The sequence below is a fragment of the Rhinoderma darwinii genome, chromosome 5, assembly GCF_050947455.1.
Source record: "Rhinoderma darwinii isolate aRhiDar2 chromosome 5, aRhiDar2.hap1, whole genome shotgun sequence".
NCBI classification, from domain to species: Eukaryota; Metazoa; Chordata; class Amphibia; order Anura; family Rhinodermatidae; genus Rhinoderma; species Rhinoderma darwinii.
In genome coordinates this window covers 297,595,916-297,740,094 of record NC_134691.1, presented here as the reverse complement: position 1 = coordinate 297,740,094, position 144,179 = coordinate 297,595,916, and the positions used below count along the sequence as shown (strand labels likewise).

The following is a 144,179-nucleotide window of genomic DNA, read 5'->3' as shown; positions in this document are numbered from 1 at the left end:
ACATTTTCAAACAGGGGCCTGGAAATAAAAACTTGGAGTGCTTCTTTAATTAGAAGTTCAAAAATAAAGAATATGTGACAGAAAACCATTTCCTGACTGTAGAGCTCTGACTTATACAGCTGTATGCCATACTTCCTGCCATTGACTTCCAATGTGAAGACTTATACCACACAGCATACATAATTTTTTTCAGGATCCTCCTATATTGAAAAGCATACTCTACTACACTTTTCAATACAGTGAAAAAATAAGGTATAGTGACACATTCTGCCACATCACATGCCAAAAGGATACTCTCCTGGCATAGGTCGAGCCCATTATAGGCTATGGATACATTCAGTATATACACCAGGACCATTCTTGGTATATGAGGCGAATGTACACCACAAAAGCCACTTATTACACAATGGAAAACACTGCCATCTATCATTACATAAATATAGCGGACAGAACAAATAATGCAGGAATTACTATTTGAATAGAATATAGGCATACTGCTATGAACATATGGATAACACAATGTTGAGGTAATACAGCAGACATATTGGGACTGTTATTTTAACTTAATAATGTTTAATTCTAATGTTTTTATAAATAAATTTATTATATTGTAACTGATGGCTACTGTGTATAGTGTTTAGTGTCGGATATATCGTACTCATTGGCATATATGATCGGTATTGCTTGTTTTCTCCAATATATATATTTACATATGTGTCTACATCCATCTACAGATGTTTTATAGACGCAAAGAACAGGCTATACAGTTTATGTTGCCTTTGCTATTGTACTAGATTAAAGGGATTTTTACAGAGAAATCTTTGGGATAAAACTCTTAGGTTTAGTAATCTCTTTATTCTATAATTACTGCTCCTCCACCCAGATGTGCTAAACAGCGTGACTGCGATTTATGAGTGAAAACCAGCAAGTCTGCTAATCCACTTCAGATTCACAATAAAAGTCAATAAGGCACATGTACTGTATTAAAAGTGTCATGGTCCTTAGGTTATATATCAGCAAAACTTGCACAAAAATTATTAGATGTGCACCACATTCACTATATTGCCCCAGTCTTGCATGTCAATTTGATTCATGCACAAGATTTTGGAGTGTGCTCACTAAAACCTATAATGTCACACAAATATCCGCAAAAAAAGAAAATCACTCATCTGTGACTTTTTGCTTATTCTTGCCAGTTATGGTTTTTTGGGTGCCGAAAATGTTGTAATTGCTTTATAAATTTAGAACGCCTTCATACAAAACTGACTGATGATAGAGGACTCTTGGAAACTCAAGTGCACACATGGACTGCTAATGATGTCACTTGGTTTGGTTTTATGCTAGACCAATACTGTTACTTGTGGCTCATTTATACAGTGAAGCTTCTTTGAGCCGACCACCCAAAATTGTACAAAAAGATTGGCTTTTATGGGGTGGTCTTCTAAAAAAAAAAAAGTACACAGAATGCATGTTAAAGGGTCTGATGCAGTCAGCAAGCATGTACAGAGCACAAATAATGTATTTTATCATGTGTTTAAAGGGGTTGTCCAGTCCTAAGAAATTGATGGCCTATCTCAGGATAGGCCATCAATATCTGATCGGTCGGGTCTGACTCCTGGCCCCCACTCCGATCAGCTGTTTTGAAGGGGTTGCAGCACTCGTACGAGCGCTGCTTCCCCTTCATTTCCTTTACTGCTCACAATAACATTGAAATAACATTGATGGCCCATTATAAGAAAGAAAATAGCTTTAAAACGGTTGACCAGTCCCTAAAAATTAATGGCCTATCCGTGTCGACGATTCACAGTGAGCAAGTAGGAATGAAGGGGGAGCAGCGCTCGTACGAGCACTGCACCCCCTTCGAAACAGCTGATTAGCAAGGTTCCTGGGAGTCGGACTCCAACCCATCAGCTATTGATGGCCTTTCCTAAGGAGAGGCCATCAATTTTTAGAAACTACCCCAGAGTAGACCATTTCTAAGTAACTTTTCTGACTCCCTCCTCTAAGCTATGACACCAGACATCATCTGATCTTATAGACAGGAAGTATTTCTTCTTTTTACTTCAATGACTAATAATTACAGTAAATCTTCTTTGCTGTTATGAATAAACCTAGCAGACAATGACAAGAAGAAATATTTGTAGCTTATTTACAAACCACAAAAAATGTGGTTGTGCAACACATAAGCCATTACTTTCTCCATCATTTTTGGACTGCTGTACAAAATTTTAAGCACCAGCATGTTAAGAGGACCACTGTGTTTAGAGTACTAAAGGATATCTCTGCCTGAATATTAAAACATAGATGTGCTTATGTTCTCTTGCACAGAAATATACTTGTTAGGGTATGTTCACACAGAGCAGAAAGCACACAGCGTATCCGCCCTGGGCCCACAGGGAATTCCAAATTGTGGTGCAGTTTTTTGGCCGGAATGTCCGCTTCGGAAAACTTCACGGAAAATAAAAAACACACAAACTGACCCTCTGACGTACAGCAGCCCGGCCTCCGGGGATGACGTTTAATCCCATGTGACTGCTGCAGCCTGTGATTGGGTGCAGTGGTCACATGGGATGAAACGTCATCCGAGGTGGCTGGCGTGGACGAAGAGACACAGAATTCTGGGTAAATATAATATATATATAATATATATATAATTTTTATTTTAGTTGTGTTTTTGCGGCGGAATCGCTGTTTTTCTGCCGCAAAAAAATACAACATCTGCTATTTGTCTCGGGTTTTACCTCTCCATTGAAATCAATGGGGAAAACCCGCAACAAAAAAGCAGCGATTACGCAAATACAATTGACATGCTGCGGATTAAAAAACGGCACCGCAGGTAAATTTCTGAGCGTTTTTTCCTCTCATTGTTTACACAGCGTGTGTTCAAATATCATCCACTTTGCAGTTACTGTATTATGCTGCGGATTTTGCCCAGTATTTACACTACGTGTGAACTTACCCTTAAAGTTGTAGTCTGTGCTCCTAAATTGCCCTACTTATGGTAACAGGGGAAAGGTAGTTCCAAGCCTTTTTTGAGTTATGGATTTGAGTCTTCTGTTCACCCAGTCATCCAACTGCATTAAATAGGCACAGACTATGCTCTCTACTCCCTCCCCCCTCATGCATAGTTGCCAACAGTCCAGAATTTCCCGGGACTGTCCCGAATTTACCGAGACAATCCCGGTAAATAACTGTCCCGGACCGTGTCCCAGCAACTGGCGACTGAAATATTCAATTGTATCTGCATCCTCAGGACGCAGATACAATTGAGTACTGTGGCAGAGCAGGAAACGATCCGCTCCCTGCTCCGCCATTCCCTAGGCTAAAGGCCACGTTAAGCCTGCAGCCTATAAGACGCAGGGACCGGATCCCTGCGCAATGATGTCACTGGATCGCACCGGCATACACAAGGATCCCATCTCGGCGCCTAGTAGGCTGCCGGACTGAGGAGGCTATGAAGCTCCGTTCCTCATGGAAACGGGGCTAGGTGAGTATCAGGTTTTTTTATTTGTTTGGGTGGTACCCAGGCGCTTTCTACAGGGAGAGTGTGGTGCTATTTACAGGGGGCTGTGTGGCACTATCTATAAAGGGGGGAGTGTGGCATTATCTATAAAGGGGGAAGTGTGTGTCATTATCTACAATGGGGGGCTGTGTGGCACTATCTACAAGGGGGGCTGTGTGGCGCTATCTACAGGGGGAGTGTGGCGCTATCTAAGGGGGGTTGTGTGGCACTATCTACAAGGACTGTGTGGCGCTATCTACAAATGGAGGAGTGTGGTGCTATCTACAAAGGGAGGAGTGTGGCACTATCTATAAAGGGGTACGTGTGGCACTATCTATAAAGGGGGAAGTGTGTGGCACTATCTACAGGGCAGTGTGGAACTATCTACAAGGGGACAGTGTGGCACTATCTTCAGGGGTACTGTATGACACTTTTTACATGGGGGCTATGTGGCACTATCTACAGGGGACTGTGTGTGGCACTATCTAGAGGGGGCTGTAAGTGGCACTATCTACAGAGAGCACTGTGGCACTATCTAAAAAGAAGGTGTGTGGAACAATCTACAGGGGGCTGTGCGTGGCATTATCTACAGGCGGCACTGTGGCATTATCTACAGGGAGCAGTTTGTCGCACTATCTACAAGGGGCGCTGGTTTTTATACTACCAGTAGTCAGCACATATCACCTAGCCCAAGTGATAAAGTGAGACATCACCTCCCTGCAAACAACCAGATAGCCAGAGAGCGATACCAACCACCATAGTAGTTGTCAGCCAAAGTAGTGCAGACATTTTTGTTTGTTTATTTGTATGTAGAACTCTGGGAAGAAAGCCACGCCCACTAGCCACACCCACCAGATAAGCCACAGCCTAAGGGCAGATTCACACGAGCGTTGCGTTTTTGCGCGCGCAAACAACGCGGCGTTTTGCGCGCGCAAAAACCATTTGACAGCTGCGTGTGTCATCCGTGTCTGATGCGCGGCTGCGTGATTTTCGCGCAGCCGCCATCATAGAGATGAGGCTAGTCGATGCCCGTCACTGTCCAAGGTGCTGAAAGAGCTAACTCTTTCAGCACCCTCGACAGTGAATGCCGAACACAATATAGAAAAACCTGTTGAAAAAAAGAAAAAGTTCGTACTTACCGAGAACTTCCCGGCCGTTGCCTTGGTGACGCGTCCTTGGTGACGCGTCCTTGGTGACGCGCCTCTCGACATCGGGCCCCACCTCCCTGGATGACGCGCCAGTCCATGTGACCACTGCAGCCTGTGCTTGGCCTGTGATTGGCTGGAGCTGTCACTTGGCCTGAATTGTCATCCCGGGAGGTCAGACTGGAGGAAGACGCCGGGAGTTATCGGTAAGTCAGAACTTCGTTTTTTTTTTACAGGTTCATGTTTATTGGGATCGGAAGTCACTGTCCATGGTGCTGAAACAGTTTAACTCTTTCTGCACCATGGACAGTGACTATCTCCTGACGTCGCGTACCGATAATTTTTTTGCCGGGTTCGGCCAAAACGAGTTCGGCCGAACCCGGTGAAGTTCGGTTCGCTTGTCCGGCTTCGCTAATCGCAAAGACACTCCGTTTGGATGTTCGGAAACAGAAAAGCACGTGGTGCTATTCTGTTTACATTCATCCTTTTGACAGCTGTTGCGCAAACACGCAGTTCGCACGGAAGTGCTTCCGTGCAACCTGCGTGGTTTTCACGCACCCATTGACTTCAATGGGTGCGTGATGCGCGAAATACGCAGAGTTATTGAACCTGTCGCGCTTTTTGCGCAGCAGACAAACGCTGCGCAAAAAGCACGGACTGTCTGTACTGCCCCATAGACTTGTATTGGTCCATGCGTGCCCCGTGAAAACCACGCGGCCCGCACGGACCGAATACACGCTCGTGTGAATCCCCCCTAAGGCTGGATTCACACGAGCGTGCCGTTTTTGCGCAGCCGCCATCATTATGACACTCCATTTGGATCTTTGTAAACAGAAAAGCACGTGGTGCTTTTCTGTTTTCATTCATCCTTTTGACAGCCGTTGCGCGAATCACGCTGTTCACACGGAAGTGCTTCCGTGCGACATGCGTTGTTTTCACGCACCCATTGACTTCAATGGGTGCGTGATGCGCGAAAAACGCCCAAAGAACGGACATGTCGTGACTTTTTTTCAGCGGACTCACGCTGAGTAAAAATCACGGACATGTCTGCACGGCCCCATAGACTAATATAGGTCCGTGCAACGCGTGTGAGACAATCACGCGCATTGCACGGACGTATTTCCCGTTCGTCTGAATTAAGCCTAAGTGTCCCTGGGGAAAAATAAATCACATGTTGGCAACTATGCCTCATGTCTGTCAGCCTTGTGTATATGCTACTCCTATAATCATATCCAGGGTTGGACTGACCCACTAGTGTACTGGAGGACCTAGCATTAACTGTATAATACTGTACAAAAATATGTCAGAACACGTGAGGGGATTTTCACATGTTATTAGAGATATCCTTTAAAACCTATGTGGGGACATTCACTTGAATGAAAGGGATTTTCAGTGTGGACAGTTTCTGCAATTTTCTCCTATATTTTCTACCCATTTCAGAATATGTGAACATCCCCAAAGTCTCAGTTTAGAGCTAGAGACACCATTTATAACTACAACAGAAAATATCCAACACCGAGAACAAAGATGATGACTGCCACATTCTTCACAAGTTACTCATCAGACTCATCGCAGTGGAAAACCGCCAGCAGCATAACTTTATTCCTGTTATGTTTACTGTCCGCTACTTGAAGTGCTACATTCCCCAGTGCTACAGAAGAAAAGTGTATTTCACTGCCACGAAGACGCCTTTCAAGCAACCCCCCTGTATCAGCAAACTCTACAGTGTCCAGTAACTGAATACAAATCTGGTCAGCTGCATTTATCCAGCACACTGTGAATTATAATACTTGCAATGTCTATTTTTAGGAAAGCAGGGGAAAGACCAGTCATGCACTCAGTGGGTGTGGTAGACCAGCCCGACTGGTTTGGGAGTTCCTATTTTCATCAAAGCATCCAGTATTTGGTCAGATTTAGCCCAGAGATGTTACTGGTAGCAATCTACTTTCAACAGTGGCAGGTCGTTGCTTACCTCCCTTACAAATTCACAAAAAATACTAAATATAAGAAACTAACACTTATATCAGTTCACAATTTAAAGGACATTTCTCTCTAAAATAAAACGTCTTAAGGCCCTGTTACACGGGCCAATTATCAGGCAAACGATCGTTCATAGAACGCTCGTTGCCGATAATTGCGCTGTGTAAACAGGGCAGCAATCGGCAAAATTTTAGTTTTAAAAACCCCAAAATATTATCGTTGTCGGCAGCACATCTCCCTGTGTAAACAAGGAGACGTGCTGCCGACATGATAATAATGTATGGGGACGAGCGATCGGAGTAACGAGTGCTCGTCCCCATACATAGCTGCTCGTGACTGGAGCAAACGAGCGCCGATCAACGACCTGTCTCGTTGATCGACGCTTGTTGCACCGGCCAGACGACCTTTATTATGTGGTCTTCCATCAACCCTTTCTGAGTTATTCTGGTTCACAAGTGGCAAGCCCCCACTAACGATTTTGATTACAATGCCCATTGCCATAGCAGTTATAACAAGGGACCCTAAAAGACATTAAGTCAGGATCTGTTGCTTTTTTTTTTTTTAACAGGATGGCACTCTTTGGGCACTGATTGGCACAATGTAGGACAACAATGTATTATGTGGGACAGCAATATATGGTAAACCTTTTTTTTTTTTCCAATAGTGTTTATTAACAATTTTGTTATTTTGAGAAACAGTTGCGTACATACAATCGACCACCAACTCAAAGAGTGGTACAATAATCAATGTCAATTTTCAATATTAGATCTTGCAAAAAGAAAATGAACAAATACGAAAACCATTTAGATACAAAAGAGAAATAGGCCCAAAGGTGATAGTCCAATACCATTTTATAGGAACTTTAACAGTGTTCAGGTTGCGGTAAGGTAGAGATCTATAGTATATCATAATACAAATACATAATGCATGTTTGAGGAGTCAACGGGGGATGAGAGCAATCCACGAAAACATGTCGCAAACTTTTATGACCTAGCAACACCCCTATATGTATATGAATGTATTAAAGGGGTAATCCTGGTTATTAAAATTGATGGCCGATCATCTGTTTATTTGCTAATATATTATTATTAGAATCGCTTCTTTTACACATGGGACCATTATGCTAATAACCCTGCAGGTCTCTGGGGAATACAGATTTTCCACTGTTGCTCTGTGAATCTAAGACACAGCAGACACAGGCGGCTATAAACTGGCTTGGGTGTTCTGATTGGCTGGAATAGAATAAAGATAAAATATGAATGTGCCCCCCAAACAAAAATCTGTGTAGAAGTGCATCCAAACAAGAGTTAGCAAGAAGAGCCTTCTTGTCATCTAGTTTTCCATGTCAAATCCACACTCTTTAGTAGCAAGCTAGGAGAATTTCTGATAATCTAGACCCTAGGTTCTCAACCTGTGGTACATGTGGCCCAGGGGCTATGCACCATGTTTCTAGGAGTGCTTGACCATAGTTTTGTGGGTGCTTTGCTATAATTTAGGGGGGTACTTGGCTTAAAGGGTAAATAAACGTTCATCAAACTTCTGACATGTCATAGTGACATGTCATAAGTTTTGATTGGTGGGGGTCCGAGCACTGAGAGCCCCACCAATCGCTAAAACGAAGCGGCAGTAGTGCTCGTGCAAGCGCTCAGCCGATTATTTTCTGTTCGGCTTTGATCTAGAGTAGACCAATTTCATAGAGCTTTTACATTGCGATTATGCACAATACAATGGAATACAATTATCAAAGCCAATGGCTAACAATATGCAATTTCAGGTTTAACAAGGTGCGCTCAGACAAGCAATACAAAGCCATGACGTGAATACATAACTTTAACATTACATACTGGAAACAGGGTGGGGATGGAGTATCAGTTTGTTGTATATTTAATGTCACACAGATTTAACTGTGTAGAGGCCTGCTTAATTTACAGTGAAAGGTCCAAGATAACTGCAATGGAAAGATTTTACACTCAAAATCTATGGGATTCATGGTTTAACATGCACCTACTCTATTATTTAGATGGTAAAACACGTGGATTTACTTTTTAAAGGAGAAGTACATATAATATATAAAATAATATGTAATAAAATGCGATATTACCGTCTAGGTTGTATTATATATAATGTCAATCAGGATTTCTGTATGTAACTTAAGTGCAATTCTATCAGCACGGCACAAATTTGTTTTTTTTACACTTTTTACACTTTATTTGCCCACGTATATGTTATAAAACACACCCAATTTGTGTTTCTTTCCTGTATTTGATTAACATGTTTTTATTTATTCTTCTATATATTTTGACAAGCTGAGGACTCTGTCCTTTCAATGTTTTTTGAGCCTTTCATAATTAGCCCATAATTATCAGAATAATACACTGATACATAGATCATTGAATATGCACAGTGACACCTGGGGCTATAGGACAATGACATACTGATATTTATAGCTACAGGACATTGCACATGGACACTTGAGGTTTATAGAAACATAGATTGATGGCAGAAAAAGACCACATCTAGTCTGCCCCTATATTATTTAATGTTTATCTTAGTCTAGACCTATGTTTATCCCAGGCATCTTTCAATTCACTTGTCATTGATTTTCCAACCACTTCTGCTGGAAGTTTGTTTCATGCATCTACTACTCTTTCAAGGAATAACTTGGAATATAAAACTGGGAAAATGTATGGCGGTATTATTTGAATGGCCACTTTTTGTATAAAGCCGTCTCTTTTCAGAACAAAGGCACATTTTCACTTTGGGTTCTAGAACGATGCCACGCTTGTACTGGAGCTCTTGAGCAATGACACATAGGGTTCCACAACAATTGCACATTGACAATTTGTCAAAACAGTGATATACTGTAGTGACATACAGAACCTTGAGATTCTAGAATAATGTCACATTGACACTAACTGTAAAAGAATGGTGACATAGAGAGCTTGGCGTTGCATAGTCATAAAGTACTGACACTTAAAGAGGCTCTGTCACCAGACTATAAGTGCCCTATCTCCTCCTTCAGTAAAGTTTCTGTGAATGACAGCACAGCGTGATCTCGCGAGATCACGCCGTGCTGTGTGAGTAAGTCCCTAAGAAACTTTACCGAAGTGTCGGGAGTGTGAATAGACATCGTGTCCTGGCTGGAGGTAATGTCTATTCACTCTCAAGACACTTCGGTAAAGTTAATGTGGGAGTATGTGACAGCACAGTGTGATCTCGCGAGATCACGCTGTGTTGCGAGTACTGCTAAAAATGAATGGCGAGAAGTGTATGATGCTGATTGGTCAGCGTCATACACTTCTCTTTACAACGCCTAGTTGGTAAAAAAGTAAAAACACATCCAGTTGTCTATTAAGAAATTAATTACCATAAATCTAAAATTGTGCATAACTTGCTTAAAATTGATAGTTTTTCAAAATAAAAAACACTGCTGTTATCGACATTACAGCGCCGCTCACATTATGTAGGAGATAGGGCACTTCTAATCTGGTGACAGAGCCTCTTTAATAACTGCTATATAACTGCTATATACAGGCATGATGACCTCTGGAAGAGTCATACACATAGCTGGTGACAATGACAGCTCTCATCCTGATCTTAGGCAACCTCGCCCTTGTCAATCCCAGAATCCTTCAATCGGCGCCCCCTAATGACGATCTACAAATGCTCTATCTCCAGCATGACTTGTAATGTTAGCCGCAGCTGATTGATTACAAATGTATATAATATATAAATGTATATACAAATGTATATAGCAGTTAGTGGGATAACTACCATATACAACGCTCCATTTTGTCGCAACATCTTGCGATTTTACACTATATGCCACCGGGGTCTATGGGAAGGTGCACTGAGCATAAGGGTATGTTCACATGACAGCGTCCGTAACGGCTGAAATTACGGGGATGTTTCCGCCTGAAAACATCCCCGTAATTTCAGCCGTAACGGCATGTGCAGGCGCTTGAACGCCGCGTCCATTACGGACTTAATTGGCGCTGCTATTCATTGGAGTCAATGAATAACGGCTCCAATTACGCCCAAAGAAGTGACAGGTCACTTCTTTGACGCGGGCGTCTATTTACGCGCCGTCATTTGACAGCAGCGCGCAAATATACGCCTCGTGTGAACAGACAAACGTCTGCCCATTGCTTTCAATGGGCAGATGTTTGTCAACGCTATTGAGGCGCTATTTTCGGACGTAATTCGGGGCAAAAACGCCCGAATTACGTCCGTAATTAGTGCGTGTGAACATTCCCTAACAATATCAACCTTACAGGAAGTTCAGTACCGACTCCTGCAGTGAGTTGGCCTATTTACATAATCTGCTCGCGCCATTTAAACTTTTTTTTAATTTTTTCACATTTATTATATTAGTTATATTTAGATCATTCGTTTTTTGTGAGGGCTAACAATTTTTTAAATAAAAACCATGATGATTCCCCCATGATCAGTCCTCTCTAAGTTAGTGTTACAGAACAATGACACACACACACTTTTGGGGGGCACAGAACAAAGGCACGTTGGCTCTTGAGATTATACAACAATGGCACACTGACACTTCAGGTTAAAGAACAAAATAATACTGTGGCACTTGGAGTTAAAGAACAATGGCGCACTGAGACAGAGTTACAGAACGATGGCACACTGACATTTGCGGTTACAGAACAATGACGCACTGAGACAGGGTTACAGAACAATGGTGCACTGGGACAGGGTTACACAACAATGGCGCACTGAGACAGGGTTACACAACAACGGCGCACTGAGACAGGGTAACCGAACAATGGCGCACTGAGACAGGGTAACAGAACAATGGCGCACTGAGACAGGGTAACAGAACAATGGCGCACTGAGACAGGGTAACAGAACAATGGCGAACAGAGACAGGGTAACAGAACAATGGTGCACTGAAAAAGGCTGACAGGACAATTACGCACTGAGACAGGGTTACAGAACAATGGCGAACAGAGACATGTTTACAGAACAATGGTGAACAGAGACAGGGTTACAGAACAATGGCGCACTGAGAAAGGATTACAGAACAATTACGCACTGAGACAGGGTTACAGAACAATGGCGCACAGAGACACGGTTACGGAACAATGGCGCACTGAGACAGGTTTACAGAACCATGGCGAACAGACAGGGTTACAGAACAATGGTGCACTGAGACAGGCTGGGTTCACAAGAGCATGTTACGTCTGTGAAGGACGGAACGTATTTCGGACCGAACACACTGCAGGGAGCCGGGCTCCTAGCATCATAGTGATGTACGACGCTAGGAGTCCCTGCCTCTCCGTGGAACTACTGTCCCGTACTGAAAACATGATTACAGTACGGGACAGTTGTCCTGCAGCGAGGCAGGGACTCCTAGCATCGTACATAACTATGATGCTAGGAGCCCTGCAGTGTGTTCAGTCCGGGATTATTGGCCAAAATACGTTCCGTCCATTACGGACGTAATGACCTTGTGTGAATCCAGCCTTACATCGCCAGCATAGGAGTTGCACAGATCCGTAATATAGCACCCATACGCTTCTAAGGGGCTCTCTTGTACCTCTACATGCCTCTGATTTTATGTGGAATCCAAATCCAACAGAAAAAATAATTGTGACATGCTCCATCGGATGATACATTATGGAGATACTCTCCCCTGGAAGCACTACTGTAGTACAGAGCCTCATGGTCTCTGTGTGTCCCCATAGATTGCAGTGTGTTCGGTCCGGGACTTGCGGCCGAAATACGTTCAGTCCTTTACGGACGTAACATGCTCGTGTGAACCCAGCCTTACAGAAAATGGTGCACTGAGACAGGGTCACTGTAATGTCGGTGTAGGGAGACAGACAGGTGAGCCCTAATCTACCCGCCACTCAGTCCCTGCCTACTTGCACGGCCCGTCCTAGGCGACGGCGTACAACTGGGCGACGGTCCCTACGCTCAATAAGTGCACGACAGACAAACAGACGAGGGTACACAGAAGCTAAGGGAAATGGAGCAGTTGCCCATGGCAACACCGTGAGCAACAAGAGTAGTGAACGAGCCGAGTCAAACAGGAGTGTACGAGGTACCAAACGCAGAGCAGGAGAGTAGTCAGTAAGCCAGGGTAAAATAGAAGCAGAGGTCAATAGTACTACCAGGAGCAGCAGAGCCAGGAAACCAGACAGAATCACAGGCAAAGGAAAAGCAGGAAATGAAGGTATAAATAGACCGAGGGCAGGAGCTAGCTCTGTCTGGCCAGGCTGTAATAGGTTCTCCCACTCCTTAGCCTACCAGCCTGAGTGGTAGCAGATCGAGTCACTCTATCAGACCTAGGAGCAGATGCAGACTGATTAATCACAGGCGTCGACACAGAAGCTGTGTCTGGTAAATCCTTTACAGTTACAGAACAATGGTGCACTGAGACAGGGCTACACAACAATGGTGAACTGAGACAGGGTTACGGAACAATGGTGCACTGAGACAGGGTTACAGAACAATGGTGCGCTGTGACAGGGTTATGGAACAATAGTGCACTGAGACAGGGTTACAGAACAATGGTGTACTGAGACAGGGTTACAGAACAATGGTGCGCTGTGACAGGGTTACGGAAAAATGGTGCACTGAGACAGGGTTACAGAACAATGGTGCACTGTGACAGGGTAATGGAACAATAGCGCACTGAGACAGGGCTACAGAACAATGGTGCACTGAGACAGGGTTACAAATCAATCGTACACTGACGCTTGGGGTTACAGAACAATGATGCACTGGCAATTTTGGTTACAAAACAATGGCGCACTGAGACAGGGTTACGGAACATTGGCACACTGACACTTTAGGTTAAAGATCAATAATACATTGGCACTTGGGGTTACAGAACAATGGCACACTGGCACTTGGGGTTACAGAACAATGGCACACTGACACCTGGGATTACATAACAACGGTACACTATAAAGTCCAATGTGCCCCTCAGTACAACCTGGATATATTCAAAGCATCCTGGCCTAGGGCTCCACCGCTCCATGACACATATACCACATCGAGAAAAAAACAATGCACCAGACTCGACTTTCTTGCAGTTGTAACAGTTCCTTTATTTCATTACAACAACATACAAGTTTGGATATGAAAAACTCTTCCCTTTCCATTAGACTTTGTGTTTCAATTCTTCACCATTTTCAAGCTCATATTTTGCTGTCAGTGAATGAGAACATTTTTGCTTGCATCCAGAGGATGTAAAGAAGACCTGTACAGACTTAATACTGACAGCTGAGGGTTTGCTACAATTGTATTCAGGCTAAAGGGCCTATTACACCGGCCAACAATAGGCCGGTGCAGCAAGCTCCGATCGACGAGACATCGTTAATCGGTGCTCGTTTGCTCCTGTCACACGGAGCTATGGATGGGGACGAGCGGTCGTTACTCCAGCAAAATCTGCAGCAAATCTGCACTGTGTGAACAAGGCATGTATCCAGATATTGCGGTTGAGGTGCAGTTAGAACAGTATTAAAAAAACGCATTTAAAAATGACAAATGTTTTTACAGCGATTTGATGCATTTTCAGATGTGGCTGCAGTTATAACCGAATCATCTGAATACACACTTATGTTTTATTAGAAGAAGTAGAAACGCAATGATCAGAGCGGGGATCTGTTTGGTATATAAGCAGTTTCTCTAACATATCAGTTTCATATAGTTCAATAAAATAATACTGATCTTTGTCCAAAAAAAGGTTAATGAAAAAAAAAAGGAATTCCAATTTGTACTTCAGATTGCTTTAAAAAAACATAAAAAACCCCTCAAGTACAGATCTGTGATAATGAGCAGTAGCCTCATACCCTTACATGTTGTAACACAGTCAGAGCAGAGAACAGGGCGCCTCTGTGCTGCAGCCTGAGTGTGCGGAGAGTAAACTGGATGGGCCAGGCTGGGCGTGTACTGATCGCTGGGGAAAAGCTCATTGCTGGACCAAATGTATGTGTCACACTCAAGCAGGACAGACGCTGCGACCCACGACAAGTAGACAACACTCAGCCACACATCTCCTTCACCTGGCAGAGACCTGTGTGCCCTAGGAAGAGCTCAACACTGGAACCCCTCATATACTGACTGTGTGCCCAGCAGCATTTCACCATAATAATGGAGACTAATGGGACATTACCAAGTAAGTACATCAATAAGTACAGCCGCTGCCAGATGTTGCCTGCATGCTTTGGATAGACAGACCTGACAATAATAAAGGATTCCCTAGTTCTTTATATTCTGGAACAGATCAGTGGCAGCTTCCAGAGAGAAGCAGCTCGAGCTAAAATGATGGCCTTGTCATTTTAAGCCCCGCAGATATGATATACAGATGTAGCAGAGGTGATTTTGTCATTTTGCATTATTTGTGCATGGTGATAACTTAGTAAGTTACGATAATATAGGAGGTTTAACCTGCAGTCGTATGGGAAACTACTTATACATTGTGATATCTTTTCAAGTTCTGCTACATCTGACAAACTGATCTACGTTAAAAAGAATGTGGATTATACTGCACTGGATAGGATTAAGTAGTGATTCATCTAGTGTTTTTATATTTCTTGTACATTTGCATGGTTGGCATACTTTTGTAAGTAGGTCAGCTGTTATCGCCCCTATTGTTTCGTTACTGGGTTAGAAACCCTAGTTTATATTCTAACCCTATTGGGCTAAGCAGTTATTATCTAGAAAGAAGTCATTGTTTCTTAGCTATGCAGAATAACGTGTTATTGTTGTTGTTATTAGGCCAGATTCACGTAAACGTGTGCAAACTCGGACATGAAAAACTGCAGTTTTTCACATCCGAGTTGCTCCCCGCACGGGTAGACTTGAGTCTATCGAGGGATCTGTGAAAACAGAAGAAAATAGGACATGTTCTATTTTTCAACGGACCCTTCACACGGTCTATTGAAACAACGGCCGTGTAAACGGCCCTATTGAAATACATGCGTCCATGTGACGGCCATTGTTTTAACGGCCATCACACGGACGTATTCTACATTCTTGTGAATAAGCCCTAAGAGTTTCCAGTAGGGACACATATTGGTGCGGGGATAGTCTAGAACTAATGAGCTATTCTAGGAATGACTGTACCCTCAAATCGCATACCCTACTATAGTTTATATGAACATAAAGGCATCATTGTGTCATCTTGCAAGGTCTATAAAATGAGATTGTCTAAAAACAACTTTTTACACTAGGAACTCTTCCTAAAATGTGATATATTATTTCGTATGGAAACCTACTCAATCACAGAGAGAACCTAAAGTCCTTGCAGATATTTCCCATGGTCAATTCAAACCCAGGACCGCAGCTCTGCAAGGCAACTGTGCTGACCACTGCCGAAGCAAATAATAAGTGATCTTAGGGATATTTGAGTCTAGTAAATGTACAATATATAATAAACAAGTTTTTGTTTATTATTAGGAAAATTGTGGATACATATTGTACACATTTTACTCATATCTTATACATACATCATAATTTTAAAGATACAGTACATTGTTTTGTTTAATCAGATATATTATAAAAATGATGGCTCTAATAAATGATGTGCACCAGGATCAGGGGAACATTTATTAATGTAATATTTGAAATTTTGCTACAATTGGAGCAAGTTTACTTAAAAAATATTCCCCAAGACAATAACAGACTACAAACTACTGTGATTGCTCATAATGGGGAATTTCCATTTACATAGTAGCGGTGATTGGCAATAAGTGGCCCAGATATAGCAGTCAGATCTGTCAGATCATAACAGGGGAGATGTGTAGAAGTTGCAGCTTAACTTTCCATGAAAACGTGCAGAGAGAATAAATACCAGAATGGGATGGATTGTCACAGAATTCCTGCTTAGGTCTAAAACAAAGATAAAGAAATGAGAAAATCAAGATAACACAGGATTGCCATGTGAAAAGACCTGTCCTGTTAGTAAATACTTTCTCCATTATTCACCTTCTTCTCTGGCATGCCTCCCCCACCTACATACCTATCCCTCCCATAACAAGTATTCTGAGAGCAATCTCTGCAAACTCCAGGGGCTCTTGTCTAAAAGGATAAGAACTTGGGAAATTCCTGTCTGTTCACTATGTATGGCAGGCCCTCTCTGATTTTTATGTGCTCAGATTTTTATGTGCTCAGATTGGGGATAAAACTTCGATTTTGATTCTTGATTCTCCAACTAATACCATTAAAGAAAATAAAATTCTGATTAATAATGCAGGCCTTGATGGGGAATGTCAAGAATACGTCTGCTACCAGGCTGCTTTTCTCTTTCTCCACTATCTGCACAGAGCCAGTGCAGTTTTGAGGTGAACCAAAAGAGACAGTCTGTTTGCTAGGGATACACTGCCTCATAGTTGAGGCGGAAGGCCAAATTGGCACTGGACTGAGAGCAGAGAAGGGGCAGGGAAGCCTGGCAGTTTACAAGCTGCTCATTTTTAACCATGCATCTCCCTCTTTCTCACTTAGGCCCGTGTTACGGATATGGGGGCTCACAGGCGAATAGCCGCTGAGCCAGGGACTGTTGCGGCAAAGGGTAAGGAAGGGGTTAATAGTCTCCCTCCCCTCTGCTACTTGGTATTCGGCGGGAGTCAGGTTAGGCAGGGTCAACCCCACTTTAAAAGAGAGTTAAGTGTCGGTTATTATTTCATGGGGGGAGACTAGTGGGTTAGATGTAGTTTTATGCATACAGTCGTTAAAATAACGGCCGTCACACGGACCTATGTAATTAATTTGGTCTATTCAGACATGTGTTGTTTTTCACGCAGCGTGTGTCCACTGCCTGAAAGTTACTGCAGGTCCTATTTTTGTACATTTTTTGCGCACCACGCAGCCAATTAAAGTGAATGGGTGCATGAAAACAACGGACAGCACACTTACATCATCCGTGTGCTGTCCGCGATTCACGCACCAGTTGCTAAAGAAATGAGGAAAAAAACACCTCACGACATACGGATGACATACGCGCGTAAAAAAAATGCAGACGCGGACCGTACACGGATGACACACGGAACTGCAACACAAGAAAAACGCTGCATTTTCTACGGGCTCAAAATGGACACGCTCGTGTGAATATAGCCTAAGGCCGGATTCACACCCGTTTTTCACGTCCGAGGTGCATCCGTGTTCTGCGCTGCGAAACGCGTTATTGAAACAACGGCCATGTGAACGGCCCCATTGAATTACATAGATGCGTGTGAATAAGGCCTAACTGTCATATTAACCGAAATGTAAGTGGAGAACCTCTATAAGGGTATGTTCACACGAGGGCGTCCGTTACGGCTGAAATTACGGGGATGTTTCAGCCTGAAAACATCCCCGTAATTTCAGCCGTAACGGCATGTGCAGGCGCTTGAACGCCGCGTCCATTACGGCCGTAATTAGCGCTGCTATTCATTGGAGTCAATGAATAACGGCTCCAATTACGGCCAAAGAAGTGACAGGTCACTTCTTTGACGCGGGCGTCTATTTACGCGCCGTCATTTGACAGCGGCGCGTAAATTTACACCTCGTGTGAACAGACAAACGTCTGCCCATTGCTTTCAATGGGCAGATGTTTGTCAGCGCTATTGAGGCGCTATTTTCAGACGTAATTCGGGGCAAAAACGCCCGAATTGCGTCCGTAAATAGGCCGTGTGAACATACCCTAAGAGCTAAAGGAAGAACTACAGGGCGGGCACTTCTTGATTGGATCTAACATTTACACACACACACACACACACACACACACACACATATACATATATATATATATAGGGTTGTCTTGATACCAGAATTTGGACTTCGATACCGATACTTAGAGTAGTATTGCCATACCAAACCGATACATTGGCAACAATAAAAAAAAAAAAACACAAGAATGTCCTTCCGTTTTCTGATGTGAGGCACGTGGTGTTATCAATTTTGAACCTCCACGTGCCTCACATTAATAGTAATTAACCCCATCATGTGCCTCATACATTAACCCAATGTTGCCCATTAAGACTGAGCGATGCACTTGATGGGATCACTTCCTATAATAATTTTAATGGGCAATATTGGGTTAATCTGTGAGGGAAACCAAGGGGGTTAATTACTATTAGGGCTTACTCACATGGCTGTGTTTGGTCCGTGATATACGGATCATATGTCGCCTGCATTTCCCGGACCGAACACCGTTTAAGAAGCCGGGCTACTAGCATCAGTTATCTGTGAAGCTAGGAGTCACTGCCTAGGATTACAGTACACGACAGTTTTCCCGCAGGGAGGCAGTGACTCCTAGCATCAGATATAACTGATGGGTCACATTAACCCCAATGTTCCTCGACGCTGGCTGCAAAAAATTCTAGTCCCTACTCTAGTGCCTTTATTTCAAGCTTCTGTTCTAACTAATAACTGCCTGGGGCTGGTCTGTCACTACACTGCAGCATGATCTGGATTCCACACTAGCGGCGCGAGCGACACAGGCACGTCATCAGGAACCCACTGCCTGTGCCGCTCGCGACATTCCCCTCCCTCCCCCTTCTCACATACTTAGATTATCAGGGCACGTTCAGACGTGGCAGAAATTTTCCGCTGCAAATATTGGTGCAGATTTGGGGCAATTACGCAACGAATCTGCGCCAACATTTGCATATTTGACAGGTAATTCAGACATTGCAGAAATCACAGCGGAATTGCCACATATTTCAGTTTTTGCATTACAAAGGCTGAAATCTGCAGTGAAATTCCGCTTCTTCTCCGCAATGGAATGAGCTGCTGCAAGGGGGAAAATTCTGCACCGCAGCCTGTTTTCCGCACAGTTATTTTCTGCAACGTCTGAGCTAACTTTCCTAAAAATGTATAGAAACAAATGTAAAAAACGGCTGCTGCGGAATTCCACTGCGAACTGTCCGCAGCGGAATTCAACAGCAATTCACCACGTGTGAATGTGCCCTCATTGGTGGCAGTAGAGAAAGGAGGGAGGAGCCTTCCTCCCTCCTACTGTGACATGGCCGGCACTAATGACGAGCGGAGCGGGTACTGTGCGCGCCATGTTCTCTTCATTCATTTCAATACTAAGGGTGCGGCAGCACAGCTCAGTATCAAAATACATAAATTGGTGGTATTGAACCGTTTGTCCCCGCACAGCATCGAAATGGTATCGAGATTTCGATGCATCTTTCATCCCTAATATATAAAAAATATATATATATATATTTACCTTATACTCATCCCAATTCTGGTGACCAGGAGGGACGGTGTTGCAAAAGCTCTGGAGTCTCCCTCTAAGTGTGCTGTTCTAGTTTTCACCAGATGTAAACAAACATCTGGTATATTACAGTGTTCGTCTCCCTCTATTAACCGTTGTGTATACAATGTATATTCACTTACAAGGAATATACAAATGTCACATTTGGCCCTAGATTTTATTTGTCATTTGGATTATATCGGATGTTTTGCTAAATAAACATAAATACTTTTCTCCCTTTTCTGTATATTGGATTATAATATATTTTCAGTCAATAAACTTTTCATGATGAGGAAGATAGTGCTATATATTGTATCACATTTTGCTTAGGTCAAAGCTACTTGGACTTACTGCAACATGATGTCAGGCAGTGTCATCACACCATGCAGCCTATGACCATAACATTGTTTGTGACCATGGGCACTATAGCTTACAAAGTTGGTGTAAATTAAACGTTGGCAACTATTTGGTAACTGCAGCTTGATTTTGTGCTATTATTGTTTGTTGCACTTATTTGCCCCATAAAGAACTTTATTTTGTCACATGAGCTAACTTGGTCATCGTATTCAATCTGGTCATACTCATATGGACAAACTGGATTTAATTTTTTTGCATGAGATTGGTCTCGGTGGCCCGTTATATGTATGTCGAGTTGTGAACAGAATGACCCACAAAAGGACCAGAGGGTCCCCTGGTGGGGCCAGGTACTGAAACAATAATGGGGCACAGATATAACAGGGTGAATGAGATCTCGTACAGGAAAACTATTGAGATCAGACAGGTTGAGCTTTAATCCTAGTGGCTGCTAATCCCTACTCCCATCACAGAAGTAAAATGCCTGTTTGTCTCATCCGAACTGGCACATTTAGGGTCAGTTTACACTGCGCTTTTTGGAGCTGATTTTGACGTGAAAATCACATCAGTGCCAAAAAATGCACCAACTTGCCCTCCATTCATTTCACTGGGAGGCAGAGGCATTTTTCTCCCTGGACGAGTTTTGACCAGTTGTGTAAAAAAAATGGCATGGTCTTTCCATTGAAATCAACAGGAGGCAGGAAAATAAATGCGGCGCTCGTTTGAAGTGCAGTTTGCTTCAGTTTTAGCCAAAAGACGCCCGTGGCTTTTGTATTTGATTAAATAAAAACAACATCTAACAAGAAAAGCAGCACAAAAGCATTAAAAAGACGCTGGCATTTCAAAATCCTGAAGGAATAAATTTAAGAATAAATTTAACATGCAGTTTTTACATTAAAAAAAAGGAGGAATCACAGTTTTTTTTCCAATTCCACACTACAAAGAACTTTTTCATTATATGGTACCATTAAAAAAAAAAATACAACTTGTCCAGCAAAAAACATAAAAATAAAAAGATTATGGCTCTGGGAATTTCGACGATGTAAAAACGAAAACAAAAATAGGAAATTGGCTCTGTCTCCAAGGGGTTAGGCAGAGGTGTAACTTGAAGTCATGTGTAAAGAAGGTTTAGTGGGAGTAATAAATGAAACCTCATGAATGTAACACAGTGCAGATGTACATGTAGTACTTGATATCTGTGAGTGCTACATTACTGGAGGTAATTGCAGCGTAAGGCCACGATCACACACACATTTTGATGCAATTTTTAGTGCAGTTTTTGGCAGTTTTCTTTTTTCAAGCACAGGCGTGGACACAAAAAAGAGTTGCATCAGCCTTTTCTTTATACCTTTCCTTCTGCTTGGATCCACTTCTGGTTTGGCTCAAAAAACACCAAAAACTGCATCAAGATTGTGTGTGTGATCCTGATCTAAAAACTGCATCAAGACTGTGTGTGTGATCCTGATCTAAAAACTGCATCAAAACGTGTGTGTGATCCTGGCCTAAATAAATAAATAAATCACATGTCCTGATTTCCTCTTACAGAATGATAGGAGACCTAGGGTCATAGACCATTTGAAGCTGCTCCTAGTAAGCCGTAATATATCATTGTCCGTCTCGGCCACGCACTGTGAAATCCTACTGTCACTCTGTTTTAGCTAGCGGTGTGTTTGAGGATATGACTGCTTCTAAAATTGGATGGGCGTGATGAATGAATGCAATGAGTACTATGGCACCTCAGATGCTGATGTTGTATTTGTGACCTTATTATTTCTGAATGGATAACATCTATTCTAAGGCCCTGTTCACACAGTGTTTTTTTGCAGGCAGAAAATTCTGCATCAAAATTCCGTCTGGAATTTTGAGGCAGATTTTGATCTGCCTGCACGCCGTTTGCCGCTTTTTCGTCCGCGACCATTCAGCAAAAACGAAATACGCTCTCTCTGCCTCCCATTGATGTCAATGGGAGGTCAGAGACGTAAACGCTCGAAGATGGGGCATGTCGCTTCTTTTTCCCACGAGACATTTTTTCTGCTCGTGGGAAAAAAAAGCCTCAGCTTCCCATTGAAATCAATGGGAGGCATTTTCGGAAGTTTTTTGGCACGTTTTCCTACGTGTTTTCCGCGTCAAAAAACTTGTAACAAAAAACTCTGTGTGAACAGGGCTTTAGTGTTTGAGAGAAGCTCTTGCACAGTATTATATAGTCACTACACTTCAGTCTTTTCCTCGGTTAGGAGAACATCAATGCTTTGTACTGGCCTGTACAGCGACTACTCCTGTTAATACAGCATATCATATCACGCTGGCATTTAAAGCATGTGAAGAATGTAAAAATATTTTTCTTCTCTCTTAGTAAGAGAGATCAAAAGTTTTTACATTGCAAACATTTATTGAAATCAACTAAATTACCTTTTTCTACACTCAAGGTCTAGGCACTTGGCAATGGTAAAGATCCATGCACTCGGTACAGAATCCCGACAGGTCTGCGTGCACTACAGTGCGGCACTTTATGATCTGGAAGTGAGAATACCGCTGTATTGCGGCATAAACTAGATAGCACAATTTTATTTAATATGTTTTTTTTACAATAGAGGTAGAGTATGGGCCCATAGCGGGCTATTGACTTTGTACCTCGGATCCGCACACCACGTGTCTATAATATGACTGTGCAATCAGTGAGACATAGAGCTGGGAAGAAACATGAGACTGCTTCATGGTCACTGCTTGCAGCCAATGAATAAGAACATTCTTGTTCACATCCAGATGCTCAAAACCTATGTAAGCCTGAGGGTATGTTCACACGGGCTAGTTTCAGCCGTTTTACAGGCCGTAAACGTCCCGAAAAACGGCTGAAAAAATCAGAAGCAGGACGCCTACAAACATCTAACCATTGATTTCAATGGGAAATACGGCGTTCTGTTCTGATGTTTCAAAAACCGGCGCATAAAAAGATACCCCATAAAATTAAGTGCATGTCACTTCTTGAGCTGTTTTGGAGCCGTCTTTCATTGTCTCAATAGAAAAACAGCTCCAAAAAAAGGCTGAAAAAAACGCCACGAAAAATGTGAGTTTGATTAAAAAAACAGCTGAAAATCAGGAGCTGTTTTCCCTTGAAAACAGCTCCGTATTTTCAGCCGTATTTTATTAACCATGTGAACATACCCTAAGGGCGGGTTCACACATGGCGGAATTTCACTTAAATTCCGCTGCGGACACTCCGCAGCGTTAATCCGCAGCGGAGCCGTTTCTCCATTGACTTTCACTTTAATTTAGCAGTGTTCGTTTACACGATGCGTACAATTCCGCTGCGGAGCATAGGCTGCGGAGCGGAATTTGGTGTCCGCAGCATGCTCTGTCTGTTGCGGAGCAGTGGCGGACTGGTTGCGGACTCATGGCGGAATTTCTCCATTGACTTCAATGGAGAGTCAAAATTCCGCTATGAAGTCCGCAGATCTTATGTGTGCTGCGGAGCGTATTGTTTTTACTACCATGACATTTCTTCATTCTGGCTGGACCTATGTATTTCTAGGTCTACAGCCAGACTGAGGAAGTCAATGGGGCTCCCGTAATGACGGGAGCGTTGCTAGGAGACGTCTGTAAATAGTCACTGTCCAGGGTGCTGAAAGAGTTACGCGATCGGCAGTAACTGTTTCTGCACCCGGGACAGTGACTACCGATCTCAATATACATGTATCTGTAAAAAAACATATAAGTTCATACTTACCGAGAACTCCCTGCGTCTGTCTCCAGTCCGGCCTCCCAGGATGACGTTTCAGTGTAAGTGACGGCTGCAGCCAATCACAGGCCAAGCACAGGCTGCAGCGGTCACATGGACTGGAGCGTCATCCAGGGAGGTCGGGCCCGATGCCGAAAGAGGGACGCGTCACCAAGACAACGGCCGGTAAGTATGAATTTCTTTGACTTTCACTAGGGAAAGTGCTGTCCCTTCTCTCTATCCTGCACTGAATAGGGAGAAGAGAAGCACTTTTCCTGCAGTCCGCAGCGGCCAGTCCGCATCAATTTTCTGCACATTTTGTGCAGATCCGCTGCAGAATCTGCAACGCAAATTCTGTGCGGCATTGATGCGGACAGTTGCGGAGGAATTCCGCCATGTGTGGTCATGCCCTAAGGGCACATTCACACGTGGCGGATTTGCTTTTGATTTCCGCAGCGGGCAGTCCGCAGTGGAATTCTGCAGCAGCCGTTTTTTACATTTGTTTCTATACATTTTTAGGAAAGTTAGTTCAGACGTTGCAGAAAATGACTGTGCGGAAATTAGGCTGCGGTGCATCATTTCCCTCCGCAGCATGCTCATGACGTTGCGGAGAAGAAGCAGAATTTCACTGCAGATTTCAGCCTTTGCAATGCAAAAACTGAAATCTGTGGCAAGTCCGCTGTCTTTTCTACAACGTCTGAATTACCTGTCAAATATGCAAATGTTGCTGCAGGTTCGTTGCGTAATTGCCCCAAATCTGCACCAACATTTGTAGCGGAAAAATTCTGCCACGTCTGAACGTGCCCTTATGTGTCTCATAGCTCAGAGTTTGTTACAGCTCTAGCCACTCTAGGTCTACAGGGTCCAAACTCTTTAGATGTAAACAAGAAATTTTCTATCCAATGACAGCAAGCCAACGAGTTTAAAATTAGGAATAGTTAGGAGAACTGCAGAACTTTTAGGTAATGTTTGGATTTCTGCCACGGATCAGCCTGCAGATCCAGGTATTTTAGGCACATTGTAATTTAATAGAGCTAATCCGAGGGGTTTTCATAAATTTTAAAATCCACAGCACGTTCATTATTCCACGCTGTTTTTTCTGGATCATGTAAATGGAGTATAAAATACATCATTTACAGGCATTGTTGGCGTAATGCCAGCAAATTCTGCCGGGACAGAGAAAGGGAGGCTCCTGCTGTAGCCAGTTGTCTTACAGCAAGACACATGATTGTGAGGCGGAGAAGAAGGGGGAAATGACTGATCTCCTGGAACACATATATAAGATTTCTTTATATAATTCTCAGCATTAATTACTATATGAGACAAAAAAGGATCAAAAGAAAGAAGGAGATCAAGGGTGGAATTCATTGGATATATTTTCTGTACAATTTGTATGTTTAATATTCGTTAAAACACATTTAGGGGCCTTTAAAATCTGCAGTAGCTTTCAAGGAGTGCAGAGTACAAACTTTCATAAAATAGCCTGTGTCTGCTGATGGATTCTCAAGCATTGAACTCTGAAACACTGGCCATTCTGCATGAATAATATTGCAACATACCCACTACTAAAGGCAAAGTGATTCTAGTAATAACACTATATTATGATTCTAGTAATAACACTATATTATGAAACTAGATTAGATATTTTGTTCAGGCTCATTATGAACATCTATTTTTTTAATGTATTATGTTTTATTTATTTTTTGCAAAATCCGGTCAATAAACTAGCTATTTGACCGCACCTGCTCATTGTAGCATCAGTTTAATTTAGTACTTAAAGAGGCTCTGTCACCAGATTTTGCAACCCCTATCTGCTATTGCAGCAGATAGGCGCTGCAATGTAGATTACAGTAACGTTTTTATTTTTTAAAAACGAGCATTTTTGGCCAAGTTATGACCATTTTTGTAGTTATGCAAATGAGGCTTGCAAAAGTCCAAGTGGGTGTGTTTAAAAGTAAAAGTCCAAGTGGGCGTGTATTATGTGCGTACATCGGGGCGTTTTTAATACTTTTACTAGCTGGGCGCTCTGACGAGAAGTATCATCCACTTCTCTTCAGAACGCCCAGCTTCTGCCAGATCACGCTGTGACGTCACTCACAGGTCCTGCATCGTGTCAGACGAGCGAGGACACATCGGCACCAGAGGCTACAGATGATTCTGCAGCAGCATCAGCGTTTGCAGGTAAGTAGCTACATCGATTTACCTGCTAACGCCGATGCTGCTGCAGAATCAACTGTAGCCTCTGGTGCCGATGTGTCCTCGCTCGTCTGACACGATGCAGGACCTGGGGAAGTGACGTCACAGCGTGATCTGGCAGAAGCTGGGCGTTCTGAAGAGAAGTGGATGATACTTCTCGTCAGAGCGCCCAGCTAGTAAAAGTAGTAAAAACGCCCCGATGTACGCACCTAATACACGCCCACTTGGACTTTTACTTTTAAACACACCCACTTGGACTTTTGCAAGCCTCATTTGCATAACTACAAAAATGGTCATAACTTGGCCAAAAATGCTCGTTTTTTAAAAAATAAAAACGTTACTGTAATCTACATTGCAGCGCCGATCTGCTGCAATAGCAGATAGGGGCTGCAAAATCTGGTGACAGAGCCTCTTTAAGACATTTAAACCAAAATGTATTTCAGTTTTCATTTTTCAAGGCACTGTCTGTTGCGGAGAAGCGGAATTTCACTGCGTATTTCAGCCTTTGCAATGCAAAAACTGAAATCTGTGGTAAGTCCGCTGTGTTTTCTGCAACGTCTGAATTACCTGTGAAAAGAATCGTTGCGTAATTGCCCCAAATCTGCACCAATATTTGCTGCGGAAAAACTCTGCCACGTCTGAACTTGCAATTGAACATTGCTTGCAATGGGTTTTACGATGTTCTGTTCCCACGAGGTGTAATTTTACGCGTCGCTGTCAAAATACGGCGCGTAAAAAGATGCCCACGAAAAAGAAGTGCAGGACACTTCTTGGAACGTTTTTGGAGCTGTTTTTCATTGACTCCATTGAAAAACAGCTCCAATAACGGCCGTAAAATACGCCACAAAAAACACGCGTTGCTATAAAAACGTCTGAAAATCAGGAGCTGTTTTCTCCTGAAAACAGCTCCGTATTTTCAGACGTTTTTAGTATAGCGTGTGAACATACCCTCAGAGAAGAGCCACCATGTAATCTTAACCTCATTATTGGTTTACAGCTACTATACAAAATGGTCTAATGGTGTGACTGTGTGCTTTGTGGTAATAGATGCCTGTTGCACAGATGACATACTATTATTTACACAGCACTGCAAACAAGTGCCATAGTTACCTCAGCGTGCCTTGTATAAGGAATTCACAAGCACAAAGAAAAAAAAAATCAAGGAAATAATACAGCTGTAAAGTTAACATCAAATTCAAGCCTTGCACTGTCAAACACAACTAGAAAGCCACAATAAATTTGTGGTAAGATATATAGTATTTGTATTTAGTAAATCAACATTTAAACCCTAGATGTGGTTTTCTGTTTCTATTGTTTGATGGTTCTTAATGGATATGGTCACCTTTGAACACCAATTCGCACTCTATACATACAATTAATCTCTGTAGAAAGTTGAGTAATTTTGCAAATACATTGCTTTACTTATGTTAAACAGAACCTAAGTTACACCCTGTATTATATGCCAGAGCGGCATTCACAATTCTGCAGGCTTCAGAGATAAAATCTCCCAGCATTCTCTACTGGCTCGGAGTCTACACAGAGCTTGTTCTGGTAATATGCATTCTGGGAAGTGTAGTCTTTACACTAGGTACCTTTAAGTAATTTTGATGTATGGAAAACAGACTCTCCTACTGCATTATAGGAGTTTCAATAAGATATTAGGAGTCTGTCTGTGATCTAGGCTAAAGTGGTGTAAGGCCAATGCTCCACCGGGAGGCTCCTGCTTGGCACCTGTAAATGCCACTGTAGTTCAGGGCTCTCGCTCGTGCCGATTGTTGATAACAGCAGCACACAGCACAGTAACTTGTTCTCTCTATGGGCTTACCATGCACTGAAACCTGTTAAGCGGGAATAGCCGCCCTCTATGTATGAAGACGCAATGTAGCCACGCTGGTAACACTCTCCCCCCACTGTTAAGCATCTTAACTAAGATGGTATTCTCCTGGCAGCAATTTAACGGTAAAATAGCCAGTCATCATTGCCTTTAAACCACAATATAATTTATGCAACAAGAATATCACATGTGACATGCATAGGTCACACACAACAAGTCTTCTTCTTGGACCAATACTCCTGGGGAAGGGAAACAGTTCAGCACAAAACATACAGCACAACTTATAGCCCCTTTAAGGGATGGCTGTTATCCCGCATTCTTACATGTATCATGATAATATTTCCAACTGTTTTCAATACCAAGCAGCAGGGCTATGAATGAAGGTCATGTGCACCATATTTCTATAGCATCTTGACTTTTTCCCGTTTTTCTCTTCTCATGGCCAACCGTTTCAGATATTAAAGGGGTTTTCATTAGGATAGGCCATCAATGTTGGATTGTTTGGGGTATGACTCCCAAGACCCCTTCAATGTTCATACAGGCACAGCAATACGTGTAGCAGTGCCTTGTACTACAGCTCTGCCCCATCTACTCTAGTGAGCGCCATGGCCCGTTCTTTCTAATGATTGGGAGGGGTTCCGGGGATTCTATATGGAGGCACATAGATGTTTTTTCTGTAAGATCTGGTATACAGAAAAAACTTTGTGTCCTGTTACATCGATTGTCATTTTACAGAGCTACTCTCCCCTGGAAGTATTTCTACTAGGGGAAAATATCTCTGTAATATGCCCATACAGTATGTTGGCACACAGAGTGCTTATGGCTCTGTAGTACAGACTGGCAGGGGACTCTGTGTGACTGACTACAGGCTCTATGCACACAGCTTTGTTGTGTCCATTTGGCCTAATACTTCTCCTCTATCTTGTGTCCAATCCCAGTTTTGTTGATCGGAACCAAAACAGAACAACGGTAAGGTTATGTTCACACGCAGTGTTTTCAGGCGTATTTCGGGGCTTTTACACCCCAAAAAATTGCTGAAAAAACAGAAGCTGAACGCCTACAAACATCTGCCCATTGAAATCAATGGGAAAAACAGCATTTAGTTCATACAGGGAGTCTTTTTACGCCGCTGTTTTAGAAAACGGAGCGTAAAAAGACGTTCCGTAAAAAGAAGTGCATGTCACTCATTGAGGCGTTTTTTGGAGCTGATTTTCCATTGAACAGTATGAAAAATGCCTCAAAAGAAGCTCCAAATTAAAAGAAGCTTCATTTTCAGCTTCAAAAACACCTGAAAATCATAGGCTGTTTTCTCTGAAAACAGCTCTGTATTTTCAGATATTTTTTGTTAAAAAGGCACTGTCGCGACATTATAAGGGTATGTGCACACGATGAGAGGCTTTTATGTCTGAAAAGACAGACTGTTTTCAGGAGAAAACAGCTGCGTAGTTTCAGACGTAAATGCTGCTCCTCGTATTATGTGAGGCGTCTTTGACGCCTGTAATCTTGAGCTGCTCTTCTTTGACTTCAATGAAGAACGGCTCAAATTACGTTGCAAAGAAGTGTCCTGCACTTCTTTGCCGAGGCAGTCAATTTACGCGTCGTCGTTTGACAGCTGTCAAACGACGACGCGTAAATTACAGGTCGTCTGCACATTACGTCAGCAAACCCATTCAAATGAATGGGCAGATGTTTGCCGAAGTATTGTAGCCCTATTTTCAGGCATAAATCGAGGCATAATACGCCTCGTTTACGCCTGAAAATGGGTCGTGTGGACCCAGCCTAAGTGCCATATCTCTTACATAATGTGATCGGCGCTGTAATGTAGATAACAGCAATGTTTTTTCTTTAGAAAAACGATCAATTTTGACGGAGTTATGACCTATTTTAGTTTTATGCTAATGACTTTCTTAATGCCCAACTGGGCGTGTTTTACTTTTTGACCAAGTGGGCGTTGTGGAGAGAAGTGTATGACGCTGACCAATCAGCGTCATACACTTCTCTCCATTCATTTATTCAGCACATCGTGATCTTGCTAGATCATGATTTGCAGTCCCTTACTCACACATTAACGTTACTGAAGTGTCTTGGGAGTTAATAGACATTGCCTCCAGCCAGGACGCGATGTCTATTCACAATCCTGACACTTCGGTAACGTTTGTGTGGGACTTACAGCACAGCCAGCGTAAGCTCGCGAGATCACGCTGTGCTGAGTTTGAATGGAGAGAAGTGTATGACGCTGATTGGTCAGAGTCATACACTTCTCTTTACAACGCCAACTTGGTCAAAAGTTAAAAAACGCCCAGTTGGGAATTAAGAAAGTCATTAGCATAAATCTAAAATAGGTCATAACTCCGTCAAAATTGATTGTTTTTCTAAATAAAAAACACTGCTGTAAACTACATTACAGCGCCGATCACATTATGTAGAAGATAGGCCACTTATAATGTGGTGACAGGTGTGAACATAACCTTATAGGATAAAACCCTTAAAAAATAAAACTACACTTTCTATTATTGCCTTACATGTTCCTATATTAAAATATTTGGATTTGGCACAGAAAATACTGAAAATTCTAAAGTATGACAATATAGTTCTCCACTTTACATAAACGATGACACTCTGTGGAGCTGCTTTACATGAACTCCTACTGTATGTGCTTCACTATTAGGATTTTCCTAAATAAACCATATTTGCAGTTTTCAATAGAAGCAGTTCTAAGGACATTTTCTAGAACTGTTTCTTTAACAAAAAAATTATGTTCTGTGTCTCCACTTTATTCATTAGCTACTTTAACCCCTTAGTGACCAGCCTATTTAGGCCCTAATGAGCAAGCTATTTTTTAAGTTTTTCCATCGTCTCATTCAAAGAGCTATAACTTTTTTATTTTTGCGTCAACATAGCTGTATTAGGTCTTGTTTTTTTGCGGGACAAGTTGTATTCTTTAATAGCACCATTTTGGGGTACATATAATTTATTGATTAACTTTTATTAACTTTTTTTTGGGGGGGAATAGAAAAAACCCCAGCAATTTCGCCACACTTTTTTCCATCCTAAATTTACGCCTTTTACCGTGTGGTATAAATAACCCAATAACTTTATTCAGCGGGTTGTTACTATTTCAATTATATCATATTTTGTATGTTTTACTACTTTTACACAGTAAAAACAATTTTATTTCAAAATCATTTGTTTTGGTGTCTCCATATTTCAAGAGCCATAACTTTTTTATTTTTCCGCCGATGCAGCTGTAAGAGTTGTTTTTTTTGCAGGACGTCTTGTAGTTTTTATTGGTACCATTTTGGAGTAGATGCAACTATTTGATCACTTTTTATCACATTTTATTTAAGGCAGGATTCACACAAAACAGCAATTTTTTAATTTTTTTACAGCGTTCACCGTGCAGGTTAAATAACGTAATAACTTTATAGTTGGGGTCGTTACGGACGCGGCGATACAAAATATGTGTAACTTCTTTTTATTTTTTTTATATATATATATATATATATATATATATATATATATATAATAAAGCATCTTGTAAGGGAAAAAGTAGGTTTTTCCATTTTTTTTCCACATATTTTTTGTTATTAACTTTATTAAACTTCTTTTTAACTTGTTAACTAGTCCCATTAGGAAACTTCAATATGCGATCGTCCGATCGCTTTTATAATACACTGCAATACTTTTGTATTGCAGTGTATTACTGCCTGCTCATGTAAAATGGACGGACATCTGCTAGGCCATGGCTATGAGCAGGCATAACTAGTGGCCGACCTGGAGGCCTTTATTAGGCTCCCGGCTGCCATAAAAGACACTGGCAGTCTGCGATCACATGCAGGGTGCCGGTGGGGTGAGATAGGGAGCTCCCTCACTCTCTCCAAAACCACTCAGATGCGGCGCTCGCTATTGAGCACCGCATCTGAGGGGTTAAACGGGTGAGATCGATACTGATATCGATCTCAACCGTTCGAGCAGGGATGCCCCTAGCCATCAGCTACCTCTGGCAGCTGAGAGCAGGGAGATTTAACGGCTCCCTGCTCTATTTATTTATTCCGATGCAGCGCTGTAAAAAGGCTATTGCATCGGAATAAAGCCTTTAGTGGCCGCCGTTAAAACACTGATGGGCCACCACTAACAGGTTAAGGCTACATGGCACGTTGGTAAACTCAGGTAATTCCGCAGGTAAAATCTGCACCTATTATTGTGTTTTGTGATGCGTTTCTAGGTGTGGCTTTTACATTTTGATGCGGAAATTGGTGCGGTTTTATGCTGCGGGTTTTAGCCTGTGTTTTTATATACGCACCACATGTCAGTTCGTGCAGAAAAATTCCACAATGTTTAGATGAGATTACTTGAAATCGAATTTACTTTGCTGGCATTTTATTACAAATACGCACGTAATATGCATCGTGTTCATTCGACCTAAAGGTGTTGTCACATTACGATAACCAAGTTTCTACAAACAGCCAGTCAATTAGCTCATCCTTGCTGGCCTGGTTCCTGGAACCCCTGGTGATCTCTGCAGGAGAAATGTAGTATTACATGCTGACTATTCAAATAAATGGCCAGCCATTTAAAACATGGACGGACCGGGTATGCCGAGTGGGAGCTATTCTTACTTAACCACACCCTGACTGATAGAGGATCCTGTCCTGAGCGGCGGCACCCTTTTTCTGACATCTTTATGACAACGCTCTGGCCGGGGATGCTGCTCCTGGAGAAGCCCCTGACGTCACTGTCCATATATGGACAGTTATGTCAGGGGGTCCCTCTAAGAGTGGAATGCCCGGCCAGAGCATTGGCAACGCTCTGGCCGCGGATTCCACTCCAGGTGTAATCCCTGTTGTCACTGTCCATATATATATGGATAGTGACGTCAGGGGTTCCTCTAAAAGCGGAATCCCCGGGCAGAGTGTCAGCAACACTCTGGCCGGGGAGTCCACTCCTGGAGAAGCCCCTGATGGACAGTGAAGCCCCATATATGGACAGTGATATCAAGGGCTTTCTCGACAGGAGTCCCCGGCCAGAGAACTTGTGTTGCTCTGGCTTGGGACTCCGTAGTTGAATGCTGAAGCAGGGAGCTGACGGCTCCTTGATTCAGCATTGGACTCAACTGTATCTGCATCCAAAGGAGACAGATATAGTTGACACCGGGAAATACCACCGGCCGACCGGAACACCGTCCAGAATCCGGGGCTTTCCAACTGAATTCGGGACTGTTGGGAGGTATGCTAGATATTCCATGATCAACTGTTAGTGGTATTATTGCAAAGTTGAAGCGTTTAGGAACCACAGCAACCCGTAAAGTTACAGAGCGTGGTCGCCGAGTGCTTAGGCGCACAGTGCTTAAAAGTTGCCAATGCTCTTCTGACTCATCAACACAAAACATCAACACAAAAACTGCGCGCTGGGAGCTTCATGGCATGGCTTTCAATGGCCAAGCAGCTGCATGCAAGCCTTACATCACTAAGCACAATGCTAAGCGTTGGATGGAGTGGTGTAAAGCACGCCGCCACTGGACTCTGGAGCAGTGGAAACGTGTTCTGTGGAATGAGCCCTGACCTGAGTGAGCCCTGACCTCAACCCCATCGAACACCTTTGGGCTGAACTAGAACAGAGATTGTGAGCCAGGCCCTCTCGTCCAACGTCAGTGTCTGACCTCACAAATGCTCTTCTGGATGAATGGGCAAAAATTCCCACAGACACTTCAAATTCTTGTAGAAATCCTTCCCAGAGTAGTGGAAGGGTTTTAGCTATTGCGACCAGGCCCCGAAGCCAGGGGGGCCCGCGGCCCCCGGCACCATCTTTACAAAAAGTTACTATAGTAACTGGGATGTATGTAATAAGCTACACGGGCCCCTGTTACTATAGTAACTGACAGTATACCTACCCTCCTCGTTTCGGAGCGCAGCGGAGGTCCTGACGTCTCTTCGTGTCATGACATCACAATGTTGTGTGCCGCGCATGACACTGTGCGCCGCGCACAACATCCCGACGCTGGATGGAGTCAGGACATCCGCTGCGGCCTGAGCCGAAGAGGACGGTACGTATACTATTACTGTTTCCTCAAGATATCAATAGCTGATGGGTCGGGGTCCAACTGCCGTACGAGCGCTGCTTCCCCATCATTCCGGTCACTTGCTCACACCGTGAATCGCAGCATGAGCAAGTGACTGTAATGAAGGGGACGCAGCGCTCGTACGAGCACTGCACCCCATTCAAACCAGCTGATTGATGGGGGTTCCAGCAGTTGGACACCGACCCATCAGCTATTCATGGCCTATCCAGAGGATAGGCCATCAATTTTTAGGGACTGGACAAACACTTTAAGCCTACCATGTGGTAGGCTTAGATGGTGTGATCCTGTCTGCTGGGCCCTGTATCTAAGTCAACCACATGGTAGGCTTAGATACAGGGCCCCAGCAGACAGTACTCTTATACTGTATAAGATTTCTGTCTGCTTGGGCCCTGTATCTAAGCGTCTACCATGCTTACCATGACCACATGGTAAGCTTAGATACGTGGCCCATGTGTGATCCTGTCTGATGGGCCCTGTATTTAAGCCTACAACACAGTAGGCTTACATACAAGGCTCCAGCAGACAGTAATCTTATACTGTATACGATTACTGTCAGCTGGACCCTGTATCTAAGCCTACCTATTGGTAGACTTAGATACATTTTCCAACAGACAGTATCACACATGGGCCTGTATCTAAGCCTACTTTTCTTTTGTGTGTTTGTGTTTTATTACAGGTTTGGTCGTTTGACTACGTCGGATTAGAGGACTACTTTGATGACAGCTTTTTTTATTCTCAATAAAATGGTTAACGAGGGATGTGTGGGGGTTTTTTATTTCAATAAAATATTTTTTCTGTGTATTTGTATTTTGTTAAACTTTATTACTATTGCCTTAGTAATGGCCGCTGGCTGATTGACAGCGTCCATTACTAAAGTGGGGCTTAGTGTTAGCCAGTGCAGAGGTTAACACTAACCCCCATTATTACCCTGGTACCCACTGCCACCAAGGTTAGAGCCGGGTACGATCCAGTACCCGACTATCTGTAGTGATGGTCCGGTACTGGGGCGGCCACGGGCTGGTATTATTAGGTTGGGTAAAACAGTGGGTCTCTCTACCCTGGTAATGAAAAATGGGGGGGGCCCACATCATTTTTAAAATAAAATAAATAATAATAATTGGAAAAAACGATGTGGGGTTCCCCCATTTTTAATAACCAGCTAGATACAACATAGCAGCAGACTAGCATTACCAGTGCGGGAAGGCCCACTGTTTCTGGCCCTTCCCAGTCTAAAAATACCAGTCTGCGACAGATGGTCGGGTAGTAGATCACAACCGGCTCTTCCCGGTAACCCTGGAGGCGGTGGGTACCGGGGTAATAATGGGGGGTTAGTGTTAACCTTTTCACTGGCTAACATTAAGCTCCACCTTAGTAATGGACGCTGTCAATCAGCCGGCGGCCCTTACTAAAGCGGTAATAATAAAGTTTGAAAAAATACAGGGACATAGAAAAAATATTTTATTGAAATAAAAAAAAAACACACAACCCTCATTAACCATTTTTTTGAGAATAAAACAAAACGCTGTCATCGAAGTAGTCCTCGAATCATAAGTAGTCCAACAACCAAATCTGTAAAAAAAACACAAACACAAAAAAAGAATTAGTAACTTAACAAAGCAAAGTAATTCTTAGACTGGGTTCACACGAGCATGTTACGTCCGTAATGGACGGAACATATTTTGGCCGGAAGTCCCGGACCGAACACACTGCAGGGAGCCGGGCTCCTAGCATCATAGTTATGTACGATGCTAGGAGTCCCTGCCTCGCAGCAGGACAACTGTCTCGTACTGTAATCATGTTTACGTGGAACTACTGTCACATACTGAAGATGCAGGGACTCCTAGCATCATGCATAACTATGAAGCTAGGAGCCCGGCTCCGCGCAGTGTGTTCAGTCCGGGACTTGCGGCCGAAATACGTTCCGTCCATTACGGACGTAACATGCTCGTGTGAACCCAGCCTTATACTTACCTTTCCTGGGTCCAGCTCTGGAGCGGCAATGTCAGCGAGCTTGGTCCTAAAATCTAATCTATCTAATCCTGTAATATAGCACACAAAAAAATGGCGACAGCACTCTGCAAACACCAAATGCTTTTCACGCGTGTCGTACGCACCTATATTACTCTATGGGGCAGTGCAGACGATGCGTGAATTTTGCGCAGCGCGAGTGCGTTGCGTAAAACTCACGACATGTTCTAAAATTCTGAGTTTTTCGCGCGTCACGCACCCATTGAAGTCAATGGGTGCGTGAAAACCACGAAGGTCGCACGGAAGCACTTCCGTGCGAACTGCGTGATTCGCGCAAGTGCTGTCAAACTGAATGTAAACAGAAAAGCACCACGTGCTTTTCTGTTTACAAACATCCGAACGGAGTGTCTTACACATGAGCGAACCGACCTTTACCGGGTTCGGCCGAACTCGTTTTGACCGAACCCGGCAGGAGACAGTCACTGTGCAGGGTGCTGAAAGAGTTAAACTGTTTCAGCACCCTGGACAGTGACTTCCGATCACAATATACGTGAACGTGTAAAAAAAAAAAAAAGTTCTGACTTACCGATAACTCCCGGCTTCTTCCTCCAGTCTGACCTCCCGGGATGACAATTCAGTCCAAGTGACAGCTGCAGCCAATCACAAGCCAAGCACAGGCTGCAGCGGTCACATGGACTGCCGCGTCATCCAGGGAGGTGGGGCCAGATGTCAAGAGAGGCGCGTCACCAAGGACGCGTCACCAAGGCAACGGCCGGGAAGTTCTCGGTAAGTACGAACCTCTTTTTTTTTCAACAGGTTACTCGATATGGTGATCGGAATGCACTGTCGAGGGTGCTGAAAGAGTTACTGCCGATCAGTTAACTCTTTCAGCACCATGGACAGTGACTGACGTCGACTAGCCTCATCTCTATGATGGCGGCTGCGCGAAAATCACGCAGCCGCGCATCATACACGGATGACACACGGAGCTGTCAACGCACACGCTCGTGTAAATGAGGCCTTAAACGAATTAAAATCACCCAGGGCAGAATGGGATGAGTGCAAGATCAAAAAATGGAGGCAGTCACTAACCCCACATATATGGATCACATAAACAACACAAAAGTTTGAACAGCACATTCCAACACAATGTTGAAAAAATGAGAAAAATTAAAAAAATTATGTGATAAAATCTGCTGAGACAATGCATTCAATTCTATCTATAGCTATAGGGTCATAGTGCTATAGATATGCTGTCTCGTATATACACATACACGCACACACATTTTTGAGGGGTCATATGTATTGGGGCTATTGCCCCTGATGCTTTAAGACCTTAGTGACGCCCCTGGCTGCTAGCGCTGGGCGTCACTTAGGAGACCAATGAAGATGAAAGCTGCAGGCCGTCGGCCTTGATACATTTTGGGGGGGCGCCCACAAGAAGAACCTTTGCATCGGGGGCCCATGAGCCTTTAGCTATGCCCCTGAGGGGCTAACAGCATTCTTCGGACACATGAAACTAAGATCAACCTGTACCAGAATGAAGGGAGATGATGGGAGAAAGAAAGTATGGAGAAGGCTTGGTACGGCTCATGATCCAAAGCACACCATATCCTCTGTAAAACATGGTTTTATGCTCCCCATAGACTTGTATGGGGAGCATAAAAGCCTTTTAAAATCACAAGCTGTATTTTGTTGCATTTTTTTTTTACAGCCATTATGCATTTAAAACCAATCTATTTTAACATTCAATGCTTGACACTAAATTGAGTCTGTGTGTAAACAGAGGCCCATGAGCCTTTAGATACACGATACAGCCATGACTAAGAGCACAGCCTAGTGCTTGAAACGCGTAGGCCAATCTATTGCCGCATCACCACTTTGTTTTTCCTCCTGTTGTTTTATTCCAAGCTCTGACAGCTTGTATTCAATAAAGTGGAAACCAAGTTTTTTCCCATTTTTGATATCACTATCGCTGGATCCTCTCTGGTTTTTTCTGCTATTGCTGCCGTGTGCCGTCGCGGCTGACCCGGGCGATTACTAACACAGGAGTGTCAGATCGGTGAGCTGGAGGTTTCCTCCCATTTCCCTTTTCCTTCTATACTATTACCTTTAGATACACCCCTGATCCCTATGGATTTAGAATAGGATGTCATAGAAGCTCCTGTAGGTGTAATGTGTAGGTGTCCCAATACTTTTGTCCATAGAGTGTATAAGGGGATATTGAATATAAATTACAGTGCAGCATTTCTCTCAGGTAGGTTTGTTGAAAGATTTAATGTATTTACTTACTAGTATCTGTCCTCACACTCTTTCTAACCTGATGTGACCTGTTCATTTCTGCTTCAGTCAACACATGTATAGTAGCGAAGCAGGAAACACTGTGGTCATAATGTACAGGAATACCAGAACACTCATCAATGCTGAGTGCAGAGAACACAACAGAATGTCTAGATCACAATATTTTACACAACATGGCAATTTCATTCAGGCCTCATGTACACTTCCGTTGACCGTTGTACGGACGCTAATGATGGTTCCGTGAAACACTAACCGCACACGGATGGCTTCCATGTGCAGTCCGTTGTTTCACGGACCAAATCAATGAAAAGGCCGAGACTGTTCCGTCAAAAACGGACAGGAGTAGGACCTGTCCTATTTTTGACGGAACGGACGCACGGTTCCGTTAAAACAACAGAAGTGTGCATGGCCCCATTGGAATGAATGTCTCAGGGTGCTATCATTTAAAAAAACGGATGGCACCCTGACAAAAAAAACTGAAGTGGGCATCAGGCCTAAGACTATTATTGCCATGGAAATTTTGGCCTAATTCAATTTTGTTTTTGTTTAGTGTTATATCATTTATATGGTCATGAGAAAGCAATATACGGATTTTTGCTGGGCTGATACACTATTTTAACAGCTTACAATGAATTTTGGATTACAACCTAGTAATACAGTGCTGTTAGTAAACTTAAATTTTATTTATTCCGTATATTAAGATAGATCTAAGGTCTAAAAAAAGAAACAGATACAACAATTAAACAAGTACATACAGTGAGGCAAGAGCCCATCTGCACAGACCCATAATCGACCGAATAGTCGTACATCAGAACGCTTGTTCCCTATCATCGACCCATGTAAAGGAAAGGCCACACGGAACTGCACTGACCCGGCCGCAGTGGAGCCGACAGCTGCGCTGGCACGCTGTTCGCTGCGGCTGTCTAATTGATTGTTAATGGGCAGACGTTGTCCTGGTAAAATGGCTGTTTACCTGCGAAATTGTGTGGCCATACAGGGTGTATTCATTAATGGCCACACGATTTTGCAGGTAATGTGCCGTTTTACCCATTAACAAGCAGTTTGACAGCCATGCCAAGCATGGTGCCGGCACGGCTCTCTGCCATATCACGGTTGGATCATTGCCCGTCCGTGTGGCTTTACCCTTAATATGGCAGCAACCAGTCAACAAACGATTAAACACTTGTTTGTCGTCTGATCGCATCTTTTATGCACTCTATGGCCCCCTGCACACGACTGTCTGTGATTACGGGCACGGCCGCGGACAGCCAACCGCATATGCGCATATCCGCATTTACTATGGTGGACCCAAGATGTTCATTTTTTTGTGCAGTGACGCTGCAGGATCACTTGCTGCTGGATTTCCCCATATTACTGCTGATCACTGGGAGTCCCAGCAGCGAAACATCTTGTGATCAACTTATTGTTGGGAAAGCCTTTTAACAAAAAGAGATCGTCAAAGTGGATAACCCCCTTAAAATAATTCTTCCTGGTTATTTTTTAGTGATGGGTTCATCACTAGGATACATTCTATACAAATATGTCTGTCTATCTGTACCTGGATAGGGGGATCTAGCAATGTAATGGATTATTCTAGGAAGAACAGGTTTCATTTGATTAGACTTTATTTATTTTTTTATATTTATTTATTCTTCATCACAAAAGGTGGATGCTGAATACTCAGTAGCTAATAAAATAAGAATATCCTGAAGAGCAAAGAATGTGTCAGATTATGTTGTTCCTGTGAGAGACAGCAACATATTCATTTATTTACGGGTATGTTCACACGGGCTATTTTGAGCCGTTTTATTGGCCATAAATGTCCCGACAAAACGGCTGAAAAATCGGAAGCAGAACGCCTACAAACATCTGTCCATTGATTTCAATTGGAAATACGGCGTTCTGTTCCGACGGAGAGTTATTTTACAGCTCATTTTCAAATAACGGCGCGTAAAAAGAAGTGCATGTCACTTCGAGTCGTTTTTGGAGCTGCTTTTCATTGACTCAATAGAAAAAACGCTCCAAAAACGGCCGTAAAAAACGCTGCAAAAATGCTAGTTGCTTAAAAAACGGCTTAAAATCAGGAGCTGTTTTCCCTTGAAAACAGCTCCGTATTTTCGGCCGTTTTTTGTTAAACGTGTAAACATACCCTAAGGGCTTTTTTAGACGAACGTGATATACGTCTGTGCAACGCGCGTGATTGTCTCGCGCCTCGCACGGACCTATATACACCGCATTCCAAATTATTATGCAACTAGATAAACTAGATAAAACTCAATTCTACAAATTTCTGCAGATAAGAACGATTATGAGAGAAATTCCATATCCATTACTCTCCCTACCTATGCCGGCTTCTACGTACTTAAATAACCAATTAAAAACAATTAAAGGTATTCACACGTTTTATCAGATTGGTTCCCAATCACTTACCTTTGAAAATCAAACACATATCTAAATGGCATAGAGATCTGAACGGCCAATTTTCAAGAGACCAGTGGTTAAGAGCATTCTCCATCTCTCTTAAATCAAAAGCTCTTTCAATCAAAAAAAACTTAACAGGCCAAGTTACATGTTAACATAGGACCCCTTCTTTGATATCACCTTCACAATTCTTGCATCCATTGAATTTGTGATTATTTGGACAGTTTCTGCTTGAATATCTTTGCAGGATGTCAGAATAGCCTCCCAGAGCTTCTGTTTTGATGTGAACTGCCTCCCACCCTCATAGATATTTTGGTTGAGGATGCTCAAAAGGTTCTCAATAGGGTTGAGGTCAGGGGAACATGGGGGCCACACCATGAGTTTCTCTCCTTTTATGCCCATAGCAGCCAATGACACAGAGGTATTCTTTGCAGCATTAGATGGTGCATTGTCATGCATGAAGATAATTTTGCTACGGAAGGCACGGTTCTACTTTTTGTACCACGGAAGAAAGTGGTCAGTCATAAACTCTACGTACTTTGCAGAGGTCATTTTGACACCGTCAGGGACCCTAAAGGGGCCTACCAGCTCATTCCCCATGATTCCAGCCCAAAACATGACTCCACAATCTCCTTGCTGACGTCGCAGCCTTGTTGGGACATGGTGGCTATTCACCAACCATCCACTACTCCATCCATCTGTACCATCCAGGGTTGCACAGCACTCATCAGTAAACAACACGGTTTGAAAATTAGTCTTCATGTATTTCTGAGCCCACTGCAACCATTTCGGCTTGTGAGCATTGTTTAGGGGTGGCCGAATAATAGCTTTATGCACACTTGCAAACCTCTGGAGGATCCTACACCTTGAGGTTTGCGGGACTCCAGAGGCACCAGCGGCTTCAAATACCGGTTTGCTGCTTTGCAATGGCATTTTAGCAGCTGCTCTCCTAATCCTATTAATTTGTCTGGCATAAACCTTCCTCATTATGCCTTTATCTGAACGAACCCGTCTGTGCTCTGAATCAGCCACAAATCTTTTCACAGTACGATGATCACACCTAAGTTTTCTTGAAACATCCCATGTTTTCATACATTGTCCAAGGTATTGCACTATTTCACGCTTTTCGGCAGCAGAGAGATCCTTTTTCTTTCCCATATTGCTTGAAACCTGTGGCCTGCTTAATAATGTGGAACGTCCTTCTTATGTAGTTTTCCTTTGATTGGGCACACCTGGCAAACTAATTATCACAGGTGTCTGAGACTGATTACAATGATCCAAAGAGCCCTAAGACACAATACCATACATGAGTTTCATTGAAAAACTAATAATTAAATGTTTATGACATTGTGCATAATAATTTGGAAGACGGTGTAAGTCTATGGGGCCGTGCAGACTGTCTGTGAGTTTCACGCAGCGTGTGTCCGCTGCATAAAACTCACGACATGTCCTATATTTGTGCGTTGTTCGCGCATCACGCACCCATTGAAGTCAATGGGTGCGTGAAAATCACGCGCACCACACGGAAGCACTTCCGTGTGACGAGCGTGATTCGCGCAACAGCAGTAAAAAATATGAATGAAAACAGAAAAGCACCACGTGATTTTCTGTTTACAAACATCCAAACGGAGTGTCATGATGATGGCGGCTGCGCGAAAATCACGCAGCCGCGCACCATATGATGATGACACACGGAGCTGTTAAGTGCCTTTTTCAAAACGCACACGCTCGTGTAAATCCGGCCTAAATCTCATCCACTCCGCTGCTACAGTATTAATTCTGTGGATTTTCCGCACAGAATTCCGTTGTGGAAATTCCGCAGTGTTTACGCTAAGTGGGAACCCGGCCTTTCAAAGTGTTTCAGTTGTAAATTTAAAACCATATTACAGCTCAGACACTTTTGTAAAACAAATGGGTAATCAAAAAATCCATAATTTTAATAGATGCATTTTTCTTCCCAACAGTTAAAAAATGCAACAAAAACTTGATATACACGCAACCTGTGAACTCAGCCTTTAGGTTATGTTTTATCATATTTATTTTCTGCGCAATGCGTTATTAAGCATGAATGATTTTTCTGTAATAGCACTGTTAGGAATTACCATAAATTTGCAGAAATTACACTATGAACAATGTTAATTTTCACTATTTTTATATGATGTTTTATGTTATGATACATTCTTGGGGATGGCATTATGAGCATTTTTATTTAAATTTATTTTATTTTATTAATTCTATTATATTTACCAGCACCGCAAGGGTGGATTTACACCATGTGTTCCTATAAGTGGAAAAAAAATCCACAAACATGGTTTAAATTTCAGCGTAGAATTTACCATTATGGATTTTGGATGCAGAATTTCATCACAGGCTTCAAATCTTTGTGAAATTCCACACGGAAATCCACAACACAAATCAATAATAAAAAATGCATGTTAAAAACGCAACAAAAGCGCACAGTGTGAACCCAGCCCCATGCAGAAGTCCTTCACACAAGTGTGCCTGTAGGGTCATGATGAAGGTATTGTCTTCAGGTGTTATTAGCAGTTTGTGATTAGTTTACCTTACTATTTATACCCCCAATTTTTTTTTTAATCAGGAGTTTGCCTCTGGACGGAGCCCTTGCAGGCAAAACTCACTTCAGGCTTTCTTAGTCCTCACCACATGGGTATGAACTTTTGTCCCATGGAGTCAATAGGTATTTTATCTCCATCCTGAGTATTAACTTGATGCGCTGACATTTGGATAACCAGTTCCTTACAAAAGGGGTTGTGAATGTGTTTTGTTTTACTAATTCTATAGGTGTGCTGTTATTTCTCTGTGCGCTGCTGGTTAGGTGTTTTCTTCGGGTATGTTCACACGGCAGCGTCCGTAACGGCTGAAATTACGGGGATGTTTTCTGGAGAAAACATCCCCGTAATTTCAGCCGTAACGGCATGTGCAGGCGCTTGAACGGCGCGTCCATTACGGACGTAATTGGCGCAGCTTTTCATTGGAGTCAATGAATAACTGCTCCAATTACGCCCCAAGAAGTGACAGGTCACTTCTTTGATGCGGGCGTCTATTTACGCGCCGTCATTTGACAGCGGCGCGTAAATATACGCCTGGTGTGAACAGACAAACGTCAGCCCATTGCTTTCAATGGGCAGATGTTTGTCAACCCTATCGAGGCGCATTTTCAGACGTAATTCGGGGGTTAATACGCCCGAATTACGTCTGTAAATAGGCCGTGTGAACATACCCTTACACTATTCAGCCTTTTTGCCATCCATTGGTCACTAGTACTACACATTTTTGCACGTAAACTGATTTCTGTATTGTTTAAGCAATTTTTGTACAATCAAACTTTGCAGCAGAGACTTGGTGTGTTTTTGTTTTTTTTTTGTCAGTTGTGTGTATGGAACCTCCTTTTCTACTCCCTATCGAGTAGTGTTCTGTGTAATTTTATTTTAATCCTGACAAAAGCGACTTTTTTTATTTTTATAACAAACCAAAAAAAGATGACCAAACTCTTATCACCTCTCAGTACAAGTTCAAAAAACCATACCATGACTTGTTTCTCTTATAATAATCATTAGCATACTATAAAATCCCCTTAGTGACCAGCCCATTTTAGGCCCTAATGACCAAGCTATTTTATTTGTTTTTCTATAGTCGCATTCAAAGAGCTATAACGTTTTTATTTTTTTAGTCTACATAGCTGTATGAGGACTTGTTTTTTGTGGGATTAGTTGAGCTTTTTAATAGCACCATTTTTGGGTACATATAATTTTTATATTAACTTTTATTAACCCTTTTGGGGGGGATTATAAAAAAAAACTGAAATTCCGCCATTCTATGCGTTTTAAATTGACGCCGTTCACTATGCGACGTAAATAACATGTTACCTTTATTCTATGGGTCGGTACGATTACGGCGATACCACATATGTGGAGGTTTTTTTATGTTTTACGACTTTTGCACAATAAAAACACTTTTGAACTAAAATTATTTGTTTTTGCATCTTTGCTTTCCAAGAGCCGTAATTTTTTTATTTTTCCATCAATGTAGTGATTTTTTGGGCTTGTTTTCTGCGGGACAAGACGTAGTTTTGAATGGTACTGTTTTGGGGTGCATGGGACTTATTGATTCATTTTTATTATGACTTTTTTGTGGGGCTATGGAAAAAAATGCAATTTCGCCATGTTTCTTTGCGTTTTTTTTTTTTACGGTGTTCACTTTGCGGTTTAAATTACATATTAACTTTATTAATGGAGTCATTACGGTCGCGGCGATACCACATATGTGTACTTTTTTTTTTTTTTACACTTTTACTAAATAAAACCACTTTTTATGGAAAAAAATGGTTTTATTTATTTTTTTACTGTACTTTTTATTAATAATCTTTATTTCACTTTGACTTCTTTTATTAGTCCCACTAGGGGACTTTACTGTGCGATATTCCGATCGCTGCTATAATGCTCTGGCATACTTCGTATACCAGAGCATTATTGCCTGTCAGTGTAAATCTGACAGGCAATCTGTTAGGACGTGCCTCCGGCGCGTCCTAACAGGAATATGTCCAGGGCAGACCTGGGGGCTTTTATCAAGCCCCCGGCTGCCATGACACCCCATCGGAGACCCGCGATTTCATTCGCGGGCCGCCGATGGGTGACAGAGGGAGCGCACTCCCTCTGTAAACAAAGTTAAATGCCGCGGTCGCTATTGACGGCGGCATTTAACGGGTTAAACGGCCGCGATCGAAGTAAACTTCGATCGCGGGCGTTGGAGCAGGAGCTCAGCTGTCATCAGACAGCAGAGCCCCGGCTCCAGCCTGCACGGGAGACCCGTGCAGGACTTAGACTAGGCTGACGTGAAAAGGCGTCAGCCTAGCATAAAGCCCATTAGTGACCGACGTAAAAAGGCGTATTAGTGGTCACTAAGGGGTTAATATGACATTTAAAACTGTAACCCTATAGGGGTAATTTATTAACGGCTTTGCGCCACTTCTGTGGCATTAAAGTTGCAAGCTTTGGCGCATGCCATGTTTGCGCTGAAATTTAAGGGCTATTCAAAGATTATTTAAAATGTGACTAGCTCTGCTGTGGAAAAACTACTTCCATAATTACCTAAGAGCTCAGGCCCCACTTTGACCCAGTGTGTGGGTGGTTTTATGACCGTCAGTTGCTATGTCCTAACTGCAGAGTAGTAGACTGCACCATAATAGGCTATAATTATGTTATATATAAAGAATCTTTTTGGAATATTGTCAACAGGGTTTTTTTTTTTTTTTTCTTAACCTCTGTTTAAGCACAGACTCAATTTAGTGATGCATTGAATGTTAAAATATATTGGTTTTAAATGCAGAATTGCTGTAAAAAAAATAAAAATGCAACAAAATACAGCTTGTGATTTTAAAAGGCTTTTATGCTCACCATACAAGTCTATGGGGAGCATAAAAACATGTTTTACAGAGGATGTGGTGGGCTTTGGATCATGAGCCGTTCCAAGCCTTCTCCATACTTCCTCACATCATTCTGGTACAGGTTGATCTTAGTTTCATGTGTCCGAAGAATGCTGTTAGCCCATCAGCCATCAGGGGCGTAGCTAAAGGCTCATGGGCCCCGATTCTTCTCATGGCCGACGGACTGCAGCTTTCAGCCGCATCGGTCTCCTAAGTGACCCAACGATGCAGCACTAGCAGCCAGGGGCGTCACTAAGGTCTAGAAACGTTAGGGGCAATAGCCCCAATACATATACCCCCCCCCCAAAAAAAAAGTGTGGTGTGTGTATATAGGAGACAGCATATCTAAAGCATTATGACCCTATAGCTATGGGTAGGATTAGATAGTGGCTCAGCAGACCGTATCACACATGATGGGATTAGATATAGGGCCCAGCTTGCTGACTCTGTGGCTCCAGTGCTGGACCCAGGAAAGGTAAGTATAAGGGTATGTTCACACGCCCTGTTTACGGACGTAATTCAGGCATTTTACGCCTGGAATTAAGGACTAAAATACGGCTCCAAAGCATCGGCAAACATCTGCCCATTGAATTCAATGGGTCTTAGGCTGGGTTCACACGACCTATTTTCAGGCGTAAACGAGGCGTTTTACGCCTGAAAATAGGGCTACAATACGTCGGCAAACATCTGCCCATTCATTTGAATGGGTTTGCCGACGTATTGTGCAGACGACCTGTAATTTACGCGTCGTCGTTTGACAGCTGTCAAACGACGACGCGTAAATTGACTGCCTCGGCAAAGAAGTGCAGGGCACTTCTTTGCAACGTAATTTGAGCCGTTCTTCATTCAACTCAATGAAGAGCAGCTCAAGATATACGAGCGTCACAGACGCCTCGTATATTACGAGGAGGAGCATTTACGGCTGAAACGACGCAGCTGTTTTCTTCTGAAAACAGGCTGTCATTTCAGCCGTAAATGCCTGCTATCGTGTGCACATACCCTTACAGTGTTCTGTGCAGACAGGCTTTTTTTTTACGTGCCGCTGTCAAAAGACAGTATTGCAGTGTATTATAAAAGCGATCAGACGATCGGATATTGAAGTCCCCTAGTGGGACTAGTAAAAAAAAAATTTTTAACAAACTTAATTTAAAAAAAAATAAACACCACTTTTTCACCTTACAAAATGCTTTAATAAAAAAAAATAACGTTACACCTATTCGGTATCGCTGCATCTGTAATGACCCCAACTATAAAGTTGTTACGTTATTTAACCCGCTCGGTGAACGCTGTAAAAAAAAAAATCGATGCGAAAATTGCTGTTTTCTGTGAATCTTGCCTTAAAAAAAAAAAAATGTGACCGTGATCAAAAGTTTGCATCTACGCCAAAATCGTACCAATAAAAACTACAGGTCGTCCCGCAAAAAAAAGCCCTCCTATAGCTGCATCAACGTAAAAATAAAAGTTATGTCTCTCGAAATATGGAGACACAAACTAATTTTGAAGAAAGAAGGGTTTTCACTTTGTATAAGTAGTAAAACATACAAAATCTATATAAACTTGGTATCGTTGCAATTGTAACAACCTGCTGAATAAAGTTGTGTTATTTATACCAGACGGTAAACTGCGTAAATTTGGGACGCAAAAAGCGTGGCGACATTGCTGGGTTTTTCTTCTATTCTCCCCCCCCCCCAAATAGTTTTTTATAAACGTTGATCTGCAAAATTCTATGTAACCCAACATGGTGCTATTAAAAATACTTGTCCTGCAAAAAACAAGACCTCATACAGCTAAAAATAAAATAAATATAGCTCTTTGAATGACACGATGGAAAAAAACTTTAAAAAGAACTAGCTTGGTCATTAAGTCCTAAAATAGGCTGGTCATTAAGGGGTTAAATGGCTTTTGAGATAATTGTCCAATCACCTTTGGTCCCTTGAAAAAGAGGCAGCTACATATTAAAGAGCTGTAAGGGTAGTTAACACTGCCTATTTTTGGGCCAAAAACGGCCGAAAAATTGGAAGCAGAACGCCTCCAAACATCTGCTCATTGATTTCAATGGGAAAAACGGTGTTGTGTTCTGATTTTTTTTTTTTTTTTTTTTTTACGTGGCCATTTTGAAAAACGTGCAGGTCACTTCTTTGGATGTTTTTGGAGCTGTTTTTCATAGACTCTATTGAAAACTGCTCCAAAAACGGCTGTAAAAAAATGCAGCGAAAATCGCGAGTGGCTTAGCTATGTTCACACGGAGTATTTTGCAGGAGGAATATCTGCCTCAAAATTCTGTTTGGAAGTTTGAGGCAGATTTTCCTCTCCCTGCACGCCGATTTTCAAGGCGTTTTTTGCCTGCGGCCATCGATCGCCGCGGGCATAAAACACAGCGAAATACGCTTTCTCTGCCTCCCATTGAAGTCAATGGGAGGTCAGAGGCAGAAGCGCCCGAAGATAGGGCATGTCGCTTTTTCCCGCGAGGCAGTTTTACTGCTCGTGGGAAAAAGACGCCGACGCCTCCCATTGAAATCAATGGGAGGCATTTTCGGGCCGTTTTTGCCGAGTTTTGCGACGCGGTTTCCGCATCAAAAAACTCGGCAAAATACTCCGTGTGAACATAGCCTTATAAAGTCTGAAAATCAGGAGCTGTTTTCCCTTGAAAACAGCTCCGTATTTTCAGACTTTTTTGAGTTTGCGTGTGAACATAGCCTAATTCCTAAACCCTTCCTCAAATTAGGATGTGAATACCCTCAAATTAAAGAGGAGCCTGCACTTTAACCCCTTAGTGACCAACAATACGCCTTTTAACGTTCGTCACTAAGGGGCCTTGGGCTAGGCTGACGCCTTTTCACGTGAGCCTAGTCTAATGACAGCTGAGCTCCTGCTCCAACATACGATCGAAGTTTACTTCGATTGCGGCCGTTTAGCCCGTTAAATGCCGCCGTCAATAGCGACCGCGGCATTTAACTTGTTTGCAGAGGGAGTGAGCTCCCTCTGTCACCCATCGGCGGCCTGCAAATGCAATCGCGGGTCTCCGATGGGTTGTCATGGCAACCGGGAGCTTGATAAAAGCCCCCAGGTCTGCCCTGGACGTATGCCTATTAGGACGCGCCGGAGATTGCCTGTCAGATTAAGGGTATGTTCACACGAGGGCGTCCGTTACGGCTGAAATTACGGGGATGTTTCAGCCTGAAAACATCCCCGTAATTTCAGCCGTACCGGCATGTTCAGGCGCTTGAACGCCGCGTCAATTACGGCCGTATTTGGCGCTGCTATTCATTGGAGTGAATGAAGAACGGCTCCAATTACGGCCAAAGAAGTGACAGGTCACTTCTTTGACGCGGGCGTCTATTTACGCGCCGTCATTTGGCAGCGGCGCGTAAATATACGCCTCGTGTGAACAGACAAACGTCTGCCCATTGCTTTCAATGGGCAGATGTTTGTCAGCGCTATTGAGGCGCTATTTTCGGGCGTAATTCGGGGCAAAAACGCCCGAATTACGTCCGTAAATAGGCCGTGTGAACATACCCTTACACTGACAGGCAATAATGCTCTGGTATACAAAGTATACCAAAGCATTATAGCAGCGATCTGAAGATCGCACAGTAAAGTCCCCTAGTGGGACTAATAAAAGTAATAAATGTGAAAAATTATTAATACAAATTACAGTAAAAAAATAAAAAAATTTCCATAAAAAGTGATTTTATTTAGTAAAAGTGTAAAAAATAAATAAAAGTACACATATATGGTATCGCCGCGACCGTAATGACTCCATTAACAAAGTTAATATGTAATTTAAACCGCAAGGTCAACACCGTAAAAAAAAAACGCAAAAACAATAACGAAATTGCTATTTTTTTCTGTTGCCCCCCCAAAAAAGTCATAATAAAAATGAATCAATAAGTCCTATACACCCCAAAACAGTACCAATCAAAACTACGTCTCGTCCCACAGAAAACAAGCCCAAAAAATCACTACATTAATGGAAAAATAAAGTTACGCCTCTTGGAAAGCGACGATGCAAAAACAAATAATTTTAGTTCAAAAGTGTTTTTATTGTGCAAAAGTCGTAAAACATAAAAAACCTCTACACATGTGGTATCGCCGTAATCGTACCGACCCATATAATAAAGGTAACATGTTATTTACGCCGCACAGTGAACGGTGTCCATTTAAAAACTCATAGAACAATGGTGGAATTTCAGTTTTTTTTTTATAATCCCCCCCCCCCCAAAAAAAGTTAATAAAAGTTTAATAAAAAAATTATATGTACCCTAAAATGTTGCTATTAAAAAGTACAACTAATTCCGCAAAAAAAAGTCCTCATACAGCTATGTAGATGAAAAAATAAAAAAGTTATAGTTCTTTGAATGCGACTGTAGAAAAACAAATTAAATAGCTTGGTCATTAGGGCCTAAAATGGGCTGGTCACTAAGGGGTTAAGCCCATATTGATTATATAACTGTATAGTCAATGTTTTGGTAAACAGCTAAAATGCCAATACTTGTGTCACTGTCCAAATAATTCTGGATCTAACGCCCTGTTCACACAGTTTTTTGCAGGAGGAAAATTCTGCCTCAAAATTCAGTTTGGGATTTTGAGGCAGATTTTGACCTGCCTGCACGCCATTTTCCAAGACCATTGAGTGCTACGGGTAAAAGACGCAGTGAAATACGCTTTCTCTGCCTCCCATTGTTGTCAATGGGAGGTCAGAGGCGTAAACGCCTAAAGATAGGGCATGACGCTTTTTACCGCGAGACTATTTTTCCGCTCGCGGTAAAAAAAAACTCCTCCGCCTCCCATTGAAATCAATGGGAGGCATTTTCGGCCGTTTTTTGGAGCGGTTTCCGACGCGGTTTCTGCGGCAAAAGTGTGAAAAAAACTCAGTGTGAACAGGGCCTAACTGTTACGATCACCACAGATGGAGAGCAGAGAAATGCCGTTCATGTAACATTGATGTCTGGTGTTTATCGAGGTCCCATTGACATACAAATCATTTATATTTCAAATGTAATGTTCTGTAAAGAATATTTTCAATACATTATTGATTCTGCCTGTGATTACCATGTCATTGCAGGGTTGTATTTCTTTTTTAGGGCTCATGCACATGAGCACATACCACTTCATGCCTCAGAACTGATACAACAGTGCCCCCCTAACTTTTTATGCAGTTTATAGTTCCGCTCTCCTCTTATTTGGGAGAAGAACTGAAAATACACACACTGATGTCACTGCACAAGAATTCTTCCTACAGTTATGTAAATGCTGAATAATGTGCATAATGAAATTCCGTCACCGGGATAATCTAGTGAGGACAGAGAATAAGCAGTGATGTCACAATACAGAGATAAACTGATCTCTACAAGGGGTCACACAGTGATGGGTAATTACCAAAGTGCAGTAACAGGACAGGAATATTAGTCCGTTATGTCTCCATACAGGGACGATGCACAGTCGTCATGGTCACATCGTATCACTTAGCACAGTCAGGCCTCCGGACAGGCGCGTGGACCCACTGTGTCACTATTCAATTTGACCAGGGCTAAACAGGGGGTGGAGTCTAAGGGATTTTGGAATCTTCACCTTATACTTCCCATAAAGGGGGTAGGGAATCCCCAGATCACGTCTCCAGAGTAATCTCCAAAATGGTATTTCCTAAGCAAGGTACCAGGGATGGCAGAGTTCGTGCAACAAGATAAAACACAGGGCTGGCAGCAATCCAAGGCAGAGTCAAGAAACATTCTGGATCAAATCCAAAATAGCAATCACCTTAAGGCCGGGTTCCCAAGGGTCCGATACGCTGCGTAAAAATCATGCAGCATATCCGACCTGGAACCCACAGCACCTTCCACCGGAAAAATCGCACCACGTTGTGGTCCGGTTTTTCGGGTGGAATTTCCACTGCGTAAAAAAGTGCTCATACTTAATCCCTGTGTGGGAATGCACCTACTTAACAGCTGAACGCAGCCCAATGGCAATGCCACTCTAACTTCAGCAGATTGCAATGTAGCCAGAGCAATCGGTCCATTCATGGGTTTTATCCCCGGATGCAGCATGCTATGCACTCATCAGTCAGTCGTCCTGTAAACTACTTGATGGTAAACCGCTAATGACAGTAGGTGATATGTAAGGGTTGAAGAAAAGCTAATGTATGACCCTTTCCAAAGGGGAGAGAAGCGCCAGGACATTTTTATTCAGCCAAAGGTGCCTTATTGATTGGTCTCTATTTTAGCGTGAAACATCTGCAGTCCATTTTTCTGTTCCGTCATAGGAACAGAAAAATGACAAAAGGGTAGTGCCGGATCCGTTGCCTGACTAACAGACGGCGTCTGATGGAACCCATTGATTTTAATCGGTTCCATTGGGCGTCTGATGTTTTTTAACCCAAAAAAAAAACAATTGTGCATTTTTGACCGGAACTGCGACGGACTGATGCAGATGTGAACCATAGCCTTCAAAACATATTGTCCAAAAAAGAAATTTCTATTTCTTTTAAATGTTAACGTTTTTTATAGTGTGCTTATCCTGGATTGTGCTCGTAGGAAAATGAATGCAAAATATGAAGCATAAAAGTTTTTAACATTTCAACACTAGGTGTCAGTATTTCAATCTCTCTTATCAAGCGCTCCTGGTTTCCCATAATTGCACATTTATAATGGAAAAGTATAGGAATGTATATCATCTGGTTAACCTCTCTCCAGTTGCCCTATTATGGCATATCGACATCATAGTGTCCCCTGGTCAACAGACTCAACACTATATGTATTACATGGTAATTGCTGATACTGTAAATGCTGTTTTAAAGTGGATGAGATTTAGAAAATCTGCCCACGATGCGAAAAAAAATGCAGCATAAACGTTAATAAATTGACGTGCAGAATTTAAATCCGCAGCATGTCCATTTATACTGCGTTTTTGTTTTTCTATTGTGGGTTTTCCAAATTGAATTCAATGGGGATGCAAAACCTGCAACAAAGCCAAATGTTGTGACATTGCGGTGGAATCGCAGCAATTCCACCTTAAAAACCGCAACTCAGGGAAAAATAATAGACTACCAAGAACTCCCTGCTCCCTGACATTTCATCCCATGTGACTGCTGCAGCCAATCACAGGCTGCAGTGGTCACATGGCCTGCAACGTCATCTTAGGAGGCCTGACTACGCACAGAAGAGTGAGGGGGTAAGTATAAACGTATTTTTATCTTTTTTCAGCGCTGCTCTCCGTAGCTGATATGCCACCTGAAAAACCATGCCACAATGTGGTGCGGCTTTACAGACTGAATGTGCTGCGGGTTCCAGGTTGGATACGCTGCACAATTTTTACACAGCGTTTGCTCGTTCACCTGCTTATCGCTGTCCTGTTTACACAGGGCAATTATCGGCAACGAGCGTTCTAGGAACGCTTGTCTGCACGATAATTGGCCGGTGTAAAACCCTCTTTAGGCTGGGTTCACATGTTGCGGTCAAAATACATGTGTGTGTGTGTATATAATCTATATTAAAAACTCACTTAACCCCTTAGTGACCAGCCCATTTTAGGCCTTAATGACCAAGCTATTTTATTCGTTTTTCTATAGTCGCGTTCAAAGAGCTATAACTTTTTTTTATTTTTTCGTCTACATAGCTGTATGAGGACTCGTTTTTTTGCGGGATTAGTTGTACTTTTCAATAGCACCATGTTTGGGTACATATAATTTTTTTATTAACTTTTTTTGGGGGGATTATAAAAAAAACAACCTGAAATTCCGCCATTGTTCTATGCGTTTTTAAATTGACGCCGTTCACTGTGCGGCGTAAATAACATGTTACCTTTTTTATTCTATGGGTCGGTACGATTACGGCAATACCACATATGTAGAGGTTTTTTTATGTTTTACGACTTTTGCACAATAAAAACACTTTTGAACTAAAATAATTTGTTTTTGCATCGTCTCTTTCCAAGAGCCGTAACTTTATTTTTTATTTTTCCATCAATGTAGTGATTTTTTGGGCTTGTTTCCTGCGGGACGAGACGTAGTTTTGATTGATACGGTTTTGGGGTGCATGGGACTTATTGATTCATTTTTATTATGACTTTTTTGGGGGGCAACGGAAAAAATAGCAATTTCGCAATTGTTTTTTGCGTTTTTTTTATAGTGTTCACCTTGCGGTTTAAATTACATATTAACTTTGTTAATGGAGTCATTACGGTCGTGGCGATACCACATATGTGTACTTTTATTTATTTTTTACACTTTTACTAAATAAAATCTCTTTTTATGGAAAAAAATTGATTTATTTTTTTTACTGTAATTTTTATTAATCTTTATTTCACATTTATTACTTTTATTGGGGGGCAGCGGAAAAAAATTGCAATTTTGCCATTGTTTTTTGCGTTTTTTTTTTTACGGTGTTCACCTTGCGGTTTAAATTACATTAACTTTATTAATGGAGTCCTTACGGTCGCGGCGATACCATATATGTGTACTTTTATTTATTTTTTTACACTTTTACAAAATAAAACCTTTTTATGGAAAAAAATGGTTTTAGTTATTTTTTTTACTGTAACTTTTATTAATAATCTTTATTTCACATTTATTATTTTTCATTAGTCCCACTAGGGGACTTTACTGTGCGATCTTCAGATCGCTGATATAATGCTCTGGTGTACTTCGTATACCAGAGCATTATTGCCGGTCAGTGTAAATCTGACAGACAATCTGTTAGGACGTGCATCCGGCGCGTTCTAACAGGCATATGTCCAGGGCAGACCTGGGGGCTCTGGTGTTTGATGGGGTTGAGGTCGGGGCTCTGTGTGGGCCAGTCAAGTTCTTTCACACTAAACTCACCCAACCATGTCTTTATGGACATTGCTTTGTGCACTGGGGAAAAGTCATGCCGGAGCAGAAAAGGGCCGAACCCCAAACTGTTCACACAAAGTTAGAAGCAAACAATTGTCCAAAATATGTTGGTATGCGGAAGCATTAGGAATTCCCTTTACACAAACTAAGGGGCTTAGGCCGACCCCTGGAAAACAATCTTATAGCATTTTCCCTCCTCCACCAATCTTTACAGTTGGCACAATGCAGTCAGGCAGGTAACCTCCTCCTGGCATTTCCCAAACCCAGACTCTTCCATCAGACTGCCAGATAGAGAAGTGATTTATCACTCCACAGAACACGTTTCCCCTGCTCCAGAGTCCAGTGGCGGCAGCTTTACACCCCTCCATCTGACGCTTGGCATTGTACTTGGTGATGTAAGGCTTGCATGTATCTGCTCAGTCATGGAAACCCATGTCATGAAGCTCCCGGGGCAGAGTTCTTGTGCCTCTGTCACTTCCAGACGCAGTATGGAACCCTGTAGTAAGTTCAGCTACAGAGGACAGATGATATTTCCACCCCACACTTCAGCAGTCTACAGCTTCGTGGCTGAGATGTTACTCCTAGACGCTTCCACTTCACAATAATACACATGGGGTATGTTCACAGAGCTTATTTTTGGCCGTTTTTCGGGCCGTAAATGTCCCAAAAAATCGGAAGCAGAACGCCTCCAAACATCTGCCCATTGATCTCATTGGGAAATATAGCGTCGTTCTGACAGGGCGTTTCTTTACGCAGCCGGTTTTGAAAAAACGGTGTGTAAAAAGACTCTCCGTAAAAAGAAGTGCATGTTCCTTCATAAGCCGGTTTTTCATTGACTCTATAGAAAAAAAGCCATAAACGCAGCGAAAAACACTACTTTGCTGTTGATTTTCAGCCTTTCAAGCAGTTTTCCCTCCTTGAAAACAGCTCTGTATTTTCAGACGTTTCTTTGCTAAGCGTGTGAACATAGCCTTACGGGTTACTGGGGTAGATCTAGCAGACCAGAAATTTCACAAACTGACGTGTAAAGGCGAAATCCTAAACAAGTCACGAAGCTCCTCTGTACGACCCATACTACGTTCAAGGTTTGTCTATGGAGGTTGCACGGCTGTGTGCTTGATTTTATGCATCTGTTTGCGATGTGTGAGGATTAAACACCCGAACTCAATAATTAGGAGGGGTGTCCACATACTTCTGGCCATATAGTAAATCAATGGAGATGTGAAATTGTGTAAGCCCCTTGATCAGAGTTGTAACTTTGTCTTTCCTTCACCCTGGACAAAGACTCAATATGGTACCCTGGCCCCCCACCCAACTATGCGCAGCTTGAGTTATCCGATTTCGCCGGACATATAATTATTACCGTTATGATCAGTGATCAGTAGAAAATTAAGGACATGTCCAATGTATATTATATATGTATCCAAAATATATACTGCACTGGAAAATAAATGCAGTGATTTGGCATGTTGCTATGGGCAACCACTGCCGTGGGTGACCTGCAGTATGAGGCCTGTGTATCATACAGCACCGGTGGGGTCTTTGCCCTGTACCCAGTATTATACAACCAGTCTCCCGGTGCCCACACTTCCCTCACCGAATTAGGCTTTTTTTTTTTTCCCCCCTCTATTTTTTTTCCTTCACTTTCTTGTATTTCCTTCTCATGGTGCCCCCTCCCCGTCACCTCCTTCTCCCGTTCTCCACACCCCTCCCGCCTCCTTCTCTATGGACTCTCCCGTCTCCCCTCAGGCTTCTTGTAGTAGTCATTGTTTGGGGTGACAGTAGACGTCAGGGGTATCAGAGCAGAGGCGGGGGGGAGCTCATGTTGTGGGGTTCAGCATGCAGTGTATCGGCAGACGACCCCCCCGGACCAAGTCCCAGGAGCAGATCCTTGAGGAGACCAGCCGGAGAGTGACCCAGATCAACAGCAGCCGGCTGGGTAGGAGACTTGTCTTCCCCGCTGCAGTGATTATTATTACTATTGTTTTTATGGAATCTTTGCGGTTATGTCTATAAATCTGAGCCCGGGAGTTACACGGAGCTGCTTCCCTCTCACGTATGTTTCCTATGACTTGTTGCGTTCACGCTTGGTCGCCAACCTATAACTCTCCAGCTGTTATGGACTACGAGTCCCAGCGTGTGCAGTCGTAGGGTATGCTGGGAATTGTAGTTTTACAACAGGTTGGAGACAGTTCCTCTACTGCTCTCTGGTTGTAGGCTAGCACTTACATCAGTGTTTTCTCCACCATTTGCAGCTGACCATAAACTTTTTTTTTGCGTATGATGTTATTATATTATTGCATTATGGCTGTGGAAATCGGTACAGAATAGAAATGAATGGGAAGAGTTGTGTGATTGAGCTTGTCCCTATTACCTTGTAATGGAATGAGACTGACAAGACGGGAGTTGTATGACAAAGTTGCGTTAAATCGTTCATCTCGGTGTCGCAGGTGCGTTGACTGGCACGTAAATACATTCTCGTAGATGTCTGCCATTTTGAAGGTCAATGGCAATTACCCAAGACTGCGAATTACGTTGCATTGCCTTTCCTTGTGTGAGGGCGAAAAATAAAGTTGTGCAAATGGAATGGCGCCAAAATTGCACCAGACGTTGGCACTGGGCACTGTGTGGTCCTGGCTTCATTTCTGTACATCTCGGGGTCTTGTACATGTCTCCAGAGGTATAACCAGAAGGTCCAGTGCCCCAAATACAACTCTTGTAACGCGCCCACTTACCTCTGTCAGTCATAACACAATTTTTGGGAAATTGTGCCAAAATGCTACTTCAAAAAACACAAAATGACCGCACCGTGTCAATAGGCAGTCACTGTTCATATCTGTCCTCCGCTGATAAAACACGTAACTATTCTCCTACCAGTTATGTCCAACTGGGCGTGTTTACGTGTATGACGCTGACCAATCAATGACCAGTCAGATTAACGTTAATCAAGTGTCCTGATGAATACACATGACCATCCAGCCTGGACGTCATGTGTTCTCAGAATCCTGACACTCCTGACTCTTTTCTTTGAGATTTCCAGCAAGGGAAACGAAATCTCGTTTACCTCCGTAATCTCGCGAGATTACGAGTGGCTTGCTGGAATCTTACAGAAAAGATTCAGAAGTATCAGGATTCTGAGTACACATGACGTCCAGGCTGGATTTCATGTGTATTCATTATCAGGACACTTGATTAACGTTAATCTCTGTGTATGTGGCTGCAGATCGCTGCTGTGTAAATCAATGGAGAGGAGTGTATGACGCTGACTGGTCACTGATTGGTCAGCGTCATACAAGTAAACACGCCCAGTTAAAAACAATATACGGCCAGTTGGACATAACGAAAAAAAAAACGCCCAATTGTCCATTTCAAAGCTCATTTGCATATATAAAATTGCTCATAACGTGGCCAAAAATGAACGTTTTAAAAAAAACAAAAAAAACGTTGCTGTTCTCTACATTGCAGCGCCGATCACATGCAATAGGAGATAGGGATTTGAGAATCTGGTGACAGAGCCTCTTTAAATTACCATTATATTAATACATAAACACTGAATAGAAAGTATAGGTAAGGCCTTATTCACACGAACATGTGCATTTGGCGCGAGCAAAAAACGCTGCATTTTTAGCGCATTGCAGTTCCGTGTGTCATCAGTGTTTTCTGCGTGCCTGCGTGATTTTCGCGCATATGGCATCGTTATGACGCTCTGTTTTTATGTTTACAAACATAAAAGCAGAAGGTTCTTTTATTTTTTCATTTATTTTACAACTGTAGCGCGAATCACACGTGGCACACGGAAGTGCTTCCTTGTGCCGCGCGTGATTTTCTCACACCCATTGACTTCAGTGGGTGCGTGCTGCGTGAAAAACGACCAAGTATAGGACATGTCGTGAGTTTTAGGCTGGATTCACACGAGCACATTACGTCCGTAATGGACGGAACGTATTTCGGCCGCAAGTCCCGGACAGAGCACACTGCAGGGAGCCGGGCTCCTAGCATCATAGTGATGTACGATGCTAGGAGTCCCTGCCTCGCTGCCGGACAACTATCCCGTACTGTAATCATGTTTTCAGTACGGGACAGTAGTTCCATGGAGAGGCAGGGACTCCTAGCATCGTACATCACTATGATGCTAGGAGCCCGGCTCCCTGCAGTGTGCTCGGTCCGGGACTTGCGGGCGAAATACGTTCCATCCATTACGGACGTAATGTGCTAGTGTGAATCCAGCCTTACGCAGCAGACACACTCTGCGTGAAAATCACGGACAGTCTGAACATCCCCATTGCTTAACATAGGTCCGTACGACGCACGTGATTTTCACTTTCGTATCACGGACGTAAAATATGTTTGTGTAAATAAGGCCTAAAGAGGTGAAACCACGATCAAAGATCCAAAATCATGTCAAATACCAACCCATATTTTGCATGTTTGTCCCTGAAAAATTTTAAAAGGCTATTTTTACAGGGGCCAGTTCAGTTGTGAAGTAGCTTTGAGGGCCTTATATATTAGAAACCCCCAATAAGTCACCCCACTTTAAAAACTTCACACCTCAAAGTATTCAAAATGGCATTTAGAAAGTTTCTTAACCCTTTAGACGTTTCACAGGAATTAAAGAGGCTCTGTCACCAGATTTTGCAACCCCTATCTGCTATTGCAGCAGATAGGCGCTGCAATGTAGATTACAGTAACGTTTTTATTTTTAAAAAACAAGCATTTTTGGCCAAGTTATGACCATTTTTGTATTTATGCAAATGAGGCTGGCAAAAGTCCAAGTGGGCGTGTATTATGTGCGTACATCGGGGCGTTTTTACTAGCTGGGCGTTCTGACGAGAAGTATCATCCACTTCTCTTCAGAACGCCCAGCTTCTGGCAGTGCAGACACACAGCGTGTTCTCGAGAGATCACGCTGTGTCGTCACTCACAGGTCCTGCATCGTGTCAGACGAGCGAGGACACATCGGCACCAGAGGCTACAGATGATTCTGCAGCAGCATCGGCGTTTGCAGGTAAATCGATGTAGCTACTTACCTGCAAACGCTGATGCTGCTGCAGAATCAACTGTAGCCTCTGGTGCCGATGTGGCCGACACGATGCAGGACCTGGGGCAGGACCTGTGAGTGACGTCACAGCGTGATCTCTCGAGAACACGCTGTGTGTCTGTGCACTGCCAGAAGCTGGGCGTTCTGAAGAGAAGTGGATGATACTTCTCGTCAGAACGCCCAGCTAGTAAAAGTAGTAAAAACGCCCCGATGTACGCACATAATACACGCCCACTTGGACTTTTACAAGCCTCATTTGCATAAATACAAAAATGGTCATACCTTGGCCAAAAATGCTTGTTTTTTAAAAATAAAAACGTTACTGTAATCTACATTGCAGCGCCTATCTGCTGCAATAGCAGATAGGGGTTGCAAAATCCTGGTGACAGAGCCTCATTAAAGCAAAATAGAGGGGAAATTGACAAACTCCATTTTTTTTTTTTTTTTTAAATTAGAATATATTTTAGGCACAATGTCAGGTTTGAAGGGCTCTTGCAGTGCCAAAACAGTGGAAATCCCCCAAAAGTGACCCCATTTGGGGAGCTACACACCAAGGAAATGATCTAGGGGTATAGTGAGCATTTTGACCCCACAGATTTATTGCAGAAATTATTGGAAGTAGGCTGTGAAAATTAAAATCACAATTTTATTTTTTTCAACGAAAATTTAGGTTTAGCAAAGTTTATTTTTATTCTTTTTCCCCACAAGGACTAAGGCGGGATTAACACGACCGGGTCGTTCCCGAGCCCGGGTGTCGGCCGGTAAAATCTGCCATTTTGCCCGGCCGGTTTGCATTAAGTTTTGCATCCGTGCCGGGCCGGGCAGATCCGGACAGTGACATCAGCGGCAGCTCCTGAAGGGGAATCCCCATGTGTTCGGGGATTCCGCTTCAGGAGTTTCCCCTGATGTCACTGCCCAGATATGGACAGAGACATCAAGCGCTCTGTCCAGGAGCGGAATCCCCGAAAACACGGGGATTCCGCTCCTTCAAGGAGCTAAAATGGAGCTAGCACATAGCAGAGCGGGGAGATACCTCGCTCTGCTATAATGGCGTCGCTACAGTAGTAGCAGCCGCAGCAGCTGCTGCTACTAGTGACGCCATCGACGGTGTCGCCGGGCCAGGGTGCTTTTAACAAGCAGGGGAAGGGAGCCAGCGCAGCGCTCCCTCCACCTGCTGTACACCCCGGCCCTGCAACACAGTGTACAGCGATGCCATTCGTCAGAATGGCATCAACTCCTCCTCCTCACATGCACTCTGCGCTGTGAGGAGGAGGAGATAGAGCGCAAGCGCCGGGAAACCCGGCCATCACTCGGAACACATTCCGATGATGGCCGTGTATTACCCGGCCCCATAGACTTCTATGGGAGCCGGGCGGCCGGGTGCCCGGGCGAAGATAGAGCATGTCCTATTTTTTGACGGCCGGATTTCCCGGCCGTCAAAAAATCGGTCGTGTGAATAGCCCCATTAGGGGTCTATCATTCCTAATGCAGCCGGGTGCCGGCCGATTTATGAACGGCCGGCACCCGGCCGGGAAACCCTGCCGTGTGAATGAGGCCTAAAGGAGGAAGGCACTGCAACATTTGTAAAGCAATTTCTCCCGAGTAAAACAATACCCCACATGTGGTAATAAACGGCTGTTTGAACACACAGCAGGGCTTAGAAGGGAAAGAGCGCCGTTTGGCTTTTGGAGATCACATTTAGCAGGAATGGTTTGCGGAGGCCATGTCACATTTGCAAAGCTCCTGAGGGGACAAAACAATGAAAACTCCCAAAAAGTGACTCCATTTAGGAAACTACACCCCTTGAGGAATTCATCTAGGGGTGTAGTAAGCATCTTGACCCCACAGGTGTTTCATAGAATTTATTAGAATTGGGCAGTGAAAATAAAAACAATCCCTTTACTTCAATTCTCCTGTGTACGGCAATACCCCATATGTGGTCATAAACTGCTGTTTGGGCACACGGCAGGGCTCAGAAGGGAAGGAGCGGAATTTGCCTTTTGCCGTGTAGATTTTGCTGGATTGGTTTCTGGTCGCGATGTCCTTTGCAAAGCCCCTGTGGGACCAAGAAAGTGGAACCCCCCCCCCCCCCCCCCCAGAAGTGACCACATTTTGGAAACCACACCCCTCAAGGTATTCACCTAGGGGTGTAGTGAGAATGTTAACCCTGCGGGTGTTTTGCAGAAATTAGTGTGCACTCGATTTTGCAGAGTGCAAATGGGATTTTTTCCATAGATATGCCAATATGTGGTGCCCAGCTTGTGCCACCATAACAAGTCAGCTCTCTAATGATTATGCTGTGTTTCCTGGTTTTAGAAACACACTACCTGTGGCCCTAATCTTTTGCCTTGACATTTGACAGGGCTCAGGAGTGAAAGCGTACCATGTAAAATTGAGGCCTAATTTGGTGATTTATAAAGTATTGATTCACAATTGCAGGGGCTCTGATGTGAAATAATAAAAAACTGCACCCCTCAAAGCATTTAAGGGGTGTAGTGAGCATTTTCACCCTACAGAACTTTTCCATAAATGATTACGCTGCAGATGGTGTAAAGTAAAAATTTCAATTTTTCTCTAGATATGCTATTTCAGTGGCAAATATGTTGTGCCCAGCTTATGCCACTAGAGACGCATCCCAAACATTGTTAAAAGGGTTCTCCTGGCTATGGCGGTGCCATATATGTGGAAGTAAACTTCTGTTTGGGCTCGCTGTAGGGTTCAGAGCAGAGGGAACACCATTTGGCTTTTGGTGTGGATTTGCTTGGTAGTAGATTTGTTTGAGTATTTCTGGTGTTTCCATTTATAATGTGGGGGTACATATAAGCTGGGCAGAGTATATCAGGGGCATAGTCAGGTGGTGTAATTGGGTTAAAAAAACAGTAAAATGATCCATAGATGGGTGTTACGCTGTGACACAATCCTTAATGTGCAGGCCGGTGTCGCACTGATAAATGTCCTTCCTTATCCCCCTTTGGTCCACACTCCGCACCTTTGCTGTTTGGGGAATTTTGCTGGGAAGTGTTGTCCTGGTATAATATGGGCGCCCTCTTTTCCAGCATATGTTTGGGCTCTCCCCTTCCTCGTTTCCTAATTTTAGGACCTTTTTTTATAATTCGCCTCTAATATTATTTTTTCATAGACTTAGTGGTATGAGGGCTGTTTTTTTGCGGGACGAGCTATAGTTTTGATTGATAACATTTTGGTGTACAAGCTACTTTTTTCATCACTTTTTTTTTTTTTTTTTTTTTTAATTCTATTTTTTTGGGAGGCAAGGTGACCAAAATACTGCAATTCTGGCATAGATTTTTGTTTTTTATACCGCGTTCCCCTTGTATTATAATCTACATGTTAACTTTATTCTGCGGGTCAGTCTGATTCCAGCAATGCCTAATTTATAGCACTTTTTTTTTATGTTTTACAACTTCTTACACAATAAAATTACTTTTGTAAAAATTTATTTTTTCTGTCGCCAAGTTGTGAGAACCATAACGGTTTAATTTTTTTAGTCGACGGAGCTGTATGAGGGCTTGTGTTTTGCGAGACGATCTACAGTTTTTATAGGTACCATTTTTGGATACGTGCGACTTTTTGATCACTTTTTATTCCAATATTTGTAGGGCAAAGTGACCAAAAAAGAAATTCTGATAGTGTTTTTTTTTAAATTTATTTATTTTTTAACGCTGTTCACCGCGTGTCATAAATATCAGATAGATGTCTTGGACCCACGCTTATCTCCAGAACGGGGCTCCATAAACCTTGTTATGCTGCTCTGTGTTGCAGCTGAATCAGGTAAATTCCAACCATGAAAAAGGTTATTGGTTGTGAGCTGCGAAAACAGCATAGCTCGCATGCTACGCCGTTTCCGTAACTCCTGACCATATAACCAGGAAGTGGCCGGGAGGCAGAGAGTTCAGACAAAGCTAGAACCGGGTATAGGGGGCCCTGTTCTAGAGATTGGTTCGGGTCCCAGAGGTGGGACCCGCATCTATCTGACATTTGACACATCCTGTGGATATGTCCTAAATGTCTCATGGGAAAACCCCTTTAATGTAACATCTGGCTGTAGGGCTTTTGGGCCTGAAGAAAAAAAAAAGAAGCAAAATACCCACTGAAAACGGGTCAAAACTTTGTGTGAATCCAGCCTCCTAGCCACAGGGATTTGTAAGTAGTAGGGACTTGTTGCTCATAATGGTGTTGCGCTGGTAATTTCTCTCCCTGAAGTTTTTCCTCTAGATTTTGCTAACTTTTTATATAATGGCGGCCACCGGGAGATCCAGCCTGGTGTCCAGAATGAACTACAGAATAAAATGCAGTACTGGTTTATCACCTGAGCAATTTGGTTCACGTCTCTAATATTAGTCCGGTAAATACTGAGTGATCCTGTACGATAGGAAAGTAGTAAACCAGTATTATAAGATCTGGTCTGATGACTGGTAGAATACTTTTACCACATTTGGGATCCATTATAGCTGCACGGTTTTGCAGGTATCCCGCAGTTTCACCCTTAACACCGCACGGCCGTTAACAAGCAATATGATTTGATGTTCTCTGTTCTGAGCTTGGTGAATTAAGTGCCTTGTGATATAAGTGGAGTTATAAAACTGGATTGTGAAAAGAGGAGTTAAAGCCCCAGTAAGTACTCTTCTTTTCTTTTACTTTAACAATTGTTCACTGTTTTTCTGTAGATGGGATAATGGACGGCAAGATTAGAGGTTTTCTTCAGTGCACAGTCTGCCATATGTATGCACGACTGGAGCCGGAGTTCCAGGGTGAATACCTCTGTGGCAGATGTGAGCACGTTGGTCACCTGGAAGCTCGTATTAGAAATCTGGATGAGCAGCATGCAACACTGAGGGCAATAGACCATCTTGAGCGGAGCATGCTGCTCACGGAGCATGCAGTTAGTGGGGTAGAACTGGAGGGTGAAGACATGGGTGAGCAGGATCAGGCAAGTAGCTGGGTTAATGTAGAAAGGGATCCAAGAAAAGAAAGGCCAATCCGGTTTCTGATATTTCAAGCAAAATTGCCAAGTTGGGTGATGGGTCTCAGAAATGGCAGCCCTAGTGGATACTGATCTCCCTAACAGCTGGGAGAACAGCCCAGCTAGTAGTCGGCGGGATGGTACTGCAGGTAAGGCACGACAATTGGTAGTTGTAGGGGTTTCTATAATCCGGAAGACGGATAGAATAATTTGTCGCCAAGACCGCCTCAACCGAATGGTTTGCTGTCTCCCTGGTGCCAGGGTTCGGCATGTGGTGGAACTGGTGGACAAATTACTGGGAGGGGCTGGTGATGATGCAGCTGTCGTGGTCCATGTGGGTACCAACGACCGAATAAATGGTAGGTGGAGGAGCCTTAAGAATAATTTTTAAAGAACTAGGCTACAAGCTGAAGGGAAGGACCTCCAAGGTGCTATTCTCAGGAATACTGCCTGTGCCATGTGCATCACAGGAAAGACAGCGGGAGCTCAGGGAGTTAAATGCATGGATTAAGTCTTGGTGTAGAGGAGAAGGCTTTGGGTTCCTAGAGCACTGAGCTGACTTTTCATTGGGGTACAAACTGTATTCTGCAGATTTGCACCTAAATGGAAGGGGGTCCGCTGTGCTGGGGGAGAGAATTCTAGCTGGGGTGGCGGAGTATTTAAACTAGGACTGAGGAGTGAGGTCAATGTAGAAAATAAAGGGGTAGTTGGGTTAGAGAGGGGTCAGACTATATTGGTGGGGGGGGGGGGGGAGAAATGGCCTGTGGAAAAACTGTTTTCAGTGAAAAACGGAAAGGCAAGTTAAAGTGTAGGTTCGCAAATAGCAGAAGGCCTTTGTACTGGAAGAAAATGTAGATATAGTTGGTGTTGCTGAAACGTGGCTAGACTCTTCACATGACTGGGCTGTAAATCTACAGGGTTTTACACTGTTTCGGAAAGACAGGGCGAATAGGAAAGGTGGTGGTGTATGTCTGTATGTGAGAAATGATATGAAGGCGAGTGTGAAAGAGACATTAGAGGGTGAAGATTGTGAGGCGGTTGTAATTCCACCCACAAGGTTTCAAAGGGAGGTAAACACTGAAAAAATTACTTTTGGTGTAAACTATAGACCCCCCCCCCCCCCAATATAACTGAGGAGCTGGAAGGTCAGCTATATAAACAGATGGAGCGGGCTGCACAGGCGGGTACTGTAGTGATAATGGGAGATTTTAATTACCGGGATATTAATTGGTGTCATGGTTCGGCTTCAACTGCAAAGGGGAGACATTTCCTCAACCTGTTGCAGGAAAATGTTATAGGCCAGTTTGTGGAAGACCCGACTAGAGGTGAAGCTCTGTTGGATCTGGTCATTTCTAATAATGCAGAGCTTGTTGGGAACGTCAGTGTTCTTGAAAACCTCGGTAAGGGCCTATTCACATCACCGTTCGCTTTCCGTTCCGAGGTTCCGTCTGAGGTTTCCGTTCGTCACCATTTTGGCAGATTTCTGGTTTTCCGACTGAATAAATAGCGCAGTCGACTCCGCTATTGATTCCGTCGTTAAAGCTGGAATGGTGACGAACGGAAACCATTAGCGATGTTTCCATCACCATTGATATCAATGGTGACTGAAACGGAAGCTGTGGTTCCACTTTCCGTTGCGGGGTTCACCCGACGGAAAGCGAACGGTGATAAATGGGAGATTTTCAAATCTACTTTGGGTAATTATAGTGCAAAATGTATTCCTATAGGTAACAAGTATAAACGACTAAAATTAAACCCCACATGGCTTACACCTTCTGTAAAAAGGGCAATACATGACAATAAAAGGGCATTTGAAAAATACAAATCTGAGGGTACAGCTGTAGCCATTGTAAATTATAGCTTAATAAAATCAGCAAAAATACAGAATTAAAGGCAGGTGGATAGTAAAACAAATCCCCAAAAATTCTTCAAGTATATAAATGCTAAAAAGCCAAGGTCTGAACATGTAGGACCCTTAGATAGTAGTAATGGGGATTTGGTCACAGGGGATCAAGAGAAGGCAGAGTTACTAAATGGGTTCTTTAGCTCTGTATATACAACAGAAGAAAGAGCAGCTGATGTAGCCGGTGCCAGTGCTGTTAATATATCAGTTGATATACTGAATTGGCTGAATGTAGATATGGTCCAAGCTAAATTAAACAAAATAAATGTACACAAGGCACTGGGACCAGATGGGTTACCCCCTAGAGTTCTTAAAGGGAAGGTGTCATGATTTTTTATTTTTTTATTTTTTTTTATCATATTGCTTTTAATATAATTTCAAAAATTTTATTTAATTGTGTTCTTACTCTTACTTCTCTATGGGGGCTGCCATTTTTTTTCATCTCTGTATGTGTCAATTAACGACATACCGAGATGCTATACGGCACATACAACCCCATAGAGAATGCGAACGGGAGCCGTTCCATTCTCAGTTGCGTGCGCTGTCTGTGTGGGAACGGCGCATGCGCCTCTCCCACACAGACCAAAACGAAGCTCGTTCGTAGAGCGAAATTCGGCGCCATTTTCATGTGGACTGGAAGCCGCTGCCGGACAGTAAGACGGCGACTTCCGCCCGCAACATCCGGCCATATGTTCAACGAAGCGAAGGCGTGAGGAAGAGGAGCGTAGACCAGCGGAGGCGGCGGCAGGAGCAGGTAATTTGTTAGGCTATGTTCACACGGGGTATTTTGCCGAGTTTTTTGACGCGGAAACCGCGTCGCAAAACTCGGCAAAAACGGCCCGAGAACGCCTCCCATTGATTTCAATGGGAGGCGTCGGCGTCTTTTTCCCGCGAGCAGTGAAACTGCCTCGCGGGACAAAGAAGCGACATGCCCTATCTTCGGGCGCTTCCGCCTCTGACCTCCCATTGACTTCAATGGGAGGCAGAGAAAGCGTATTTCGCGCTGGTTTATGCCCGCGGCGCTCAATGGCCGCGGGCGAAAAACGGCGCGAAAATCGGCGTGCAGGCAGAGGAAAATCTGCCTCAAAGTTCCAAATGGAATTTTGAGGCAGATATTCCTCCCCCAAAATACTCAGTGTGAACATAGCCTTAGTGTAATGATGTGTGTATTATGTTCGTGTGATACTGTCGTCTGAGCCTTGTATCTAATCCTCCTACACTGTGGAGTCGCTCAGAAAATGGAGGCACACAGTGTAGGAGGTTTGAAGACATTGAAACCCTTCCTTCTCCTGGCACTAGCCAGAAGAAGGGAGGGGGATTGTGTGAGGACACTAGAGGAGAGTGTGTCCACCCCAAATTTGCAACATAAATCAATGAGTTTGCTTTACCACATGCTGCAATTTTGGGAACTGCTCCCTCTAGTGCCCAGCACATGGAAATGTTATAAATTAGAATCAAATTTATAATATTTCCTGACTTGTGAAAAAATTAAAACAATGTGTAATCACTTAAATACTAATTAACTGAAAAATATAAATAATAATTTCTAGCGACACATCCCTTTAAGGAGCTTAGTTCAGTTATTTCTGTCCCCCTCTTCATAATATTTAGAGATTCTCTAGTGACTGCTCTAGTGCCAAGGGACTAGCACAGGGCATATGTGGTGCCTATTTTCAAAAAGGGCTCTAGTTCTCCCCCGGGTAATTATAGACCAGTAAGCTTAACATCCATCGTGGGGAAAAATGTTTGCGGGGCTATTGAGGCAGTGGCGTAACTACCACTGTAGCAGACGTAGCGGCTGCTATGGGGCCCGCAGCATGAGGGGGCCCGATCCGCTTGCCGGCATGGGCCCCCCCACATGGCCGGAGGCTCCGCTAGCAGCCGCTATGGCTGCTACAGCGCGACGCCACTGAAGGGTTTGTTTCTACAAAAGACACGCATCCCCTAGAGGAAAGCGGTTATTACAAACCTACGTACAGATCCAGAGAAGCAAAGGGCCCTTCCTGAAGAAATCTACTCTCTGCTTTCCAAGGAATTTAAAACCACAAAAAAGGCCATACTCACTAGGTAGGTGGGTGGGTGAAAACCCGTTCCCATCAGGACGCAGACGGGTCAAAGAATGCTGCAGAAGGAGTGTGCATTAAATAGTGATAGCCCCTCCCACTAGTCTTGAGGGGAGTGGCGGACTAAGTGCTCAAAGGTGTGTGATAAATGTGTGTCAGTGTAGTGCTAGGGTGTGAATGGATGGTAAAAAATAAATATGTATGTATGAAAGTGTCAGAACTGTGTAATAATGTAATAAAAATAAATAAATAAATGTGATGAATAGGGGTCAGTGCTGTGAATAGTACATGGGGTGTCAGTACTATGTGTAATACGTGGAGGGATAATGTGCTGGTCGTCAGGCATGGCGTATCTTGCCGAATAACAGCCTATTTGTAACGCCGCTAGTGTTAGCTAAAGCGGGCTGCTCTGCATTCCAAACCAAACGCCAGCACATCATGCCCTCCCAGCATATAAGACCCGGCTGCGTCCTGAAAAAAAGTGTAGTATACGTAGTAAGAAATATCCATGAAACATGGGGTATTAGTTGTTATTTTGGCCAAAATACGCAAAGCTCGCAACCCAACGTCAAGGGTCCCCAGTGCCTTGCGAGTCCCTAACCAGAACTTTTCGTTCCTAATTTAAAAACACAAACAGAAAAAATGGGACAAATATCAAAACCACAAAAAAGGCCATACTCACTAGGTAGGTGGGTGGGTGAAAACCCGTTCCCATCAGGACGCAGACGGGTCAAAGAATGCTGCAGAAGGAGTGTGCATTAAATAGTGATAGCCCCTCCCACTAGTCTTGAGGGGAGTGGCGGACTAAGTGCTCAAAGGTGTGTGATAAATGTGTGTCAGTGTAGTGCTAGGGTGTGAATGGATGGTAAAAAATAAATATGTATGTATGAAAGTGTCAGAACTGTGTAATAATGTAATAAAAATAAATAAATAAATGTGATGAATAGGGGTCAGTGCTGTGAATAGTACATGGGGTGTCAGTACTATGTGTAATACGTGGAGGGATAATGTGCTGGTCGTCAGGCATGGCGTATCTTGCCGAATAACAGCCTATTTGTAACGCCGCTAGTGTTAGCTAAAGCGGGCTGCTCTGCATTCCAAACCAAACGCCAGCACATCATGCCCTCCCAGCATATAAGACCCGGCTGCGTCCTGAAAAAAAGTGTAGTATACGTAGTAAGAAATATCCATGAAACATGGGGTATTAGTTGTTATTTTGGCCAAAATACGCAAAGCTCGCAACCCAACGTCAAGGGTCCCCAGTGCCTTGCGAGTCCCTAACCAGAACTTTTCGTTCCTAATTTAAAAACACAAACAGAAAAAATGGGACAAATATCAAAACCACAAAAAAGGCCATACTCACTAGGTAGGTGGGTGGGTGAAAACCCGTTCCCATCAGGACGCAGACGGGTCAAAGAATGCTGCAGAAGGAGTGTGCATTAAATAGTGATAGCCCCTCCCACTAGTCTTGAGGGGAGTGGCGGACTAAGTGCTCAAAGGTGTGTGATAAATGTGTGTCAGTGTAGTGCTAGGGTGTGAATGGATGGTAAAAAATAAATATGTATGTATGAAAGTGTCAGAACTGTGTAATAATGTAATAAAAATAAATAAATAAATGTGATGAATAGGGGTCAGTGCTGTGAATAGTACATGGGGTGTCAGTACTATGTGTAATACGTGGAGGGATAATGTGCTGGTCGTCAGGCATGGCGTATCTTGCCGAATAACAGCCTATTTGTAACGCCGCTAGTGTTAGCTAAAGCGGGCTGCTCTGCATTCCAAACCAAACGCCAGCACATCATGCCCTCCCAGCATATAAGACCCGGCTGCGTCCTGAAAAAAAGTGTAGTATACGTAGTAAGAAATATCCATGAAACATGGGGTATTAGTTGTTATTTTGGCCAAAATACGCAAAGCTCGCAACCCAACGTCAAGGGTCCCCAGTGCCTTGCGAGTCCCTAACCAGAACTTTTCGTTCCTAATTTAAAAACACAAACAGAAAAAATGGGACAAATATCAAAACCACAAAAAAGGCCATACTCACTAGGTAGGTGGGTGGGTGAAAACCCGTTCCCATCAGGACGCAGACGGGTCAAAGAATGCTGCAGAAGGAGTGTGCATTAAATAGTGATAGCCCCTCCCACTAGTCTTGAGGGGAGTGGCGGACTAAGTGCTCAAAGGTGTGTGATAAATGTGTGTCAGTGTAGTGCTAGGGTGTGAATGGATGGTAAAAAATAAATATGTATGTATGAAAGTGTCAGAACTGTGTAATAATGTAATAAAAATAAATAAATAAATGTGATGAATAGGGGTCAGTGCTGTGAATAGTACATGGGGTGTCAGTACTATGTGTAATACGTGGAGGGATAATGTGCTGGTCGTCAGGCATGGCATGGGTTGCGAGCTTTGCGTATTTTGGCCAAAATAACAACTAATACCCCATGTTTCATGGATATTTCTTACTACGTATACTACACTTTTTTTCAGGACGCAGCCGGGTCTTATATGCTGGGAGGGCATGATGTGCTGGCGTTTGGTTTGGAATGCAGAGCAGCCCGCTTTAGCTAACACTAGCGGCGTTACAAATAGGCTGTTATTCGGCAAGATACGCCATGCCTGACGACCAGCACATTATCCCTCCACGTATTACACATAGTACTGACACCCCATGTACTATTCACAGCACTGACCCCTATTCATCACATTTATTTATTTATTTTTATTACATTATTACACAGTTCTGACACTTTCATACATACATATTTATTTTTTACCATCCATTCACACCCTAGCACTACACTGACACACATTTATCACACACCTTTGAGCACTTAGTCCGCCACTCCCCTCAAGACTAGTGGGAGGGGCTATCACTATTTAATGCACACTCCTTCTGCAGCATTCTTTGACCCGTCTGCGTCCTGATGGGAACGGGTTTTCACCCACCCACCTACCTAGTGAGTATGGCCTTTTTTGTGGTTTTGATATTTGTCCCATTTTTTCTGTTTGTGTTTTTAAATTAGGAACGAAAAGTTCTGGTTAGGGACTCGCAAGGCACTGGGGACCCTTGACGTTGGGTTGCGAGCTTTGCGTATTTTGGCCAAAATAACAACTAATACCCCATGTTTCATGGATATTTCTTACTACGTATACTACACTTTTTTTCAGGACGCAGCCGGGTCTTATATGCTGGGAGGGCATGATGTGCTGGCGTTTGGTTTGGAATGCAGAGCAGCCCGCTTTAGCTAACACTAGCGGCGTTACAAATAGGCTGTTATTCGGCAAGATACGCCATGCCTGACGACCAGCACATTATCCCTCCACGTATTACACATAGTACTGACACCCCATGTACTATTCACAGCACTGACCCCTATTCATCACATTTATTTATTTATTTTTATTACATTATTACACAGTTCTGACACTTTCATACATACATATTTATTTTTTACCATCCATTCACACCCTAGCACTACACTGACACACATTTATCACACACCTTTGAGCACTTAGTCCGCCACTCCCCTCAAGACTAGTGGGAGGGGCTATCACTATTTAATGCACACTCCTTCTGCAGCATTCTTTGACCCGTCTGCGTCCTGATGGGAACGGGTTTTCACCCACCCACCTACCTAGTGAGTATGGCCTTTTTTGTGGTTTTGATATTTGTCCCATTTTTTCTGTTTGTGTTTTTAAATTAGGAACGAAAAGTTCTGGTTAGGGACTCGCAAGGCACTGGGGACCCTTGACGTTGGGTTGCGAGCTTTGCGTATTTTGGCCAAAATAACAACTAATACCCCATGTTTCATGGATATTTCTTACTACGTATACTACACTTTTTTTCAGGACGCAGCCGGGTCTTATATGCTGGGAGGGCATGATGTGCTGGCGTTTGGTTTGGAATGCAGAGCAGCCCGCTTTAGCTAACACTAGCGGCGTTACAAATAGGCTGTTATTCGGCAAGATACGCCATGCCTGACGACCAGCACATTATCCCTCCACGTATTACACATAGTACTGACACCCCATGTACTATTCACAGCACTGACCCCTATTCATCACATTTATTTATTTATTTTTATTACATTATTACACAGTTCTGACACTTTCATACATACATATTTATTTTTTACCATCCATTCACACCCTAGCACTACACTGACACACATTTATCACACACCTTTGAGCACTTAGTCCGCCACTCCCCTCAAGACTAGTGGGAGGGGCTATCACTATTTAATGCACACTCCTTCTGCAGCATTCTTTGACCCGTCTGCGTCCTGATGGGAACGGGTTTTCACCCACCCACCTACCTAGTGAGTATGGCCTTTTTTGTGGTTTTGATATTTGTCCCATTTTTTCTGTTTGTGTTTTTAAATTAGGAACGAAAAGTTCTGGTTAGGGACTCGCAAGGCACTGGGGACCCTTGACGTTGGGTTGCGAGCTTTGCGTATTTTGGCCAAAATAACAACTAATACCCCATGTTTCATGGATATTTCTTACTACGTATACTACACTTTTTTTCAGGACGCAGCCGGGTCTTATATGCTGGGAGGGCATGATGTGCTGGCGTTTGGTTTGGAATGCAGAGCAGCCCGCTTTAGCTAACACTAGCGGCGTTACAAATAGGCTGTTATTCGGCAAGATACGCCATGCCTGACGACCAGCACATTATCCCTCCACGTATTACACATAGTACTGACACCCCATGTACTATTCACAGCACTGACCCCTATTCATCACATTTATTTATTTATTTTTATTACATTATTACACAGTTCTGACACTTTCATACATACATATTTATTTTTTACCATCCATTCACACCCTAGCACTACACTGACACACATTTATCACACACCTTTGAGCACTTAGTCCGCCACTCCCCTCAAGACTAGTGGGAGGGGCTATCACTATTTAATGCACACTCCTTCTGCAGCATTCTTTGACCCGTCTGCGTCCTGATGGGAACGGGTTTTCACCCACCCACCTACCTAGTGAGTATGGCCTTTTTTGTGGTTTTGATATTTGTCCCATTTTTTCTGTTTGTGTTTTTAAATTAGGAACGAAAAGTTCTGGTTAGGGACTCGCAAGGCACTGGGGACCCTTGACGTTGGGTTGCGAGCTTTGCGTATTTTGGCCAAAATAACAACTAATACCCCATGTTTCATGGATATTTCTTACTACGTATACTACACTTTTTTTCAGGACGCAGCCGGGTCTTATATGCTGGGAGGGCATGATGTGCTGGCGTTTGGTTTGGAATGCAGAGCAGCCCGCTTTAGCTAACACTAGCGGCGTTACAAATAGGCTGTTATTCGGCAAGATACGCCATGCCTGACGACCAGCACATTATCCCTCCACGTATTACACATAGTACTGACACCCCATGTACTATTCACAGCACTGACCCCTATTCATCACATTTATTTATTTATTTTTATTACATTATTACACAGTTCTGACACTTTCATACATACATATTTATTTTTTACCATCCATTCACACCCTAGCACTACACTGACACACATTTATCACACACCTTTGAGCACTTAGTCCGCCACTCCCCTCAAGACTAGTGGGAGGGGCTATCACTATTTAATGCACACTCCTTCTGCAGCATTCTTTGACCCGTCTGCGTCCTGATGGGAACGGGTTTTCACCCACCCACCTACCTAGTGAGTATGGCCTTTTTTGTGGTTTTGATATTTGTCCCATTTTTTCTGTTTGTGTTTTTAAATTAGGAACGAAAAGTTCTGGTTAGGGACTCGCAAGGCACTGGGGACCCTTGACGTTGGGTTGCGAGCTTTGCGTATTTTGGCCAAAATAACAACTAATACCCCATGTTTCATGGATATTTCTTACTACGTATACTACACTTTTTTTCAGGACGCAGCCGGGTCTTATATGCTGGGAGGGCATGATGTGCTGGCGTTTGGTTTGGAATGCAGAGCAGCCCGCTTTAGCTAACACTAGCGGCGTTACAAATAGGCTGTTATTCGGCAAGATACGCCATGCCTGACGACCAGCACATTATCCCTCCACGTATTACACATAGTACTGACACCCCATGTACTATTCACAGCACTGACCCCTATTCATCACATTTATTTATTTATTTTTATTACATTATTACACAGTTCTGACACTTTCATACATACATATTTATTTTTTACCATCCATTCACACCCTAGCACTACACTGACACACATTTATCACACACCTTTGAGCACTTAGTCCGCCACTCCCCTCAAGACTAGTGGGAGGGGCTATCACTATTTAATGCACACTCCTTCTGCAGCATTCTTTGACCCGTCTGCGTCCTGATGGGAACGGGTTTTCACCCACCCACCTACCTAGTGAGTATGGCCTTTTTTGTGGTTTTGATATTTGTCCCATTTTTTCTGTTTGTGTTTTTAAATTAGGAACGAAAAGTTCTGGTTAGGGACTCGCAAGGCACTGGGGACCCTTGACGTTGGGTTGCGAGCTTTGCGTATTTTGGCCAAAATAACAACTAATACCCCATGTTTCATGGATATTTCTTACTACGTATACTACACTTTTTTTCAGGACGCAGCCGGGTCTTATATGCTGGGAGGGCATGATGTGCTGGCGTTTGGTTTGGAATGCAGAGCAGCCCGCTTTAGCTAACACTAGCGGCGTTACAAATAGGCTGTTATTCGGCAAGATACGCCATGCCTGACGACCAGCACATTATCCCTCCACGTATTACACATAGTACTGACACCCCATGTACTATTCACAGCACTGACCCCTATTCATCACATTTATTTATTTATTTTTATTACATTATTACACAGTTCTGACACTTTCATACATACATATTTATTTTTTACCATCCATTCACACCCTAGCACTACACTGACACACATTTATCACACACCTTTGAGCACTTAGTCCGCCACTCCCCTCAAGACTAGTGGGAGGGGCTATCACTATTTAATGCACACTCCTTCTGCAGCATTCTTTGACCCGTCTGCGTCCTGATGGGAACGGGTTTTCACCCACCCACCTACCTAGTGAGTATGGCCTTTTTTGTGGTTTTGATATTTGTCCCATTTTTTCTGTTTGTGTTTCCAAGGAATTTAGTCTAGGCCCTTCAGGAGAAAAAAAAATGGAGAGTTCTACTCAACACCTGTTTCTCGTAAGAAAACCCAACGGCTCATGTCGCACGATTATAAATTTAAGGAAGCTGCATCTAAGCCTATCTTACGAGAAGCATGGAGTCTTGCTTCCGCAGTAAACACTCTTTTCGGTGTGTCATGGCCACTCGATCTGTGCAACACTACTATTGTCAGGTCCGTATTTCTACATGGTAATGATCCCTGACACTATCATGAACATGTATAATATACAGTGCTGTTAAAATCTACAACTCTTCCTGCAAAAAAACAAGCCCTCATACGGCTATGTCAACAGAAAATAAGTTATGGTTGTTGGAACGCGGGGAGGAAGAAATATAATGGTTGCTGTAGCAAGGGGTTAAAAGGTTACACATTCTTTAACCCCTTCCCCCTGCTGGCATTCTGGGCCCTAATGTCCAAGCCATTTTTTACATTTTTCCATTGTCACATTCGAAGAGCTGTAACTTTTTTATTTTTGCGTCGGCATAGCTGTATAAGGTCTTGTTTTTTGCGGGACGACTTGCAGTTTTTATTGGTACCATTTGAGAGTAGATGCGACTTTTTGATCACTTTCTATCACATTTTTTTTAAGTCAGGATTAACAGAAAACAGCAATTTTTCCATTGTTTTTTATTTTATTTTTTACGGCGTTCACAGTGCGAGTTAAATAATGTAACAGCTTTATAGTCGGGGTCGTTACGGACGCGGCGATACCAAATATGTGTAACGTTTTTGCTTTATTGTAGTTTTTTTTAATAGTAAAGCATTTTGTAAGGGGAAAAGCTGGGTTTTTCATTTTTTTTTTAAATTAACTTTATTAAACTTTTTTTACTTTTTTACTAGTCCCACTAGGGGACTTCCCTATCATCCGATCGCTATTATAATACACTGCAATACTTTTGTATTGCAGTGTATTACTGCCTGTCCGTTTAAAACGGACAGGCATCTGCTAGGTCATGCCTGCGGCATGATCTAGCAGGCATTCGCTGCAGGCAGACCTGGGGGTCTTTATTAGACCCCCGGCTGCCATAGAAGACACAGACACTCGGCGATTTTATCGCCGGGTGTCAGTGAGATGAGAGGGAGCTCCCTCCCTCTCTCCAAAACCATTCAGATGCGGTGCTCGCTATTGTGCACCGCATCTGAAGGGTTAAACAGGTGAGATCGATACTAATATCGATCTCACCCGGCAGAGCAGGGACGCTCCCAGCCCTCAGCTGCTTCTGGCAGCTGAGAGCAGGGAGATTTCACGGCTCCCTGCTCTGTTTACTTTATTCTAATGCAGCGACGTAGTTTGGCGGCGCTCTAGAATAAAGCCCACTAATGACCGCCGTAAAAAGACGTATCGGCGGTCATTAAGGGGTTAATATGCGTTATGGCTTATGATAACTTCCTGTTCAAACAATGTATTTTTTAATAAGCGATTTCAACATAAAAATTTGGTTTTATAAGGCCGCAATTAACGTTTATTGCACTACATTTGACTTAAACGTTAAACGCAGGCTGTGGCGCCCGAACAGTGGAATCGGTCACCATAGGCTTTATTGGTAACCCTTTAACAAAGAAGTTGTGAGAGTTCATGACATTAAACAGATCCCATTAGGTCTTGTTCACACGTAACTGAATTGCTGCAGAACATTTCGGAAGCATTTCCATTAAAACTAGCAGACCTTCCGCAGCTGAAAAACCGCACAATTTTCCTGCGGTTTTTACTGCGTTCTTCTCAATGCTGGCAGATGGTGATTAACGGTGATCCGTTAAGTGCGAACAAGCCCTTCTAGTCGGTGGGAGATTGATTCCACTATTGGGCATCTGTTTAACTTCTCCATCACCCATAGACTATATAATGGTATCTGTTTTAACCCCTTCCCGCTCCTTGACGTACTAATCTGTCATGATGAGTGATGCGTTCGCGCACCATGACGGAATTATACGTCATGGGAGGAACAGCCATTTGGGACGTCCTCCCGGCACATACAGAAGCTGTGACAACTGCTGTCTCGTACAGCAGTTGCCGCAGCTCCTTCGGCGAGGACCGATCGCGGTGGACCCCGCCGATTAACCCCTTTAGAAGCTGCGATCACAGCGTTTTAGGGGTTAAACCACCATCGACCTCCCTCTACATCATCACGGGCGCGATTGCTATGGCAACCGGAGGCCTAACAACTGCCTCCGGCTATGCCATCTACGGAAGCCTAGTGGGTCCTGACAGTCAGGACACCCTATGCTTGCTGACAGCTCTAATACTTCACTACCAATGTAGCGCAGAGTATTAGAACCGCGATCAGGGGCTCCTGCCCTCAAGTCCCCTAATGGGACAAAATAAAGAGTTGTATAAAAATAGAAAAAAAACAAAGTTTGAAAGAAATAAAGTGAAAATTCCCCCCCCCCCCCTTTTCCCTTATCAGTCCTTTATCAAAAAAATACATAACTGCCTGAACTACAAAAGTATCTTGTTATCCTGCACGGTGAACGCCATAAAAGAAAATGATAAACCATACCAGAATCACAATTTATTTTTTTGGTCACGTCGCCACAAAAAATTGAATAAAATGTTGCATATACCCAAAAATGGTACTGATCGAAACTACAGTTCATTACGCCAAAAAAAAACCAAGCCCTCACAAAGCTTTCTTGACGGAAAAATAGTTATGTCTCTTAGAATATGGCAACACAAAGAATTGTTTTTTAAAAAATATAAAGCATTTTATTGTGCAAAGGCCATAAAAGCTATAAAAAAGTATAAACCTATGGTATCGCCGTAATCGTATCGACCCGCAGAATAAAGTTAATGTCATTTATAGCACACAGTAAATGCTGTAAAAAGGAATAAAAAAACAATAGTAGAATTGCTGTGTTTTTTTTTGTCACCGTCCCTTAAAAATAGAATAAAACCTGATCAAAAAGTCGCATGCACCCCATGAAAACTACAATGAATTCCTCAAGGGATCTAGTTTCCAAAATGGGGTAACTTTTAAGGAGGTTCCCCTGTAATGGTACCTCAGAAGCTCTGCAAAGGTAACATGGCGCCCAGAAACCAATCCAGCAATATCTACATGCCAAATAGCACTCCTGCCATCCTGAGCCCTGACGTTTGTCCAACCAGCAGTTTATGACCACATATGGGGTATTGCTGTAATCGGGAGAAATTGCTTTTCAAATGTTGGGTTCTTTTTCTCCTTGTACCTTTTTATCGGGAAAATTTGATTTTCAATTGCACAGCCTAATTCCACAAAATGCAGCAAAAAACCTGTTGGTTCTATATGCTCACTATACCCCTTGATACATTCCTTGAGGGGCGGAGTTTGCCAAATAGGGTCACTTTTGGGGGGGGGGGGGGTGTTCCACTGTTTTGGCAACACAAGACCTCTTCAAACCGGACATGGTGCCTAATAAAAACCTAGGACTCAAAATCCTCTAGGTGCTTCTTTGCTTCTGAGGCCGGTTCATCAGTCCATTACCACAGTAGGGCCACATTTTCTAAAAACTGCAGAATCTGGGCTATTCAGACTCCCAACACTTCAGTAAAGTTTCTGTGGGACTTAATCATACAGCACAAGCGTGATCTCTCGATTTACCGAAGTGTTGGGAGTGTGAATAGACATCGCTTCCTGGCTGGAGGTGATGTCTATTCACTCTCAAGATACACCCACATTAACTTTACTGAAGTATGTGACCGCACAGTGTGATCTCTCATGAATGGAGAGAAGTCTATGACGCTGATTGGGCAGCGTCCTACACTCCTCTTTACAACGCCCACTTGGTCAAAATTTAAAAACTACCCAGTTGGGCATTAACAAACTAATTAGCATAAATCTAAAATGGTTCATAACTAGCTAAAAAATTATCGTTTTTCAAAATAAAAAACACTTCTCTACATTACAGTGCCGATCAGACTAGGTAGGAGATAGGGCACTTATAATCTGGTGACAGAGCCTCTTTAAGGGTATGTTCCCACAGGCAGGAGACGCTGCAGAATCTTTTATTAATCCCGTCTACCATATAATTGCTTAACAAGTTTACATAATAGTGCTCCCAGCACTGAACCCTGGGGTTCATCACTTCTAACTGTTGGCCATTCTGCCTCTGAAGTGTTCCTGTGATTTTTACAGAAGCCTTAACCCTTTAGTGACCGCCAAAACTCCTTCACGGCGGCCAGTAATGGGTTTTATTCTGATTCATCCGCCTTTTCACGGCGCTCAATAAAGCCGCGCCGCCGGGAGCAGTAAAAGCTCCCTGCTCTCAGCTGCCAGAGGTAGCTCAGAACTTGGGGTGGTGCTACTCGAGTGGGCGAATCGAAACCCCTTAGATGCGGAGCTCAATCTCGAGCGCCACATCTGAGTGCTTTTGGAAGGAGGGAGCTCCCTCTCTCGCCCTACCTGCACCCTGCGATGTGATCGATCTCAGGATGGCTGACTTCTATGGCAGCCTGGGGCCTGACAAAGGACCCCAGGTCTGCCTCTAGTTAATGCCTGTTAGGCCATGCCAGAGCAGATTCCTGTCAGTTTTAGGGTATGTGCACACGATAACGACCATTACGTCTGAAATTACGGAGCTGTTTTCAGGAGATAACCGCTCCTGCATTTCAGACGTAATTGCCCGTACTCGCGTTTTGCGAGGCGTCAATTACCGTCATAATTTGGAGCTGTTCTTCATTGGATTCAATGAAAAACGGCTCAAATTACGTCCCAAGAAGTGTCTTGCACTTCTTTGCCAAGGCACTCATTTTACGCGTCGTCTTTTGACAGCGACGTGTAAAATTAAAGGTCATCGGCAAACCCATTGAAAGCAATAGGCAGATGTTTGCCGACATATTGACGCCGTCTTTTCAGGCGTAATTTACGCCTCGTTTACGCCTGAAAATGGGTCGTGTGAACCCAGCCTTGGGATGTTCACACGCAGTGACCAGAAACGTCTGAAAATACAAAGCGGTTTTTAGGCGAAAACTGCTCCTGATTTTCAGACTTTTTGTAGCAACTTGCGCTTTTCGCAGCGTATTTTACGGACGTTATTGGAGCTGTTTTTCAAAGGAGTAAATGAAAAACGTCTCTAAACACGTCCCAAGAAGTGACATGCACTTTTTCGCGGGCGTCTTTTTATGCGCAGTCTTTTGACAGCGACGCGTAAAATGACACCTCGTGGGAACAGAACATCGTAAAACCCACTGCAAGCAATGGGAAGATGTTTGTAGGTGTAATGGAGCTGTTTTTTCAGGCTTAATTCAAGGCGTAAAACACCTGAATTACGTCTGAAAACACTGCGTGTGAACATACCCTTACACTGACAGGCAGTAATACACTTGCGATCGCATAGTGAAGTCCCCTAGTGGGACTAATTAACCTTTTTTTTTTTTTTATTTATTTTTATATTTATTTTTTTTTACTTTAAGTGTAGCTAAATGTTTGACAAACTTCTGACATGTCATAGTGACATGTCAGAAGTTTGGATTGGTGGGGGTCCGAGCACTGCGACCCCACCAAACGCTAGAACGAAGCAGCTGATGTGCATTTAATTGTCCAACAGATGTACCAGCTCTTTGTGGTGTTTCTCTGCAGCAGCGAGTTCTTACCCATGGTAATAGGATTCCAATGGTGGAAAAACAGGGGTGTACAAAATCGCATTAACCCCTTAACGCCGAAGGACGGATATATCCGTCCTCAGCAGCTGCTAGTTCGCGCAGGAGGACGGATATATCCGTCCTGTGATCGCGCGGGTACTGACAGTTTACCCACGCGATCAGCGGCAGGAGCACGGCTGTTATACACAGCCTGGCTCCTGCTGCAACTGCCGGAATCGAAGCGCGCGCCGATTCCGGCAGTTTAACCCATTAAATGCCGCTGTCAATAGTGACAGCGGCATTTAATGTGTTTGACAGAAGGGGGAACTCCCTCTGTCTCCCGATCGGCGCCCCCGCAAACAAATCGCGGGTCGCCGTCGGGTTTCCATGACAGCCGGGGGTCTAACAAAGACCCCCAGGTCTGTCTTCAGCATCTGCCTGTTAGGCGATGCCAGAGGCATGACCTAACAGGTTGCCTGTCAGTTTTACACTGACAGGCAATAAGGCTTTGATATACTAAGTATACCAAAGCATTATATATGCGATCGGCACATCGCATAGTGAAGTCCCCTGGTGGGACAAAAAAAAAAATGTAAAACAGTTAAATAAAGTTTGTGGAAAAAAAAAAAAAAAAAAATTACAGTCAAAGTCAAATAAAACTACTTTTTTGCCCCAAAAAGTGGTTTTATTTAATAAAACGGTCAAAACAAATCACACATACACATATATGGTATCCCCGCGATCGTAACATCTTGACCAATAAAATGAACACATTAATTAAACCGCTGGATGAACGGCGTCCAAAGAAAACGCAAAAAACAACGGCAAAATTCTCTCTTTTCTCCCATTCCCCCCATAAAAAATAAAATAAAAGTTAATCTATAAGTCCTATGTACCCCAAAATAGTACTAATGAAAACTACACATTGTCCCGCAAAAATCAAGCCCACGTACGGCCACATCGACGGAAAAATAAAAACGTTACGGCTCTTGGAATGCGGCGATGCAAAAACAAGTAATTTTTTTCTAAAAGGCTTTTTATTGTGCAAACATAGAAAAAACATATAAAACCTTTACATATTTGGTATCCCCGTAATCGTGCCGACCCATAGAATAAAGTTAACATGTTATTTACGCTGCATAGTAAACGGCGTAAACTTATAACGTGAAAATCAATGCTGGAATAGCTGCTTATTTTCAATTCTCTCCTAAAATAAAGTTAATAAAAGTTAATCAATATATTGTAAGCATCTAAAAATGTTACAATTACAAAATACAACTCGTCCCGGAAAAAACAAGCCCTTATACGGCTATGTCGACGGAATAAAAAAAGTTACGACTCTTGGAATGCGACCGTGAAAAAACAAAAAATAATCCTTGGTCATTAACGTGCAAAATGGCCCGGTCATTAAGGGGTTAATCCCATTACGGTACGTTACTGTGAGTTTTTGAAGCTGGTCTCGGAACCAAAGTAAAACAGCCGGTATATATACTGGCATCTGTGGCGAGGTCCACACCCCTAATGGAATATTCAGACTTGGTGCAGACAATTCTTGTAATGGAAAATCCGTTCTATGCATCTAAATAGGGTTGTTTTTGCAGCTTAAAGAGTCTCTGTCACCACATTATAAGTGCCTTGTCTCCTACATAAGGAGATGGGCGCTGTAATGTAGGTGACAGTAATGCTTTTTATTTTAAAAAAACGATCTTTTTTCACAACGTTAGGAGCGATTTTGGTTTATGCTAATGAGCTTTCTTAATGCCCAAGTGGGCGTACTTTTACTTTCGACCAAGTGGGCGTTGTACAGAGGAGTGCATGACGCTGACCAATCGGCATCATGCACTCCTCTCCATTCATTTACAGCACTAGCGATATAGTTATATCGCTATGTGCAGCCTCATACACAAGCCCTAACATTACTACAGTGTCCTGATAATGAATACACATGAAATCCAGCCTGGACGTCATGTGTACTCAGAATCCTGACACTTCTGAATCTTTTTTGTGAGATTCCGGCAAGTGAAACCAAATCTCGCGAGATTACGGAGCTAAATGAGATTTGGTATCACTTGCCGGAATCTCACAAAAGATTCAGAAGTGTCAGGATTCTGAGTACACATGACGTCCAGGCTGGATTTCATGTGTATTCATTATCAGGACACTGTAGTAATGTTAGGGCTTGTGTATAAGGCTGCACATAGTGATATAACTATATCGCTAGTGCAGTGTAAATGAATGGAGAGGAGTGCATGATGCCGATTGGTCAGCGTCATGCACTCCTCTGTACAACGCCCATTTGGTCGAAAGTAAAAGTACGCCCACTTGGGCATTAAGAAAGCTCATTAGCATAAACCAAAATCGCTCCTAACGTTGTGAAAAAAGATCGTTTTTTTTAAAATAAAAAGCATTACTGTCACCTACATTACAGCGCCCATCTCCTTATATAGGAGACAGGGCACTTATGTGGTGACAGTCTCTTTAAGCGTTTCTGGAAGTCCCATTCCGTTCATCTGGACAGAAACGTCTGCAAATAAACCCTTTTTCGACATGCACTTCTGGCCATGTTCACACCTATAATACATTTTTACCTTTCTCTACATATATTCTGGGCTCAGAACCACATACAAGTCTTTCAACTGTACTAGTTGGCGGATCCACACCTCTAAGCATTTCCTGAAGAGTGACCAGGTCCACACCTAGTACCTTCATTGTGCTTGTTGTTGAACTTTCTAGAGCTGGAAACAAAAGCTATCGAAGGCCAGGATCACACACAATGTTTCTGCAGTTTGATGCCAGAAGTGCATCCGAAAGGAAGAAAGTTTAGAAAAGGCTGAACTCTCCTTTCTTTTGTGTTTGGCTCGAAAAAACACATTACAACTGTGTGTGATCCTGGCCTTATGTGCAGTTTCCCGGAGTCCTGGAGATTTCAGGATGTTGTTCATATAATGAGGGTGCGGTAACTGGATCTGCCAGGAGAGAACTATTGTCAGTAAATGACTGTGCGATGAGCACTGCTGCCGTTACCTTATTTCTACAAGAGACCCAAGACAGGTGTGTTATACAGCAGTGGTTTACATCCCCTCCAGTATTTACAGGTAGATTTCTTTGCATAGTTTATGTAGGAAATTCATAAATATGTGATCGTAGATGGTCAAATTGTTAACATGGATGTGATCTACTGCAGTCCTACATAGAATAAAGGGGTTGTCTGTTTTTTTTAGTACATTAATGTTCAATTTTTGTATCATTAAATTTTTTTCCAATATACTTTCAGTATTAATTCCTCACGGTTTTCAAGATCTCTGCTTGTTATTCAGTAGGAACATTTATTGTTTACTTCCAGTGGATAAATTCTGTACATGTTCATGTGATGGACATACAGGTGCTGGGATCGTTACATGGTCATGTGATGGACACACAGGTGCTGGGATCGTTACATGGTCATGTGATGGACACACAGGTGCTGGGATCGTTACATGGTCATGTGATGGACACGCAGGTGCTGGGATCGTTACATGGTCATGTGATGGACACACAGGTGCTGGGATCGTGACATGGTCATGTGATGGACACACAGGTGCTGGGATCGTGACATGGTCATGTGATGGATACACAGGTGCTGGGATCGTGACATGGTCATGTGATGGACACACAGGTGCTGGAGTGATCAGTATGTGTATCGGAGTTGACTTGTAACGAGCCGTGCACCTGTGTGTCAGTCTGCAGAATCGTTGCACTTTTGTTGCAGATTTTCCATATTGGAGTACAATGGAGAGGTAGAAATCCAGAACTAGCAAATGTGGTTTTTTTTGCAGTGGAAAAGCTGTAAATCTGCCACAAGAATCGCAAGTCTAAAAAAATAACAAAAGTCTTCTCTCTGTTTTTTAAAATTGAAAAACGTCCAGACTTCCCAGGTGTTGCCATAGCGATGGCTCCTTGTTCTCTGCAGCTGGACTCCAGGCCAGGCTCCTTGGGGAGTGGGATCTGTCGCTATGGCAACACCAGTGAGGTAAGAATTGCAGGTTGACTTTGTGGTGTTTATAGGCCATGTTCACGCGGCATATTTCTAGCTGTATTTTGAAGCGTAAAACTCATATTACGCTCCGAAATATTCCTGCAAAAAGCACGTGGTGCTTTTCTGTTTACATTCATAGTTTTTACTGCTGTTGCGCGAATCACACGCGTCACACGGAAGTGCTTCCGTGTGCTGCGCGTGATTTTCACGCACCCATTGAATTCAATGGGTGCGTGATGCGCAAAAAACGCACAAATATAGGACATGTCGTGAGTTTTACGCAGCGGACACACACAACGTGAAACTCTTGGACTGTCTGAATGGCCCCATAGACTAACATAGGTCCGTGCGAGGCGCGTGAAAATCACGCGTGTTGCACGGATGTAGATATAAGCCCTAAATGCGTAAAAAAAACAAAACCTGCAGTTCAAAGTTTTTGTTTTTTTTTGAAGTTCTATTCTGAAACCTATGAAGAGCACCGTACCTAGACATGCTGCATTTTGATATATAAAAAGAAATCAAATCCCCTAACTAGAACATTATGTATATAGACTTTTCATATTTGACTATTTGTATTGCTGTAGAGTGAACTGTGCGGTCGGCTCCGTCCTGTCTGGGTTGCTTTCTCATTTGGAGTTAATCTCGGGTTAAATACATTTGGCTGTATATCGGTTGCTGTACTACATGTGTTAGTGAATTATCTATGGAGGTAGAAGCTAGAACTTATGACACTCTGCACAGAATTATCGGGGAGACTTGCTCCGCTTTATCCCCCCAATATTTGATACTACAGAGTGATAATGAGTCCTTTTTTTTTTTTTTTTTTTATGTTTTGCTATAGAGAATGCAGTAGTTATAGGTTATATAAGTAATAAAATACTAGGGCTCAATGCGCACGATGCGTATTTCGTACGGTTTTGCCATTCGGATTTGCATATGGCAAATCCGCAGTGTAATGCAGTAACCACATAGTCAAGGAGATTCCAGGAAATGTACGCTACGGTATTTTTCGGGACAGAAATTGACCTGCGGTGCGTATTTTAGAATCCGCAGCATGTCAAATTATCTTACAATTCACAAGCGGAAACGTATCTGCCTAGTGCTGTGGAAAATCGTACCAAAACCTGCAGCATGAAAATCCACCGAAAACCGCAGTTAGGTGCGGTTTTTACCTGTAAATTTCCTGCGCTTTTAGTGCTTGTGTTCCACAGCAAAATACGCAACGTGTGCACGTAGCCAGCGCACTTCCAGGAATGAGCAGCAATTCTGTAATATCAAGTAGGTGCTTACAGTGACCAAATTAACTAAATAATGGTAGCTGCAGAGGATAATAAGGATTTAGCTTAATATAACCTGGCTGGGAATCACACGGTGAACACGATCGATATCACCTCAAGTGCAAGACTTGAAAAGGGCCACGCGTTACACAATGTTTGAGTGTCTGACTCCTGTGCGTTGATTATGTGAACCCTGCAGAGCAGATCCCTTCTATATTGGGGCGCCTTTTCATGAGCCAACCGGCAGTAATGTGTTGTGTAGGCAGAAAATGCCTGGTAGAACCGCATGCGTTTCACCACTGATTACCATGGTGCGTGCAGATAGACGTGTTTTTGCAAGAAAAAGCATGCAATGTTACTCCATACTGGCACTGATGCGATGTTAGATGGAGCTCATATTTAGGGCTTAGTCAGACAGTCAGCTGTGCGACGGCCATTTTTTTTTTTTTTTTTTAATGGCTGTCACACGGCAGCATTAAAATTCATGCATGTCTATGGGGCTATTCACACGGCCGTTTTTTCTTTGGAAAAAGAAATAGGACATGTCCTATTTTTGCCCGTTTTTCCCAGATCCCTCAATAGGCTCATGTCTGAGGCATCCGTGAAAACGGCAAATTGACACCAGGTCGTGTGAATATTGCCTTAGGTTTTCTATATCTGATACATATAAATGAAAGTGAAATCTTAATGCGATCTATAGAAACTTGACGCTTTAATTTGTTAGATTTTGCAATGGAATCCTCTAATGCTAATGTTTAGCTGTAGAAGTCTTGACAGCCGGTCTTGTATTACATCATTGATCATGTCAAAAATGCTGCTGCTTCTGCAGGTTTACAAGATGATGAGGACCTGAAGTTTCTTCTGAAGGGAAGTCCACTGTCTAAAGTTAAATCCGCTTCATGGAAAAGGTCACGATTTTACAAACTACAGGAGGACTGCAAGACTGTATGTCATAACTCCAAGAAGATTTTGAGGTCTCCCGATTCACAAATGTGTGAGTAGATAACTAGAAATGTATTATAAATGTTTTCTAAACTGTGGATATCGACATACGGGACTATGGACCAATATGACGTTCGCAGCTATTGCTAGCAACTTCTGTTTGAATGTGCAGGAAATGGAAAATATTCACACAGTTATATAGTGGTTTTTGACACAATTTTGTCAAAATGACCGGCAAATAAGCTATATGACCAGTTTGCGTGAATACACCAGTTAGAGATTGTCACTTTGGTATTCCCTTTAATTGTTAGCAGTGGGCTACACAAATGTCCTGACTCTGAGGGAATGTTATCCCTTACAAACAAATAATTGTGGAAAAATAGATGTTTGATTTAAGGAAAACAAACAAGCAAAAAAACCTGCACATTCAAATGAAAAATATTTGGGCACGTTCAGATGTGGCAGAATTTTTCCGCTGCAAATGCTGGTGCAGATTTGGGGCAATTACGTAACGAATCTGCACCAACATTTGCATATTTGACAGGTAATTCAGACGCTGCAGATATCTCAGCGGACTTGCCACAGATTTCAGTTTTTGCATTACAAAGGCTGAAATCTGCAGTGAAATTCCACCTCTTCTCCGCAACGTCATGAGCATGCAGCGGAGGGAAAATTCTGCACCACAGCCTGATTTCCGCACAGTTATTTTCTGCAACGTCTGAACGAAGTTTCCTAAAAATGTATAGAAAGAAATGAAAAAAAACGGCTGCTGCGGACTGTCCGGAGCAGAATTCAACAGCAATTCCGCCACGTGTGAATGTGCCCTTTTGGTTTTCTGATTTATTCCATCATGGGTGGTACAAAGCCGCGGTCCAGCAGATGATTCTCCAACCATCGACAATCTGACGCTCTGCTCCTCTCTGGCTTGAGATCTGTCCAGAACATGTCTGATTTTCAGTTTATAGAGAACTAAACTTCACATTTCTAACCTGCTGACATATATATTTTTTTCCGTACCATTCAGATAATTTTTAGTTCTCTAGTCTAAGTGGGCTACATCTTATCCCTCCCGCAATAACCTTTTAGATCGTGCTCCGGTGTGTGAATGGAGACTGTTTCAGGACTGGATCTTCAAGTGACTTCCTAGACAAATGTAGTTAGGATTTTTTTTAATGCCTCTAGATATGTCTACATCACAACGTACAGTTACTATTTAAGTATGCTTTAAGGGAAACTCGCGTTTTCGTTTTTCCTGGCATTCACCCATAATGCAATACAAAGTTGTAAACCTTTCTCGTTTTTGTTGCGTTCCTTCAGCATAACGTTAGAGCTAGCAGGATCTGAAATCTACTTGGTGCACAACTGGCGTGTTCCTCATCCCATACGTGCACAGTACATGTTCAACTGACTTCTATATGTAATGTTGCTTTAGATAGAGGAATTTGATATCGGTGTGATAAGGTTATCTATTTAGCCACAAATACACCTAATGCCAACACTACCATCCTGTACATGAGGCCGAAATATGTTACTATGGAAGATCGCATGTGTAACTCAATGTTGTGATCCAAGGAGATCAGGGAGCTACAGCCGGAGAAGTTGATAATATGAGGAGGAGTCCACAAAGAGGAAACCTATGTGGTATAATGGTAGGCAGGCAGGGCATAGTCCTATTACGCCACCACTGTAAACAAATCGTATAATCCAGGCAGTAAAGCAAGAAGCTCTTCATGTGACAGATTTTTATTTGAACATTATGGTGGTTTTAAGGTAAAACACATATATAATAATGTCACAGTAGAAGTTGTATTTAATAAAGAATTAGTTTGGCTGCTGTCCAACTTATTCTGTATCCTGCAGTCTTCTGCTCCATCTGTTTGGGTTGGAAAATACTTAGCTGTATATTACCTAAAACACTCTCTGTACAACGCCCACTTGGGCATTAAAGTCATTCGCATAAAGCTAAAAATCGCTCCTAACATGGTAAAAATAGATAGTTTTTCTAAATAAAAAGCACTGCTGTCACCTACATTATAGCGCCAATCTCCTTATGTAGGAGAGGCCACTTAAAGAGACTCTGTCACTACATTATAAGTCCTCTAGAGAAGACCATGGGGGAAAAATGTCAAGATGCCAAAAACACCACAAAACACAGCGCTATCATTATAAACTTTAACATCTGGCTGTTGTGAAATGCAGCATGACGCACTGTGTGAATCCAGACAAAGGGCTTATTCAGACGAGCCTATTCTCGTCCGTGTGCTGTGAGATGAAACGAGGCACTGCACACGGACCCAGTGATTTCAATGGGGCCATGCACCAATGCATTTTTCACGTAGTGTGTCCGTTGTGTGAAACTCTCTGCATGTCCTATATTGGTGCACCTACTGGCCCATTGACGTCAATGGGTGTGTCCGTGTTTCACACCTCCATTACTTTGAAAAAAGTGCTTGCGAGTGCGTGAAAAACACATGCCACACGCAAAGCACACTGATGCAAAAACACAACGCACGCCGACAGATTTACGCCCGTAAATCTGTCACGCTCGTGTGAATGTAGCCTAAGGCAGTATACACCACGGCACTGGTATTACTTTTGTATGATTTGGGCACTACAGTATATTGTCGTGTTTTTTTGTTTTTTTTTGTGTGTGTGATCAGATGGCAGTCTCCGCAGTTTGCTCAGAATTCTGTTTTCAAAGATAATTCATGTTATCAGAGGGTGTAAAAGCTTGAGCCGTTTCTCACACTATTTTTTTTTAATATTTATTATTTTTTCCTAAAGAGACGTCTGCAGTTGGTATACAAACACATCCCTAGCTGTCAGCTTTGTGATAGTCCAGGTTTCCTGGTATTGTTACATATCACAATTTGCAAACCTGCCCTTTTTCTTTGGTTGCCCTACCTAGTGACATTATTGGTAGCCCCATGACGTAATCGTTGTGTATGTGGAATGTGACTTAAGCCCCTGTAACACTGGGCAATTATCGGGCAGACAAGCCTTCATAGAACGCTCGTTGCCGATAATTGCCCTGTGTAAACGGGAACGATCAGCAGATGGAGCAAACGCTTGATCATCTGCTGGCCGTATCGTTTTAAAAAACTATAAAATATTATCGTTGTCAGCAGCACATCTCCCTGTGTAAACGGGGATACACACTGCTGACATGATGTATGGGGACGAGCGATCCAAGTAACGAGCGATCATCCCCATACATGGCGCCTTGTGACTGGAGCAAACGAGCGCCGATCAACTAGCTGTCTCTTTGTTCGGCGCTCGTTGCATCGGCCAAAATTAGCCGTGTGATAGACTTTTAGTTCAAACGGTTTTGTCTTTTCTACAAGTCAGATGTGGTTCATGTATAGAACAAACTCCAACACACAAGGGAAGATAGGAGACTTCTTCCTGTTCAGAGCCCTACCTGCTGTCTGCATACAAACTTTCTTTCTGGTGTGATTTTTCCTATACGTGGCTTGATTGATGACACAACTGTAGCACCACAACTAGAATTTTAGAAAATCCATAATGTCCCCATGTAAATCCGTGTCCACCTCCTTACAGCCGCAGTATCTAAAGTGGAGAACCAAAGCAATCCTTGGAAAGCGATTTTTCCTTAACTAACTTTAATTTTATTTCCTTTAACTTAAAGGGGTTTTCCATCCACAAGAATACTTTTGGTAGTGCAAATTGAAGAGATTCTCATTCTATTTTTCATGGTTTTTACTACCTTCAGAGATTACACATGTTATCGGTGCAGGTTTTTATCCATTATTTCTATCGTTTCCATGTACTACGATGCGCAATTGTAACCGTGGCCAAGAATGGGTGGATCCCAGTGATTCTTCTCCCTTTACTAGACCTCACATGTGCATTTTCGTATCACACTGTCCAGCATAATCGCGCATGCTCAGATGGATAACTTTGTTCTGTATTTATTGCGACTACTAAAATATCACCCACAATTCCTTTACTGCTTGTTTTGTCAGATGTGTGCTAATCTGCAGACCGTGCAGACAATTGACTTTCAGGCTTACTATTAAGCACTAGAGTACAGTGTAAATGGGAAGCTGGTGATTTGTAGCAGCATCGCTAGCCCGGACAGTCACATGGGCACTTGCTAAGAGATCCAAAGCAAGCATGGGCACAGGAACAGAGGAACCATATGGGCATGACACAAGCGAATTACAGTAGGGGATTTTTTTTTTTCAGCCAAATGGTAGTATACTTTATTTAGGATACCAATATGTAGTGGAAAATTGGTTAAAAGGGGCTACCCCTTTGTTTTGGGAAGTAGGGGATCGCATCTGCCAGCATGTTTTTCTATTCACTCATTTTTACCCATTCATCTGTTCGCTTTTATATAGTAAAAGCAAAGTTTTCTATTCTAGTTAGCAGATGTGCTCTCCAGCCCCATCACTGCTGCTTTGTTTTCTGTGGACAATACCTAAAGGGCAATTCGAGCATTAGGCAGGTGTTCTCTATTGTTAGTATGGTTAACCTCTTCTGCCATTGCATAAGTCATGAATGATGATGCCTCACACCATTTATTACAAATCTTGCCTGTTGTATAGTACAATGGGAAGGGTTTGGGCTTTTTTGTGAGATAACCCCTGACTTCTATTCAGATAACACTGGAGCTGGTTATGTAATCAATGTACTACTGCTACAGTGTGGAGGAAATTGAGAGAGTGATAGAGTACAGCGGGGCCGGTCACATGACGAAGGGTCGAGTCGTCATCAAGGAAGATTGCCACTAGAATGTATATTCGCGAGTGTACTCGGTGCCTATACGTTTCGCTCCCCTCATAACCCCTTTAAGCACTACAATCACATTTTAAGCTATCATAGAGTTTATTGCTTTCATGTGCTCCTGGTTAAAGCAGCCCATAGAGAGTTGTTTCATGCCAGCGAACTGATCTCTCATTTTTGGGCATGCAAAGATTTTCACATGAATTCAAAATATGTGCCAAATCTTAAGTTGGCCATACATAGCACAAGATCCAGAGGTCGCAATAGATCGAGCCAAAGACTGTAATACTCTTCCCTCATTGTGACTGACTTGTTTTTTGTTGGACGTGTGCAATGACTTTCTGTGTAGGGCATTGGGGACATGTATCAATACCCATCACCGAAAATATATCTTGTGATGTGGTGGAAATGATGCACATAGAACTAATATTTATCTGTATGGTGTACATGCTATTAAAACATTTGGCTCTAGGCATATTAGACACACTTCTCCATTATGTCAAATCATGGCTGAAAAATGGCACACGTCGTTCTTAAATGTGGCACGTTTTAAGAATTTTCATACACACCCCTATTTTTTTTTTTCGGTTTCAAAACCTTCAAGCTAGGCACAAGTGTTTTAAAATGCATTCTAATTTTGGCGCACACCAAGTACCCACTATTATATATATATTTTTTGGCACTTTTTAAACAGAACTCTTGCATGTTGCTTGGGGTAAAGCCACATGTAGCAGCCGCTGTTCGGCCGCAGGTTTTGAATGTCTGTGCGGTTTTGGCAGGTGAAAGTATAACCATACTTTTAATCAAGGTGAGCCCTCTGGGCTATTAGTTGCAAGTCTGCATGTGACTGATCCCTCTCTGCTGATTGGATCATAAAACTAAAAAGGGGGTTTAACCTACGTTTTTGTTTTTTGATCCAAAGTTCTATAGTTTACCCATATCCCTTCCCTTTCTCCCATCACTTGGTTGAACTTGTTAGACATGTATTTTTTCAACGGTGATGACTATTTAATGGTGCGGTTGTCGGCACATGATGCGGCAGAGCTGTGATAATTGCTGTGCGACAGAAAACACTCCCAGTTTACAGGTGAAGCACATAAAACCATAAGCTTTACCTGTAGGGTAAACAGCGGGTGTCTTTCGCTGCACAGCCATAACCACAGCTCTGCCGCATTGTGTAGGGGCACCTTAATACAAAGTATATAAAAAAAAAGTTGCAGAATGATTACTTCTTGCTGGACGACTTGTCAAATGCATGATCATAGGGATCTGTCAATGTTCCCACCTGTCAGAAACATCATCCTAATGATCCAGTTTTTTTCAGGTACTATTTTTCTAAAGATGGATTACTATTAGAGGTTTTCATAGCAATGAAATAATAATTTTTCATACAGTGTCTGATATCATTTACTACCATAGGATGGTCTTGTCTAATGTGTAACAAAGTTGAAAGTAATACACAATCCTGCAGTAGAACACAAAAGAAAGGGTAGGGCATATCCTTGAAAAGTTTGTTCTGGCTCTTACTCTCCTGGAATAGGAATATGACCAGATGGAGGAGCTACTAAATAATAAACCCGGCTGCCAACCTCTGTTCCCGGCTTTCCTGTCTTGTACACGCACTCCCCACGTTTCTTGTAGCAGATCTAGTTCGGTCTCTGATGTAGAATATATGTAGTGCTCACAAAGTTCATGCTTTATTATACGTTAATATTGAAGTAAATGTTAGAAGCTGCTCCGTATCAGGTTGGGGAATATTCTGTCTTTACGCCACACAACTACATGCGACATTCAATGGTGTTTGTCTCCTCAGCTGAACATCAAAAGTGATTGAAAGTTGTGTTTAGCTGCTGGCAGCCATAGAACAGTATCTTGTGTTATAAGACTGTGGAAAGCCGTACTTGCTGTATCATGACCCTGCTGTGCATACTGCCAGTGCTCAAGTTACAAGTTTTATTACCACTGTAAACACTTGTGGCCTCAGACGTCTTTGTATAGTTAATGAGTTCACATCACCGTTGCTTTCCGTTAAGGGGTTCCGTCCGAGGTTTTGGTCGGGTTAACCCCTCAACGAAAGGCAAACTGAAACCTCAGCTTCGGTTTCCCTCACCATTGAACTCAATGGTGACTGAAACGTAGCTAATGGTTTCTGTGTGTCACCGTTGTGACAAGGTTCCGTCGTTTTGACGGGAATCAATAGCACCTGGCCATTCCGTCTGTTTTTACAAACATTTCTGAAAGAATGGGTCGTTCTAAAGAGCTCACTGAATTCCAGTGTGGTTCCTTCCTAGATATTTCATGATCAACTGTGAGTAAGGGTATGTTCACACGACAGCGCAAAATACGTCTGAAATTATGGAGCTGTTTTCAGGTGAAAACAGCTCCTGAATTTCAAACGTAATTGCTCGTACTCACGTTTTCCGCGGCGTCCATTACGGACGTAATTGGAGCTGTTTTTCAATGGAGTAAAAAAAACAACTTTTCCAATTATGTCCCAAGAAGTGTCCTTTTTTACGCGCCGTCTTTTGACAGCGACGCGTAAAATGACAGGTCATCGGCACAGTACATCGGCAAACCCATTGAAAGTAATGGGCAGATGTCTGTCAGTGTAATGGAGCCGTTTTTTCAGACTTAATTCGGGGCGTAAAAACGCCCGAATTACGACAAACTTGGTCGTGTGAACATACCCTAATAGTGCAATGTGGACGCGTTTAGGAACCACAGCAACTCTGCCACAAAGTGGCAGACCACGTAAAGTTACAGAGAAGGGTCACGGAGTGCTGAAGTGCATAAGTCGCCAACGCTCTGACTCCACTGCAGAGTTTCAAACCTCCTCTGGCATTAACATACACACAAACTATGCGCCGGGGACTTCATGACATGGATAGCTGAGCAGCTGGATACAAGCCTTCCATCACCAAAGCACAATGCCTAGCGTTGGATGGAGTGGTGTACTGCATGCCGCCACTGGACTCGAACAGGGGGAAACATGTTCTGTGGGGTGACTAATCTAGCTGCAAACGTCTGGTTTTTAATGCAATATCTACATAGGTGTATAGAGGCCCATTTTCAGCAACCATCACTCCAGTGTTCTAATGGTACATTGTGTTTGCTAACTGTGTTAGAAGGCTAATGGATGATTAGAAAAACACTTGAAAACCCTTGTACAATTATGTTAGCACCGCTGTAAACAGTTTTGCTGTTTAGAGGAGCTATAAAACGGACCTTCCTTTGAGCTAGTTGAGAATCTGGAGCATTACATTTGTGGGTTCAATTAAACTCTCAAAAGTCAATGGGTGCGTGAAAACCACGCAGGTCGCACGGAAGCACTTCCGTGCGAACTGCGTGATTCGCGCAACAGCTGTCAAACTGAATGTAAACCGAAAAGCACCACGTGCTTTTCGGTTTACAAACATCCAAACGGAGTGTCATAATGATGGCGGTTGCGAGAAAATCTCGCAGCCGCGCATCATACGCTGATGACACACAAAGCTGTTAAGTGCCTTTTGCGCACGCAAAACGCCGCGTTTTTTGTGTGCGCAAAACGCACATGCTCGTGTAAATCAGGCCTTAGAGTGAGCGCTCTGGGGAGTGATCATATGCCTAGTCTACAGCGACGCCAAAGTACATCACTGTAGTCTAGGGACCTGAACAGCCTGATGTCAAGACACTGGGTGGTCAAAGGGGTTGAAAAACCATGTGGAATACGTTACCTTTTATATAAATAAAGAGTAGAATTGGTGCTTTCTGACGTGCTTTCCACTTCACAACTCCATATCTCTACCACCTAGTGTATAATAGGACCGGTTTGTGCAGTGCTTCCTTATGGCACTGCATCAAGTGTGTGTGTGTGTGTGTATATATATATATATATATATATATATAAAATCATATTTATTTACACACACAGATGTCAGTGACTGAGGTAGCGGACCAGGATCAATAACTCTCCTGGATAGGAGCCATGCTTTAATCTGTTCCATGCAAATAACCTTTTTTTTTTTTTTCTTTTTTTTTTTACGCCATGAAGGTTAACCACAGATTTACATGCTGGCGCATGGCCTGTTACACTGAGATCCTGCTGAGCGTCCTCCTTAGGAAGAAACCCAAGTCATTTACTATTACCAGGCCTTTCACATATGTATCACTCTTGATTTTAGATAGATTTCTATTTAATTCTTTTTATAGCTTGTTTCAACTGCAATTCTCTATAGCGTCCTATTTTGGACTATTCAAAACTGGCGAGTCACTTTGTGGTAATCGCTTTTGTAATACTTTTACTTCTGGACATGTCGCATTTGCAGAGGCCCTGAGATTGCAGTACAATGTAACCCCATTTTTTTTTTTAAACTACCCCCTCAAGGAATTCCTGTAGTGATTGTTTTGATACCACGGGTGTTTTTATATAATATTCTAGAATTGGGTAAAGATCATGAATGAGAGAAACTGTATATATGGGTTAAAAATCTCTGGCTTTCAAATTGTTCATTCTCTGATTCAAGCAGTATCAAGGTTTGTGGCAATGACAAAATAGCCGCTCTTAAAGGGTAACTAAACGTTCAACCTTGTGACATGTCAGAAGTTTTGGTGGGGGTCCGAGCACTGAGACCACACCTAATCGCTAAAACGAAGCGTCAGACGTGCTCGTGTGACCGCTAAGCCGCTTTGTTTCTGTTCATCTTTTTCCTGAAAGCCGATGAAGCTGAATACAGGCTCGTAGACTTTCTATGGAGTCCGTACACCGCTACATTGACTTACAGGAAAAAGCCGAACTGCAAGTAAGCAGCTCAGCGCTCACACGAGCACTTCTGCCGCTTTTGTTTAAGTGATAGGTGGGGGTCCCAGTGCTCAGACTCCCACCAATTAAAACTGCTTTTATGGTAACCTGATTTGCCAATATAACTTCATCTCATACTGCACAAAAAAAGTTATTAGAATTGGGCCGTGAAAATAAAAAAACTTTTTCCAATAGGTCTTCGCTCTAAAAAGTTTCATTTTCACAAGGACTAAGAACAATTATTTGCAGTTTCTCCCAAGCACAGTAATATCCCATATAGGGTCGTAAACTGCGGTTTAGGCACAATGCCAGGATCAGAGGGTATGCCGTTTTCCTTTTTGGAGTTCAGGTCTTACTTGGTAGCGGTTTTGTATGGGGTTTTATCAGGGCATAAGAAGATTATCCAATGGGGTAAATAAATAATGACTGTCCCTCTTCCAGCAGAGATGATATTCCGGGGCAGATGTGCTTGGGTGCTCCCCTTCCTGGTATAATATTAGGGCCTTGATAAGCGCCTCTTCAAACTAAAGGATTCTCCCCGCTTGACCTGCACATCCGGATAGCACATAAGAGTTGTACCATGGTACAAAAAGCTGGCTGTGCACATCGTACATGACTATACCTATACTATATACTTTAACGTAAGTGATGACTCGGAGGTCATATGGGGAGGATGCAAGTTTATAGGGGGTTGAGGGTTAAGATTAAACAAGTGTCTGATTCAACAGAAAAAAACCACTTATGTAATCTTAACCCCCCCCGCCCACTTTGAACTTGCATCCTCCCCATATGACCTCCGCGTCATCACTTATGTTGAGTTGTATGTGTATAGATAGAAAGATATCTAATTTGAGATGGTGCAAGGTCAAAACTTGTTGCAGTCTATAAAATAAAAAAATTAAGAACTTTTTTTTTTTTTATTTCCTTCTCCGAATGCGGGTTTTCTTCACCAAAATCCTATCCGGTTTATGCTTTTGAAGTCAATGGGTGCGTGAAAATCGCGCTCGGCACACGGAAGCACTTCTGGGTGCCACGTGTGATTCGCGCAACAGCCGTAAAATAAATGAATTAAAACAAAAGCACCACGTGCTTTTCTGTTTGCAAACATAAAAACAGAGTGTCCTAATGATGCTGGCTGCGCGAAAATCACGCAGCCACGCATCATATGCTGATGACACATGGACCTTTTGCGCAAAAGCCACGTTTTTTTGCGCACGCAAAACACAGACGCTCGTGTGAATCCGGCCTTAAAGGGATTATCCTTTTCAAACCAAAAGTTTAATCCGGATTGCCTTTCTTCATGAACATATTCCAGAGATATAGATATATGTTGCACATTATTGAACGTTAAAGGGTAACTAAACTCTCAATACTTTTGATATGTCATAGGGATGTGTTAGAAGTTTTGATTGGTTGGGGTCCAGGTGCTGAGACCTCCACCGATCGCTTAAATGAAGCAGGAGAAGCGCCCGGGTGAGAGTTGTGCCGCTTTGTTTCTGATAGACTTTACTGCATTAGAGGAAAGACTATTAGAAACTAAGCAGTACAGTGCTCACCCGAGCGCATCGGCTGCTTCGTTTTAGTGATCGTTGGAAGTGTCAGTACCTGTACCCCCACCGATCAAAACTTCTGACATGTCGAAAGTTTAGTTGGCATTCAATGGTCAATTCTACTCCTCCCTTTGGGCTTTTAAGTAGCGTGTCATTGCAGTTTGGTGCCATTGCAGTTTGGTGCCATTTTTTTCTTATTTGGGAGAGGCATTTGTAATCTTACAAAACAGGATCTGATTGTGATTGGCACTAAATATACAACTCGTGCATGGCTCTGTAATATGTTGCAAGTGAACAACTTGGACGCTCTTCCATAAATTTTTAGAAATGCTGTTTAATTAGGTTTTGTTTAGAAATAACAACTGAGAAATCTGTTCATGGTCATACTGGTAACCATTGCTGGCTCTAGGTTTGTGTGGGCGCTTGGACGACACACTTAGTTGGCCCCTTTGCAGGGGAATTCACAGTGGCAGTAGAATGGCAGAAAACGTCATTTTGTGCCTCCATATAGACTTTAGGCCCAGTTTGTACTTCCATAAATTTAGTGCTCTCTGTAGATAGTTCAACACAGTCCCCGCTCCCAAGTAATGCGACACAGCCCCACTTCTTGGTAGTGCTACACAGCCCCCCCTACCTATAGGTAGCGCCTCTGGGGCTCCCTCTAGGAGTGGAATCCCCAGCCAGAGCATTGCCGACGTGCTGGCTGGGGATTCCTCTTCAGGAGAAGCCCCCGACGTCACTGTCCATATATAGACAGTGTTGTCAGGGGCAGCCACAGAACCATAGTCCCGGGCAGAGCGCTACTGGCAGTCTGCCTAGGACACTGCTCTGCTCCTGCCGTCACTTTCCACATATGGACAGTGATGTCAGGGACAACCCCAGGGCCGGAGTCCCAGTTACAGTGCTACTAGCACTCTGCGTGGGAGTCTGTAGCTTAGTAAATGGCAGAGCGGGGAGATACCTCCCTGCTCTGCCATAGCCCTCAATAGTATCTGTGTCCTAAGGACGCAGATATTGAATGTAACGTCGCTACCGCTGTAGCAGCCATAGCGGCTGCTAGCGGTGCCGCTGGGCATGCGGGTGGCACCGGCCCCCTCATGCCGCGGGCCCTGTGACAGCCACTATGGCTGCTACAGCAGTAGTTACGCCGCCTCCTAGACAGGGGCTCCCTCTAGAAGCCGAATCCTCGGCAAGACTCTGACCAGGGATTCCACTCCTGGAGGAGCCATGACTGCAGAGAGTCAGCACCTGACGGCTGAGTGGGCCCTGGCACTTGCCTGGGTTCGCCGGGTGCGGACGCCGGCCCTGCTGGTACGGTATTTGTAACGATTGCATCTCTGACTACTATAACCTAATTTATATATAATTCAACAGTTCTGTCTATTCATACAATTGGTTAGTAAAGAAGAAAACCGTCTACCCCATGACACACTTGTCTGTTTTGATGTCTTTGGTCAATCAGATTTACCTTGGCCAGAACATTTTTGTCAAACCTAAAGCATTTATTATAGCCCAAACCTGGCCTCTTTAGCAGAGCTTTTCATACCACCTATGTGATAAAATGGTGCTAATCATTGTGACTGGGGTAAGTAGGTTTGAGTGAGAAATGTTTATGCCCCTGAGAATAATTGCTGTAATACGAGTATCCATTCTCGTTGTGTATTCTCGCTATACAGGAGTGGTTAGGTGTGTCCTCTAATCAAAGGTATCAGCTTGCAGCCAATGTTTGCCGTGACTTTCTCCATTTATGACTGGACTTTGTATCCGTACTTGTGCTTTCATCCCTTTTTGTTCTGTGTTGGCCAGCAGATGAAATTCACATGCAGGCTTCGGGCCAGGCTCAGCACACTGAGCTCTCTGCATGGTGTGACTTTATAATCAGGATGACCCATAGGACATTGTGGTTCCTGATCTGTTTATCCACATGAAACATCTGTATTTACAATGGCACTTCCACTTGCTCCACTTTGTTCTTTTAGTTTTGTCTATAAGGGAAAAAAAAATAAAAAATAAACTCTCTATGGCTTTTGGAAAACATTGTCTACATTTGGCTGAAAATTTGGCTGCATATTTGCTGATGTCAAAAAGCTTTCTCAACGCGGTCTCCTTATGAGGGTCACTGCAAAAACGATGTGAAACATCTACCCTCTCAGGACCATAATGCTGTCCGGGGCTTTTTTTTTTTCTCCCCCCCCCCCCCCTCCCTATTGAAAATATATATATATATATATATATATATATATATATATATATATATATGTGTATGTCACTGGGATTTTTTTTTTATATATATATATATATATATACTATAGATATATTTTGTGATTCTGAAAGTTTCATCCATCTGTTTTTTTTGTTTTTTTAGACTTTTACTTTTACCTTCAGTCGCTCATCCCTGGGATAAACATAAGGATTGGTCCTGCTGGTCAGTCCTACAAGCCCAGTTGTCCAGGAATTGAAAGTCTTTTCTCTTTTTTTTTTCCTTCAGAAAAACAGTGCTATGCTTGTTCATAGCCTGTGCCTGGTATTCTAGACCGCTGCAATACCAGACATATCCTGTGGAATAGCATGGCACTGTTCAAAAGCATTGTAAACCTATAAACTGAGACCGCTGAATAGAAAATGCAATTTAAAGCTTTGACAGGAAAGCCCTACCTTTATTTTAATAAACCGTAGCTAATAAAGTTAGCAAATATATGATTTAGCGTTGCTAGAGCCAATAGATTAGATTTTTAGCAGGATAGTAACTGTAGTTTGATGTTACTTTGGGTTGTCAGGTTTTTACTTTTGAGCGCACATAGGTTTATATTTCAGAATGCGTTGTCGGATTAAGGCTAGGTTCACACCACCTCTGACCATACAGGTGACTGTATACATTTATTTCATACAAACCACAAAAAAACGCTTCCTGCCAAAAGTGATGCAACTGTATGTCTACAGAGTATACATCTAGATCAATTTTATTTCTTAACAGATTTGTATTCTCAACTGTATGGTCAAAAGTGAAGTTCCATATTCGTTCATATTGACAGAGTGGGGGTGCCCTACCGTGTACCCCCCCCCCCCTCTGTGCCAAAATGGAGGGCTTATAAGAGCAGCTCCTGCACTGGCAGACCTGGCGCATCAATTCATTACGTGTTCAGCCATTCATTTAAATGACCACCATGTGATGCCATAAATGTATAGCCAGACTGGGCATCACCAAGCAACAACCACTGATCGCCATGAGGTAGAGAAGCCAGACCTGCAACGATCAGCTGATCAACGTGCGCATGTCCTTCTTTCTTTTTTTTTTTTTATCTTTTTAATTTTTTTTGGAGTGGTCTATAATATCTTCTGCAGCTCCTCTCATTAAAGCCGACCATTACACTAGAAAGTCTTTCTGCCCCATTTTGATTTAAAAACAAAAATAATCTTCCCGTCCTCCCTATTACTTGAATTTTTCCTTGTGAGCTGTGTTTTTATTGGTATAAATGTGGGGGAAGGCTCTTCGGAAGGAAAATTCTGTATAAACTAAGAAAATGATTACAGCCATGATTACAGCCATGATTACAGCCATGATTAAGGACGTGCTTAACGTCTGAAACGCGTAGGCCCCAAGACTGGACCGTTACATACTCCTGTCTGCACACCAGGACTCCAACCCATTGGACCTTTTTAATTGAAATTTCAGTAAACTTGGAACTAGTTTCCATTTTATCTTCCTTATCGCTGGACTCAACCCCTTACCTTTGCCTGCCTATACCTATCGTGCGCCGACACGAGAGCCCGTGCGATGACCACGACACACACATCAAGTGTCAGGTGAGCTGGAGGATCTCTTCCACATATTTTCTGTCAAATGAAGAACCAGACCTTGGCTGTACAGCAGGGGTGCCAGGATGGGTAGATGTCTTACCAACTACACATCTTCCGCATGTGAATTCAGAAGGCGCTAAACCATACATATTCTACATAATTACACATCCATATTGTTTTTTTTTTACTGTCGTTACATAAGTAAATATCTTTATTGTAGTTTACAATGATCGTCTGTTTTCTAATGCAGTCAGCATTGATGACATTGAAGATGTGCGTCCAGGTCATGAGACAGAAGGGATGAGGAGGTTCGCCAGCGAGGTTTCAAGCGACCGCTGCTTCTCCATTATCTTTAAGGGTCAACGAAAGAACCTCGACCTGATTGCTAGCTCGAATGAAGAAGCTGATCGCTGGACTGGAGGGTTAAATAAAATTATGAATAACTGTCGGGCCATGAGCAAAAAGCAGAAGCTGCAACAGTATCCTTTACACATTGTCTGTGGAGTTCTCCTAGTAAACGGATTGTATGAAGATAAAGTAAATTCAATGGTTATAAAAGATCTAAGGTTGCTCTAAGATGCTTGTCCTTTCATTCTAGTTACTCAGAGGCGATATAAATATACATTTGGTATATTTATATTATATCTGCTTTTCATTAGTTTGCACAAATTATACATGTTTCATGCCTAGTCACCAGCAGTGACCTAAAACTTGTCTGCTTACCTGATAAAAACAGACTCCTGCTCCTAAAACTTGCTTTTTGTGGACAAAGACTATATAATTTATAATTCTGACAAGTCTCTATATTTGTCTAATTATAAATGTGCGTCTACGTTTTGTGGTGTATTACGTAAACTACTATAACCATGTCTTACAGTACACGTATGTTCTTAATTACAGAGAACACTAAACAAAGTGCGTAGGGCTCAGGATAGAAATATGTATGAAAACCGTCTCCGGCTGCTGAGATCTTGTAAATTACTGGTTGGCATGTTCTGAAGTGGTGTGGCCTCGAGGCACCATCAGATCGTATTTTACCAACCTTTCTCTGACATTTGGCACGCTACAACTTAATACCTAGCTGTAGAAAACTGTATTTCATTAGCACTCATTCTCCTCAAAAATGTTCTGGTGTCATCTTGCATACCTTGAAGTCCAGTTAATTTGCCATTCAAGTTGAGGTGGTCCTATATCTAAAGGCCCTTTTACACAGGCATGTAAATTGGGCAAACGAGCGTTTTATATAAACGCTTGTTTCCAATCATTGCCCTGTTAACAGGGCAACAATCGGCCGATGAAGGAGTAAACGATCGTTCATCGGCTGATTTGCATCATTTTTGCAGGCAAACCTCCCTGTGTAAACAGGGAGGTGCGCTGTGGACATGATCGAAACTATGGGGACCAACGATCATAGTAACGAGCACTCAACCCCATACATTACCGATCATTGCGTCTTGCAAAACGAGCACCGATTGACTAAGGGTATGTGCACACACACTAATTACGTCCGTAATTGACGGACGTATTTCGGCCGCAAGTCCCGGACCGAACACACTGCAGGGAGCCGGGCTCCTAGCATCATAGTTATGTACGATGCTAGGAGTCCCTGCCTCGCTGCAGGACAACTGTCCCGTACTGAAAAAATGATTACAGTACAGGACAGTTGTCCTGCAGCGAGGCAGGGACTCCTAGCATCATACATAAGTATGATGCTAGGAGCCCGGCTCCCTGCACTGTGTTCGGTCCGGGACTTGCGGCCGAAATACGTCCGTCAATTACGGACGTAAATAGTGTGTGTGCACATACCCTAACTGTTTTGTTGATCTGCCCCCAAATTTTCACGGTCCATGTAAAAGGACCCTTAGCCTCACCAACTACAGATATGTATTAACAATCTAATGCTGAAAGGGGTTATCCCATGAATAATTTTCATAACCAATATCCTGAAATGCTGTTAATAGTGGTTTTAAAATTTACAGTATTGCAAACTTTTTGGTTCCATGTGTCCCCTTCGGTGCTGTTGCTAATATGTGCTGCTATGAGAGGTGCTTGTAGCAAAATTGGCACATTGTAGTCAGGGTTGTGAGTCTAGGCCATGGTCTGGATTATTTAGATGTTCAATATGGGTCTATTCAGTGTAGCAAAAAACTCGATCTGACCGCATCGTGTGAATAGACCCCATGAGTCATTTTTTGTGATAGAAGCTTTTTTGTAAGTGTTTTTCTTCTTTGTGTCTAATCGATTACTTTGGTCATATTACACAATATTATTTTAGATTACCATGTCCTTTCCTGTTCAGACACTAGAGGGTTTATGACAATCTTCGTTCTCAGTTTAAGGAATTGCAAAAGCTAGATCTTAATACCATAATAATCCTTAATGTTAATAGTTGGATCCACTCATGTCTACGGAAAGCTGATAAAAACAAGGATAACAAAATGAGCCTTAAAGAGCTAAAGAGCTTTCTGCAAGAAGTAAACATTGAAACTGATGATAGCTATGCAAAACAGATATTTGAGGTAAGAGCCCCAGATATGTGTAAAACCTGTGTTTCTGGTATCATTTTTTGACACGCCTACAATCTTATTGGCATATATATATTATACAATTTCGTAATCTAGCAAAAAACAAACTATGTGTAATGGGGTTTTCCAGTCCCTAAAAAAATTTAAGGCCTATCCTCAGGATAGGCCATCATTAGCTGATCGGTTGGGGGCCAACTCCCAGGACCTCTGCCGATCAGCTGTTTTGAAGGGGGGTGTAGCGCTTGTATGAGAGCTGCTTCCCTCTTTTCTACTTTTATCACTGAATCGTCGACCCGTAGCAGCGATTCACCGGTATTGCAGCCTTCTTCTCCCATTGAAATAAATGGGACAAGGCTGCAATACCGGTGAATCGCCGCTACATCTGTGTCGACTGTTCAGTGAGCAAGTAGAAATGAAGGGGAAGCCGCGCTCGTACGAGCGCTGCACCCCCTTCAAAACAGCTGATTGGTTGGCGCCTGACTCCCGGTAGATTCCCTTTGTAATACCCAGGAGTTTTGCTAGGATCTACATAGATCAGTTTTGCGCCCATCCCCAAAAATATATTGCAGATAGCATAGCTATAAAACCACTTTTATATAACATGGCTTAGATACACCACCTTATCAGCATACTTTCCCTGGATATTTTGTTGTGAACCCTGTTCCCTTAGATACACCATCCCTGACCCCAAATAATTCTGTCATAAACCCTAATCTATATATAATGGCATATCTCTAAATAATAGTCCTGCACTTACCAAGTAATACCACTATACAAGGAACAAATAATACCTCCACACCATGACCACATATATCTATCACGGAGACTAATACAAGCAATAATATAGCCACCCAGTGGTCACCTACAAGGACTACACAGGCGCTCTGCAGAGTATAATCACACTGAAGACCTTATAATTGTGAACACAATACATATAAATCCAGTGACTCACAGGTGACGTCTTCCCTGATTTGGACTCGTTCACTTTTTCTTTTTTCTTCATCTGATCTAGAATGCCGGGACTACTTTTTCTGGCCATTATTAATTTCTGCAAAGTTTGCTGCTCCCTTTAGTGTGCCACACAAAAACAGTGGCTTCCTAGTGCCACCCACAGTAGTAGTGCATTCAAGCCGTAATAGTGCCCCCACTTAGTAATGTTGCCCCCTTATTGTTCCCCCACCAGATGCCTGGTTCTAGTGACACCCCTGGTAATATCAACTATAAAAACATTTAAGACTTTTAATATTTATTTTTATATGATATGTTCTGATCTTTTCAATTACATTTTTGGATTTGTTAATTTTCAGCATTGTGACAAATCAAAGACAGGCTCCCTGGAGGATGACGAAATAGAAGAGTTTTACAAGATCTTGACAACAAGAGAAGAGATAGATGTTATATTTTCTACATATAAGGACAGTGAGCATTTCGTGTCTGCCAGTAACTTCCACAAGTTCCTGAAGAATGAGCAGCAGGAAAATGAGGGTTTAGACCATGCAAAGTCATTGATAGAAAAGTATGAACCAAGTGAAGAAGGTAGGTTGGTTGTCATTACTATGCATCCTCTCATAAGATCATTCACACTTCTAAATCCAGATCCAGTGGTAATGCATTCTTATAGAATGCATAAAAACTGCAGTGTGTGAACCTGGCCGCACCATGTCTGGCTGGGATGCTGCAGGGGGCAGCAGAAAATGTCACGCTAAATAGTGCTTCTCGGGACTGAATTTTTATGAATGTTATGGTATGTAGACATCTGCCGTTCCCCAGTGGTTTTGCATAGAAAAATCAATAATGAAGACTTCCGGTTCCGGCACGCACATGAGTAGACGCGAGTAAGGAGAGCTCCGTTAACCCGACTCAAAAACCGGGGTCCCGAGGCTTTGATACCTGACCTGAGGCTGCTGGCCGACAACCCTACGTACAGGCTTCTCTCCGGCGTATGGAGAGATATCTGGTGAAAACCGGGACCCCAGGATTAAAAACACAGGCCCTGCAGACTGACGACATGCTGCCGCTGGGGAAAATGGCGCCTGAGCCGGCCAGGAACACGAGGAGTACGAGTTCGCGCTCGGCATCACAACCTCCTCTGGTGCAGCCAGATGGGGAAGAAGGTGAGCCTGAGACTATGTTTCACAATATGGACATTTCATGTCGAGTCTTGGCCAGGGAAGTAGCGAAACTTATAGCCCCAGATATCACAGCTTCTCTGGAGGCGACGGTGTCGAAATTATTGCACCAAATTCAGTCGGATGTCTCAGCTCAGGCGGAAAGACTTAACGATTTGGAACAAAGGTTCAGTTTATTGGAGGATGAGCTAGCGGGAACACAGGAGGAGGTGAAGAAGGTGATAGCTTGCAATCTACAGCTGGTTGATAAAGTGGATGACTTGGAGAATCGCTCGAGGAGGAGCAATTTACATATTATTGGGCTCCCAGAGTCTATACCAGCAGGCCAGCTGCTAAAGTTGTGTGCGGTGGAGTTGCCTCAGGCGCTGGGGTTGCCAGCCCCGCTGAGAGCGGAGAGAGCTCATAGAGTGGGACCGGTGCGAAGTGTGACCCAAGATGGCGCCCCAGCACGACCGCGACCAGTCATTGTGAAGTACCTGGACTATGTGGATAAAACGAATGTGTTACAGGCCTACCGAAGGTCAACGGCACAAGTGAGAGTGCGAGGCAGCAGAATCTTAATGTTTGGAGATTACTCGGCTGAGGTTACACGAAAGCGGCGGGCTTTTAGCACGGTGTGCTCTCTACTGCTCCAGAAACGCATTCGGTTCTCTTTGATGTTTCCCGCCATTCTCAGGATCTTCGAACCCGGTGGTGGGATGGAATCGTTTTCTTCTCCAGGGGAGGCGGCTAAGTTTGTGGAAAGCTTGTCCAAAGACAACAATGGTGATAGCCAGACACACAGGGGCGGACTGCCTCGCAGGGGACGTTCCAGAAACAGGAGTATCAGGAGGGGTCTCACCTCTTCTTCCCCGGATTGAAGGGAGCTGCCCAGGCGGTGATGGAAGGAGACTCATGTTATTTTAAGTCCCACATTGTTTGAGACAAAATTGTTATACCTATCGGTGCATCGGAGGTTGAGGTTTACTGATGTTAATGGTAGGAGAGGGCCCAGCTGAGGGAGGCTTGAGGAAATTTTTGCAAGGAGTCGGGTGGGAGTGTAAGGAGCTGTTGATACTTTCCGGGTATACAGGGAGTTCATTGTATACCAAGGGGTTTCTAGTGGTGGAATGTACAGAGATTTCACGCTAAAATGTGCGAAAAAAGAGAAGTCTGAAATTAGTAATGATCTGTTGTTGGGGGTTCAATTCTGTTTTATGTTTAGGGAGGGGGAAGGAGGGGGGGAAACTGTCTCGGTGGATGAGGTTTGCTTTGCCATTACTGTGAGATGCCTAAGGTAATAACATGGAATGTGAAGGGGCTGCAGTCCCCACATAAACGCATGATGGTTCTTCGCCACCTGAAAAAGCTGAAAGCGGATATAGCGATTTTACAGGAAACCCATCTATTGGAACGTGATTTCCAGAGAATGCGTAAATTATGGGTGGGCACAGTAATGGGTTCTCCAGCAGTTCATGGCAAGGCAGGCGTCTTACTGCTCATACACAAAAGAATTGAATGTTCTGTGATTACTTATGAGCGGGATGAGGGGGGCAGATATTTGCATGTGATCTTAGAGGGCGCCATGGGGAGAGTGAGTTTGTACTGTATATATGCACCAAATGACAACAATCGGGTATTTTTTAAATTTCTGGAAGGAAAACTGCTAGCGGATAAAGAATCTCAGATTCTGCTGGGAGGGGACCTTAACTCAGTCTTATGCACAACAGAGGATAGGAGAAGGGGAGATGGTAGGGTGTTGGTTGAAAGAACACACAATAAAGTCTTGGCCCCATTAATGTCTTCCACGGGCATGGTAGATGTATGGAGAGCACAATTTCCATTAGGTAGAGAGTTCACTCATTTTTCTCATGTGCATACCGCATGGTCGCGTATTGACTATTTTATGGCTTCTCCGGTGCTCCTTTCTAGGATCCTTAGTGCTCGAATAGAGGACTTGGTGATTTCAGATCATTCACCGGTTTCTCTGATCTTGGCAGATACATTTAAAAGGGGGTCGGATATATTGTGGAAATTTCCGTCGTTTCTGGCCACTGATGAATCCTTTCAATCATGCTTGAAGGGGTGGTTAGGGGAATATAGTCAGGAAAATCAAGCTCATGGAGAGAACAGTCACTTGTTTTGGGACACAGCCAAGGCAGTGCTGAGGGGGAGGATAATTTCTTATGTGGCGTCGCTTAAACGAAAAACCAACAAGCATTTCAACGAGTCTAGTAGAAATCTTCGCATGAAATACACAGCGTACTTGGCAAATTCGACACTAGCGCTTAGGGGGGACTGGCTCACGGCTAAGGCAGAGTTTGAAAGGTGGCTGGACAAAAGAGAAAGGTTCCAGAGAGAACAAACAACTGCGCATTTTTTCAGATATGGGAACAAATCAGGCTCCCTGTTGGCCAAAATGGCGAAAGGACAATTTCGCCCGACTCACATAGGGGGGTTGAGAGATGGGAACGGGGAAATACAGAAGGATCCAAAGATCGTCAATGATATACTGGGAGATTATTATACTGCGCTATATGCACAGGACAACTCGGAGAGGGCTGAGGGGAGGGAGTTTCTGGATTCCTTAACGTTACCGTCTCTCTCGGACTCTGATAGAGAAGCATTAAATGCATTGATCACGGAACAAGAGATCATATCGACCATTAAATCATTGACGAATAACAAAGCGCCAGGGCCAGATGGATTTTCTAGCGATTTTTACAAACTTATGAGGGAGGAAGTCACGCCCATTTTATTGCCGGTGTATAATCGTATACTGTTGAATAAGGAATTCTTGAAATCGGGAAATGTAGCTTATATCAAAGTCTTGTATAAGGAAGGGAAAGACCCGGCTAACCCGGGGTCCTATCGACCAATCTCTTTGATAAATCAGGATGTTAAAATATTATCGAAGATACTGGCAGACAGGTTGGCTATGTTTCTCCCGAATTTGATTGGGCCACACCAGGTGGGGTTTGTTAAGGGGAGGTCGGCGGTCAAAAACATACGCATGGTTTTGGCGGTACAAGACGCAATGAGGTCTTCTAACATGGAGGGACATGAGTCGCCAGCACTTTTAACGCTAGATGCCGAAAAGGCCTTCGATAATGTCCACTGGGAGTGGCTGAGGTTAGTTCTAGATAGATTTGGGGTACAAGGATTGTTTAGGAATTACTTGGAAGCATTATATTCAGAACCGCTAGCTAGGGTGTTCACTGCAGGATTTTTGTCAGCACCAATACATTTACAGAAGGGAACAAGGCAGGGATGCCCCCTGTCTCCATTGCTGTTCGACTTGGCTTTGGAACCGCTAGCGAGACATCTTTTGTCCTCTAGGGATTTTGAAGGGATTATGGTTGGCAGTCAGGAGGTCAAACTAACATGCTTTGCTGACGATCTTCTGTTGTTTCTGAGATCGCCTGGGGATCATTTGGGGGGAGTGCTGGAGAAGCTAAAATACTTTGGGTCATTCTCAGGCTATAAAGTCAATGCGCAAAAGAGTCAACTACTTTACTTGAAGGAATCGGGGGCAAGACCACCCTTGCAGGGTACGGTGGAAATAGCCAGATCTTATATCACATACCTGGGGATTAAGATAGGTAAATTTCCCTCTTCCCTCTATAAGCTAAATTATTCGCCCTTGTTTGAAAAAATTCATAAGGAACTAAATCGATGGGCGTCATTGCCATTGTCGTTGTTTGGGAGAGCTGCTCTTTTAAAAATGATAAGCTTTGCTCGCCTGCTATATCCAATGCAAACCATACCCATATTGATAAAGCATCTAGATAACCAGAAATTACAGACAGAATTTTTACAATTCTTGTGGCAAAAGAAGAGACCTAGGATTGCATATAAACAATTGGCTCTACCCAAAGTGGATGGAGGCATTCAGCTGCCACTTATACGATATTACAATTTAGCGGCCATCTGCAGGCATATAGGGGACTGGATACATAACACTAATATGTACTCCAATGTTCAGCTGGAGCAGGATTTGGCGGGATCGGTTCCGTTGCAGGCCCTGCTACATCTGCCGTATGCTCAACTGCCTAATAATGTTAAGTCAAGTCTGTTGCTGAAAGATACAATTGGTGCCTGGAAGGCGGTGCGGAAGCTTTTTGGTCTTCCGTATGGTCTTTCTAAATTCTGGCCGTTGTGGGATAACCCCATGTTCCCACAGGGGAGTCAGAATAAATTGTTTTCGCAGTGGAGAGATGAAGGGATCAATGTCCTGGGCCAACTCATGAATGTTGAGGAGGGGAGATGGCTTACGTGGCAGGAGGTTTCTAGCAAATATAATTTGAGGGGAAACCAGTATTTGCAATATGCTCAAGTAACAGGGTTATGTAAAACCAAAGTCTGCAATATTGAGGTAGTGGAGATGCGGGGAGCATTTGATGGGTTGGTGCCGCAGGGTGGTACGGGGAGAAGCCTTGCAAGTTTATATGGTAAACTTCGGAATGCTCATCTTGATTCCTTTTAGTACTTCTTGCTTTAAAACGTGGGAGGTAGAGCTGGAGGATCCAGAAATCTCCAGCAAAATTCGAGATGGATGGGAGAGGGTGAGGAAGGTCATGGTAAATGAACAGTGGCGGGAGATGCACTTCCGGCTTATGCACAGAGCGACATACGCCTTTAATTTATCCTATAGGGACGCTCCAGCACACTATCTGCGTAGTTGTCCTAAATGCGACTTACACAAAGCTAATTTACTTCATGGGATGTGGTTGTGCCCACAAATTCGCACGTTTTGGGATCGGGCTTTACAATTCATTAAAGACACCTGGGGGGAGGAGGTGCACGCAAACCCACAGGCAGTGTTGTTTCACTATATCCCTTTGGACCCAGGGGGGGAGGGACCACCTATAGTGACCCGGAAAGGAGTACATATGGCATTATTGGCTATCAAGAAGTGCATCTTGCGCCACTGGTTACAGGCATCGGTACCGGAAATTGCGGAGGTCGTGACCACTCTCAAGACTTTAATGGGATATGATAGAACGGACCTAGAAAGACACAAAGAAAGGTCTACAGAGCAATTTTTTAAAACTTGGCGTACATTCATCGAGCAACATTATCCCACAGCAGAGATAGGGGTGTTCATGCGCACATTTCGACACACATCATGGTATAGTTCACAGAGTATCCAGGGCACGCTAGGCATTCTGGTGGCTAGTTGAGAAAATGTTCACCGAGATGGGGGAGAAGTTGGGGGGAGGGAAGGGAATTGTTGGATGTGTTTTGTATTATTAATTACTTTGTAACTTAATGATGACAAGGAAAATGGAAAATAATTTTGAAGCTGGAACACATTATCTGATGTACGTATTATTGTATGTGTGACACACATTGCATACTTGTAACTGTTCTGGCTTTGAATAAAAATATATTTGGAAAAAAAAAAAAGAAATCAATAATACGTAAAAAAAAAAAATTGCTTGACGGACTCAAACATACATTTGTCTGCCCTCTCAATTCTAAAAAAAAGTCATTGTGTATATGGGTTTTCCATACTATAAAATAAAACAAAAAACATCCAGAGGTTATGCAAAAATACATTTCTGCCATACCATTTTGTTTTTTTTGTATACAAACCTATATATCTGGTGTATATGCCAAACGTGGTGTGAACAGAGCCTAGTAGTAAAGTGTTCTTCTGACTTCATTATATTTGACTACAAGTTTCTATGGAGCTACATGGACAACCTTTAGCTGCAGTCGTATCCTAAAATAGCTAATTGTATTTTGTACTCGAACGTCAATGCATAAACAAAGCTTGCGCTTTCAGAGTGGTCAAGAAAATCGGCTAAAATACATGTAATCTAGAAACACTGATAATTTGACACCTTTTCCAACCCAGATCTGAATAATAATTCTCCATTCCGATTCCCTAATATAAGGGTTCCCATACAAATTAGAGGAAAGTCTACCGTACCTGCCAATTTTGGCAGGACAGACCGACTAATATATATGTGCATGTCCCGACTCTTCAGACGGCAGGGGAATAAAAGGACTGGGCATGTTGGATTTCAACAATCCAAATCCTTTATTCTCATGAGAAAGGAAACTCTACCAGAGGGGTCTGGCAGTGGATTATTCACCCCGCCAAAACGAAGACTCCTCCACACTCGGTCGAGTGTCCATGTGTATGGACGATGTCTAGAGGAATAGCTGTCAGCGAAATGAGCATTTGGATGACCGCTAATGTAAGTGAACAGCCCGCTTAAAGGGAATATATTGAGTTTTTATCCCTCAAAACTGCTGACCGCGTTCTATAAAGGGTGGGCAGTGTAGCGAACTACATCGGTGTTGCATAACTGAGAAATCAATGTTTTAGCCCCCCCCCCCCCTCGGCACCGTGATTGCAAGTGCCACAGATGTGGCCCCTTGATCTTCAAGTTCTCCAGGCTCTCCTCACTGGATGCTGACAACCTCTCCCCTTTGATGGCTCTATTGGTCTCCTGATTGTACGATAGAGCCGTTACTCAGCGGACAGGCTGGCACTGTTCAGTGATGAGGGCCTTTACACTTAAAAACATTAAACATTGATTTCTCGGTCTTGCAACTTGCATGACTGACCCCACCAATATAGTTACTCTACACTCTGCACCATATGACTGACCAATTGATTTTATACAGCACCTATCTGGTAATGTAATACACACGAAGGCCCTATGCACACGAACGTAAAAACGCCCGTAATTACAGGCCCATAGACTTCTATTGGCCACTGGTACCTTCCCGTTTGCTTACGGGAAGGTGCCCGGGCCGTTGAAAAATATGGAACATGTCCAATTTCAGGCCGTAATTACGGCACGGGCAGGCCCATAGAAGTCTATGGGGCTCCCGTAATTACGGGTGGCTACGTGTGTGCACCTGTAATTACGGGAGCGTTGCTAGGCGACGTCAGGGTATAGTCACTGTCCAGGGTGCTGAAAGAGTTAACTGATCGACAGTAACTCTTTCAGCACCTGGGACAGTGACTACCGCTGGAGTTAATGGTATTAAAAGTTAACTTACCCAGAACTCCCTGCTTCTTCCTCCAGTCTGGCCTCCCAGGATGACGTTTCATCCCATGTGACCGCTACAGCCAATCACAGGCTGCAGCGGTCACATGGACTGCCGCATCATCCAGGGAGGTCTGACTGGATGTCGAGAGGGACGCGTATGAACATTTACTTCCAATCGCTGCGGAAACTCAGCCCAAGAGGGATGCCCCTTCTCTCTATCCAGCACTGATAGAGAGAAGGGGCTGCCGATTTTAGTGCAGAGAAAACGGGTCCGTAAATACTGGTGGAATACGGGTCGAATACATGTGACAAAGGACCTGTATTTACGGGAGGAAAAAAATACGTTCGTGTTCATGGGGCCTAACATAGAGGGACCGGCTTGGCGAAACGCGTGTTGAGGTCTTTCTGTGCCTATACACATCACCACCTGTCTCTAGGTTCACTATGTCTCGGGGTACGCTTTTTTTGCCTTAAGGGCCTTTCTGCCTCTTATTGTCGTTTTTTGACTTACAATTTTGTGCTAGGGATTTCACATTCATTGGTCTGTACCCATCTGACCTCTGTACTTGCGTTCTTTTGGTAACCTGCCCTGTACATTATTTTCCATCCATAGCCCATAAATTTATTTATTGGTACGTGCGGGTATGTAATATTTCATTTTTGCATTACCTATGTATTTGGATTCTTGTTTATTACTATTGTGCCCTTGCAGTGTCTGTGGGTGGTTGTACTGTATACCACATGGCATGTTTTCCATTTTGTGCTCTCTCTAATTATGGTCCTGTTTTAACAGCTTTATGTATTGTATTTTGACTCTTATATATTAACCCCTTTAGTGACCAGCCCATTTTAGGCCCTAATGACCAAGCTATTTTAGTTGTTTTTCTATTATAGTCTCATTCAAAGAGCTATAACTTTTTTTTATTTTTCCGTCGACACAGCTTTAAAATTAACTTTTTTGGGGGGGGGGGGGGGATTATAAAAAAACAACCTGAAATTCCACCATTGTTATATGCGTTTTAAATTGATGCCGTTCACTGTGCGGCGTAAATCACATGTTACCTTTTATTCTCTGGGTCGGTACGATTACGGCGATACCACATATGTAGAGGTTTTTTATGTTTTACGACTTTTGCACAATAAAAACCCTTTTGAACTAAAATTATTTGTTTTTGCATCGTTTCTTTCCAAGAGCCGTAACTTTTTTATTTTTCCATCAATGTAGTAATTTTTTGGGCTTGTGTTTTGCGGGACGAGACTTAGTTTTGATTGGTACTGTTTTGGGGTGCATGGGACTTGTTGTTTCACTTTTATTATGACTTTTTTGGGGGGCAATGGGAAAAAATTGCAATTTCGCCATTGTTTTTTGCGTTTTTTTTTTTTACGCTGTTCACCTTGCGGTTTGAATTACATATTAACTTTATTAATTGAGTCATTACGGTCGCGGCGATACCACATATGTGTACTTTTATTTCTTTTACACTTTCTAAATAAAATCACTTTTTATGGAAAAAAATGGTTTTATTTTTTTTACTGTAATTTTTATTAATCTTTCACATTTATTACTTATTTTTTTTAGTCCCACTAGGGGACTTTACTGTGCGATCTTCAGATCGCTGCTGAAATGCTTCGGTATACTTCGTATACCAGAGCATTATTGCCTGTCAGTGTAAATCTGACAGGCAATCTATTAGGACGTGCCTCCGGCGCGTCCTAATAGGCATATGTCCAGGGCAGACCTGGGGGCTTTTATCAAGCCCCTGGCTGCCATGACACCCTATCGGAGACCCGCGATTGCATGTGCGGGCCGCCGGTGGGTGACTGGGGGAGCTCACTGTCGCTGTTGACGGCGGCATTTAACAGGTAAACTTCGATCGCGGGTATTGGAGCAGGAGCCCAGCTGTCACCAGACAGCAGAGCACGGCTCCAGCCGGCACGGGACACACATGCAGGACTTAGACTGGGCCTCCGTGAAAAGGCGACGGCCTAGCCGAAGGCCCCTTAGTGACCAACGTGAAAAGGCGTATTGGTGGTCACTAAGGGGTTAAAGATTTACTGTTTTTTTGCAATTTCTGGGTTTTTGTGTTTGCGCATGGGTTGTCTATCCTAAGGATAGACCATCAACTTTAAAATCCCAGATAACCCCTTTACAGTGAATCTCTCTCCAAAGCTCCAAATCCCCAGCCTAGACATAAATTGAAAACCTAACCGGCTGGCTACCTGCATCTGCCACTAGAGGAACTTACTGTATACTGTTCGTTTATGAAGTTCAATCTATAATAATGTTGTAAGCTCCCGTGCTCCCTCAGGTGGTGGCCGCAGGTAACCAGCTTGTTAAGTTTTAAAATGTCTATGCTGGGGATTTGGAACTTTTGTATCTGAAAAACAGAGCTGCAGCCACAATTGAAAAAAAAATAAAATAAAAAAAAATTCACAGGTGGATATTCACTTTAGGTGATTCAGATTTGCCTTTTGAAGGTCTTCCTATAGTGTTTGTTTTCTATTGCAGGCAAAAAACAAACGGCTATGACTAAAGATGGCTTCCTCATTTATCTGTTGTCTGATGATGGTAATGTGTTCAATTCGGCTCACAGTAAAGTTTACCAGGACATGAAGCAGCCACTATGTCACTACTTCATCTCCTCCTCACATAACACTTACCTAATGGAAGACCAGTTAAAGGGGCCGAGCAGCACTGAAGCCTATATACGGTAAGCTCCTTCCAATTTCTACACACCACAAAATTTGCAGGTTCGCTCCAGCCTACGGAATGTTGTATGTAACTAGAGAACAATGGCTGAGAATTTGCAAATACCCCTCTACTCTGCACTAGAAGATTTGAATAGTCTGGCGGTTTAGGGTATTATTTTGTATTGAAGAGTTGATAGCTATACAATGTGCTAATTTCTAGATCATATTTACATACACCCGTATTTAACACAGATTGGTGTTTTTTTATTTTTTTATATAGGGCTCTTACCAAAGGCTGCCGTTGTGTGGAGTTGGATTGCTGGGATGGGCCTAATAGAGAGCCAGTTATTTATCATGGCTACACGCTTACTTCCAAGATCCTCTTCAAAGACGTCATAAAAACGATAAAGAACTATGCATTTAAGGTATGTAAAGAATCTCGGAATAACACTATAATCGTGCACTTAACATAGTGCCCCAGGACAGAAACATGCAGGAAAAACATTTGGAAATATCTTTTACATGAACCGATTTCTAAGTAAGTTCGCATGGAGCTTGCTTCCTTATCGTTATAGAATATTGCCAGACCTGTGCAAAGTTGTATCCATATATTTGTAAGGACCTTTCTATATTTTGTACACTTATGCTCCTAATGCCACTATCTCGGTGCCCTGTCTAGCAAGGAGACTGTTGGGTCTAACTAGAATCTGATTGTGATAACTGTCACATGATGAGGGTTGTTTTCCACTGTAAAGACACCTCTGGCAGCGGCTTATCCCCCATAGAAACAAAGGATTGGGTATGTTGAACTCCAACATGCCCGATCCTTCATCTGCTGTTGAGGGAGAGTCAGGCGACCCCCAATAAACATTAGATCGTTGTCCAAACGTCAAAATTGGCCAAGCTTAGTTTAATGTGTATATGCACCTTATCAAAGGCTGCTAGGATTTAATTTTTTTATTATTACCTTACTCGTTTTCAATTTTCCAATAAGACGAATTGTTAAAAAAAATACAAATTTGAAAAAGAACCCTGCCTGTCATTTACTGTGTCTCGGACAAGCTAGGTCCTCTCGGAGAAAGCTGCACTTAGCAGCGCGCTCCACTTCCTGCTGCATGGATATAACCTAATAGTAGTTGCCTGAATCAGTAAAGCGCTTTTTAATAATGGCAGCCATAGATGGACCGATGTCTCACTGGATGTCTGTGCTACACTTGCCTTTACTTGGGTCTTCAGGCTCTCAGAAGATTAGCGAGTCTTTTCTTTATTATGAAAAAGCGAAGGGTCCGATTCTGGGTAGAATATGAAGTACTTGAACTCCTCAGATAATCTGGTTGTAAAGGTGGCCGTTGTGTAGCCAACTTCACCAAAATGGCACGGTTTCTTAAAGCTGATAACCATATGAAGGCTTGTATGTATGAAGGTTAGCATCTGAAGATAATCATCAGTCTTTAAAGTGTACCGCTTCCTAATTTAAAAAAAGCTAAAGTGCTACGTGTAATGTGATTTACTATTTTAGATGTCTGACCAACAATGAGTCTTTTTTTTTTTTTTTGTTCTGTTCCGGTGCAGCGCGGTCCTGCAGCTCTCTAAATCGGGAACGAGCTGCACCTTCTGTCTCCGTGAAATCTGTAGCAAGCAAGAAGCCTCTGTTGTAAAACTCTATTGATTATAAAATAAGTCCCACCGCAAGGCTTTCTGCTTGCTTCAAATTCTTTTGAGACACAACATGCAGCTAGTTACTACACTTTACGGAGTGCTGCAGGATCGCGCTGCACAGGCACAAACACTGCAAAAACAGTCATTTTCTAATACATCTTATGGCAAACTGGTACATTATACTACATGCAGCAATATAGCCGATTTTAGTTGGCGGTACACTAAAGTGCATTCTTGCTCAAAAGGTTATGCTGACAAAAACACCTTAGTTGGGGGTTCAGGTTTGGTAAAAGTTCATCAGATATTGGTAAAGAAAACGGTCACTTGGTGCTTTATCAATAACATTCTATTTTAATCAACATTGTTTTTTATTGAAAAAATTTTCAGTACAAATTATGCATTGCAAGGACAAGAATAACATACTCATCATCACATAAAGTTTATCAAAACAAACAACTGCATCAAAAAATTATGCTTAAGATAGAGTAATTACATATTTAATATAACATTCTATTTTGACTGATTTACTGACTAACTATATTGCCTTCCTCAAGACTTCCCCTTACCCTGTGATCATTTCTCTGGAAAATCACTGCAGCCTGGATCAGCAGAAAATAATGGCCAAATACATGAAGGACATACTTGGGGATATGCTTCTCACTCTGCCAATTGAAGGAAAGATAAAGGATTTCCCATCACCAGAGGTTAGATATTGCTTGCTTACAAGACCAATGTAAACTAGGCATCATATAAATATAACCAAGAGTTCTGGGTGAGGTAGGGCTGGGCAATTAATTGAAAAATAACCGAAACAGAAATTCAGCGCAATTAACAGACGTCATCTTGTGCATTTTGGTTTCTTAGATTTTTTTATTTTTTTTCTTGGTTTCAACTGTATCTGCGTCCAGTTATAGGGGCATTATACTGTGTATAGGCATTCAATTTAATCTATATAATAAACAAAGAATCTATTGTCAGAAAAATAATGAAGGATTACATATCATAAATTATAATATGTTCGCTTCTATGAACCGTCCTTTGTGTGTAATTTACATTCTTAAGATCGATCTCATTGTTTTTCAGCAACTAAAAGGGAAAATCCTGGTAAAAGGAAAAAAGCTCAACTCACTGGAAGACAGCATAAAGGAAACGGAGAATAGCGTTACCGAGGATGATGATGTGTCTGATGAGGATGAAGCTGCAGAAATGGAGGACGAGGCTGTCAAGTCTAATGTCCATGCCAAAAAAGGCACGGTAAGCAGTGAAGCCTTGGAGGAAAAAATACTCCGTCACATAAATCCTATTTCTAACTACATTTAATTGAAACCTCATTATGTAAGGTGTTGGTACTTCATATTTGAACTGAATTATGTCCTAGAATGCAAAGATGAAGCTCGCCAAGGAACTATCGGACACCGTGATATACTGTAAGAGTGTGCATTTCCGTGGCTTTGAATATGCAGCAGAGAATCAGTCATTCTATGAGATGTCCTCCCTCACGGAGAGCAAGGCTCTGAAGCTGGCCAGCGAGTCAGGTAATACTGGGGAGATACTGCAAATCTGTCTACTTGCTTGGTGTGATCATAAACCGATTTGGATTGATTGCCTTAAATCGTCTTATGAAGTTAGTGGTGGGTTTTCTTTGAAATTAGAATAGTCCAGTATTGCACCTGCCATAGTGCGGTCTATTGCTTAATAGCGTGAAGGCACATGCGGTAATAGGTCCGTGTAACACTGGTCTTCACTCAATGCAGTGTACGGTGATGTGGTATCTGGTATATACTGCGGGAGTATTTAATTGGTATTATACGAGGGGACCATTCTCTTCACACATGCAAACTTAACGGAGTGCCATGTATCCCCTTATTGGAGATTAACTAGTATGTGCCAGGGTTTTCACTCACCCCTTTCTTAGTGAAATACCATTTTAAATGGAAACCTGTATTGGACAGTCTAGTGTTGCATGACCTATTAATGAAATGCTGCATTTTTGAATTGCAGATCCTACTAATCTTGTGTATTGTATCTTTTTCCAATAAAGGAAACCGTTTTATTCAGCATAATTCCAGGCAGCTGACAAGAATTTATCCTGACGGCATGAGAACAGACTCCTCCAACTACAGTGCTGTAGATATGTGGAATGCGGGCTGTCAGATAGGTGGGTGCTTATCTGCAGTATATTTTCTAATCACTAAAATAGAAAAATAGACATTGGAATCCTGTATTAATGTGGTTTTCTGTTATGACATGTCAAACTTGTCAGTCAGATAGTGGCAGCCAAAGATCACAATTGCTCTAAAAAAACAAACAGGGAATCTCATTCTAACTACAAAGGAGGCTCTCTCCATGTGCATCTACCTCTACAGTTACATGGGTAACAAGTCCCCTAGTTTTCCAGATGGGTCCCCGAATATTGCGTAAGTGGTTAACAGATTAAAAGACTTTTAGAAAACCTAACACCCCCTAAACACTGTGCATTTTTGCAAACATTCTCACACTTGCCAACAATCAGCATTTTCGTGAGAATGTTCTGCAAACTGTTCAGCAAAGTGCAGGACTTCCGCTAATGTGCATGTAAAAGGCACTTCTTTCCTGGTAGGAACAGCGATGTAGTTTTACTAGGTCCTGAAACTCGAGTTTGACATTTTGTCAAGTATGCCTTCTTTTATTGCTCCATTATGTCTAATATATTAAATGGAGCAACTTTGCATATAAGACATGGCAAAATTAAAAATCTAATACTATTTTGTGCCTATAGTTTGCATGCCGATCCATCGGTCTACCATAGTCACTCTTTTATCCACCTCTTCTCCTCCTGTCTGTAGGCTAGCAAGGGAGCACATAAGAGACTGCAGGGTGAGACTACACAGAACAGTAGATTAGCCAGAAAAAGATGGGGAAAATGAGAGTAAGGCTATGTTCACACGCTTAACAAAAATCGTCTAAATGCGGAGCTGTTTTCGAGGGAAAACCGCTCCTGATTTTCAGCAGTTTTTAAGCAACTCACATTTTTCGCATTGTTTTTTACGGCCGTTTTTGGAGCGGTTTTTCTATAGTCCATGAAAAACGGCTCCAAAAACAGCTGAAGAATTGACATGCACTTATTTTTTGCATGCGGTTTTTTAAGCAGCTGTAAAAAAACGCCCCAACAGAATGCCGTTTTTCCCATTGAAATCAATGGGCAGATGTTTGGAGGCGTTCTGCTTCAGATTTTTCGGCCGTGTGAACATACCCTTACACATGATTGCAAAAAGCCTTGATACGATTTTGTGTCACTGCAGTATCCTGCAAAGTTGCTGCTTTTTTTTTTTTTTTTTTTCTTGCATTGGAGCAATACAAAATGGTTGCATAAGTGTACATAACCTTTTAAGCTGTGAAGGGACAAAGATCACATATAAAGTAATATAACCATTTGATTATAGTGGTAGCGAGTTGCATTTGGTGAAATCTTACCTAATATCTGAAAATTAGTGAAACCATTGAATTCGGAATTGCATTCTAAATTTCCATGAATCTCTTTTTAGCTGTGAGTCATAGATTTCATACAAGCTCACATATTCTTGTTGGTTCTGTATTATATAATCTATCCATGAGATTATTATTTCAGGATCGTGGCGGGTTGGAAGTTGGAAACGGTTTTCCAAATAAAAGGATATCCCCAAGACTGTACTTTATTTTTTATTTTTTTTAAAGCAGTTCTACGTCAAAAGCTAGACATCTGTGCATGGGATGTTATATTAGAGATTCTTTTTCTGCTTAATCTTTCATTCTCTAGCAAATGAAATGGGAAAAACGTATGCTATCATAATGTGTGCTTAGTCTATCTTCTGCCATAGTTTTAAACCAATGCCAGCTGAATTTGTGACATTGTCTGCGCTTTATAAGGTCATGAAAAAGATTCAGCAGTCACAAAATCCCCATTAGACACGGGAGTTTATGAATATTAACCATTTCAAGGGAAAAATGTTACCATCCTCCAGAATTATTTTTTTTGTTAGCAGTGACCTGTTGCGTCATGTGATATGTATTATACTTTCATAAGTATCTTTTATGTGTAGTTGTGAAAGAAACCAACTCTTATAAGATGTCATTTTTTTTGCAGTGGCATTGAATTTCCAGACACCATGTACAGAGATGGACGTCCATCAAGGCAGATTCCGTGACAACGGATTCTCTGGCTATGTTCTTAAACCATCATTCCTTCGATATCGTCAATCTAAATTCAATCCAAAGTCCATTCACGATGGAGAGTGGTGGACTCCGAAAAAGCTCACCATCATGGTTAAGTGTTGATTCTTCTCAATATATAGTGAAATTGTGGGTAGGGCGCAGCTTTGTCCCATTCTGTGCAGTACGATCTCATGTCCTTTGCATTAAACGTTATGGGGAAAACTAGTAACCTGTGTAAAATATTTAAACATTACTAACATGGTTACATGATGTATATTATAGATAATCTCTGGACAGCAGCTACCAAAAGTGAACAAGAAGAAAAGCTCAATAGTGGACCCCTTTGTGACTGTGGAGTTACTAGGGGTGGCGCGGGACAGAGAGAAGAAGCTCTCAAAGATGATTGATAACAATGGTAGGAAGGAGAAGTTCTTTACAATTACAGACCAGTCCTATGTATGTATATATGTGAAATATATATATATATATATATATATATATATATATATACAGTCTGCCTTTACAAACATTTGTGAAGGAATGGGTCGTTCTAGAGAGCTCGTTGAATTCCAGCGTGTACTGTAATAGGATGCCCCTGTTTCTATAAGTCCGTTTTTGGAATATCTAGGAGGGAAGAAATTTCCCAATCAACTGTGAGTAGTATTGTTGCAAAGCCGTAGTGTTCAAGTACCACAGCAAGTTACGTTTTTATGCACTATGCGCCTCAGCGACCTGCTGAGGCGCATAGTGCATAAAAATTGCCAACACTCTGCTGACTCCATAACTTGCTGCTGTGGGTTTCCATGGCTGAGCAGCTGCACACAAGCCTTTAATCATCAAGCACAATGCCAAGCGTCGGATGGAGTGGTGTAAAGCACGCCGCCACTGGACTCTGGAGCAGGGGAAGCATGTTCTGTGAAGTGATCAATCACACTTCTCCATCTGGCAGTCTGAGGAACGAGTCTGCGTTTGGTGAATGCCAGGAGAACGTTACCTGCCTGACTGCATTGTGCCAATTGTAAAGTTTAGTGGAGGAGGGATAATGCTGTGGGGTTGTTTTTCAGGGATTGGCCTAGGCCCATTAGTTCCAGGGGAAGGAAAGCTTAAGGCTTTGTTCACACGACCACATTAACGTCCGTAATGGACGGACGTATTTCGGCCGGAAGTCCCGGACCGAACTCAGTGCAGGGAGCCGGGCTCCTAGCATCATAGTTATGTACGATGCTAGGAGTCCCTGCCTCTCCGTGGAACTACTGTCCCGTACTGAAAACATGATTACAGTACGGGACAGTTGTCCTGCACAGAGGCAGGGACTCCTAGCATCGTACATAACTATGATGCTAGGAGCCCGGCTCCCTGCACGGAGTTCGGTCCGGGACTTCCGGCCTAAATACGTCCGTCCATTACGGACGTTAGTATGGTCGTGTGAACCCAGCCTAATGCTTAAGCATACCAAGACATTTTGGACAATTGCTTGCTTCCAACTTTGTAGGAACAGTTTGGGGAGGGCTCTTTTCCATGCCAGCATGACTGTGCCCCAGTGCACAAAGCCAGGTCTATAAACGCATGGTTTGAGGTTGAGGTCAGGGCTCTGTGCGGCCCAGTTAAGTTCTTCCACACAATTCACCCAAACACATTTTGAGATAAACTAAACGGAAATTGCGTGCCATGTCCTCTCGTCCAACATCCGTGTATGGCCTTACAAATGCTCATTTTTATTTATATATATATATATATATATATATATATATATTGACCTGTTTTATATGAAGTGTTTTTGTAATGTTTTATTTTCTTTTATTCTTGTTTATTAGTATTTATATCTCATTTTATTTTTATTTTTTTCTTAACTCTTCTCATCTGTTTCAGGGTTTAACCCCATGTGGAATGAGCATTTTGAGTTTGAAATCGATGTCCCTGCCCTAACCTTGGTGAGATTTCTGGTGGAGGATTACGACCTTTCTTCACGGAATGACTTTGTTGGCCAGTACACTGTTCCACTGTCGAGTTTACAACTAGGTAAAAAAACTAAATAAATTTCTTGATTTTCTAATCCTATACCATAATGGCCAGTGAAAGTTAGATTCGTCTCTGAGAAAATGGCATAGTGATCATGTCTTTACTCTTACATCTACCTAAGATCAGCTTTTTTCCAGTCTTTAAATGTGTGGGCAGATGGTTTAACTACAGTAAGATTACTCCCTTACTAATACTCTCTGTAGCTGAAATGCCTCTGTACACCAGACCCTAGTCTCACATAAAGTCACATGACAATTCTCCTGGTGTTTATATTTTGCTTATGTGGCATACTGGACAGGTGGTTCTCCCCTCTCCCCCTTCCAGGAAGTATGGCACATCACATGCCTCTTCTCTCCACTGATCCCTGCTCACCCCCTTCCTATGTCAGTGGAGGGAGGGATCCTGTCACATGCAGGGCAGAAGATAAAGCAGAGTTAATCAGCAGAACATCAGGGCTGTGTCTCAGTAGCTGACAGGGAGTTATTACAGAACTCCCTTACCTTGTAATGGAGGGGCATGTAGGCAGCTTTAAACATAGGCAATGTCTGTGAGGGGGCGAGGAATTATGGGAACTGCAGTCTTTTTTACATGGTAAGCTCGCCCACAGCAAGCCCTAGCAAAATTAAAACCGTACTGCACATAGCTGGGCAACATATGTGTCTGACTGGTCACCAGATGATGCCACCATACAGAAGTGTGCACCCTTACCTTTGCCTGAGTTTGGTTAAGGACTCCAATTTTTCATTAAATCCACTCAATACAATATAGTGACAGGCTGCAACCCGCATCACCGCTGTGTGGCCACAAATAGCATAGGCGTCTCGTGATAGAGCATCGTAATATCATGTTCTTTCAAACTGGCTGTCTCGCGCCTCACATCTCTGGATTTGTTGAGATAAGAGGAAAGTAAAGTAAGGATGTTTCCTGAGCTCAGAAGAGCTTATTTTTCATAAGTAGGTACTACTTCTGAGCTATGGTGGCATAAGCTCGGAAAGCCCCTTTAGCTGAGGGCTCACAGATTTGGCATGGCCGGTAGCATGAATGTCGGTGTCGTCATGCTGCAGTCATTTGAAGCTCTGTTTTTATAAGCCTGTGGATGGGCAGGCTTCACATATCTGCTACTTTAACCTCTTTCCACACAATCACGTACAGTTACGTCATCAGCACTAATGTGTTAGCGCCTTCTCATTTAACTGTACATGATGGAGCGGGCTCAGAGGCTGAGCCATCGACCATCACCAGAGGGTGTCGGCTGTATATTACAGATGACGTCCCGCTGTAACGGCCAGGACCGGAGCTAGGCTCAGATCCTGCCAATTAACCCCTTAGATGCAGCGATCAAGTGATCGCTGCATCTAGGTGGTTTCTAGCCTGTCGGCGTCCCTGTGTCGCGCATGCCAGTGGTTGCTATGGCAACCAGAGTCCTAACAATTGCCTCCTTGTCTGCCAAGCATGGAAGCCTTCTAGGGCCCGCTCCTGAGCCTAAAAGGCTTACGATCAGGGCCAAGAAGATTGTGCAGGCTCAGACTGTATATTACAGCTGACATCCCGCTGTAATAGCCTCCGATCCGCCCGATTAACCCCTTAAATGCAGCGATCAAAAGCGATCGCTGCATCTAGGTGGTTAGATCGCACCAGATTGTTGCTATGGCAACCAGAGGACTAACAATGACCTCCTGGTCTGCCTAGTACAGAAGCCTATTAGGCCCCGCCCGCAGGCTTAGCCTAATAGACTTGTTGTCCGTGAATAACTGATAGCTCTAATAGACGGCACTATGTAGGTAGTTCAGTGTATTAGATAGCGGTCAGGGCATCATGCCTACAAGTCCCCTAGTTTCAACTTTTTTAAGTTAAAAAAAATAAATAACTTTTTTTCCCCATAAAGTCTTTTATTATAGGACAAAACTGAACACCTTAAAAAAAATAAAAAAAGTACACATTTGGTATTGCCGCGTCCGTAACGACCCAATCTATAAAGATATCCTGTTATTTTCCCAGCACAGTGAACAAGTAAAAAAAAATAATAATTCCAGAATCGCTGTATTTTTTGTTAACCCACCCTTACGAAAACATGGAATAAAAAGTGATCAAAATGTTGCACGGTCCCAAAATTGTACCAACAAAAACTACAGCCAGTCTTGCAAAAAACAAGCCACCCCCACAGCAATGTATGGCTCTCAGAAGATGGTGATACAAAAAATAAATGATTTAAAAAATAAAAGTGATTTTATTATGCAAATGCTGTCCCATAATAAAAAAAAAAAATGTACATGTTATATTGCCATAATCGTATCGACCCGCAAAATAAATATGTAATTTATAGGGCACGGTGAACGCCGTAAAAAAACATTGTCAGAATTGCTGGTTTATGGTCACCTTGCTTGCCAAAAAATTGAATATGAATTGATTAAAAAAAAATCGCATGTACCCCAAAATGGTACCAATGAAAACTACAGATTGTCCCACAACAAATACGCCCTCACACAGCTCCGGTGGGAAAAAAGTAAAAGTTCTGGCTCTCGGAATATGACACAAAATGTGCAGTGTTCCAAAAGCGGATAAGATTGGGCACCATTTATCAGTGCGACACTGGCCACGAATCTGCAGATTATTTACCGCATTATTATACCCTTATTATGCCCTGATGTACTCCGGACAGCCTGTATATGCCCCCACATTCTAAACTAAAATACCGAACAACCAAGCAAAATCTGCACTCCAAAAGCCAAATGGTTCTCCCTCCCTTCTGAGCCCTAATTTGTGCCCAGACAGCAGTTTACATCCACATATATGGCATCGCCATACCCGGGAGAACCCGCTTAACAGTTTGAGATTTGTCTGCAGTGGCACAAACTGAGCACTAAAATGGAATATCAGTGGAAAATTGCAATTTTCACTTTGCACCATCCGCTGAGTGTTCACTTTTAATAAATAAAAAAAAACACTGGGGTCAAAATGCTCACTGCACCCCATAAAAAATACCTTGAGGGGTGCAGTTTCCAAAATAGGTCACTACTTTGGGACTTGTTTTACAATTTGACCTCAGAGCACTGCAATTGTGGGTCAATGCTGTGAAAATTACCAAAATAGACCTCAAATGCACATGGTGCTCTTCAATTCTGAGCCCTGTCATATGTCCAGGAAAATAACGGCCTTGAGGGGTGTATTTTCCAAAATGGGGTCACTTCTCAGGGTTTTACACTCTACCCTGCTACCTCAGGGGCTCTGCAAGCGCGACATGGCGCCCGTACACCAATCCAGCAAAATCTGCGCTCTAGAAGCCAAATGGCGATCCTTCTATTTTGAGCTCTGCCATGTGCCCAAACCGCAGTTTAGGGCCACACATGGGGAATTGCCATACTCGGGAGAAATTGAGTAACCAATTGTGTGGTGTGGGTTTTTTTTTTTCCCCCTATTACCCCTCGTGAAAATAAATAATTGGGAGCTAAAACTACAAATTTTGGGGAAAAATAAAATTTTTCATTTTCACTGCCTAATTCTAATGAAATCTATAAAACACCCGTGAGATCAAAATGCTCATTATACCCCTAGATGAATGCGCTTCGAGGTGTAGTTTCCAGAATGGAGTCAGGGTTTCTACTGTAGTGGTACCCCAGGGGCTCTGCAAATGCAACATGGCGCCTAAAAACCAATGAAGCAAAGTCTGCTTGCCAAGTAGCGCTCTTGCCATTTCGAGCCCTGTCATGTGTCCAAGCAGAAGTTTATGACCACATATGGGGTATTGCCGTACTCTGCAGAAATTGTATTACAAATGTTGGTTCTTTTTCTCCTTTATTCCTTGTAAAAATTTTAAAATCCTGTGTTTTTTCAGAAAAAAAGTAGATTTTCATCTTCACAGACTAACTTCAATATATTCAACAAAAAAACTGTACGGTCAAAGTGCTAACTATACACCTAGAAAAAATACTTGAGGGGTGTAGTTTCCAAAATGGGGTCACTTTTCACTATTTTGGTCCCTCCAGTGCGTTGTAAATGCGACATGGCCCCGAAAATCATTCCAGCAAAATCTGCGCTCCAAAATCGAAATGCCGATCCTTCCCTTCTGATCTCTGCCGTGGGTCTAAACTGCAGTTTATGACCACATATGGGATATTGCTATAATCAGGGTAAATTGCTTTACAGATGTTGGGGTGCTTTTTTTTTCTACTTCCTTGTAAAAATTTGAATTTTCTATGTATTTTCAGAAAAATATAAATTGCATTTTTACAGACTAATTCAAATAAAGCAAAAAAACTGTGGGGTATCAGAATGTTGACTATATCCCTAGATATATTCCTTGAGGGGTGTTTCCAAAATGGGGTAACTTTTTGGGGGGTTTCCACTGGTTTGGCACCACAAGACCTCTTCAAACCTGACATGGTGCCTAAAATATATTTTTTTTAAAAAGAGGCCCCAAAATACAGTAGGTGCTCCTTCGCTTCTGAGGCCTGTTTTTCAGTCCATTACCGCACTAGGACCACATGTGGGATATTTCTAAAAACTGCAGAATCTGGGCAATAAATATTGAGTTGCGTTTCTCTGGTAAAACTTTGTTACAGAATTTTTTTTATTACAAATGAATTTCAGCAAAAGAAATACAATATGTAAATTTCACCTTTTACGTTGTTTCAATTCCTCTGAAATGCCTGAAGGGTTAAAACACTTTCTGAATGCTGTTTTAAATACTTTGAGGGGTGACGTTTTTAGAATGGGGTGTTTAAGGCTTTCTAATATATAAGGACCTCAAAGCCACTTCAGAACTGAACTGGCCCCTGTAAAAATAGCCTTTTGAAATTTTATTGAAAATGTAAGAAATTGCTGCTAAAGTTCTAAGCCTCGTAATGTCCTAGAAAAATAAAAGAATATTCAGAAAACTAAGCAAATATAAAGTAGACATATGGGGGATGTTAATTAGTAACAATTTTGGGTGGTATAACTGCCTGTCTTACAAGCCGAGACGTTTAAATTTAGAAAAATCATTTTGCAAATTTTCTCTACATTTTGGTTTTTTTCACAAATAAGCAATGAAGTTATCGATCACATTTTTCCACTAACTGAAGGGGTTAAGAGACTATTGTTGTAGAGTTTGTCAGACTGCACATATACTAGCTGGAATACAACAAATGCTTTCTAGTTCTAACCAATTTCCAGTTATAATACAATTTTCCCTTTTTATATTGTAGGTTATCGGCACATACACCTTCTGAATAAAAACGGAGATCTTCATCCCTCTGCCACGCTGTTTGTGCACGTCATGCTCCTAGAAAGCAAACCGATCTAGGACTAAAATGTTTACAATGTTTTATATTTTTATTCTATTTTAACAACTTTTTTTAGCTGCCATTATTTTAGGTCAGAACTAGTTTTTTTAAGATTTCCTATTCCGATGTAAGGAAAAGCTGTTCTACAAACCTTGGCCTATTTTAGGACTATTTTTATTTTTTTTAAACTTTTTTTATTTTTTTAAGGGTTAGCGATTTGGGTTAGTATAATAATTTTGATTTAACCTCTTGCTCGTGAACTAAAGGAGAACTATGTGACAAACTAGCACTTTTCTACTGGTTTTTCCACTGTAGACGACAAAAAACGGCATATTGGTTTAGATTTGCCATAGATGTCTGAAACTATTTCGCTTGTGCTCACTCTAGTGAATGAGCGATACGAAAATAACTGACTGAGCATACTCTGCTCTATCTGTATCTCCCATTCACAATTATGGAGTGATCGCATGTACATGGCCATTTCTCGGGATCAGGGGTGGGAGGGCAGGGGGTTACCCAATTACCAGAAGTATCTTTAGTGGGAAAACACCCTTAATCCCCTCATGTTAACAGTTTTGATTGGATTCATAAACATGACTGATTTCTTACTGCAAATCAAATATTCCTGTAAACTACATGTTGTGGTTGATCATTTACATATGAATTCCATAATTTATTGGACCGTTCCAATAACTCAAGTAAGCCTTGAAGAGTTGGGTAAATCATCTGAGAGCCTTAGCATAACACTACTGCTTGTGCCTTAGCACAGAAGTTCAGACGAACGTTGAGTACGACCATTAAAACAGCGGCTGTCACACGGACACATGTATTTCAATGGGGCCGTTCACCCGGCCGTTGTTTCAACAGACAGTGCGAAGGGTCCCGTGCAAAATAGAACATGTCCTATTTTGTTCCGTTCTCACGGATCCCTCCATAGACTCAATTCAAGGAGGATCCGTCAAATCGAAAATCGCACAGACGTACCTCTTACTTGAAAAGTCACGTTTTTCACATCAGTTTCCCCACATACGTGTGAATCTGTCCTTAGGAGAACTTCTTTTTTTTATTTATTTTTTTATTTATACAGTAGTCTGAACGCCCATGACATGGAGCGCTAGATACCAATGGTGACCTGGAAGGTTATAGAAGTCTTTTTGCCACACAATATGAAAAATAAGTGTCTGAATAGTGTAGAAACAGATACCTTACAGAAGTTCAGTATATTCGAAGGTGGACACTTTGGAGGAGCCGTGTCAGGTTTTTTTTTTTTTTGCATATCGGCCAGTAAAACAAACACACATCGTATTTCTCTGGATGGGTACTGGTATCTGCAGCAGATGCCGGTGCACCCGCATTACGGAAGGTCAGACTTCTCTCCTTTACAGACTCTATGTAAAAGAAAATTGAACCCCATTTGCACAAGTATGGCTTATTACTGCTTGAAGGCTCCGCATTAGAGCACCTGTGGGTTTGTATATCTCTTGCAATTGTTGGTGTCAGATATTGTGCCATTGCATCAGCTTTACCGCCCCTTCAGCAGACTTTGCATGGCAGAAAACTTTGCTTTTGTTTTACTGGTTAACATTCATTCTACATAGTATAATACGGAATCATTCTTTCCCTACAGTATTTGTTTGGCATGTAGTGATTTGCTATTGACTACTATTTGCCCATATACAGTATAAATAAATAAAACTAGCGAATTTGGACACCTATGGGAAAAATAAAGCATGCAAATGACACCATTGAGCAAATGGAATGATGATTTCCTATACAACCGTGGGGGTTTAATGTTCAGAAATGGATCTGTTCACACTACGGGGATCAGTGGTGTGCGACCTGTGTTCTGCAGGTTCAGGCTGGGAGAGGAACCTTTCTTCCACCATGTCCTTGTCATATTTCCTTTAAATCTATTGTGTATCCTATTTACCCACAGTAAGTGATTTATGCTATAATAGTTCTGCAACATTACGTGGAAACATGAACTACCTCCCCTGCCTTCACCACTTTTTTTTTTTTTTTTGTTATATTATTGCCATGATGGTGGCTCTGTGACTAAACTAAGTAGGGCCTGTAGATCAATACATCCGAAGGCTCTAAAGCCAATGTAAAGTAAACTGACTATTTCCTTATGTAACTGACCAAACAAGTTCTCGTTGGCCTCTTCAGTCCCCTCCGGTATTGGCACACATCTGGATGGTCTTTATAATGCACTACATACTGTGATTTTATGATTATTTAGTAATGCAACACTGTTTATGGTAAATATCGACACTGAATCTTGTGCCAATGCGTCCTCCGTTTTTTTTATAGAAAATATTTAGTGCATTTTTCATTGACCATGGCAAGTACTATCTGCACATACATACCACAATCTTTGCCGTCTCATCTGATGCCAGGGTTCAATTTGTGCCAAGCTCGATCTGTATGGGGTATGCCAATACAACACATTTTGAATATATTGCGGTTGGTTTATTTTCTCTTTTTTTTATACTACGGTCGCCTGCTGTTCTATATCAAAGGCTGGCCATAGACACAACGGCTCCTAGAAAGTTGTTCGCATCTGGGAATATCTTTTTATATATCTGAAAACTGTTCTCTGTAAAACTTTACCACCATTTAAATAGTTTTAACAAGTAAGCAGGAAAGCTGGCCTAGTTTACAGGGGAGCATTATCTATATGGCTTAGTTCTAGGGCAGTAATCTACAATGTGCCTTTTATAAATTATTTTCATATTGATAAAAGTTGCTCTGTATAGTTTCTTATGTTGGCCTGTTTTATATGCCAGACAATATGCAATCTTTTATGTTCGTATTGTTAATAGATCTTGTTTGTTCATTTTACATTCAAAATCAAATTTTTAGAGCTGGATTTCCTTCTTTGTTCCCTTACTTTCAGTTACTTCTAGCATGTATTTCTATCTATGCAATGTAAAAATGTCGGGACATAGCAAATAAAAGTTATTCAGCCTCTTTCCTAAGCTTGGGTGTGTTTTTGTTTTACCACTAGAGGGCAATATCTGAATACATTGCAACCTATTTCAGCTCAAAATCACTGCTAAATATGTTTTTCACCTACTTTTAAAATGAGAGAATAAAAAAAGAGGATTTATTGCGCACAAACAGGAGGACAATTAGTACAGCAATTTTCCAATATAGAGAGTTCATATATAAAAGCAGAAAACCATATACCACAGTAACCGTCTGGTACCATAATAAAAAAAAGACACTTAAATGCTATATGAAAATAACTAGAAGAAAAAGCAGAGCGCTACATAGGACCGTAAGTTTGTAGAAAAATTGGCAGAGCACAAATGCGCACACAACACTTTCTAAATTCAAGGCGTATGTGGTGTAGCAGTCTTCCTCGGTCCTCAGTCGCAAACACCTTTGCCTGTGTGCGAAGTGGACAGCAAGACAAATAAATATTGGAGCGCGGCCCCGCCGAAGATCCCAAGGAACCGGGGTCAAGCTGTCAAGGTATGTTGAAAATGAAGTTTCCTTTTAATCAGACCTCTATTAGTAACACGTTTGGGGCATAGATACTCCTTCAGACATGAAGATCATCTAGCACAGCATGTAAGGTATACAATTCAAATAAAATCTGGTACTTCAAATGCCCTCAATGGTTGGGTTTCGAGGAAAAGGGGTAAAAAGTCATAGAATGTATAAATAGTAGAACCGTATTTAAAAACTAACTTCTATTCATAAAACTGGAGGACTCACTATTTTTTTTACAGCTGCACAAATAAACCGTAGGCTACATATTAATAAATATAGAGGAAAAAATTCAGAACGATGGCTAACGTTAGCAATTAACCCCTTAAATGCGGCGATCGATTGCTATCAACACGTTTAAGGTGTTTGTAGCACATCGGCACCCCCCACGATGCAATCGTGGGGTATCTGTGCCCTGAAACGTGTTACTAATAGAGGGCTGAATAAAATAAATATTTTGTTTTCAACATCTGTTAACTACTTGATACTGACTTCTCCAAAACGTGCCCTGCCGAAGGCTGCATGTTTATTTAACAAAGCAGAACGGTACGGGTCAGCACTGTATAGGTTTGTAATACTTTGCAGCTCTGAGGCAGGGGTCTGCCTTTCATTTCAGTCGGTCACAAAGCCAAACGAATGGGGGTGCTCGTCTCGGAAATCAGAAGTCCGTTCAAAGCATATAGGTAGAACGAAAGAGTGCCACTCACCTAATATCGTTTCTTCAATCTATATTCCTCAGTAGAAAAAAAGTGAGTATAAACAGTGAAAACTACACCGGCAACAGCTGTTTCGCGTCAATCTGCTTTCTCAGGCCTTCAGATTTATTTGACTTAAAAGACCTTATTCGCACGACAGGGTTTCCCGGCCGTTCGTAAAATGGCCGTCACACGGCTGCAGTAGGACTAATAGACCCCCTAAGGCTTCATGCCCACTTAAGTTCTTTCCTTCAGGGTGCTAGCCGTTTTTCTGACGGCTAGCACCCTGACCCATTCTTTTCAATGGGGCCATGCACACTTCAGTTTTTTTTTTTTACGCTCTACTTTTGTCGGAACGGAGCAACGGGACCATGTCCTACTTTTTTTTTTTTTTTTAAACTCGTTTTATTAAGAACTGTTACAATAACAAGTATAAAATCAATCATACATCTCTAATTACAAAACATGGCACATTGGATCAAGAAAATTTACATACAGCAAATCAAGTAATGAGTATACATAGAGCATTCCAATATGATGATATGTCATAAACAATAGCGAGTAGAATGGTTTGCTTGGACATATGTATGACAATGGTAATATAGAGACAAAAACCAAAACAAATATAAAAGAACACAAAACAACCTAGGACCAATGTCACCCATGAGCATCTGATAAATCCAGCACAGCAAGTTCTTGGAGATACATACTAAAATTTGGGCCACCTATATTCCTATCTCACATTATCTGGTGAACCAATGGAGGGGTTGACTGTCAGAGGGGAGTTATTCCAAATATCCCAGACCTTAGAAAATTTTGTACTACACCCACGATTCATAAATACAACTTTCTCGAAAGGTATGACTGAATTTACCAATCCCTTCCAATGACCAATTGATGGAAGTCGATCATTCATCCAATGCTGTGCTATGGTTTTCCGTGCTAGAAACAGTTTCTCTCAAAAGAATTCTAGTATGGTGATTCCATGTCTCCCCATCCAGTATACCAAATAAACATATCTTAGGGCATAAGGGAATGCCTACATGTAATAAGGATGATAACAGGGATAGTATATCGTTCCAAAAGTCCCTAATGACAGTGCATGACCATATCATATGCCAAAAATCTGCCTCTGGAACATGGCATCTCAGACAGTCTGAAGAAGGCAATCGTCCCATTTTGAATATCCTAACCGGGGTCAGGTATGCCTGGTGTATTATAGATAACTGGATCATTTTATTGTTTGCGGATGGGGAAACCTGAAGATGAGACTCCAAAATATCATCCCACTCTTCTATCTGGATGGTAGGAATCCATCGTTTCCATCTACTCTCTATAGCAAGTGGAGTGGAATTCACCGTGATGGATAACAAATGGGTATATAGAGCGGATATCAGGCCTCGTGGACCCTGGGAGTTAAGAATCCCTATCAGTGGAAAGGAAGAGATTATTAGGGCATGACCACACATGGCGGAATTCCTCCGCAACTGTCCGCATCAATGCCGCACCTAATCCGGGTTGCGGATTACGGCTGCGGATCTGCACAAAATGTGCAGAAAATTGATGCGGACTAGCTGCTGCGGACTGCGGGAAAAGTGCTTCCCTTCTCCCTATCAGTGCAGGATAGAGAGAAGGGACAGCACTTTCCCTAGTGAAAGTAAAAGAAATTCATACTTACCGCCCGTTGTCTTGATGACGCGTCCCTCCTTCGGCATCCAGCCCGACCTCCCTGGATGACGCGCCAGTCCATGTGACCGCTGCAGCCTGTGCTTGGCCTGTGATTGGCTGCAGCCGTCACTTACACTGAAACGTCATCCTGGGAGGCCGGACTGGAGACAGAAACAGGGAGTTCTCGGTAAGTATGAACTTATATGTTTTTTTACAGATACATGTATATTGAGATCGGTAGTCACTGTCCCGGGTGCAGAAACAGTTACTGCCGATCGCTTAACTCTTTCAGCACCCTGGACAGTGACTATTTACTGACGTCTCCTAGCAACGCTCCCGTCATTACGGGAGCCCCATTGACTTCCTCAGTCTGGCTGTAGACCTAGAAATACATAGGTCCAGCCAGAATGAAGAAATGTCATGTTAAAAAACCAATACGCTCCGCACCACACATAACATGTGCATGACAGCTGCGGACTTCATTGCGGAACTTAGAATCTCCATTGAAGTCAATGGAGAAATTCCGCCATGAGTCCGCAACCAGTCCGCCACTGCTCCGCAACATCCCTTGCATGCTGCGGACACCAAATTCCGCTCCGCAGCCTATGCTCCGCAGCGGAATTGTACGCATCGTGTAAACGAACACTGCTAAATTAAAGTGAAAGTCAATGGAGAAACGGCTCCGCTGCGGATTAACGCTGCGGAGTGTCCGCAGCGGAATTTAAGTGAAAATCCGCCATGTGTGAACCCGCCCTTAGATTACTTCTCAAGTGATGGAATTGGGTTTGTAAAATATGACGAATCTGTAGATATCTATGAAATGGGTGCGTGGTATGTCATACTTAGTCTGCAACTGAGTGAATGAAAGTAGGACATTATCCTCATATAGGTCCCCTATAGTTCCAATAGCTGGAGATAACCTTGGGGGCATTAAAGGAAAGTAAGAAGCATTGTTCCATAGAGGCATTTCAGACACAATATCATTGTAACCCAATTGCTTTTTCGCTTGTCTCCAGACCACACGGGCCAGCTTGTGTAAGGGCAGGGGTTTAATATGGGCAGGGAGAGAATTTACTTCAAGGGAGCCGAGCAGACATTGACTCCCAAGTACATGAGCCAAATGGTGCTCTGAGTTGGGAAGGTCCTTTTCAGGCATCCAGGAACTTAAAGTTTTCAGTTGACCCGCTAAATAATATAAAAAGAAATCTGGTAGAGCCGTCCCTGCCAGTGCCTTAGGCCTTTGGAGCGTGGACAACCTGAGTTTATGTCTAGAATTCCCCCATATAAACGGTGATAACAAGGAGTTGAGCTGTTTAAAAAAGGATTTAGGTACGACAACCGGACTGTGCTGAAGGGCATATAGAAATTTAGGCAACAATATCATTTTGACCAGGTTTATACGGCCAGATACTGATAAAGGCAGTTTACCCCATGCGTGAAATTTAGACCGTGTGAAGCCCAATAGCGGCAACATATTTAAGGAAAGGTCAACATCGGGGAGTTAATTTATAAATATGCCCAGTTATTTGAAATTATCTACTAGAGGCAACGGCGACAACTCAGACAGGCCCGGGGGCTGTACTTTGGACAGGGACATAAGGGATGATTTCCCCCAATTAATAGAAAGACCGGAGTATTGTCCAAAACGTTCAATTATATTAATTACCGAGGGAAGGGTATCCTGCACTCTATCCATAAAAAGCCACCATATCGTCTGCATAGAGACCAATGGTGTCCGTACGATCTGCTATGGTTATACCTGTAATGAGTGTAGAGGAACGTATCCGCAATGCTAAAGCCTCAATTGCCAAACTAAATAAAGCGGGCGAGAGGGGGCACCCCTGACGTGTACCCCTTTGAAGAGTAAATGACGGGGATAGTATATTATTCACCAAGACATTAGCCCGGGGTGAAGCATATATTATTTGTATCCATTTACGAAAAACAGGTCCGAAACCAAAGTTTTCCAGACAAGCAAATAAAAAAGGCCATTCAATGGAATCAAAAGCCTTTGTTGCGTCCAGAGACGCCAAAGCCCAAGTGTTGTCCTGCAATGCACTATATTGAACTATCGTCTGAACCCTCCTAATACTTATAGATGTGCTTTTACCCGGCATAAAGCCGGTTTGGTCTGGGTGTATCAGATCCAAGATGACCGTATTCAGTCGTTGAGCAAGGATTTTAGTCAGGATCTTATAGTCGGCATTCACCAACGATATGGGGCGGTATGAACTACAGTCCAAGGGGTCCTTTCCGGGCTTTAGCAAAACCGCTATGGTGGCATCATAAAATGTAGTTGGCAATGCCCCAGAAGCAATGGCAGACTCGAAGACCTTCTGTAACTGGGGTGTTAAATGGTCACTGTATTTACTATAAATCTCTATAGGCAGGCCATCTGGACCGGGGGCTTTACCTTTAGCCATAGCTTTGATGGCCAGGGTGATTTCGTCTATTGTGATATCAGCATCCAAAAATGCCTGTTGAGTGTCTGTGAGCTGCGGGAAAGATAAATCTGAGAGATAAGCAGATATATCCATGTCAGTTATAGCTAATGTAGTCTTATAAAGGGAAGTATAATAATCCTGAAAGCGTTGGGTCAAAAGTTCTGCTTCCATGAGTATATCCCCTGAGGGGGCCCTAAGCTTCAGAACTGCATTTGAGGCAGAGTTTTGCTTCACCATAAATGCTAGTAATTTGTTAGACTGATTCCCCAGTTCAAAATATGACTGTCTAGAAAAAAATAACTTCCGTTTAGATTTAACGTGTTGTTGTTGGGCGTATAATCTCTGAAAGCTCAACCATTCAGACCTGTGTGCATCAGTAGGGTCAGAGACATAGGACCGTTCAGCTAATGCTAGCCTATCTGTCAGAATTTCCTCATCCTGGGCTGACGTGCGTTTAATGTAAGAAAGAGTAGAGGATAAACAGCCTCGCAAGTATGCTTGAGGGTATCCCAGAAATTAGAGGCACCCAGCTGTATATCATTAGTAGACATAAAACAATCTAATTGATCCGGGATCCTATCTGATGGGCCGATTAAAGATAACCAGAAGGGGCTCATCCTCCACAGGGGCCTACTTCTACTGGACAGAGTTCGGAGAGTGAGAATAACTGGATTATGATGCGATATTCCCCGGGGACCATGTGTTATAGAGGCCATGCGCAATACCAAATCAGGTGTCCCAAATATATAATCCAGGCGTGACAGTGTACGTCTTGTTGAGGAATGACAAGTGTATTCTAACAAATCTGGACATTTAAAGCGCCATAGGTCTATCCATCTGGTTCCAGTTATGAATGTATATAAAGTGGTATTTGTTGTGCCACCCACGCTAGACGGTATGGAATCACGAAATCTATCTAAATTGCTATCCATTAAGAGATTGAAGTCCCCCATGCAAATAACAGAAGCGTCTGGGTAGTCAAGGGCAAAACTAACCGCCCAATGTAAAATTTCCATAGAGGCCGAAGGTGGGTTATAAATACATATAATGACGTAGCCCTTAGAGTCAATCTCAGCATATGTAAAAATGAACCTCCCCTCAGAGTCTCTACGAGTCACCTTAGCCTCCCAGCGTAGCGATTTGTGAACCAATAGGGACACCCCTCTAGAATAACACGTATGAAATGAATGTGCAGACCACTGAACCCACGGCTTATTCAGCCATCTAGCCATTTCCAACGTCAAATGTGTTTCCTGAAGACTGAGAATATGAGGTGAAAATTGCCTAATATGAGAAAATACTTTCACTCGCTTAAGTGGTGTACCCAACCCCCTGACATTCCATGACATACATACAATGTTATCAGCCATTAGAGTATACAGACAATGTGAGGATCACGGCACCGCCCTGATACCCCGTGCTGAGACGAAATACCAGTGGGAGTACCGTATGTGGAGTATGGAGGGAAGAGTCTCCCTCAGAGCACTGCTCATGAGCACCTAGGTCCTGCAGAAAAGGGAAAACAGCACAGAAACAAACATAACTTGCAACATTGCGCACAGTAACAGTATCCTTTACAGAAAGGACCATCTTGGAAATATAGGGGTTACCACCGCTATAGATAACGGTAGGTAAAGATGTACATATGGACGATATCCGGAGCTCCCGTCCTTAGGCATATCAAGCGATTATATCTGTGTAGACACAAAATGTATGCAGCATATACATTGGAGAAACAAAACATATAGCAATAAAAAGTCAAAAGGATATTTTGAAGAAGCCGTCTCGAGTAGATATCCCCTGCTGGTTAAGTTCTTGGTGGGAGCGGATGAAATTGGAGCCAGTCCATGGCCTCACCAGGAGTGTTGAAAAACACGGATGATCCCCCATGTAGAATGCGCAAACGAGCCGGATACATCATGGAGTACACTATTCCGCGATCTCTAAATCTTCTCTTGACTTCGGTGAATTGGGCTCTTTGCTTTTGAAGATCCACAGAGAAATCCGGGAAGATGGACAATGTGGAGTTGTTGTGCTGTATGGGGCCTTTCTGTCTGGCCAGACGAAGAGCCGTGTCACGATCTTTACAATTAAGTCGACGAGCCAAGAGAGGTCTAGGTGGCGCCCCAGGTGGTGGGGGCTTCGCTGGTACTCTATGAGCACGTTCCACGGCGAACATCGGGGAGAAGTCATCACCCAGGGTTTCTTTTAGCCATGTCTCCAGGAAACGGTCGGGTATTGACCCTCTGCGCGCTCAGGTAGGCCTATGATACGGAGATTGTTGCGGCGCAGCCGGTTCTCAAGGTCGTCCATTTTCTGTTGCCCTGCGTCTACTTTGTGGTTCACAGAGGTGAGTTTAACCGCCATCGGAGAGACTCTATCTTCCAAGTGGGAGACATGGGACTCCACCTCCATCAAGCGGCCGCGCATAGATTGCAGATCTTGTCGCAGAAGACCAACATCAATTTTGATCTCTTCAATTTTACCTGTCAGGGAAGTCTTGCAAGCCGTGATAGCCTGGAGTAGTTGATGCGACACCTGGCGCAGGGTAGGTTCCTCCTCCTGCTCATCTCCTGAGAGGTTAGCACGCGGCGGATCCACAGATTTGGGCGTGTTACATCGTAGGGATCTAGTACCCTCCGGAGGGTCATTTCTAGCAAAATCTTTCAATTTCTCTGAAGCGGAGGGTCCCTTAGCACGGTTGGTAGTCATAGCAGGAGCTAGAGACAGGCACTAACTTCTGAGGTAAAATGTACCGTCCCTTTCAATATAAAGATGAATGACGCACTTCTGTGGAGATAAATCCTGCCAGTAAAGTAATGAAAGTCCAGAAATAGTAGTATAGAGAACCCGGCTATATACCGTAAGGCGATAAAGATGGCAAGTAGATAGGGCAGCAAGAAACCGTCTAGGGCTGTAACATGTATCCAGAGAACAAGGGTTTCCACAAGTCGACGTCGGCCCAGGGTATAATATATAATAAAGAAGCAGATGAGTATAGTGCAGCAGCAGATGAATATATTAAAGCAGCATAGGAGTACTGATAACAAGGGAGATTCCTATTAGGTGCATCCAGCAGGGGGCAGCAACTGCTGTGTGTCGGTCCACCACGTGCAGGGCTCACAGGCACGGCTTTCTCAGGGCCCTGCTCAAGGGCTGATAAGTATGGCACGGGGGGGGGGGGGGGGGTTAAGGAGTTTAAGTCCCAGCAGCCAGGAATCACCTACCCCGTCCACAATGATCTCCTGGTCCGTGCTGCAGGCTGAGATGCTGTGCAGTCAGAGTCATGCACACATGAGATGTCGGCTGTGAGTGGCGGGACCGGCCTCTGTTCAGCGCCGCACCGCGTGTCGTCTCCTGCGGCCAAGATGTCCGCAAATATCCCCACAGAGGGACACAACAGGGTCACCGGACAAGACTCCTCCGGTCCAGCAGTCAGGTGAGTGAAGGATGGGTGCCTACAGAGCAGGATTATAGTCAGGATGGCGGGAGCTCCGGTGTACACGTCCGCTCAGGCTGCCATCCAAGCCACGCCCCCACCATGTCCTACTTTGGTCCGAAATTCCGTGACTGGGAGACCCATGCAAGTCAATGGGGCCGTCAAAAAAACTGAAGGCACACTGAAGGCATCCGTGTGCCGCCCGTGTGTGACGGAGCCATTCCATAGCAACGGACGGGCAGAAGTACATAAGAGATATTACACTAATCGGCAGCCACTTCTCTCTATCCAGCACGGATAGAGAGAAGAGGCTGCTGATAAAAAATAAAAAGCAGTTCATACGTACCCCGGTTGTTGTCTTGGTAACGAGTCCCTCTTCTTCCTCCAGTCCGACCTTCCTGTATGACGCGGCAGTTCATTTGGCCGCTACAGCCTGTGATTGGCTGCAGAGGCGGTCACATGGGATGAAGCGTCATCCCAGGAGGCCGGCCTTCTGATGTCATACAGTCAGGCCTTCTGTTATGAATTTTATCCCATATGACCGCCACTACAGCCTGTGATTGGCTGCCGCGGTGACATGGGATGAAACGTCATCCCAGGAGGCCGGACAGGAGCAAAAAGCAGGGAGTTCTGGGGAAGTATGAATTGATTTTTTTTATTTAATTAGAATTGTACTTTGCGAGTGCCAAGCATGGTCATTCTTCAGCGCTAGTCACTGTCCAGGGTGCTGAGAGTTACCGCCGATCAGTGCAGCCCATTAACGCTTTCAGCACCATGTACAGTGACCAGCGCTGAACAACCATGCTCTTTCAGCACCCTAACAAAACAGGTACACAGATCCGTCAAAAATGGCCGATAAAATGGTGAAGGAAGTGTGCATGAGGGCTAAGGGGACTATTCACACGGCTGATTTTTTGACGGCCCGGTAAACCCGGCCGTCAAAAAATGGGACATGCCCTATTGTCCTGTATACGGACACAGTGACGTCAGGCACTTCTGAAGTGGAATCCCCGACCCTGTGGCCGGTGTTTCCGCTCCAGTAGAAGTCTCTGACTTCACTGTCCATATATGGACATAGAAGTCAGGGACTTCTCCTGGAACGGTGGCGAGATCTACAGACATGTAGGGGGGGGGGTGCCATCTATGGGGGGGGGGGGGGGCGGGGTGCGCTGTGTGCCATTATCTACAGAGGAAAATAAATGTATCCGATTTTAAAACGGACAGGGGAAAAAATGGATGCAAAATCGTCTGTTAAAAATGGCAACGTGGCCCGGAAAGGAATCGGAACAGATGCAAAACGGCCAGTTTTATTGGTCGACACTCTGACCCTGTTGTGTGAATAGAGCCTTAGGCTTTATTCACACGACAGGGTCTGGGTGTCGGCTGATAAAATCGGCCGTTTTTCCCGGCCGGTTTGCTTTTGATTCCGTGCCGGGCATATCTGGATAGTGACATCAGGGGCAACTCTAGAAGTGGAATTCCCATGTGGCCGGTGATTCCACTTCAGGAAAAGCCACTGTTGCGTTAATTGCTAACGTTAGCCATCGTATGTCCGCTGCGTAAAACTCACGACGTCCTATATTTGCCCGTTTTTTGTGCATCACGCACCCATTGAAGTCAGTGGGTGCGTGAAAACCACGCACGGCACACGGACGCACTTCACGCGCGCTACAGTAGTCAAAACAATGAATGAAAACAGAAAAGCACCACGTGCTTTTCTGTTTATAAACATAAAAACAGAGTGTCATAATGATGCCGGCTGCGCAAATATCACGCAGCCACGCACCATATGCTGTTGACACACGGAGCCTTTGTGGACCTTTTGCGCACTCAAAACGACGCGTTTTTTGCGCGCGCAAAACGCACACCGGCCTTATGCAGACACTTAGGCCTCATGCACACGACTGTAAAAATTGGCCGTAATTGCGGACCCATTCAGTTCTATTTGCTGCGAACACCTTTCCGTATCAATAAGGAGGGTGTGTCCGTGGCGTAGAAATGTTCAGAAAATTATGGACCATGTCAGTTCTTTTGCATTTTACAGGCCATGCTCCCGTACTTTCGCACATACGGTATCACAGTTAAATAAACTTGCCAGGGAACTAAGAGTACATGATCAGAACATAAGAATGGGAGGGAAAACAAAGTTAGACAGAATGGATGCCAACTAGTGGTCCTGAGGGATATTACACCATGGAGTGCAGCAAGGGAGC

At 42.9% G+C, this 144,179-nt stretch overlaps 1 protein-coding gene across 1 annotated transcript; it reads left to right on the top strand.

The window, feature by feature from the left end:
• Positions 1 to 56,673: 56,673 nt before the first annotated feature.
• On the top strand, positions 56,674 to 133,198 carry PLCD1 (phospholipase C delta 1). Its single transcript, XM_075827328.1, has 15 exons — positions 56,674 to 56,917; positions 87,790 to 87,954; positions 103,027 to 103,255; positions 105,166 to 105,295; positions 106,609 to 106,837; positions 116,932 to 117,133; positions 117,394 to 117,538; positions 119,327 to 119,476; positions 119,856 to 120,026; positions 120,151 to 120,307; positions 120,814 to 120,930; positions 122,875 to 123,053; positions 123,225 to 123,357; positions 124,812 to 124,961; positions 130,145 to 133,198. The coding sequence occupies exons 1-15, from the start codon at positions 56,818 to 56,820 to the stop codon at positions 130,240 to 130,242; spliced, it is 2,355 nt and encodes a 784-aa protein (XP_075683443.1). The 5' UTR covers positions 56,674 to 56,817; the 3' UTR covers positions 130,243 to 133,198.
• The last annotated feature ends 10,981 nt before the right edge of the window (positions 133,199 to 144,179 follow it).

Excerpts from the sequence above, each read along its gene's own strand:
- PLCD1 (XM_075827328.1), top strand. The coding sequence starts at position 56,818 with ATGCAGTGTATCGGCAGACGACCCCCCCGGACCAAGTCCCAGGAGCAG. Across the intron at positions 87,955-103,026 it reads GTCTCCCGATTCACAAATGT|TCAGCATTGATGACATTGAA; the intron begins GTGAGTAGATAA and ends TTTCTAATGCAG. Across the intron at positions 103,256-105,165 it reads AAAAAGCAGAAGCTGCAACA|TTGGATCCACTCATGTCTAC; the intron begins GTATCCTTTACA and ends TAATGTTAATAG.